General features: G+C 39.2%; 3 protein-coding genes and 1 pseudogene across 6 annotated transcripts in view; 3 read left to right on the forward strand and 1 right to left on the reverse strand.

Moving 5' to 3' along the window:
• The first annotated feature begins 4,528 nt into the window (after positions 1–4,528).
• Positions 4,529–86,461, forward strand: Simc1 (SUMO interacting motifs containing 1). Of its 2 annotated transcripts, XM_076856569.2 has the most exons (10): positions 4,529–4,763; positions 53,715–55,106; positions 59,078–59,310; positions 60,245–60,314; positions 66,010–66,164; positions 70,093–70,224; positions 72,226–72,354; positions 78,155–78,311; positions 78,504–78,588; positions 85,108–86,461. In XM_076856569.2, the coding sequence occupies exons 1-10, from the start codon at positions 4,635–4,637 to the stop codon at positions 85,356–85,358; spliced, it is 2,733 nt and encodes a 910-aa protein (XP_076712684.2). In that variant the 5' UTR covers positions 4,529–4,634; the 3' UTR covers positions 85,359–86,461. The 2 variants fall into 2 exon arrangements, with proteins under 2 accessions (XP_076712684.2, XP_076712685.1); XM_076856570.1 differs by lacking the exon at positions 53,715–55,106.
• On the reverse strand, positions 86,003–101,427 carry Kiaa1191 (KIAA1191 ortholog). 3 transcript variants are annotated; one of them, XM_076856571.2, is made up of 9 exons: positions 101,234–101,427; positions 100,186–100,293; positions 99,861–99,947; positions 96,632–96,810; positions 93,097–93,223; positions 90,831–90,955; positions 87,943–88,049; positions 87,605–87,747; positions 86,003–87,494 (listed from the first exon to the last, which is right to left on the reverse strand). In XM_076856571.2, exons 3-9 carry the CDS (start codon positions 99,886–99,888, stop codon positions 87,286–87,288), a joined length of 918 nt encoding a protein of 305 aa, XP_076712686.1. In that variant the 5' UTR covers positions 99,889–99,947; positions 100,186–100,293; positions 101,234–101,427; the 3' UTR covers positions 86,003–87,285. The 3 variants fall into 3 exon arrangements, with proteins under 3 accessions (XP_076712686.1, XP_076712687.1, XP_076712688.1); XM_076856572.2 differs by lacking the exon at positions 100,186–100,293; XM_076856573.2 differs by lacking the exons at positions 99,861–99,947; positions 100,186–100,293.
• Positions 100,229–113,236, forward strand: LOC143399113 (dihydrolipoyl dehydrogenase, mitochondrial-like; annotated as a pseudogene).
• A 23,146-nt stretch (positions 113,237–136,382) lies between these two features.
• Arl10 (ARF like GTPase 10) overlaps positions 136,383–144,179 on the forward strand; it is a 15,506-nt gene continuing 7,709 nt past the window's right edge. The window contains exons 1-2 of the mRNA XM_076855829.2: positions 136,383–136,637; positions 137,291–137,498. Of these exons, the coding sequence (XP_076711944.1) occupies positions 136,455–136,637; positions 137,291–137,498 (391 nt within the window). The 5' untranslated portion in view covers positions 136,383–136,454. The remainder of the gene's footprint in view (positions 136,638–137,290; positions 137,499–144,179) is intronic.

Below are 144,179 nucleotides of genomic sequence, written 5' to 3' on the forward strand. Positions count from 1 at the left end.
CAAGTATCTAATAAATCCATGGATGACTACTATTGATCGTAGATCAAAACCATCCATTATCTCTCTCTAGCTGAAGATAGGACCCTTCAGCTTGTTCCTGACTCCTTTCCCACAATTTAAGGTGCAACAAATTATTCTTCACTCCTCTCCCCAACTTGAGAACCTGTCTGAATTCACCGAATCATTGTCCTGGCTGAGACTCTGATGTCCCTGGGGATGAAAGAAAAGAGGAGAGAGATGGTTGGTGCTAAAAGAGGAATATCAGGATGGGAGATATCTGCATACCTTTCTGCTTTAATTATAAGTGTTAAGCTCTACATGTGTGCTTCAATTGGCTGGCACACAAAATGGTTGAGGCCTAAAGTTCTTGCCGGCATTCCTCAAGAAGTTCTTCCAGATGAGGTTCCCTCAACAACAAAATGCTATATGTTAGATTGTAACTTATGATGCAGGTGTGCAGGAAAAAGAAGTTGAGCCTGAAACCTCCTAGTTTAGAGAGTGCTCAAGGGAAGCCCACAGAAAACAGCAATATGCACAATGTGTAAGAGAGCTGACACCTGGACACCTGACACAGTGGAAGAACTGTTACTGAAGTAGCAACAAATAGAAGAGAGAACAGCCAACTCTTAATGGACAGTCTTGCAGAGATCATTCCTTCCCTTTCTTCATCCTCAGTTGGAAAGAGAAAGAGTTCAGAGAAGAGTGACATCATCACCTTCTTCCCCAAAAGCTGTTGTTGCCACATGCTCATCTGCACCAGGAAAACAGGAAGAGCTATGAATTTACAGGAGGTTAAATATTTTAAATGGTCAGGCTCTAAATATTAATACTTGGAATGAGATTGTATTTATTAATTATCAAAAGTGACTGCAAAATGGGTCTGGAGTTTGGATGCTCATAAGGGAATGCACTATCCAGTGAGCAAGAGGATTTCTAGACAATGGTAATGGTTATTGGGAAAAAATAAAACTATTTCATATTTGCGATTCACAATTTGAGTCTTTTCACACTGGCTACATAATTTGAAATATAAAGATTTCTGGGGCTTGAGTGGTGGCTCAGTGGTAGAGCTCTTGTCTAGCATGTGTGAGGCACTGAGTTTGATCCTCAGCACCGCATATAAATAAAGAAGTAAATAAAATAAAGATCCATCAACAACTAATAAAAGTATTGAAAAAAGATTCCCTAGTTTATTGTTCATCTTCCCATTAAACAATAAGCACTGTGAGAACAAGGACCAAGTCTATCCTGTTCTCAATTATATTTCTTGACTGTAGTACAAATGCTCAGTAAGAATCTGGTGACTAAATATTTGATATTTATTCTACATATCATGTATTTACAATATATATTTATAAAACCAAGAAAAATGCATATAAAGTTATACTTGTTTGGAAACTTATGCAGTGTTATGGGATAGAATGTTTGTGTTCCCCAAAATTCATATTTTTAAGCCCTAACCCCCTATGAAATGGTCTTTGGAGATGTGGGTCTTTGAAAGATAATTAGGATTAAGTTAGATCATGAGGGCTTGCTCCTAAGGATGGAATTAGTGGCTTTTTACAAGAGGACAAAGGAGAGCTCTTCTTCTCCCTCTGCATAAAAAGGCCACTCGAGGACACAGTGATAGGTTGGCCATCTGCAACCCTCACCAGGAACAGAATTGATTGGCACCTTAATCTTGGACTTCTCAGCCTTCAGAACTGTGAGAAATAAATTTCTATTGTTTAAGCCACTCAGTCTAAGTATTTTGTTATGGCAGCTAGAACTGACGAAGACAGTATTACTAGGAAATCACTGAAGAGAACATAACTACATATTTTCTTCAAGATCGCTTTGGTTGAATATACAGAAAAGAATCAAAAAAATATAAGAGTAGATTCTGGAAGACTATCTAGTCTTCCTATCTAGAAAGCTACTACAATAGACTGGGCCAGAGGTGATCTTAGCTTGGCTAGTATCACTGTAGAAGCCAAAAGAAATGAATGGATGTAAGAGATATTTAAGAGGGGCTGAGCATGGTGGCATGCCTGCAATCCCAGCAACTCAGGAAGTTGAGTAACAGGATAGCAAGTTTGAGGTCAGCCTAGGTAACTTACTGAGACCATGTCTCAAAATAAAAAATAAAAAGGCCTGTGGATGTAGTTCAGTGGTAGGATACTTCTGGGTTCAATCACCATACTGTTGTAGGGGACAGAGGTAGAGCACCAAAAATAGCAGGAAACAGTTTTATTTGGCTGCATCAGGTTCAGAGGGTACAGTTTTCACTGTAATCAATTAATCCTCTGAACCCCAAGTTCAGGCTGTTTCAGAATTTTATACCCAGCATGTAAGGGGAGGGGCTCAGAAGTCCACAGTCTGCAGAAATTCACATAAAAGCAGCTTTTCCTTTTACTGTTCTGGGCAAGTTAACCCTTCAAGGACTACACCTGAGAAGGGGAGTGCTACTTCTCCCTTTTCTTCCCCTGCCAGCTGTTCTCATGGAGCCCAACTGGTAACTTCTCTTATCTTAGAAATGCAGACATCTCTGTGAGGCTCCAGCTCAAGGCCAGAAGCCTTGTTAAAGGATTTGTCTTTTACTATCACATTTTACATTTGTAAACACACTTCTACAAACTATTATACTGGATAAATATTTGTGAAAAACTAGTAAAGGGGTTTTCAGCACCTGGAATGCTGATTTCTTCCAGGCCGGTGGCCAAGTAAAATAGAGCAACAGGAAAATAGGAAATTTACCTAATTGAACTCTTTTGTAGAGACTCTTAATGCTGATAGTCCTAAAGTCAATTTTGGTGAAGATTTCTGGAGAAGCTTAGTTAAGATTTTCTGTGGAGGAGGGGGTGCCACTATAATAAAAAAAAGAAGAAGAAGAAAGAAAGAGAAAGAGAGAGAGCAATAGAGAGAGATTTAGGAGCTAAAACTGTTGATGAGGAAAGATAGAAAAGAAGCATAATACTTACTTGAGCAATTACTGGCTGGTGTTAGCACCACTTAGTGAGACAGGAAAGAGTGAAGGAGAGCAGTAAGGGGTGGTTAGAGGGTGGTTAGAGGCGAGTTCAGTTGCAGACATCTTCAACTTGAGATGCCTAGGAACATCAATAGTCATCTAGACATATACAACTATAGTTTAAGGATAGGTCTGTGCTGGAGATAAACATGGGGGGTTGTTGCCGTCAAAATGATCATTGAAGCCATGGGAATTTTTGAGATTATATAGGACGGTAGTGTCTGAAGGGAGCCCATGTCAGAACTCTGAGGAACACAAAGATTTAAGGGGTGATGAATAGAAGAATTGGAGTCAACTAAAAAGACTACAAAGCAGTGATAAGAGAAATGCAGAATCACAGTAATCTAGAGAAGACGGTGTTTCAGGCAGCAGGGAGTTGAGATTTGCAGTGTAGCTCAGTGGTAGAGAGTGAGTTTAGCACACATGAGACCTAGGTTCAATCCCCAGCATTCATACAAAAAGTAGAGTTCAATAATCTAAATGTTTAATGGCATTATTAGATGAAGTCAACTTAATGTATCCCTTCAGAACCCTTCATCTATTTGACCAAAATATCTATAATCTATTGATCCTAAAATCCTTATCCAACAGACCAGTGTTTCTCAAAGTGTGGTCACCAGATCACCTGGGAACTTGCTAGAAATGCACATTTTGGAGCCTCATCCCATAAATTCTTTTTTTGTGTGTACTTTTTAAAGCTATTCACCCAGCTACCAATTGAACAACTCTCTACATCTCATAAATTCCTGAGATACTTGTAATGTTGGTGAAACTGCAACAATTGGAACCATTTAGCAGGATAATTTGGCATCATTTACCAAAAACACAATAAAAACACTGTTTTTGACCCAATATTTCACTTTTAGGAATTTATCCTACAGGTATATTTGCACATGTACACAAATAAGTGGGGTTTGTCTCCACTACCTCAGTCAGTTGGTGGCCCCTGTAGCCATCAATCAGTAAGAGACTAGCTTACCCACTTCAGTCACTCAGGATCTGTCTACCTCATTAATCAGTAAGAGTCTGGGTCACCCACTGTCAGTTGGGGGCCCCTCTACCCCGTCAGTTGGAAGCCAGCCTCTCCTTCAGTTAGGGCACACTCTACCCCGTCAGTGAGTCTAGTAAGTCACAGATCAGGTCACCCACCTTCAAGGGACCCCTCTCCCTGTCAGTTAAGCCCTCTTCTCAGAAAGGGCAGTTCACACCTCCACCGGGCAGGGGCTGATCACACTTCTCTTCGCACTTTCAATGGGAAGCAGCTGGCTCAGCCCCGCAGCCTCAGCACCTCGCACATCCGCCCCCAACACCAGCCCAAGCCAGCTGCAACTCGTTTTCTTTTTTTTTTTTTTTTCTCCTCGAGAAGGGAGGAAGGGTGCTGCCGCCTAGCACAATGATCAAGGCCCTGACCCAGTCTCCCGCCGCCCGCCGATGGGCGGGGCTCCGAGAAGTGGGCGGGGCGTGTGTAGCGAGGGCGGGACTAGGGACGGAAAGGGGCGGGGCAGGCGGGGGATATCCCGGGTTGCCGCCGCCACGGTCGCTTCAGCAGCGGGAACCGAAGTCGCCGCTGCCCCCGCCGCCTGGGTCGCCGTCGGCTCGCGCTCTGGCTTGGCCGGGGCCCGTAGCAATGGAGGACTTTATCGTGATCTCGGACGACAGCGGCTCCGAGAGCTCCGGGGGAACCCGCTCGGGCCGGGCGCGGCGACTCCGCCGGGCCCTGTCCCGGACCTCTGGCGCGCTGCCCCGCCGGACAGTGGTGAGTGTGCGAACCGCTGTTCGTCGAGCCCCGTAGTGGCCCGAGCATCGCCGCAGCTCGGGCCTCGCATCGTCGGGACCCTCGGCCGGCCTGCTGCCCTCTGTGCCCCAGCCGCCCGCCGCTCGGCGCCTCACAGCTGCAGCCGCTTCCCGCCTTCCCCGCCTCGGGCCTCGAGGAGCGCGGCGGCGCCGGGCCGGGGTGGCCAGGCCTCCCGGCTCAGCGCTGAAAGCCGAGTGGGCTATGGCTAGAGAGCGGAGGCCGAGCACATGGACTGTGTCCTGGCGCTCCTGGTGCTGGAGTTGCCAGAGCCGGTGGCAGGCGGCGGTCTTAGGCCATCCTGGCCGCGGACGTCCACGGAAATTTGGCGGGGAGTAAATTTGGTGGAGGTCCTGGCCAGGCCCCGGCTGCGATCCAGACCTCGAGGCAGGGACGCGAGAGCGCGTAATTGTTTGGCTTGTGGTGGGCACAGATGTGTGCAGGGAGGTAACGGGAGCCCAGGCTGGGAGGGAGGGAAGTACGGGCCTGGGCCAGATGGTGGCCGCGCTCTAGGGCCTGGCCGCGGAGCAAGGGGCCCGATTTTGGAGTTGTGGAGGAGAGCGATCTATTTCGCTTAGCAACACGTACCAAGTCCTGGAGGAATGGGGGAGGGGTTACATCCTGTACTATCTCTTTTAACCTCAGGCCCTTCATCTTTGTTCTTGCTGCTGTGGTGAATAAAATATCTATGGCCCCTGCCTTTCCAGAATCCTCCACAGATATTTATTGAACCCTTACTATGGCCAGATGTTATAGGGCTGAGTACAATGGAGGATACAACATTCGTGGTCTCTGTCATAGAAGGTGATATATTCAACAAGTGGTTATTGAGTACTTAAGGGATAGAAAGTGGACAGTTTTGTTTTTTTAAATCAGAAAACAATCTTTCCGGCATTCCAAAACCATACCTCAGAGGAATAAAAGAATCAGGCTGATTTTATGTGTATAGGTTTTACAGCTTAAGGAAAACACAATACTTCATATTCTTGAAGACAAGTCTTATAGCTTTTGTTCCCTCATTTCCCTTCCCAGAAAGTCTACAGTCCCTGAAAGTGAAGCCCTTTCTTCTGTGTTCCAGGTATTGTGCTAAGTGCTAGGTGATCATTACAGAAAGAATGGCATGCCAACAGAGTGTTGAGGTTGCCATGGTTCAAGGAAGAGAGATTCTCAGTACCTCTTAATAAAGAATTCAGTTGAATTGGACAAACGGATGATTTTCAAGGGAGAAATGATCAAACTTCCATGAGTGAATGGATGTACCTAATGCTGTGACAGAGTGTGTGGGATAATAGAATTTTAATAATTAATTGTTGGATGAAAGAGTGGTTCAGATAGATGTTTGGGGTTTTTTTTTTTGTTGTTGTTGCTTTTTATTTAGGTATTGGAGATTAAACTCAGGGGCACCTAGACACTGAGCTACACTCCCAGCCCTTTATTTATTTGTCTGTTTTTAATTAGTTCTAATCAGTAGAAAACTCTTCAATTTATTGTACACAAATGGGGCAGAATTTTTCACTTCTCTGGTTGTACTTGAAGTAGATGCACACCATTCATGTAATCATACATGTACCTAGGGTAATGATGTCCATTTTATTCCACTATCTTTCTTACCCCCTTACCCATTCCCCACCTTTGACCCATCCAAATTTCCTCCACTCATCCCATACCCTCTCCCCTCTTATGGATTAGCATTCACTTAATAAAGAAAACATTAGGCCCCTGTTTTTTTTTTGGGGGGGGGGTGGCTTATTTCTCTTTGCATGATATTCTCCAACTCCATCCATTTACCTGCAAATGCCATAATTTTATTCTCTTTTAATGCTGAGAAATATTCCTTTGTGTATATGTACCACAGTTTCTTTATCCATTCATCTATTGAAGGGCATCTAAGTTGTTTCCACAGTTTAGCAATTGTGAATTGTGCTGCTGTAAACATGGAAGTGGCTTTGTTAATGTAGTATGCTGTTTTTCAGTCTTTGGGGTATAGACCAAGGAGTGGGATAGCTGGGTCAAATGGTGGTTCCATTCCAAGTTTTCTAAGGAATTTCCATACTGCTTTCCAGAGTGGTTGCACCAATTTGCAGTCCCATCAGCAATGTATGAATGTGCCTTTTCCCCTAAATCCTCACCAACACTTACTGTTGCTTATATTTTTGTTAACTTCCATTCTGACTGGGGTGAGATGAAATCTTAGGAGAGTTTTGATTTGCATTTCTCTAATGACTAGAGATGTTGAACATTTTTTCATATATTTGTTGATCTATTGTATATCTTCTTCCGAGAAGTGTCTGTTCAGCTCCTTAGCACATTTATTGATTGGGGTTTTTTTGATTGTTTTTTTGATAAGTTTTTTGAGTTCTTTATATATCCTGGAGATTAGTGCTCTATGTGACCTGTGTGGGGCAAAAATTTGCTCCCAAATTGTAGGCTTTCTGTTCATCTCATTGATTGTTGCTTTTGCTGAGAAGAAGCTTTTTTGTTTGAATCCATCCCACTTATTGACTATTGATTTTATTTCTTGTGCTTTAGGAGTCTTGTTATGGAAGTTGTGGCCTAATCCAAAATGATAAAGATTTTTCTTCTGTTAGGTGTAGGGTCTCTGATCTAATTCCTGTGTCCTTGATTCACTTTGAGTTTTGTGCATGGTAAGAGATGGGGGTTTAGTTTCAGTTTGCTGCATATAGATTTCCAGTTTTCCAAGCACCATTTGTTGAGGCTGTCTTTTGTCCCAATGTATGTTTTTGGTGCCTTTGTCTAGTATGAGATTACTATATTTATGTGGGTTTGTCTCTGTGTCTTCCATTCTGTACCATCAGTCTACATGTATGTTTTGGTGCCAATACCATGCCATTTTTATTACTGTTGCTTTGTAGTATAGTTTAAGGTCTGGTATTGTGATGCCTCCTGTTTCACTCTTCTTGCTAAGGATTGCTTTGACTATTTTGGGTTTTCTTATTTTTCCAAATAAATTTCATGATTGCTTTTCTGTAAGGAATGACATTGGGATTTTAATTGTAAACACATTGAATATGTATAGCACTTTGGGTAGTATGGCTACTCCAACAATATTGATTCTGCCTATCCAGGAGCATGGGCAATCTTTCTATCTTCTAAGGTCATGTCATCTTCAGTTTCTTTCTTTAGTGTTATGTAGTTGTCATTACAGAGGTCTTTCACCTCTTTTGTTAAATTGATTCCCAAGTATTGTATTTTTTTATATTTATTTTTTAGTTTTAGGTGGACACAATATATTTTATTTTTATGTGGTGCTGAGAATCAAACCCAGTGCCTCACGCATTCTAGGCAAGCGCGCTACCACTTGAGCCACATCCCCAGCCCCCCAAGTATTGTATTTTTTTTTATGAGGCTATTGTAAATAGCAGCCACTTTTTATTTTTTATTTTGAGTCAGGGTCTCACTAAGTTGCTGAGGCTGGTTTTAGAACTGTTTCAGCCTGCCAAGTCGCAGGATTACAGGCTTGTGCCACTGTGCCTGACCACATAGGTGTTTGATGAGCAGGCTCAGGGAAGAGGATCCACTGGATTTAAAATGCTGATAGAAGGCTGGCCTGGTAGTGCATGCCTGTAATACCAGTGACTCAGAAGACAGGCAGGACAATTGCAAGTTCCAAGTCTGCCTAGCAATTTAGCTAGACCCTTTCTCAAAATAAGAGAATTATTTAAAAATAGGACTGGGGATGTAGCTCAGTAGTAGAGCACCTACCTAGCACATGTGAAGCCATTGGTTTGAGCCCCAGCACCTCAAAAATAAATAAATAAAGTGCTTATTGGAAGTGTACATGGATATGGCCAGTTCTCAGGAATTAACTCTAGAGAATTGGCATTTTCTGAATAGAAGGGAGTATTGAAGTCCTTATAATGACTGAGCTCATTGAGGAAAAGAGTAGATAGAGGTAAAAGGTGGAAGGAAAAAATACTGCAGAGTAACTCACAACTGCCTTTACTCCAAGTACCTCCCTTTTCTCAGTTCTCCTTTAAATTTGTCCTCTTTATCAGCTTCCTTTCCACTCAGGTTTTGTCCATTTTCATTCATCCTGGTTCAGCTTCCTTCAATGAAAATGTATTCTTATCCTGGTCTGTGGTGACTTCTCAAACCCATATTTCTGGTAGACTGTTTTCCCCCACTGTGACCACCTAGCCAAGCATATTGATCTTGAGCCTTTTGAGTTGAATAGAAGTAGACAAGTTCCAAAAAGCAATACCTAATTAAAATCTTGGTTCTGCAGCTGTTTATTCCAGCTTTCTAAAAGCTCTAGGCTTCGTCTGCTTTTATCTTTCTTGAAAATTAGGTAAGAGTGGTAGGATAACAATGTAAAGAATCAGAGGCTTTGAGACTCTTTTCAAAGTTATAAAGCCTAAAGCAAATTTTCCTGAAGGCTCCAAGGTTAAGAGACCTGTGTTGAAATCAAGATGCCCCACCAAGCACCTACTTTGGCAAGTTCCATCATCTCTTAGCATTTCAAGCCTGAAAAAATTAATACCTACCTAGTGAGATTATTATGGGTTTTTAAAAACTATTAGTTGTTTTTTATTAGTGCATTATAATTATACAACATAGTGGGATTTGTTGTTTGTTATAGGTTTTTAATGAAGGAATGCCAGTAAAGTGTTCAGCAAAATGGTAGTTCTTGCTGTTCTTTGTGTTATTTCTAAGCCAAGTCTTTCTCAAGTGTTTCAGACAATGAAATAAAAGAAGCAAATTTTATATAATTTTCTTTTTGACTAAGGGGAAATAACTTGAATTCAGCAAATCAAAAAGCCATCAATTGTAATTAACATTCTGAGCTGGGGTAGGGTGGTGCACAGCTGTAACCCCAGCTGTTTATGAGATTAAGGCAGGAGGATTGCAAGTTCAAGGCTAGCCTGGACAATTTAGGAAGACCCTATCTCAAAACATAAAATAAGGACAACTGGGTCAGTGGTAGAGCACCCCTGAGTTTAACACACCACCCACCCAAATACCCCCCCAACACACACACACACACACACACACACACACAAAGCATTTTAAAATTCTTGATTCTTAACATAAGCTTTAGTCTTCTTTGAGTTGATGAAATGTGTCAGTGCAGTGTTTTTGATAGTTTTTTTTTCTGTTTTTTAACAAAACCAGAACATTTTCAGATAACCTTTTAATTTGGGTTGAGCTATGAAAAACATTAAAATTGTCCTTAATCTCACCATCCTGAGATAATCAGTGTGATTGATGTCTGTTTTACTGCCTGCAAATATATCCTCGCATCTATATATACCTATGTGCTCCCTCCACAATATGTTTTGATGATATTGCCAAAATGAAGTCTTGCTGTACATGTGGGGGTTTTTAGCCTGCCTTTTTCTCTCATTGTATCTTGAAATTTCTTTCCATTCTAACAAAATGCTTATCTTTATCAATATTTTAATGTATTTCTTTCTGCAGATTATAGTTACATTTATGATCTCCTTTTAATGAAAATCATACCTTCATTTCTAAATTTTCTGTTATAAACAAACCAGTGTGAAATTTCCTCATAATATTTGTTCATTTTTTTTTTAACTTAGGATGAGTTCCTTTTAGAGGTGAGATTGTTGAGTTAGAGTATACCCTGTTTTCTGAGCTTTTGATATATATTGACCAGTTTCATACAGAAATTGTGTACTGTTCTCACTAAGGATATGATCAAACATGCCCTTTTCCCCACTCCCTAGTCTTACCTCTGTATCATCAATTTATTCAATAACCATTTATTGAGCACTTACTGTATACCAGGCACTCTTTATAAATGTTGTTAATTCATTTGTGAGCAAACTCAGTCCCTGCCCTGATGGAGATTTTATTTTAGTTGGGGAAGATTGTAAAAGTAAATAAACACATAAATGTAATGGCAGATAATTTACAGAGTACAGAGTCTTAGGAAGAAAAAGTAGGTATTTTTGTTTTTTCTAATCTTTATTGACTGGATAACCAGATTCTGTGAATTCTCATGGCTTTGGTTAATTTTTTTTTTTTTTTTTTTTTTTTTTTTTTTTAGTGCCAGGAATTGAACCCAGAAGCACTTTACCACTAAGGTACATCCCTTTAGTTTTTATTTTGAGACAGGGTCTCACTAACTTATTTGGGGCCTTGCTAAATTGCAGAGGCTGGCTTTGAAGTTGCAATCCTTGTGCTTCAGCCTCATGAGTCTACAGGCCTACACCACTGCGCCTGGCTTAATTTTTTAATAGTCATTCATTCATTCAATAAATACTTACTAAGCACATGCAATGACCTTGGGAACCAGATATGAACAAGGTGGCATGGGGGCTAGGTGTGTAGCTCAGTGATGGAGTACTTGTCTCCCAGTGTGAGGCACTGGGTTCAATCCTCAGCACCACATAAAAATAAATAAATAAAATAAAGGTATTGTGTCATCTACAACTGAAGAAAAAAAAAAAAAGATGGCATGGAACTACATTCTATTGGGGAGGAATAGGCAGAAAACTAACAAATGAACAAAATAATAGAAAATAGGTGCAATAGGGAAAATAGATTGTGTTTTTAGGAGAGGTGTGATATTATGACACATTTTTTTTGGGTTTTTATCCTTGTTTTCTGACTCACAGTGCCCTTAGCTCTTGTAATTTCCTAAGAAATATTGCTATTGAGTCAAACAGTATACCTTAAGAAAATTGACTAGAGCAATATGGGTATCTTTCTTTCATGAAATTTTTGCCTTTTGTACTTAGGTTTGTTTCAGGGCCATACCAGCTCGTCCTCTGTTATTTCTAACAATCCCTTTCAAATACAACTTCACCCCTTAAATTAATGAAGTGATTTTTCCCCCCAACTTTTGATTATTTTTTTTTCAAAAGAAGTTTTAATTTTTTAAAAATACACAACGTCTGTCTCTGTCTGTCTGTCTCTCTCTCTTTCTCTCAGTGGTGAGGATTGAACCCAGTGCCTCACGCATGCTAGGCAAGTGCTCTACCACAGAGCTACAATCTGAGCCCTAAAGAAGTTTTAAATTTTTATGTATTTCATTACATCCTTCTTTTCCTTTGTGATTTTTTTTTGTCATACTTATTGCTTTCATCACTCCTAAGATTATAAAAATATTTTTGAGCTGGGCTCGGTGGTAAATGCCTGTAATCCTAGCAGCTTGGGAGGCTGAGGCAGGAGGATCACAAGTTCAAAGCTAGCCTCAGCAATGGCAAGGCACTAAGTAACTGAGTGTCTCTAAATAAAATACAAAATAGGGCTAGGGTTGTGATGCAGTGGTCAGGTGCCCCTGAGTTTAATCCCCATCCCCAGTACAAAAAAAAAAAAATTAAAAAAGATTAAAAAATTTTTACATTTATTAAAGTTTAACATTTTTATATGTATGTGTGTATTTTTGTTTTGTGTTTAGATATTTAGATAGATTTGTCTTTGAGATATTTTAGCATCTCATTCTGTTTTTAATTTTTTTTTTTTAAAGAGTGAGGGAGAGGGAAAGAATTTTAATATTTATTTTTTAGTTTTTGGCAGACACAACATTGTAGAGAATCAGATGTGACTGTGTTACTATTACTGTCCTTGATGGAGTCTGCCTGCAAACGGGATATTCTGTCAAGGTATAGATAGGTAAGAGTGGACATGCTTGAAAACGAGGTGTCTGCTGTCTTTGGGAGGGCCTGCTTGCAAACGAGAGGCTCCTTCAAGGTTTAGATAAGGTAACAGCGGACATGCTTGAAAACGAGGTGTCTGCTGTCCTTGGGAGGACTTGCCTGCAAACAGGATGTTCTGCCAAGTGGGCTAGGAGGGCGCTGAGAAAAATTTTATTATCTGTTCTTAACAAAGAGCAGAGCTCAACATACTCCAGGCCAAAAGTAGATTAACCATGAGAAGCGGGTCACTTCTGATTAGAAAGTAAAACTTCTGTATGCTATGTTTAATTAGCTGAAAGACCTGATTTATTGATGTTGGAAGGCTGCCTTCTTTGTTCACAATACTATAAAAAGATTGCTTATACACAATAAAGGACTTTTTTTCTGCTGCTGCTTCGCTTGCCCTGCTTCTTCTTCTTTCTTTTCCCATGCTGACCTACAAATGAATTACTACAACACAACATCTTTGTTTTTTGTATGTGGTGCTGAGGATCGAACCCGGGCCGAACGCATGCCAGGCAAGCGCACCACTGCTTGAGCCACATCCCCAGCCCCTAATTTTTTTTTTCATATATCTAATTGCTGCTTGGGATTACAGGTTGGTGCCATTGCCCCCAGCTCCATCTCATTCTTCTTCTTCCTATTTATTTATTCATTATTTGTCCTAATTAAGTATAAGTGAGACCCAGGATTGTACCTAGAGCTGGTATATGCTAGGCATATGCTCTGCCTCTGAGCTACATCCCTAGACCTCTTCCATCTCATTCTTACCATGTGGTTTTTTATTCATCTGAAATGATTTATATGGCATGAAGTGTGCTTACCATTTTCAATAAACTATACTGTCTTATTTCTAAGACAACATTTAATCTAAGGCTTGTTTCCAGTATAATAACAGCTTTCCTGGAAAAAAGAAACACTACCACATGAAATACACACATTAATTATAAGATGCATCCTGATGCACATGGATGGAAGAAACATTCTGGATATTGGATTTTACAAAATATGGTATTATCAATTGTTTTGATAATTTCTTAAGTAATCATCTTTTCACTTATTTTATAACACATTTTTATACCAAATTATTTTATATGCTTATATGTCTGGTTTTTCTATTAATTTTTATTGATTTCTGTATTCTCAATGCCTTAACTTTACTGTTTTATTTTTATGGTTTGATGAAACCTTTTGGTATTGAATAAAACAACTTCTTACTCCCTACCCCCAACCCCAAATTTCTTGGCTATTTGTGACCATTTATTTCTCTAAATTATTGTTGTTTTGTTTTGTATTGCTGGGTCTCAAACCCAGAGCCTTACACATGCTAGGCAAGGATTGAGCTATATCCCCTGCCCTTCCAAATTAATTTTAGAATCACTTTGTCAAAGATTACCTTAAGTCAGGTGTCCTTAGGCCAAATAATTCTTTGTTTCATGAGGTTGTCTTGTGCACTATATGATATTTAACAAGATCACTAGCCTCTACACAGTGTACATACTTGACATTCTATATGCCTACCAAATTGTGACAATCAAAAATGTTTCCACATACTTCCAAATATCTCTCTGGATTGTGGGGAGTATCCATTTTAGAACCACTTCATTAGTTTTATAAGGTAATAAGAGGAGAATTAATATCTTTATAATACTGTCTTCCTAATCAGAAGCATTGTATAGCTTTCATTCTATGAGGCTTCTTTCTTGGAAGTTAGTAAAACCATAAGGTTTTCCTTATTTGGGTCCTATGCCTTTCTTATCAAGGAGTAGTGTTTTAATTAGTGTTTAATTAATTGGTATTTTAGTTCGAATGACTATTTGCCATGTAGCATTGAGCATGTTAATTGGGGTGAGCATTATGTAATAAGAACAGCTGGCATTTATGCTAGGCACTGTTAAGTTCTTTACTTGAATTAACTCATGCTAATCTTGACTGTAACTCCATGAGGTAGATATTATTGTTATCACTGATAGATGAGGAAACTGAGAAAGGTTCAACCAGGTGCTTACCAGTAAAGCAGGTTTACCACCATTAGTAAGAATGAAAATCCTGGGGGCAAACTTGCAATCTTATACCAGATTTCCAAGAAAACATTGTGTGGGGACACTAGAAATATATGAAATGGAGGTGGGGGAAGCAAGTTGTATAATCATTATTTTTTTATTTTTTTATTTTTTATTTATTTTTTTATTCAAAACATTACAAAGATTTCAGAATCACATCGGTTACACATCCACATTTTTACATAATACCATAATAGTAACTGTTGTATTCTGCTACCTTTCCTATCCTCTACTATCCCCCCTCCCCTCCCCTCCCATCTTCTCTCTCTACCCCATCTACTGTAATTCATTTCTCTTCTTATTTTTTTCCCATTCCCCTCACAAACTCTTATATGTAATTTTGTATAACAATGAGGGTCTCCTTCCATTTCCAAGCAATTTCCCTTTTCTCTCCCTTTCCCTCCCACTTCATGACTCTGCTTAATGTTAATCTTTTCCTCCTGCTCTTCCTCCCTGCTCTGTTCTTGGTTGCTCTCATTATATCAAAGAAGACATTTGGCATTTGTTTTTTAGGGATTGGCTAGCTTCACTTAGCATAATCTGCTCTAGTGCCATCCATTTCCCTGCAAATTCCATGATTTTGTCATTTCTTAGTGCTGCGTAGTACTCCATTGTGTATAAATGCCACATTTTTTTATCCATTCATCTATTGAGGGGCATCGGGGTTGGTTCCACAGTCTAGCTATTGTGAATTGTGCTGCTATGAACATCGATGTGGCAGTATCCCTGTAGTACGCTCTTTTGAGGTCTTCAGGGAATAGTCTGAGAAGGGCAATAGCTGGGTCAAATGGTCATTATTTTTTTAAAATGTATCATTTTTGTAAGAATATGTTCCTCAGGGTTTCTTAATCCCAAAATTATTTTTAGACCTCTTATCAGGTACTTTGAAAAAATACCTTTTTAAAAAAAAAAATCACTTTCTTGGGGAATGGGTCTGTAGCTCAGTGGTAGAGCACTTGCCTAGCACGTGTGAGGCACTGGGTTCGAGCCTCAGCCCCACAGAGAAATAAATAAATAAAGGCTTAAAAAAAACAACAACACTTTATTTTGACCTTTCCTCTGAATATTGTAAGATCACTGTTGTACACAGTTCTATTCCCAAGAGGTAACTTAGTGCCTTGAACATAGTAGGTGCTCAATAACTATTGAGAGAGAAACATTTCTTATTGTTGATTTTTATGGAATCCTTTCCTTATGATAAATAAGTTATATTACAGTTTTGTCAGAGTACCTTGTATGGGAGAGCCAAGGGATAAATATGACATCTGTCCCAGGCTGACTTTTTATAGAGATTTTTATAACTAAAAAAAGGACTGTGTCATAGAAAACAAAATTTATCTGATGTTTTGAATTTAAAACATCAGATGAAATTCATTTGGATCTTAAATCAAGGTCAGCTCCCTTGTATGCCTGCAAATCAAGTCACCCATCCCCTTATTCATCCTGAGTTGTCTTTGGGAAGTTGGTCTGGCTACCCACTTAAGAAGGTAGTTACCCTCCCTCTTTGGAGAGGAATTTAGTTTTATATTTTTGTATTAACAATATGTAAAGTATCTTTCTTCTGGTGGGCCTTTTAATATAAGGTATAATTCCATACTGCACCATAAAAATTACCCATAAAATTCCCTAAGTTGTGTATCACCATTATTTATTGTACACTCCAAAAGGACACCCTGTGCCCTCCAATGGATTCTCTGTTGTTGTTTAAGGTAGTCATCATATCATTTGGGAAAATCAATTTCCCCATTTTGAATTATAGACATCCTTTCAAAATCACAATAGAGGTAAGAAATTCAGGATGTAAATATCTGCCCTTGTCTAGAAAACTATAGTTTTATCACTGTCAAGATGACTACAGTTTTTGTGTATTGGTTCAGAAATTTTCTTTGTGTGCACAGACATACATAAATGCTATTCTTTCCCAATGAGATCTAATTTTTTTTCAAAATCATTTAATATATTTTAGATATTTAAATAAATATTGCTACCTCATTCAGGCCCCTAGTCCATTTTGCTCACATCATTATTCTCAGTATATATACCATTTGGCTTCTGGCACATTTTAAGTATTCATTCAACAAATATTTTTTCAGTTGCATTTTATTGTAACATGAAAATAATTTAATCAGTCCCTTTAATTTTTTAAATTTCAGACTATAATATCAAACTCTCTTGCATGGTCATAAGAAATTGCTTGTAGGACAAGTTTTCTTACAGTAGACTATGTGTTTATGATTTTAGTATACATCACTGTCTGGATATTGTCATTCTTTGTGGGATCCTAGTATCCAAACCTTGAAACTATATTTACAATACTTCAGAGAGATAATCTACATCCACATAAAAAGTGCACATGGCAGATGCCCATATTCCCGGGTTCTTTTGCATCTATTGCTTAGATATGGGACCTAGGTTATATCAGTCATAGGCTTTGAATTGGAAACTGTTGACAGAAAGAAACAGGGCCCAAGTAAGCTACATTTTAGTGAGGATGGCAATAATAATGGCAACTATTAGCACCAGTAGTAAATGTGCTGGAAATATAGGGTATGACATTGGTGCCACTGGCCATGGAAACTGGGATATTTGTGCTCAATGGCAGTAACAGTGGAGTCTTTGATAATACAACATAATTTTGGGCTCCAGTGTTAGTCAACTTCATAGATTCCAAACAAGGTTCTCAGGTGGTCCTCTAGACTCTAGGAGCTACCAGTAGAGGAGGAGGAGGAGGAGCAGCAGCAGCAGCAGCAGCAGCACCAGGGATTGAATCCAGGCACTTAACCACTGGGTCACATTCCCCGTCCTTTTTTTTATTTTGAGACAGGGTCTAGTAAGTTGCTCAGAACCTTGCAAAGTTGCTGAGGCTGCCTTCAAACCTGCAATCCTCCTGACTCAGCCTCCTGAGCCATTGGGATTACAGGCATGCACCACCAAGCTTGGCCCTATTATCCTTTAATGAGTTTCTTCTGGGCTTCGTTAAAGTTTGGTCATCTTTTGGTTTCCGCTTCCTGATTGATACATAATCACCAAGTTATACTTTAAAAAAGTATTAACATAATTTCTTAACTGATAGTATACTTATTTTCGTATACTTTGGACAATCTGGATATTATCACATTCTTAAATTTGTTCCATTCTGATAGACAATATTTTTCAATGTCTGGAATTTTGCTGAAAGGAAAAACTCTTTTCAAATGACTAGGTCATCTGTGTTACATTTCTGTTGTTATAACAAATATGTGAGATAAATCAACTTAAAAAAAGGAAAGGTTTAATTTGACTCAGTGTTTCAGAGGTTTTAACAGTCAGTCCATGGTCACTTGGCTCAGTTGCCTTTGGTCCTGTGGACAGGGAGTAAGTACATCATGGTGGGAGCTTGTGGTAGAGAAAAGATGGAAAAGTAGGTAGGAGCCAGGGATCCCAGTATCCTTATTCAAGGGCACACCCAGTAACCTAACTTCCTCCTATAAGGCTCCATCTCTTAAAGATTCCATCATCTTCCAGTAGTGCCAACAGCTGGGGACCAACCCATTAACACATGGGCCTTAAGATTTCAGACCAGGGCTGGAGATGTGGCTCAAGTGGTAGCGCGATCACCTGGCATGCGTGCGGCCCAGGTTTGATCCTCAGCACCACATACAAACAAAGATGTTGTGTCCGCCGAATACTAAAAAATAAATATTAAAATTCTCTCTCTCTCCCTCTCTCTCTTTAAAAAAAAAAAAAAAATTTCAGACCAAAATTATAGCATCATCTGACACTACTCCTTTGTGAGAAACTAAGTTTCCAGATAATTTGGGGCCTATTTCTAGATTTTATTTTCTACTGAATTAATACATTAATATTTTAAAAATCTTTTATAATACATTAATATTTTAAAAATCATTTTTTTTAGAAGTAGTTGGACACAAAACCTTTATTTTATTTATTTATTTTTATGTGGTGCTGAAGATTGAACCCAGGGCCTTGCTCATGCTAGATGAAGTGCTCTACTGCTAAGCCACAATCCCAGCACCCTCCCCCCCCCCCTTTTTTTGGTCCTGTATGTTTACTTTAAAATTCTTTTTAAAAATTATTTATTTTTTAAGTTGTAGTTGGACAGAATACCTTTATTTTACTTATTTATTTTTATGTGGTGCTGAGGCTCAAACCCAGGGCCTCCCCCGTGCTAAGCGCCTGCTGAGCCACACCCCCAGCCCCAGTATTTTAAAATTCTTTCTGTGCATTTTAATTGCAACAATGTTGCACTTTAGCTAATAATTGTGATACCACCGGTTATCAATGATAAGTTCTGCTTCCTCACATGTTGAAGTTTGAACATAAGAGAAACACGCCAAGGCAAGCATATAAAGCAGGGTTTATTTAAAAAGGAGCAACATAGACTTCTGGGAGGGAGAAGGGGGCCCTAGCTGGTATCCTGGTATCTCAAGAAACCAGGTTTTCTGCCCTTTAGCTTCTTTTGTTCTCTTGCCCTCTTCCCCTTTTCTCTCTCCTTCCCGCCTAAGGGCGGGATGGCCAAAAGGTGGGAAACTGGTGGGCTGAAGGGGGAAGGGCAGAATGGTGCAGTCGAGGACACATTAATTAACAACCTTATATTGGGGTAAAAATGGGAGTTCATAATCCACTTGAATCTATTATATGTAATATGAGATGTCAAGAGCTTTGTAATATTTTGAACAACCAATAAAAAAAAAAAAAAAAAAAAAAAAAAAAAACCAACCTTATAGCTCCCTGTAGGGAGGGGCAATTCCTGGGACCAAATTTCTTAGCAACCTGTTGGAGCTGGGGCAAGTTCTTGGTAAGGGTGGCCAGAAGGACTCTGAAGGAATTAACATTTCAGTCCCTTAGTGGAGAGTCTCCAACTTCATACTCACTCAAAATTGGCTTCCTTGATCCAACCTGACTTGATTTACCTATCTGTACTGACTGCCTGAGTTCAATCCCTGGTAATAACCCCCAACCCACCCCTGTCACCCCCACCCCCCCACCAAAAAAAAAAACACCTTAGAGCGATGAGGGCAACATTCAGAAGGTGAAGAGACCACTGTTAAGTTTCCCCACTATGAATTTCTACCTTCAATTTCTATGAAGTAGGCAATAGTTGGGGGCAAGTGACCCAAAGTCCTTGTTTTCTATCAGATGGGGCATGGACAGTTAAGGGTATTCAGCATCACAGCAGTCCGAAGGTACATGGTGGCAGTTGGCAGGTGACTGGCAAGTATACATAGGGAAGGGTTTATGCTAGGACAACAATAAACAAGACAGAAACGCATTACTTTTTTGGTAAACAATTAATATGAGAACAATTAGGGGCTGGAGATGTGGCTCAAGTGGTAGCGCGTTCTTCTGGCATGCGCGGGGCCCTGGGTTTGATCCTCAACACCACATAAAAATAAAGATGTTGTGTCTACCAAAAACTAAAAAATAAATATTAAAAAAAAGAGAGAGAGAACAATTAGTATTTCAGCCAGCCTCTGGAATGCAGGAGAACCTTATGTCTCTTAGAGTCCTTTGTGATAGTTAAATATTAGGCACTCTCAGAAGTACCTTCCTTTATAGCCTCCAAGTTTACTTATTTTTGTTAGGGCTGACACAATTGTACATCTTAAGTTACATTTAAAAAAAAAAATTGTTTTTCCTTTTAAATGTCCATGTAGTACTGTGCTCAGGCTATATTCTCCTGCCAGGTGTTTAAGACCAAGTTGGTCGAAACTGACCTTGTTCCTGTCTATTCTTAAGAGTCAGCTGAGGTTCCTCACTTTTAGGGACATGTGTGAAGCCTCCTGTCTCCTTTAGTTTTCCTCTATCAGTTGTGCCATGTGCCAGAATGGGTCAGGTCAGGTTCTTGATAAACACACACCTAGCTTCTGTTGGAAGTTTCAGGCATTTCATTCTCCAGTGACCCTCCTCTTTGCAGAATACGCACCACCAGTTAGTTTTCTGTACTCTAGGGTCCTCTTGATCTCCCTGACTGGCAGATCAGGTGACTCACTGGAGTTTCAGAGCCCTTAATGGGGTCCCATCATTCTCTGGGTGCTGGTGGCTGAACTTAGAACCAAAGGGTCAAATATTGTCTGCTTTTTCCTTGGCCCTTTTTCTTCCTTTACTTTGGTCTCCAAGTTTTTGGTTTTTAACACCCAGCAAGCCAGTTTCGCCAGTCTTAAAGAGGGAATAACAGATTATTACTTTAATATGTAAATTTTACAGTGATCCCTTTCATTTAACTGGGTTAGTATTTGTACTGGAAGTCATCATTATATACTATTTGTCTTGTAGGTAATGGCTTATTCTCTCAAATTAATCTGAGGGTTTTTTTTTTTGTTTTGTTTTCTTTTAGAGGCAGTACCTCTGCAAAACACTAATGGGCAACAGTTACAAAGTTTACAAGGAAAATACAAAATGAAATAACAGAGCAAAAACATATTCAGTTTGTATAATAGCTATGAACCAAGAATGACTTTTATAATCTTTAGTTACACATTATATCTCCTGTTTTAAGATCACAGTAATCTTTACAACAAAAGTCTTTTGAACACAACTTTAAGTAAGCTGAAGTCAAGCCTGTTTTGGAGCCATTTTAACATGGAGTAAGGTAGGAGGCAAAGCCTAATCTCTGGTAAGGTGGGGCTCTTCACAAATAACATAATACATCATTACGTCTGAATTATGAATCAAAGAAAAGCTTAGAAAGCCTTTAACCCTTTTTTTGTGGAAAATGTTTTCATGTTTTACAATATCAACCTTTATATAGATCAGGTTCTCATTATCTGTAAAAAATACATTTAAATTTCTATCCCAGTATAAAAAGTAACATAAAATTTTACATACATCTTGATAACAGATCCTGTTACAGATCATTAAATGACATAAGTAATTCTCCATTTAAATTTGTTATTTCTTCAAGTTTAAAATCACCATTTCAGACAACTTTAGTTTGGAGAACATTAGCTTGGTAAAGTGCTTTTTCAAGCTTTAGGTTTTAAAACTTGTATACTAGAGACATGAATATATTTAATATACAAAGAACCTAGCATCACCATTACACAGATGTCCTTATATTAACTAGGTTTAATTTTTCACAGTAAAATTCAGAATTTATAGATAATTAAAGGTTTGTAGAGTTTAGCAGTACTAGCAAAAATCAAAGGACAGCCTTAAATCTCTTCTACATCTAGGGAACAGTATTAATGATCAGAACTAGACTTAGTTAAAGCAGACAGATATAAGCCAGTTTCTTAAATGGCAGTGTGGCCCTTTTATGCCAGATGCACTTATTATATAAAAGATAGCACTTATTGGTTAAACCTATATGAACTTTCATTTTACAAATGTTTATAGAACGTTTAGATAAGGCTCAAACATATTTAGTTTCGTGTGTGTGTGTGTGTGTGTGTACATTTTTTTTTTCCCACATATTCAGGTTATTCATGAAAAATCAAGCCTGGTCAAAAGTGTAAGTTATCTGTTTCTAACAAAGAAAAATCCTAAAAGTATTGGACATCACAGTTTAATATTTTATAGCTCTCAAGCCTTACACAAATTGTTACTCATCAGTATGAGGTGTTTTGAGTTTTTTTTTGTTTGTTTATTTGTTTGTTTTTAAAAGGATAGGAAGAGTAGGATATCTGGAAAAGCTGACTGAATTCACATATTAAAATAACTGACAGAAGAGAGTGACTCCCCAGAGGAGCCCCCCCTCCCTGCCATTAATGTCTCTCTCTTAAGGGGTTATTCCTTCCCCTCTGGGGGCAAGTTATTTCCTCCTAAAATAAAATCTTGGTTAGGATAACATTGATCACTTTTCTCAGGGTCCCTTTGGCCTAAAAGGTCTATCTATATGATTCTTGAGCTTTTTCTTTTTCAGATGAACTTTGGAATCATCAATTACTTTCAAAAACGTCACTGGAATTTTGTTTGGAATATATTAAATTTATAAATTTCAGGAAAACTGATGTTATTTAAACTTTAAATGTTTTGTTATTTAAACTTTAAATGTTTTGTTATAAAGTGTATGAGTAAAAAATGTGAATAGACCAATAACTATTAAAGAAATTGAATCAATAACTTTCCAAAACAGAAAGCACCAGGCCTAGATGAGTCAACTTATAAATCATACCAAACATTTAATAGAGAAATTATATTCTCTATAATCTTTTTTAAAAAAATAGAAGCTAGGAATTATTTCCTAACAAATTCTAAAAGACTAGCATTACACTAATATTAGAACCAAACAGAGAAATTAGCAATCTACAAACCAATATCTCTCATCTACATATAGATGGAAAAGTCTTCAACAAAATATTAGCAAATTAAACCCAATAGTGTTTAAAAATAATTATATACCATAACCAATTACACATGAGCAAACCGATACGTAGAGAGGCAGAGGACTCGGAATAGGTAACTCAATATTGAATGAGAAGTATAAAGTCAGAGGACTAACTTTACCCAACTCAATACTTTCTGTAAAGCTAAGGTAATCAAGACATTGTAGTTTTAGCAAAATAATAAGCAAATAGATCAATGGAACAGGGTAGAGACCAGAGATAAATTACATAAATGCAGTCATGTATCAGTTAACAATGGAGATATGTTCTGAGAAATGTGTCATTAGGCGATTTTTGTCATTGTTTGAAAAACATAGACTAACACAAACCTATATGATACTTGACATGGCCTCTTGTTGCAACTGAGACGCAGTATAGTTGAGGCTGCAGCTGACAAAAAACAGCATGTTGTCTTAGTTAACTGCTTTATATATCAATAGGAAGAAATACAGGCACACTTTTTTGTTATTGTTGTACTTTGCTTATAGATATTTCATTTTTCACAAGATGAAGATTTATGGCAACCCTGCATCAAGCAAGTCTTTTGGTACAGTTTTTTCCAACATCATGTGCTCGCTTTGTGTCTCTCACATTTTGATAATTCTCATAATATTTCAGACTTTTAAAATAATTTTGTCTGTTCAGGTGATCTGTAATTAGTCATCTTTGATGTTACTGTTGTATTTGTTTGGGGGCACCATGAACCATGCCCATAAGATAGTGAACTTAATAAATGTGTATGATGTGACTGCTACAGTGTATTACTGATGTAATAGAAATACCAAGGGAACTAAAAGTAGAACCTGAAGTTGTGGTTAAATTACTATAATCTCACGATAAAACTTTGACGAATGATAATTTGCTTTTTTTGGTTGAGGAAAGGAAGTGGTTTTTTGAGATAGAATCTACTCCTGGTAGAGATCCTGTGAACATTGTTGAAATACCAACAAAGGATTTAGAAAATCACATATTCTTAGTTGATGACCAGTGACAGGGTTTTAAGAAAACTGACTCCAATTTTGGAATAGTTCTGTGGGTAAAATGTTATCAAACAGCATCATATGCTGGAGAACCCTTTCATGAAAGGAAGAATCAATGTGGCAAACTTCATTTTTGTCTTAAGAAATTACCACAGTCATCCAGGCCTGGTGGAGCATGCCTGTAATCCCAGTGGCTCCAGGCAAGAGGATCACAAGTTCAAGGGCAGCCTCAGTATCTTAATAAGACCCTATGTTGAAATTTAAAAAATAAAAAGGACCATGGATCTGGCTCAGTGGTTAAGGGCCCTGGATTCAATCACTGGTATCCAAAAAAAAAAAAATCACCATAGTCACCTTAACCTTTGGTAACTACTCCCCTGATCAGTCAATAGCTCTCAACATCAACTAAGTGAAAAAGGTTCAATTGATCATTAATATTTTCTGACATTAAAGTAGTTTTAAGGTATTAAGGTATTGTTTTGGATTGTTTTAGACTATGCTATTACCAGTTTAATAAAGTACAGTATAGTATAAACATAACATTTATTTGTACTGAGAAACCACAAATTTGCATTGCAATATTCACTTTATTGTGGGAATCCGAAACAACTTGCATTATCTCTGAGGCATACCTGCAACAATAAGAAGTATTATATAATAATAAACAACTATATTGCTAGCTTGTGTATTTATCAACTCTTATGTATTATACAAGTACTGTGCAAAACTATGTGCAGTGCAGTGGCTTTGTTACACCAAAATCACCACAAACACAAATATTATGTTGTGTTAAAATGTTCGGATAACCATGATGTCACTAGGTGATAGAAATTTTAATTTCATTTTAATTGTGGACCTGGGACTCCCATCATATATGCAGTACATTGTTAACCAGAACATCATGCAGCCCTTGACTACTCTTTTGTGTGTGTGTGTGTGTGTGTGTGTGTGTGTGGTGTGTGGTGTGTGGATAGAACCCAGGATTTTGTGCATGCAAGGCAAGCACTCTACCAACTGAGCTATATTCCCAGCCCTATATGTATTCTTATGCATCATATCTCAGATTTCACTGGGGTGGATACCAAAATACCTACATACTTAAGTTTCTTATATAAAATGGTATTTACATATAACTTGGGCACACCCTCCCATGTATTTTAAATCATCCCTAGATTGCTTAAAATATCTAGTACATTGTAAATGCTATGTAAATAGTTGTTATCCTGTATTGATTAGGGAATAATGACAAAAAAGTATACATGTTCATTACATAGTTTTAGGTTTTCCCCCCAATATTTTCAGTTTGCAAGGATGTAGAACTCATGGATGCAGAGAGGAAAGAGAATTTATATATGACTATTTTTGTTGTTGTCTATAAAATTTTTTTCTTATGGGGTATGATTCATACAGAAGACCACAGGAGGGGCTGGGGTTGTGGCTCAGCGGTAGAGCGCTCGCCTAGCACGTGTGAAGTCCTGGGTTCGATCCTCAGCACCACATAAAAATAAATAAACAAAATAAAAGTATTGTTTCCAGCTACTTCTAAAAAATAATTCATGTGGTCTTTTCAATTTTTTTAAATATTTATTTCTCTTAGGTTTGTACAATGTGAATATTATTCAACATGGTGGTGTTGTTGGAACATTAAAAAGTAACTGATTTTACATCTAGCAATCTTCCTGAATACTCTTATTCTATTTTTTTATAAAATAGATTTTTTTTTTAGTTTTTCCTATACATAATTACTTACAAGGGACAGTTTTATTTGTTCTGATCTTTATACTATGAATATCTTATTTTCCTACCCTGAATGACAATGCTGGACAGAATTAATGATAACGAGCATCTTTATTGTGTTCCTCATTTTAAAGGGGATGTTTTCAGGGTCATCATAAAGTATAATATTTGCTATATATAATTTGTAGATAACTTGTGTAGATTAAAGAAGTTATCTTCTATTTCTGCTTGGAAGTTTTCTTTTTAAGAATGGCTTTTGAATCCATCTAAAGATTTAGAATATCATATAACCTTAGTTGATAACAGTGGCAGGGTTATCTTATCAAGCCAACTATCTTTGGCTTCTTTTTTTTTTTATATTTGTTTTTTAGTTTTAGGAGGACACAATATGTTTATTTATTTTTATGTGGTATTGAGGATGGAACCCAGCACTCCGTGCGTGCCAGGCTAGCGCGCTACCGCTTGAGCCACATCCCCAGCCCCATCTTGGCTTCTTTAGATAAACATATGTTTTTTTTTAATGTGGTAAATAACATTAAATGATTTTTTTAATGAGCAAAATTCCTAGGATATACTCACTTTGATTATTCTGGATTTAGTTTAGTAGTATTTTGTTTAGATACATCTGTGTTCATGAGTGATATTTCAGTTTTTTTCTTTTTTGTGCTTTTAGTTTGGGATCAAGTCAATGCTAATTCTTTAATTGGAGGTACTCTATTTTTTTTAATACTTTTCAATAATTTGTATAAAATTAGAATCACCTTTTCCTCAAAGTTCTACAAACTGTTCTTTTAAAGTCACCTGAGTTTGGCATTTCCTATAGGAAGAAATTTTAACTACTGGTATTTCTTTATTCATTAAATGACAGTTTTGAACCCACCTGCACTCTGGTACTAGGGATTGAACTCAGGGGCTCTGTACTACTGAACTACATCCTTAGCCCTTTTTGTTTTTATAATTTGAGACAAGAAAGCCCTTTTTGTTTTCATAATTTGAGACAAGATCTCACTCAGTTGCCCAGGCTGACCTGAAACTTGTGATCCTCATACCTCAGCCTCCTTGGAATTACAGGCCATGGTACCCAGCAACAATTCTGACTTTCTGTTTCTTCTTGAGTAAAATTTAAAATATCTTTTCGTTGTGGAAAAATTTCAAATATAAGAAAAAGCAGAGAGAATATTAAAATGACCTCCCTCTACCAATCACCCAGTTTCTTGAGTCAGTTTTGCTAAATTTTATTTTTCTAGGAGTTTAACCATTTCATCTAAGTTTTCTAACAGTTTTGGTATAAAATTATTCATAATATTTTATTATCATTTGTATATTAAACACATTTGTAGTTTTCTCTTTTTCATCCTAATATTGGTTGTTTGTGCCTTTTGTTTTTGTTTCCTTAATTTTCTTATATTTGTCAATTTTAATAATCTTTTAGAAGATATTGGCATTGTTGCTTCTCCTGTACACTGTGTGATTATTTCCTCCCTTCTGTTTTTTTTGGGCATATTCTGTTCTTTTTCTGTTGTCTAAAGGTTGGTGCTTAGCACATTAATTTTCTTCCCTTCTTTTCTGTCTAAGGCTTTCTTATAGTGCTGCTTTTTTTTTTTTTTTTTTTTTTTTTTTTGCATCTCATATGTTTTGATACCTAGGATTTTGAACTTCTTGTTCATTTCTAAAATTTTTCTACTTTATATCATGACTTCTTTAGCCCTTTAATTTTTGGTAGCCTTTCTTAGTTTGTGCTATATTTTTGTATTGATTTAACATTGACTCGAGTATAGTACTTTTCACTTGTGGTACTTGGTTAATTTTTGTATATGTTTGCTGTAATTTTAACTAGTCTATAAGGGTTCTTTAAGTGAAGCTTGTTTAGTATGTTCAAATCTTCTGTATATTTCCTCTTTAATCTGCATAACCAGTCATCCAAGAAAGGCATGTAAAAATTTCTGACAATGACTGTAGGTATTCCCCTATCACCTTTTGTTTTGTGGAGGGTTACGTAACTATGCATGCCGTTTTTGAATTATTATATCTTGAGAAATTAACATTTATTATGCAATGGTCCCTTTATCTCTAGTAGTGCCATTTTTTGAGGTTTATTTTGTCTTATATTAATATAGCTACATTGATCTTCTTTTGGTTAATTTTTTTGTTATATCTTATCCCATGTTTTTATATTTGAAAATTGATTCTTAGTGGGGGAGGGAGAGGTGGGGAAAGGTTGATCGACGAGTACTACGCAGTTAGAAGAAAGAAGTTCCAGTGTGCTATTGCATGGTAGGATGACTATAGATAACAATTATATATATTTCAAAAAGTTATAGAAGAAAGAATTTTCAATATTTTCACCATAAAGAAATGATAAAAGAGATAAATATATTTATCTTGATTTAAATATTAGATGATATATACACATATGGAAACATCATGGTACTCCAATTATTATGTTTTATGTATCAGTTATTATTTTTTTAATTTAACACATTCTCTACATGTGTTAGCCAACTTTCTGTTATTAGGACAAAATACCTGGGATAAGCAACTTGAAAGGAAGAAAGATTTATTTTGGCTCACAGATGTAGAGCTTTTAGTCATGGTTTGCTTGGCACCATCACCTTGAACCTGTGGCACCACAATACATGGCAGTGGAGGCAGTTTGCTTCAATGCATCTGAGAAGCAAAGAGAGAGAGAGAAAGGAGGGGTTTGGTCCTCTACTCTCTCTGCGAGGGTCCTGGGGACCTAACTTCCTTACATTAGGCCCCACCTCCTTAAAGTTCCACCTCTGGCTGGAGCCAAGCCTACATTTAAGTTCCAAACTGTAAACACACGTGTGTGCACATGCGCACGCACACACACACACGCACAAACACACACACAATATTGACCCCTAGAAAAAAATCAACTCTAGCTTTTATTAGATTGGTCAATCTTTTATCAGATTAATCTTTTATTAGATTCTAATAAGCCCATCTGATCATAAATGGAATCAATTTTTAAGTGTTGAAGTTGATTTGCTAATATTTTATAAAGAAGTTTTGCATTTGTATTCAATAATAAGATTGCCCAGTAACTAAGATGACCTTATTAACATATCCCATATTGGGACAGTTTTGAAAATGAAAGGAACTGCTTTCGTTTTCACTAAGGTGATAAAACAAATTAGAATCACCCATGGCAAACAAGGATGGATACTCATCCAATTAATAATTTTCTTTGATCACATTTTATAAATTTATAGTAGCCTTGTGAAAAGACATAGGAAGCTTATGTGCATTTTTATATTCTTGAATAGGATAAATAACTTCATATTCTGTTTCTCTAAGATTTAATAAACTAGAAATAATTTATAGACTAGAAATCGAATTTAAAAAGCAACAGACAATAGCAGCATCCAGCAAGTGGTGGCTCAAAGAGAGGTAAGAACCTCTCACTGACAAGTTGAAAGATATTTTCCTACCAAGTTTATGAGAAAACCCCATTGTCCCAACAAATTTCATAAACTGAGCAGAAAATAAGCTCAGAAATGGTTTAGGAGAAAGCCTAAAACTCCCCACTTGACAATTAAAGGGGAAATAGAAACCCCCTTTTTTAAAAAATATTTTTAGTTGTTGATGGACCTTTAATCTAATTTATGTATATGCAGTCCTGAGAATCAAACCCAGTGCCTCACACATGCTAGGAAAGCACTCTACCATTGAGCCCCAGCCCCAGCAACAGCTTTAAAAGGCTCTTTGGACTTCCCAGTAGAGTAGGAATCCCCATAGTTAACTTGTTTTTCATATTTCTTCCTCCCTCCCTTCCAACCTCATTCATTCTTTTTTATTTGTTTTTGGTACACTTGATTTTTGAATAACCAAGAATAAGCAACCACTACTTCTTACTTGATTGGTGAGTACCCATGCTGTGAGTTCGTTTGGATGTAGAAGTGACACTGCAACACAGACTGGGGAGAAACTCAGGGTAGCCACAGCAACTGCTTGTTGTCAGTCTGCAGGTTATAGAAGAGCAAAAGTTGCTTTCATTAGAAATTGGTGATCTGATCTCTGGGATAAGGAGCATGACTCACAGTGAGTGGAACTGGGACTGATCTGGGTCAAATGAAAAATGATAACCCATGTATCACCTCCTCCAAGCCTAAAAGGCACTGGAGAATAGGACTGATGCATCCCATGCATCTCCCTCCGGCACATGGACGGAGACTCTTAAAGCAAGGGATGTGATGCATCCCAGATCAGTCCACAGGCAGAACAGGTGAGATGGCTAACCAGTACCCCTGCCAGACTTAACACTCCCACCTGCCAACACAATAACAAATCTGTTCTAAGGTGGACATCTGCTTTGAAGCAGACAGTCTCTCCAATGTGAGCCAGGCAAGGAGGGATAGAGCTCAACATATATAGGTTTTCTTATCAAGTTAGAGGGCAGAGCTAAGAATAAACAGCATGATATCTATATCTCATGAACTCTTCTTCATAGTTAGGGAAGATTCTCAAATTGAAATCCCAGAGAGTCTTCTATTGCAAAAACCTTGGCAAGAACAAACTAACTCTTTTGTAAGACAGATATTGTATTAACTGCTTGATATTAACTGATAGTGGCTCTCTACATTTTCTGTTTTGTCAGAGTTCTATCTAATTTTATATATTTCATCAATGAATCAGATCCTCTCTCAATACCTCTTTTGAATCCTCCTGCCTCAGCCTCCCAAATTGCTGAGATTTTAGACATATATCTCTGCACCCAGCTATTAATAACTTTTATAATGCTAATTTTATAACATGTCATTTTGCTCTTAAATTGACACTATTACTGGCAGAGTGACAGTGGTGCTCTTTGTTGAAATTAATATTGTTTAATATTCATTTTTTAGTTGTAGTTTTATATATTTTATGTCGAACCCAGGGCCTCACACGTGCTAGGTGAGTGCTCCACCTCGGAGCCACAACCCCAGTGCAAAATTAATACTTTGATTATGCTGATTAGATGTGTTGAAGTTAAGATGTATCCCCAGCCTTGGGCTCATTATAAAAGAGATTACTACTGAGTAAAGGACAGTAGTAATTTATAATGCAGCCAAGGATAATCTAACTTCAACACATATAATCAGCATAATCAAGTAATAATTTTGCCACTGGGGTTGTGGCTCAGTGGTAGTGTGTGCTCTCCTGGCAAGGGTGATGCACTGGGTTTGATCCTCAGCACCACATAAAAATAAAATAAATAAATAAAAATAAAGGCATTGTGTCCACCTACAACTAAAAAAAAATACTTAAAAATTTTTTATAACACCAATTGCTGAACCCACAGATTTTGATGTGGATGAAATACCAAAGAATTCAAAAAGTTGACGACTAAAATGATCATTGAAGCAAAACTCATTAAATCAAATCAAAACTCCAGTTAAAAATCTTACCAATAGATTAAATCTCATACAAGATAGAATTTAAGACTTTGAAGACAAAGAATATGATCTTCCACACTTATCAGCAATAAAATAAGAAAACATGATCAGAATATATAAGAGCCTGGTGTGGTTGCACACACTTATAATTCCAGTGGTTTGGCAGGCTGAGGCAGGAGGGTCATGAGTTCAAAGCCAGCTTTAGCAACTTAATGAGACTCTTTCAAAAAGGGCTCTGGGATGTGGCTTAGTGGTTAAGTGCCCCTGGGTTCACTTCCCAGTACCAATATATATATATAAAAATAAAGAATTCTGCAACAATATTAGGAGACCAAATTTAAGAGTCATTGGTATTGAAGAAGGATTTTTGATATATGCTGATTGCATGGGTAATCTTTTCAGAAAAGGAGTAAAAAGAATGAGATGGATATCTAAATATGGGAGGCATTCAGAATCCCAAATAGATAAAATCAAAAAAGAACCTCTGTGTCACACATTATAATTAAAATGCATAACATACAGAAAACAAATAGAATTTTAAAAACCTTAAGATTAAAATGTTTGGTCACATTTAGAGGTAAACCAATCAGAGTAACTTCTCATTTCTCAGATAAACTCTAGAATAACTACTAACTAACATTGCTATGTCCAGCAAAGCTATCCTTCAGAATCAAAGAAGAGGGTTGGGGATGTGGCTCAGGCGGTGGCGCGCTTGCCTGGCATGCGTGCGGCCCAGGTTCGATCCTCAACACCACATACAAACAAGGATGTTGTGTCCGCCGAGAACTGAAAAATAGATATTAAAACAGATTCTCTCTCTCTCTCTCTCTCTCTCCCCCTCTCCCTCTCCCTCTCTCACTCTTTTTTTTTTAAAGAGAATCAAAGAAATAAAAACCTTCCAAGATAAGCATAAACTAAAAGAATTCATAGCTTCTAAGTTAGCATTACAGACAATACTTAAGTACTACGCACAGAAAAACACAATCTCCAGAGCTTGCAGATTAATAGATCTCAGACAAGTACTTAAGCAAATAAGAATTAGATACTGAATTCAACATTTTAGAAATAAATAAAAATGGCAGGAAGTGATAACTCTACAATAACTGAATATAAACTCTCAATTCCCCAACTAAAAGACCAAACTGGCCAAATGGATTAAAAAACAAAGTCCAGGGCTGGGGATGTGGCTCAAGCGGTAGCTCGCTCGCCTGGCATGCGTGCGGCCCGGGTTCAATCCTCAGCACCACATACAAACAAATATGTTGTGTCCACCGAGAACTAAAAAAAATAAATAAATATTGAAAAATTCTCTCTAAAAAAAACAAAAACAAAAAAACAAAGCCCAACTATATGGTCTTTGTATAGGCAAAGACATCCAAAGGATGAAAGTGAAAGAATGGAAAATGATATCCCATGTCAATGGAGCCCTAAAGCAAGTAGGAATAACTACTCTCGGCTCTAACTAAGCAGATTTCAAGCCCAAATCAGTAGAGGCATAGACAACGCCACCTACTGGAAGCAAGGAAAACAGTGTTCTGAGAGACTTTTTTTTTCCTCTTCTCTCTTTCACAACCTCAGCATATGTGAAACCAAGAACTGTGCTTGAACAACCGAATCACCAAATAATATAATATAGAGGAATTGCATATACCCCACCTTCCCCCCATTTTTTTCTTAATTTTTATGTTACTTTCTTTTTCCTTCTCTTACTTCTCTTTTCTTCCTTGTTATTTTTTTTCTTTTCTTCATTCGTATTCCCTCTATCCCACTTTCAACCTCCTAACTTTTGCTATCTATACATAGGGTAATTATCTAAATAGAGATAGGAGGTTGAGTCTTTACATTCTTCCATAAATTACCAGTCTATTGGTTAGAGTTCTCCAAAGTTGCTAAGTTAGTTTAACCTCATACTCTCACTCCTTTCCCTCTAAGTATAACACCCTTCGTCTGAAATTGTTTTCTATATGCCACCAGATTTGGTATGCCTTTTATGAAACTAATGACTATATTCTTAAATAATAATTAAAACCAATATCTGTAGACTTAGAATCTAACTATAAATGTATTAATAATGAAAACTTGTGCTTAGATCATGTACTGTTGATATTGGGAACTGTTAACATTGTCTTTCTCCGCAAAAGAGGGATTTTGGAGCTATACAAGAACAATATAAATATATAAGGGGAAAACCATTAACACAACAGTTTCACAAAGCTAGAAAGAAACATGAGCAGTATGAAAAGACAAGGAAAGAAAGGACCACAAACAATACAGGTCAATTCAACATTAGATGAGGTAATATCTGCAGCTGATGGAATGTCAGATAAAAAGTTCAGGATATACATGCTTCAGATGATCTGGAGTCTCAAGGAAGACATTATACAGCAAATTCAGACAATGAAAGATCACTTTGACAATGAATTACATAAACAAATCCAAGAAGCAAAAGATCAACCCCATAGGGAGATAGAGGATATATATATATATAAAAAAAAAAAAAACAGAAATCCTGGAAATGCAGGAAATAATAAACCAAATTGAAAACTCAAATGAGAGTATTACCAGCAGAGTAGAACTCTTAGAAGATAGAACTTCAGACAACAAAGACAAAGTTTTTCAACTTGAAAAGAACATAGACAGCTCAGCGAGAATGTTAAGAAATCATGAGCAGAACATCCAAGAATTATGGTCTTTATGACCATTCACCTGTTGAAAGATATCTGGAATAATTCCAGTTTGGAGATATTATAAATAAAGCTACTATGAATGTTCATATACATGTCTTTGCATGAATGTAGTTTTCATTTTCCTAGGGTAAGTGCCCAGGAGTGTATTTATTAGGCCCAGTGATGGTTATGTGTCTAGTTTTTCAAGAAACCACAAAATTGTTTCCCTGAGTGACTAAACTGCTTTATATTCCCACTGGAAATATATGCGCGATCCAGTTTCTCTATATCCTATTCAATATTTGGTGTCATCATTTTTTTTAGCCATTCTGCTAGGTGAGTATGTGGTGATAATCTTATTGTGATTTTAATGTACATTTCTCTAATGCCATCTGTATGTCTTATCGAAATATCTGTTCCCATCAATATAGATATGTATGTATATAGGTATATATTTATAGCAATACCTAGGGATTGAATCCAGGAGTACCATACCAGTAAGGTACATCCCAGTCCTTTTTATTTTTTGAGACTGGGACTCAAAAAGTTTCTTACCATTGATGAGTTACTGTTTATTTCTATATACAAGGTTGACACAGTTTGGGACAATGGGAGTTTAAGTTGGTACCTGTGAAGGGTAATTTTTAAATGGACATTATTGTTCTATTACTAGTTTACTTGGGAACCTAATCCCCAAGTAAAATGTTCCAATACTGTATTTTTACATTATTTATTATCATTACTGTTATTAGAGACAGAGTCTTACTGTGTTGGCCAAGCTGTTCTCAAACTTCTGGGCTCAAGGAATTCTGCTTTAGCCTCCCAAGTAACCAGGACTATGGAGTATGCCACCACACCCAACTTGTCTTTACTATCTTTTTTAAATTTTAAATATTTTTAGTTATAGATGGACACAATACCTTTACTTTCTATATTTCTATGTGGTGCTGAGGATCAAACCCAGTTCCTCACACATGCAGGGCAAGTGTTCTGCCACTGAGCTACAGCCCCAGCCCATACTTACTATCTTAATATTTGGAATGGGCTGGAGCTGTGGCTCCATGGTAGAGAGCTTGTCTAGCACGTGTGAAGCACTGTGTTCGATCCTTAGCACCTAAATAAATAAATAAACACGCAAACAAATAAATGTTATTGTCCCCATTCACAACTAAAATATATATATTTGGAATGATTTAAGTTTCAGTCCTGTGAGATTTCTTTAACCATAGTGAGGCAGGGAAGGTTATCTTACTCTAGAATCTTTCAGTCTCTAATGGATTCATGGTCTAAAGCAACTTTTAAATTTCAAGAGTTCTAAAGATGATCCTATTTACTTAGAAACAAAGTGACTTTCTTAGTCTAGAAGAGGTTAGTCACTTTTCTCCTTGAGTAGGCCAAGAATTGGATTAAACTTTTAAGAGATTTGGACTTAACCCAATAATTATAGAATATATGTATGTTAAAACATAAACTTAAAAATTGATTAGTAGGGGCTGAGGTTGTAGCTCAGTGGTAGACCACATGCCTTGCATACATGAGGCACTGGGTTCGATCCTCAGCACCACATAAAAATAAAGATATTTTGTCCATCTACAACTAAAAAAGATTTTTAAAAAAATGATCAATAAAGCCAGGTGTGATGGCACATGTCTATAATCCCAACAGCTCAGGAGGCTGAGGCAAGAGGATCACGAATTCAAAGCCCACTTCAGCAACTTGGCAAGACCCTGAACAACTTAGTGGGACTCTGTCTCAAAATAAAATATTTAAAAAGGGCTGTGGTACTAAACCAAAGGCCAGATATCTTCTATGATATGTGGATGCTGATCCATGCTTGGGGAAGGGGCAAGGGAAGAATGGAAGACCTTTGGATTGGGCTGAAGAGAATGGGGGAGGGGAGGAAGTGTGGAGGGAGGAAGGATGGTGGAATTGTTGTAGGGACAAACAAGGCAAGGCACCAAAGATAGCAGGAAACAGTTTTATTTGGCTGCAGCCAGATTCAGAGGGTACAGCCTTTGCTGTAATCAATTAATCCCCTGAACCCCGAGTTCAGGGAGTTTCAGAATTTTATACCCAGCATGTAAGGGGAGGGGCTCAGAAGTTCACAGTCTGCAGAAGTTCACATAAAAGCAGCTTTTTCTTTCACTGTTCTGGGCAGGTTAACTCTTCAAGGACAACACCTGAGAAGGGGAGAGCTTCATCTCCCCTTTCTTTCCTCCCCCTGCCAGCTGTTACCATAGAGCCCAATTGTAACTTAAAAATGTAGACATCTCTGTGAAGCCCAGCTCAAGGCCAGAGGCCTTGTTTGCACATTTCTTCAAAGTACTATACTGTATACATTTGTGAAAAACTAGTAAGGGGGTGTCCAGCATCTGGAGTGCTGGTATCTTCTAGGCCAGTGGCCAAGTAAACAAGGTGACATGAAAATAGGAAGTTTATCTACAATGTACTCTTTTGCTGACAGTCCTAAAATCAGCCATGGTGAAGAGGGCTTTTCTGTGGAGAAAGGGGGTGCCACTTCAGAATGAGATGCACTTTATTACCCTATTTACATATTTGATTGCAGGAATGGTGTGACTCTGTATCATGTACAGCCAGAGAAATGAAAAGTTGTGCTCCATTTGTGTACAATGAGCTGAAATATATGCTGCTGTTATGTATAACTAATTAGAACAACAACAAAGACTGGGAAGAAAAAAGGTGCTGTGGGATGTGGCTCAGTGATTAAGCATCCTTGGGTTCGGTCCCTGGTTTAAAAAAAAAAGAAAAGAAAAAGAAATTAATCAATAATTCAGTTCTAGTAAGACTGAGAAAGAAAAAAATGAGAGAAAAAAAACAAATTACCAAATATAGGAATGAAAAAGAGACTGTTACTACAGATTTCATAGACAGTAAATTGATAATAAGGCTCTCCTGCAAACAACTCTGGTTCATTTTAACTAGACTCTGTATATGCCCAATCTCCTCCCAAACCACAAACTAACAAATCACACTACTGGGTTTTTGTTCGAGACTAAAAGGCTCAGGGGTCACTCCAGTTAAATTAGGCTAATTGGACTTCGAAAAATAACCACACAAGAGACACAAATACCTTTTTCTTTTTTGGTCGCTGTGACGGCTCCTCTGACCTTAAGGGTCAGCAGGAAGAGAGAGAGCGAGAGCATGCGCTGACCCCTTTTATTGAGGAGAAGCTATTCAAATGAGGCAAGGGGTCAAGTTTCAGGGGACTGAGTCTATCTTCATGATGTCCACTGTCACCAGGTTGACTGACATCTGGGTAGGCCACACACAAGGCACTTCCATGGAAGATTCTATGCTAAACAGGGTAAGGGGTTATATTACAAAGGAACAGGTGAGCACAGCTTCACCCATGGGGCTGTAGGAAGACACACCTGTGCATGAGAGACACCGACCCTTGAACCCAAGAAGGGTGGGGAAAGCTCTGCCACATTTCTGTGTCTGAGTGCCTCAGCACCCAGCCTTGGGATATGACTCAGTCACGTGCAAGGTTGGTCTCCCACATCACACCCAAGATTAAATAATTCTATAACCTTATAGGAATCACAACTAATGATTTAGAGCCTCCTAGAAAGAAGTCCCCTGGCCCAAATATTTCACAAGCAAAATACCAATTAAAGGGGACAAAATAAAAATTCTACATCTTCCAGAAAATTGAAGAAAAGCAGACATTTCCTGCTTCACTTTATGAGGCAAGAAATACACTGATACCAAAACCAGGCAAATTTTTAAAAAATCAACTATACAACGATACCCCTTATGACACTGATATAAAAATGCTCAGAAAAATACTAGTAAACTCACAATATCTTAAAAAAAATCCCACAATCAAGAGGAATTTATTCCAGGAATTTTAATCTGGTTCAATATTTGAAAATCAGTTAATGTAATCTGCATATTAACAATTCCAGGAAAAAAAGTCACATAATGTATGTAGTCAACTGATGTCAAAATTTGACAGAATTCACCCAACACACTAGGAGTAGAAAGGAATTTCCCCAACCTGATAAACACCCACCCACCCACACACACACAACAAAAAACGAGCTAATATTATACTTGCTGGTGAAGGAAGGAAAGAAAGCTTTCTTCTAAAACCTGAAGCAGGGCAATAATATCTGCTCTAACTATTCCTATTTAAAGGGTACTGAAAAAGAAATAAATAGTACTAGAAGTCTCAGCTGTTGCAATAAGAAAAAATAAAAAAGGAAATAAAAGGCATACACTTTGGAAAGGAAGAAATAAAACTGGTCCTATTTCTGGATGACATGATTGTCTACATGAAAAGTTTAAAAGGAGGCAGGGGCTGTCCTAGAACCAGGTTTCTAACGTCACTGGATAAAAGTCAACACAAATTCATCATTTCTATATGATAGCAATAAACATCTGGAAACTTAAATTTAAAACACGATACATTTATAATTACATGTCCCCAAATAAAACACTCCGATGTAATTCTAACAAAATATGTATAGGATCAGCAGGTGAAAACTACATAATGTTTCTGAAAGAAACATAACATCTATAATGGAGACATACTGTATTCGTGGATTGGGAGACAGCATGCCAATGTTGTCACCTTCTCCTCAAACATAAGATTTAATTTATTTTTTTATCAAAATCTCAAAGAATTATAATTAAGGTAATCTGAGCTAGAATTGTGGCTCAGTGGTAGAACATTTGCCTAGCATGTGTGAGGCACTGGGTTCAATCCTCAGCACCACATAAAAATAAATAAATTAAGAAAAATAAATAAGATAATTTGTTTCTAAAGGCAAAGGAACCAGATTAGCCAAAATGAAGAAAAAAATATAGTTAGAGGAGTCAAATAGTATTGATGTCAGTTGAGAGTGTGGTATTGATGGAGGAATTGATACATAAATCAGAGGAATAAAATACATCTTGAAATAGGCCTACCCAAGTAGATATGTGAACTGATTTTTTTTTTTTAAAGGCACAAAAGCACTTTGGTGGAGAAGAAAGTAATTTCAACAAATGAGGTTGGAATAATTGGACATTAAAAGGGGGGAAAAACCATCCTGACTAAATGCCACACCTTAGGTCAAAATTAATTCAAAATGGGTCACAGATCTAAATGTAAAATATAAAACTATAAAGCTTTTAGAAAACATAAGTGAAGGCTACCAAAATAGCTCAGTTGGGAGAGTGTTAGATTGAAGAAAGCATAAGTGAAAATCTTCATAACTGAGGTTAAGCAAAGAGGCCTTAGATTTAACACTAAAAACATGATAAATTTGGCTTCATCAATATAAAAGTTTTATTCTGCAGAAGACGGTTAAGAAAATGAAAAGACAGTCTACAAAGTGGGAGAAAAGGTTAGTAAATAAACATCTGTCATGACTTGTATCTAGAATGTATTCTTTTTTAAAAAAAAATCCTAACCTTAATAAGAAAATAACTAGTAGCAACACCAAATGCTGGCAAGGGAGCAGAAACACTGAATCATTCACTCATTGTCAGTTGGAATGTAAAACAGTATAGCCACTCAAAAAAACATTTGGCAGTTTCTTATGAAGTTAAACTTACCATATGACCCAGCAATTGCTTTCCTAGGCATATGCCCAAGAGAATTGAAAACATGTTCATACAAAAATGTGTACACAAGTGTTCATAGAATTATTCATAATAGTCAACAGTTGAAAATGTTTCCAACATATGTCTGTCAACTGATGAACGAATACAGAATAATGGTAGCTCCGTATAAAAAGGAATGATGAGCCAGGCGTGGTGGTGCACACCTGTAATCCCAGGGGCTTGGGAGGCTGACAGGAGTATGGCAAGTTCAAAGCCAGCCTCAGCAAAAGCATGGCACTAAGCAACTCAGTGAGACCCTATCGCTAAATAAAATACAAAATGGGGCTGGGGATGTGGCTCAGTAGTCCAGTAGCTCAGTGATCCAGTGCCCCTGAGTTCAATCCCTGGTACCAAAACAAAACAAACAAAGGAATGCTGCCAGGTACAGTGGAGCATGCCTATAATCCCAGTGACTCAGGAGACTGAGGAAGGAGGATTGCAAGTTCAAGGCCAGCAATTAAGCAAGGCCCTGTCCAAAAAAAAAGAACTGTAGCTGAGTGAAAAAGTGCCCCTTGGGTTTAATCCCCATTACCAAAAATAAATAAAAAATGAAAAGGAATGCAATACAGATACATATTGCAACATGCAGGAAGAACTCTTAAAACATGGTAAATTAAAGAAGTCAAATACAAGCAGGTTGCATTGGCACATGACTGTAATCCCAACTACTGGAGAGGTTGAGGGGGAAGGATCACAAATTCAAGGCTGACCTGGGTAAGACCTTGTCTTTAAAAGGACTGAGGATGTAGCTTAGTGGTATAGCACCCCTGGGTTCAATCTCCACCACCTCACCCCAAAAACAAACCAAGACACAAGGCCACATATTTGATTATTCCATTGATATAAATGTCCAGAATAGGTGAAACCATAATAACAGAAACAGGACATACAAATCAGGTAAGTGGAGATTGATATAATGTGACTGATAACAACTAGTTATAATCAGCTTCATGGCTCTCAAACCCCATCTGGGCTCCTTTAACCTACAGATGAAATTTAGCATTCCTTATCTCTCGCTCCTACCTAATTGTTCTAACAAACTACAGGGGCAGAGACTGCATGGTAATTTCATCCAGAGAAAAGGTATGTAATGTTATTTAGTTGTGGGGAGGGTCTTGGAACAGAGAAAGAGATCTGAGTCATTCCTGATTTAGTCCTTGATTCTAGTCCACCAAAACCCAAAGCCATTCCTTTTTCCTTACTGAAAACAGTAAGAGATAGGTATAAATAAGCCTGAAGTAGCTAATCTGTTAACCTCAGTTTTGTTGAATGGAAGACCCATGGTGAGGTGTACAAGATCATCTTTCTCCTCAAAATTATTTCATTCAACTCAGCTGATATTTCTTGAGCACCTTGCCCTGTGTCTGATCCTGGTACTATAGTAGGCCCTAGTGGGAAAAGTAAGCAACTAATATTGAGATATTGTAAAGATGCCTGGATCAGGAACTCCTGTTTTCAACAGAACATCCAACTTTGAAAGGGTCACCACTTAAAGAAACAATTTTTTTAAAAAAACTGGATCCTAGATGAAACTGATTTTTCCTACTTGCTAGACTGGCAAGAATTAACAGAAGTCTCCAAGGAGAAGAATTAACTAAAAAATATAGGCTGAAATTATAGGGATAAGCAGCAAATCCCCTTGTTTACACTGTAAACAGGAGATAAACTTTAGACCAGTAGTGTACTTACATAGCTGAATCTGAGACTTTAAACAAATCCATAACCCCAGAAGACCTTATGAGCTTTACTCTTTTTTTTTTAACTGTAAAATGTAAATATTTACCTTACATGGTTGTTATAAAGTATCCAGGTCTGAAAATAGGGTTGGGAGGACAAGGTATGATAGACTACCTGTTTCATTTCACTATGCAGATGACAAATTTTGAGGAAACTTTTGTCATCTTTATTTCTTCTCCATCTGGCAATCCAACTATTAAAATTTGAAAAATAATTTGTTATCTGTGAAAGCTTAGAGTAATGTGATGGAAATGCAAGTTGCTTAAGTAGACCTTGGGAGACAATAAGAGGATATTGAGATGAGAGAATCAATAGATACTACTAAATTTGTTCCATTGGGTATAAAATATAAACCCCAAAGGCATGCCCCCAGTGACCTACTTTGTCTAGCCACACCCTACCTACCTACCTACAGTTACTATCCAATTAATGCATATCAGTGGATTAATCCAATGTTTAGTGTACAACTCTCATAACCTAATTATTTTACATTACTACATTGTCTTGCACATGAGCTTTTTTTTTAAGAGAATTTTTTAATATTTATTTTTTAGTTTTCAGTGGACACATCTTTATTTTTATGTGGTGCTGAGGATCAAACCCAGCACCCCGCACACGCCAGGCAAGCATGTTACCGCTTGAGCCACATCCCCAGCCCCTTGCGCATGAGCTTTTGGGGGATACCACATATCTAAACCATAACAACCTATGACAGTTTTTAGAAGAAAACAATCAAACCCAATGTCTAGGCATGCAAAATGGAAATGAGAGCCATTCTCTGGGGGCTGTTGGGAAGTAGGAGGGAAGGCAGTCAGGCTCACTCAGAAATAGATTCTACTATCTATTGTATTCAAAAAAACTTCAAAGCAATTATTATAAATATGTTCAAGGAGTTAAAGAAAATACCAAATCTGTGAATGAATAGAAATCTCAATGAGAAATAGAAATTAAAAAATGGAAATTGAAGCTGGTCCTGGTGGCACACAGCTGTAATCTCTGCTTCTCCGGAGGCTGAGACAGAATCACAAGTTAGGGGCCAGTCTGGGCAAGTTAGCAAGACCCAGCCTCAAAATAAAAGCGGGGGGGGGGGGGGGGGGGGTATAGCTCAGCATGTAGCTTAGCATGCCTGAGGCCCTGGGTTTAGTCACAATACTGCCAAAAAAAAAAAAGGAAATTTAAGAGTTGAAAATCAGAGTAACTGAAATGTTTTTAAAAAACTAAATAGGCTCAACAATACATTGGAAAAGAAAGCAGATTGGCAAAAGAAACAGAAACCTCATCGTAGATCAATAGAAATCACTCAAGTTTAAGAAGAGGGAAGGAGGGAATCCAATTGAAAAGAACCTCAGAGACATGGGGAAATATGAAATAGCCCAAAATATGTGTTATCGGAGTCCTTGAGGGAGGGAGTGGGGTAGGTAGCAGAAAAGTTTATGAAGAAATAATGGCTGGAATTTTCTCAAATTCAGCGGGGGAAAAAAAATAACTTAACAATTAAGAAGTGCAATAGAGTCAAGATAAACACAAACAAAATGGCTCTATGACTGTCCAGAGAAAAATGATATTCAACATGTGTTAACACCTGATTTCTCATCAGAAACAGTAGAGATCAAAAGACTGACTTTTTTCAAATGATGGAAGAAAGAAACTTTCAGCTAAGAACTGTATGTATGCCAAAATTATCCTTCAAAAATAAGAGCAAAATAAGGACATTTTCAAATACATAGAGAACTTTTATAGTAGAACTACACCACAAGAAACTTAAGCTGAAGGGAAATTATATCAAGTGGAAATTGATATCTACACAAAGGAATGAGTAGCACCATAAATTATATATATTTATATATATATATATATGAAAATAACAATTTTTGTTATTTTTTAATTTCTTTTAAAAAACAAGTAGCTTGAAAACAAATGTACTATATATACATTTAAAAAATTTTTTTAGCCAGGCATGGTAGAGCACACCTGTAATCCCAACAGCTTGGGAGGCTGACAGGAGGAGTTCAAAGCCAACCTCAGCAAAAAGTGAGGCATTAAGCCAACTCAGTGAGACCCTGTCTCAAAATAAAATACAAAATAGGGCTGGGATGATGTGGCTCAGTGGCCAAATGCCCCTGAGTTGAATCCTCAGTACCTGCCCCAAAATTTATTCTTGGTACTTTGAGTATGAACCCAGGGACATTTTACAACTGAGCTACATTCCCGGCTCTATTTTATTTTTGAGGCAAGTTCTTACAAAGCTTCTGAGTGTCTCACTAAATTGTTGAGTACAGGCCTTGTATCCTCCTGCCTCAGCTTTCCAGGTCACTGGGATTACAGGCATACACCATCATGCTCAGCAGTAATACTTATTGAAGTTGACTATTTATATGGATGTAATACAGACATAAGAGTATATAAAGCATATACGACAAAAATATAGGATGAGGCATGGGTAAATGGAACATTTTGTAAGGTTCTTGTCTTTTTATCTTAAGTAATTCAGTATTTTTTCTAAACGTAAACTTTAATTCCAAGAACAATCACACTTATTTATTTATTCTAATTAGGTATATAGAACATCAGAATGCATTTTGATTCATTGTACACAAATGGAGTACAACTTTTTACTTCTCTAGTTGTACACAATGAAGCATCACCCCATGTGTGAAGTCATACATGTACCTAGGGTAATGACATGAAACAAAAACAAAAGGGGAAATAAAGCCACAATCATTGTTGGAAATAGCACAACTGGATCTCCCCAAAATTAAAGAAGCTGAAGATCTGAAAAACACTGTCAACTACCATGGTAGTTGACAGTGTTTTTCAGATTAATTGGTATTTGGAGAAGTAAAACCATCAAGGATAAAATACACTTTTTTCCCCAAGTACACAAAGAATATTGACCAAAGTGGGACCATGTGTTATGGAGAAGTCTCACTATGGTGGTGCACATTTATAATCCCAGCAGCCTGGGATTACAAAACAGGAAGACTGCAAGCTCAAAGCCCGCCTCAGTAATTTAGCAAGGCTCTAAGCAATTTGGTGAGGCCCTGTCTTAAAAAAATTAAAAAGGACTGGGGGTATGGCTCAGTGGTTAAGTATCCTTGGGTTCAGTCCCTGCTACCAAAACCAACAAACCAACCAACATTCAAATCATACAGAGTATGTTTTCTGACCACAATGAAAGTAACTTTGATAATAAAATGACTATACTTAAAATTATGTAATGAATAAACAGTATTTAAAGTGAAATTTTTAAATGCTAATGTTGGAAAAAGAAAATGGCTTAAAATCATGCTATAAGTGTCCACATAAGGAAGCTAGAAAAAAGAGCAAACTAAGTCCAAAGTAAATAGAAGGAGGGAAATAATAAAGAAATAAGAAACAAATGAAAAGTCTGGTTCTTTGAAGAGATCATTAAAACCGATAAACTCCTAGCTATGCTAATCAGGGACAAATAATATAGAAGATACAGGTTACCAATATTGGGAATAAAAAACAGGAATTGTTTTTTATTTTATACTTTATTTAGAATTTTAAAATGATAAGGGACAATTGTAGTTTTATTTCAATAAATTTGACAATTTAAATGAAATTAACAAATTCTTGGTAAAACACATGTCACAGATTTAAGGAGGAATAGAAAATTTTAATGAGCCCTATGACTACTAAAGAAATCTAAATTTATAACCTCCCTACAAAGCAAAATCCAGGTACTGATAGCTTCACTGGTGAATGTTATCAGACATTGAAGACAGATATGGTACCATTCTTAAACAGCCTTAAAAGAATGGTGGGAATTATTCTTAAGACATTTTATGAGGTCAGTTTTATTCCAATACCAAAACCAGAAAAAGAAATTATAAGGGGGCTGGGGTTGTGGCTCAGCAGTAGAGCGCTCGCCTCACACATGCGAGACCCTGGGTTCGATCCTCAGACCACATAAAAATAAATGAATAAAATAAGGGTATTGTGTCCAACTACAACTAAAAAATATTTTTTTAAAAAAGAAAAGAAATTTTAAGGATAGAAAACTACAAATATTGCCCATAAACATTCAAAACTTCTTACAGCATTGATACATTAAATCCCAATCATGGAAAAGGAATGATACATCATGACCATGGGAGTTTTCTCAGGATTCCAAGGTTAATTGAACATTAGAAAATTAATATAATTTTTGATACAGATCAATGTAATTTGGATAATAAAATGAAAAATCATGATGCAGAAAAAGCATTTGACAAAATATAATAGCCATCTCCAGTTAAAACTTGATAATTAGAAGTTTCTCAAACTGATGAAGAGCATCTGAAAACCCCACAGCTAACATTATACCTAATGATGAAAGTCTGAAATTCTTCTAAGTTCAAGAACAAGAGCCACCCCCCGCGCCTGCAAGGTAGGCGGACCTGTGACTCACCAGCAGGTCAGGCCCAGCAACCTGCGGAGGGGCACAGCTGCCCCACACGCCTGCAAGGTAGGCGGAACCGTGACCACCGACAGAACAGGCCCAGTGGCCCCCAGACACATCGCCCCGGTTGGGGGAGGGGCAGAGCCGCCACCAGCACCTGCTAGGTAGACAGACCTGCAACCGACAGACAGAACAGGCCCAGCGGCCTGCAGAGGGTCTGAGCTGCCGCCCGCACCTGCAAGGTAGGCAGACCTGCGACCACCGAAAGAACAGGCCCACCGAAAATACAGGCCTAGCGGCCTGCCGGGGTGGTAGGCACATTGCCCCAATTGGAGGAGGGGCAGAACCACTGCCAAAGCCTGCGAGGGAGACTTTGCAACTATACAAGAGCGATATAAATATATAGGGGGAAAAATCAATAACACAACAGTTTCACCAAGCAGAAAGAAACGCGATCAGTATGAAAAGACAAGGAAAGAAAGGACCACAAGTAATGCAGGTCAGCTCAACTTCAGAAGAGGTAATATCTGTAGCAGATGCAATGTCAGATAAAGAATTCAGGATATACATGCTTCAGATGATCTGGAGTCTCAAGGAAGACATTAGACAGCAAAATCAGACAATGAAAGACCACTTTGACCACGAATTACATAAACAAATCCAAGAAGCAAAAGATCAATTATATAGGGAGATAGAGGTTATAAAAAACAAACAGAAATCCTAGAAATGCAGGAAGCATTAAACCAACTTAAAAACTCAATTGAGAATACTACCAGCAGAGTAGAACACTTAGAAGATAGAACATCAGACAATGAAGACAAAGTATTTCAACTGGAGAAGAACATAGACAGCTCAGCAAAACTGTTAAGAAACCATGAGCAGAACATTCAAGAAATATGGGATAACATAAAGAGACCAAACTTAAGAGTCATTGGGATACAGGAAGGTATAGAGGTCCAAACCAAAGGAATGAGCAATCTATTCAATGAAATAATACGAGAAAACTTCCCAGACTTGAAGAATGAGACAGAATCCCAAATCCTAGAAGCCTACAGGACGCCAAATGTGCAAAATCATAAGAGATCCACACCTAGACACATTATAATGAAGATGCCCAACATACAGAATAAGGAGAGAATTTTAAAAGCTACAAGAGAAAGGAAGCAGATTACATTTAGGGGTAAACCAATCAGGATAACAGCTGATCTTTCAACACAGACTCTGAAAGCTAGAAGATCCTGGAATAACATATTTCAAACACTGAAAGAAAATGGGTTCCAACCAAGAATTGTGTATCCAGCGAAATTAAGCTTCAGGATGGAAGGTGAAATTAAAACCTTCCATGATAAACAAAAGTTAAAAGAATTTGCAGCTAGAAAACCATCTCTTCAAAACATCCTCGGCAAAATATTACAGGAAGAGGAAATGGAAAATATCAATGAAAACCAACAGCGGGAGGTAGTACAGTAAGGGGGGGGGTAATCAAAGAGGAAAACAAACCATGTTTAGTAACATAAATAAACAAATATGGCTGGAAGAACAACCCATATCTCAATAATAACCCTAAATGTTAATGGCTTAAACTCACCAATTAAGAGACACAGGCTAGTAGAATGGATCACAAAACAAGACCCAACAATATGCTGCCTTCAGGAGACGCATTTGATAGGAAAAGACATACATAGACTGAAGGTGAAAGGTTGGGAAAAATTATATCACTCATATGGACTTTGGAAACAAGCAGGAGTGTCCATACTCATATCAAATAAAATAGATTTCAAGCCAAAGTTAATCAAAAGGGATAAAGAGGGACACTATATACTGCTCAAGGGAACCATACACCAACAAGACATAACAATCATAAATATATATGCCCCAAACAATGGTGCAGCTATGTTCATCAAACAAACTCTTCTCAAATTCAAGAGTCTAATAGATCACCATACAATAATCATGGGAGACTTCAACACACCTCTCTCACCACTGGACAGATCTTCCAAACAAAAGTTGAATAAGGAAACTATAGAACTCAATAACATAATTAATAACCTAGACTTAATTGACATATATAGAATATACCATCCAACATCAAGCAGTTACACTTTTTTCTCAGCAGCACATGGATCCTTCTCAAAAATAGATCATATATTATGTCACAGGGCAACTCTTAGACAATATAAAGGAGTAGAGATAATACCATGCATCTTATCCGATCATAATGGAATGAAATTGAAAATCAACGATAAAAGAAGTAAGGAAAAATCATGCATCACTTGGAGAATGAACAATAGGTTACTGAATGATCAATGGGTTATAGAAGACATCAAGGAGGAAATTTAAAAATTCTTAGAGATAAATGAAAACACAGACACAACATATCGGAATCTATGGGACACATTGAAAGCAGTTCTAAGAGGAAAATTTATTGCTTGGAGTTCATTCCTTAAAAAAAGAAAAAACCAACAAATAAATGATCTCATACTTCATCTCAAAATCCTAGAAAAAGAAGAGCAAAACAACAGCAAAAGAAGTAGAAGGCAAGAAATAATTAAAATCAGAGCTGAAATTAATGAAATTGAAACAAAAGAAACAATTGAAAAAATTGACAAAACTAAAAGTTGGTTCTTTGAAAAAAATAAATAAAATCGACAGACCCTTAGCCACGCTAATGAAGAGAAGAAGAGAGAGAACTCAAATTACTAGCATACGGGATGAAAAAGGTAATATCACAACAGACACTTCAGAAATACAGAAGATTATCAGAAATTATTTTGAATCCTTATACTCCAATAAAATAGAATATAGTGAAGGCATCGATAAATTTCTTAAGTCATATGATCTGCCCAGATTAAGGCAGGAGGATATAGACAACCTAAACAGACCAATATCAATTGAGGAAATAGAAGAAACCATCAAAAGACTACCAACTAAGAAAAGCCTAGGACCGGATGGGTATACAGCAGAGTTTTACAAAACCTTTAAAGAGGAACTAATACCAATACTTTTCAAGCTATTTCAAGAAATAGAAAAAGAGGGAGAACTTCCAAATTCATTCTATGAGGCCAACATCACCCTGATTCCTAAACCAGATAAAGACACTTCAAAGAAAGAAAACTACAGACCAATATCTCTAATGAACCTAGATGCAAAAATCCTCAATAAACTTCTGGCGAACCGGATACAAAAACATATCAAAAGAATTGTGCACCATGATCAGGTAGGATTTATCCCTGGGATGCAAGGTTGGTTCAATATACGGAAATCAATAAATGTTATTCACCACATCAATAGGCTTAAAAATAAGAACCATATGATCATCTCGATAGATGCGGAAAAAGCATTCGACAAAGTACAGCATCCCTTTATGTTCAAAACTCTAGAAAAACTAGGGATAACAGGAACATACCTCAATATTGTAAAAGCAATCTATGCTAAGCCTCAGGCTAGCATCATTCTGAATGGAGAAAAACTGAAGGCATTCCCTCTAAAATCTGGAACAAGACAGGGATGCCCTCTCTCATCACTTCTGTTCAACATAGTTCTCGAATCACTGGCCAGAGCAATTAGACAGACGAAAGAAATTAAAGGCATAAAAATAGGAAAAGAAGAACTCAAATTCTCACTATTTGCAGATGACATGATTCTATACCTAGCAGACCCAAAAGGGTCTACAAAGAAACTATTAGAGCTAATAAATGAATTCAGCAAAGTGGCAGGATATAAAATCAACACGCATAAATCAAAGGCATTCCTGTATATCAGTGACAAATCCTCTGAAATGGAAATGAGGACAACCACCCCATTCACAATATCCTCAAAAAAAAAAATAAAATACTTGGGAATCAACCTAACAAAAGAAGTGAAAGACTTATACAATGAAAACTACAGAACCCTAAAGAGAGAAATAGAAGAAGATCTTAGAAGATGGAAAAATATACCCTGTTCATGGATAGGTAGAACTAACATCATCAAAATGGCAATATTACCAAAAGTTCTCCAAAGGTTTAATGCAATGCCAATCAAAATCCCAATGGCATTTCTTGTAGAAATAGAGAAAGCAATCATGAAATTCATATGGAAAAATAAAAGACCCAGAATAGCAAAAACAATGCTAAGCAGGAAGTGTGAATCAGGCGGTATAGCTATACCAGACTTCAAACTATACTACAGAGCAATAGTAACAAAAACAGCATGGTACTGGTACCAAAACAGGCGGGTGGACCAATGGTACAGAATAGAGGATACAGAAACCAATCCACAAAATTACAACTATCTTATATTTGATAAAGGGGCTAAAAGCATGCAATGGAGGAAGGATAGCATCCTCAACAAATGGTGCTGGGAAAACTGGAAATCCATATGCAACAAAATGAAATTGAATCCCTTTCTCTCACCATGCACGAAAGTTAACTCAAAGTGGATCAAGGAACTGGATATCAAATCAGAGACATGGCGTCTGATAGAAGAAAAAGTTGGCTATGATCTACATACTGTGGGGTCGGGCTCCAAATTCCTCAATAGGACACCCATAGCACAAGAGTTAATAACTAGAATCAACAAATGGGACTTACTCAAACTAAAAAGTTTCTTCTCAGCAAAAGAAACAATAAGAGAGGTAAATAGGGAGCCTACGTCCTGGGAACAAATCTTTACTCCTCACACTTCAGACAGAGCCCTGATATTCAGAATATACAAAGAACTAAAAAAATTAGACAATAAGATAACAAATAACCCAATCAACAAATGGGCCAAGGACCTGAACAGACATTTCTCAGAGGAGGACATACAATCAATCAACAAGTACATGAAAAAATGCTCACCATCTCTAGCAGTCAGAGAAATGCAAATCAAAACCACCCTAAGATACCATCTCACTCCAGTAAGATTGGCATCCATTAGGAAGTCAACAACAAGTGCTGGGGAAAAGGGTTCACTTGTACATTGCTGGTGGGTCTGCAAATTGGTGTGGCCAATTTGGAAAGCAGTATGGAGATTTCTTGGAAAGCTCGGAATGGAACCACCATTTGACCCAGCTATTCCCCTACTCGGTGTATTCCCTAAAGACCTAAAAAAAAAAAGCACACTATAGGGACACTGCTACATCCGTGTTCATAGCAGCACAATTCACAATAGCAAGACTGTGGAACCAACCTAGATGCCCTTCAATAGACGAATGGATAAAAAAAAAAAAATGTGGCATTTATACACAATGGAGTATTACTCTGCATTAAAAAATGACAAAATCATAGAATTTGCAGGGAAATGGATGGCATTAGAGCAGATTATGCTAAGTGAAGCTAGCCAATCCCTTAAAAACAAATGCCAAATGTCTTCTTTGATATAAGGAGAGTAATTAAGAACAGAGTAGGGACGAAGAGCATGAGAAGAAGATTAACATTAAACAGGGATGAGAGGTGGGAGGGAAAGGGGGAGAGAAGGGAAATTGCATGGAAATGGAAGGAGACCCTCAGGGGTATACAAAATTACATACAAGAGGAAGTGAGGGGAAAGGGGGAAAAATATAAGGGGGAGAAATGAATTACAGTAGAGGGGGTAGAGAGAGAAGAGGGGAGGGGAGGAGACGGGGGAGGGGGGAAAGTAGAGGATAGGAAAGGCAGCAGAATACAACAGACACTAGTATGGCAATATGTAAATCAATGGGTGTGCAACTGATGTGATTCTGCAATCTGTATACGGGGTAAAAATGGGAGTTCATATCCCACTTGAATCAAAGTGTGAAATATGATTTATCAAGAACTATGTAATGTTTTGAACAACCAACAATAAAAATTAATTTAAAAAAAAAGGAAGGGAAAAAAAAAAAGAACAAAGTAAAAGTGCCCTCTCTTAATACTTCTGTTTCAATGTAAACCAAATGCCTTAGCCATTGCAAGAAGGAAAGGGGGAGAGAGCACATACAGATAGGAAAGGAAGAAGTAACACTTATTTGCATATAATCTTATTGTTTATACAAAAAGCCCTATAGAATCCACCCAAAAAGTTTACTCAAACTTGTAGGTGAATTTAACAGGATCATAGGATACAGGGTTAATATGCATAAATCAATAGTATTTCCCTGTACTTTTAATAAACAGTGGAAAATGGAATAAAAAATGCATTACCATTTTCAATATCATTAAATTCTTGGTAATTAAGAGTTTTGTATAGATGCAGTGGGGACATGAAAGAGGAAGGCATTAATCTGGGTCCAGAAGTAATCTGGGGCTGGGGCTCAGTGGCAGAGCACTTGCCTGGCATATGTGAGGCACTGGGTTCAATTCTCAGCACCACACATAAATAAAGGGCCATCTACAACTAACATTATTTATCTATTAGATAGATATAGATATGTAAGTAATCTGGAAGGATTTCATACACAGATCTATGCTGAGTCTTGGAAAAAAAAAAAGAAACTTCCAAATGAAGGGATAATTATCATTTCAGGTAAAAGAAAGATATAAATAAACATTATAAAGATTAAGATACTTGAGAAAGCTTGCCCATTTGGAGATCTGTAATAGTTCTGTGTGATTTAATCCTATGATGAGAAAGAGTAGACAGGCTAGAGGTAAGTTTAGGTCTTATTTTGAAGGCCCTTATGAACCTCACAAGTCTTTGACCTTTTGTCCTGTAGGTCAAGTGGATCTGTCAATGGGCTTTAAAAGGGAGAGACACATGTGATGCTGCATTTTAGCATTTGCTATGGATAAGAGTTCAGACCTTCAGTGGCCTTTCAGCTATTTAATTTCAGTTCAGATAGCCAGTAAGAGTCTTCAAAGGCAGTGATGCAGGGTGGCTGCTGCCTAGGAATGAGGCACTGGATTTCACTAAGCAGTCCTACTCTAGGATGAGGTACAGGCCAACTTCTCACTTGACCCACCCAAAACCTGGGACCTGTTTTGTTGCTGTTGACAGTAGTTAGAAGTAGCATGTGTTTTAGTCAGTCTTTTCATTGCTTTGACCAAAATGTCTGGCAAGAAAAACTTAAAAGTTTATTTGGGGCTCATAGTTTCAAAGATCTCAGTCCATAAAGAGCCAACTCCATTGCTCTGGGCCCAAGGTGAGATAGAACCTCACCTTGGAAGGGTGTGACAGAGGGAAACACATACCCCAGGAACTCACCTTTTCTAGCCATGCCCCATCTGCCTACAATTACACTAAAGCAAGCCCATTCAAAGTAGATAGACTGATTTGGTTACAGCTTTCATAATCTGATAATTTTACTCTGAATATTGCTGCATTAACACAGGATCTTTTGGGGAACCTCTCCCATCTAAACCATAACAACATGATGCCAGCACCAGGACCCTAATGTATTAATGGCAGTGGTCCTCAGTCAGGTGAGAAGACATCTGGAAACTAGACCAATATCATTTCAGGCTTTTGGCACAGAGGTGAATTAAAGTATATCTGGCTGGCATCATCAAGCTTTGTGAACTGGCTGATCAATTTGCTAGGGAATAGGAGCAGAGATAGGTAATTATCCATTAATTAATCTAATTAAGGACCAGACTTAGGGCTGGGATTGTGGCTCAGGGATAGAGTGCTCACCTAGCATGCACGAGGGGCCCTGGGTTCGATCCTCAGAACACATAAAAATAAGTGAATGGAATAAAGGTATTGTGTCTTACTACAACTAAAAAAATAAATATTTTTTTTTAAAAAAGGACCAGACTTACATTATTGGTTTTACAACCCTTATTGTATTATTTTCTGAATCTCTTTTTAAGTCAATTATTGAATAAAGGTGTACATTTCTAGACTCTCTAATAGGGAAAAGAGATCAGGATTTGAATGTCTGTCCCTGCCACTTCACTGTATAATCCTTAGGTAAATAGCCTAGTTCTTCTAACCTCTACTTGTTACATCTGTATAATGGAGATGATATTGCCTACCTTATAGGGTCATAGTGAAAACTTAATATGTCTTGTGAAAGCACTTAATATATTCTCAACACATAGATCCTCTTAAAATAGCTTACTTTCTTGGTTGGCTTCTGTTGTAGGTTGTCCTAGGTATTTACTTTTCCAAACAATGGTTGCTTTCTATTTTGTGAAGGTTGGAATATCCCCTACTCCTCCCTGTCCTCCTTGGACCAGAAAATTTTCCTACAACACTCCCAGTTATATACATCTGGCATTTGAATAATTTAAGAAGGTATAGAAATTGACAACTTTGACACTGACACTGGCAAATGTTGAACAGCGGAAGTAAACTAATGCTTATATTATACAAGATGTGTGAATTATCAGTGAAGCAAGAAGGTAAAATAATATTCATCCTTAAGAGCTGAAACTTAAGTCTTCTGAGGTAAAGGTGAGAGTTCCTTCTTTAATGCTTCTTTTCTCACAATCCTTCAACAGGATTTCATTGACTTAACTAGAGAAACCAGACCAAGGACAAAGGATCGAAATGGACTCTATGTGATTGACCTGACAAGAAATGAGGAAGAAAATCGGCCTATTGCCACTCTTGATTTGACTTTAGAACCTGTCACTGCCTCCCAAAAGGAGCCAGCCAGTCTTCAGACAGGTGCCAGCCTCTCCAACAAAGAGGTGATAGAAAGCCGGGTGGACAGAAGCTCTCGGCCTACAGCACAGAGAATCATTAACAGTGTTCCTGTAGACTTGGACCTGTTGGAAGAAACCACATTTGAAGGTCCCCAACCCCCTGCATCCATCAGTCAGGACTCTGTTTATCCAGCAGAGCCAAATTGTAGCTCAACCACATTCAAAGGTGACCTCAGCTTCTTAGCAAGCCTACAGCTGTCCTCAGATGTTAGCTCTTTCTCCCCAACAAGCAATAATGGTAGCAGCAGCAATCATAGGCCACTCTTGCCATGCCTGCAGCAAGATGTACCTTGCCCACCTCGAGCCTTGCCATGCCTACTTCAAACTTCACCATGTCCACCACGAGCCTCCTCCTGCCCACCACGAGCCTTGTCATGCCCATCACAGACCACGCAGTGTCAACTACAAACTTTGCCTCACCCACCTCGAGAAGTGCCATGCCCTCCTGAAGATGTCCAATGCCCTCAGTGGAGTATGCCAAGCCCACCTCAAGAGCCATCATGGCATCCTCAACACCCACCAAGCCCACCTCAAGACTCTCTGAGCCTACTACAAGATGTACCAGGTCCACCTCAAAAGCTCTTCTATCCACAAGACATGACACACCTGCAAGGCATTCCAAAGTCACTGCAAGACATGCCACAGTCAATAGGAGATGTACCACAGTCAACAGGAAATGTGCCATTGTCACTAGGAAATGTACCACACTCTTCAGGCAAAATGTCACAGTCACCAGGAGGTGTGATTGGTGATATACCACCATTGGGAGATATACCACACTTACCAGATGTGCTGCGCTCACCTAGTGACATGCCATGCTCACCAGGAGACTTGCTTAATTTACCAGAAGACAGGCCTGACTCTCCTCAGAATGATGTACAGAATTGTGATGCTCCTATGGATATCTCAGCTCCATCCTCTCCAAGCTGCTCCCCCAGCCCACAGTCTCCACAGTCTGAAACTTCCTTAGAGAAAGTTCCTTGGCTTTCTGTCATGGAAACACCAGCCAGAAAAGAGATATCACTGTCAGAGCCTGCCATCTCGGGGTCTGCCCAGGTACAAGCACGAACACTGCAAGGTGGGCTATACAACAAACCCTGCCTGCACAGACTGAAGTACTTCTTACGACCTCCAGTACATCACCTCTTCTTCCAGACACTAATACCTGACAAAGACACACGAGAGGTGAGCTAACACATCTTCCCCGGGATTGAGTGTCCTTTCTATAGGCCTTGGATAAAATTTCTGTAACTGGAATTCATGCATGAGAGGACAGATGAAGTATAAATGAAATTTTTATCTTTCACATTCAGTATAGAGTCAGATCTGGGTTCAAATTTCAGCCCTACAGTTAAAAACCAGCACTGTACAAATTGTTTTACCTTTGTTGATCATAGCCTTCCTATCTGTAAAATGGAGGTAAAAACATACCTCAGAGGGTCACTGAATGAAAAGTGCTTCTTAGTGTCTGATTCATCATGGGCTTCATCAAATTCTTATTTTCAATTCCTATACCTCTGTCTTCCTGACACTCTCATTACAGCTTCTATATCACAGAGAATAATACTCTCTCATCACTTTAATGCCTACAAAATTATTACTCCAAATTTGAGAGTAGAAATTCTGTTTTAAGACTTTAGTGGGAATGCTACTTCTCTTTGGTCTTCATTAATATATGAGAAATAAGCTAGATATATAAGGGGGGAAAAATGAGATTAAGTCTCACATTATTAAGCCTTTAAAGCTTGGGGTTTTTTTTATTATTTTCCACAACTCCCATCCCCAACATTAAGAAGACTGGCTTGAAGTAGTTCAAAAAGTGAAAAGGCACACTCTCCTTCAGGGAGGAGTGATCAACTTACCAGGTGCCAGAAATTGACATTTATGTCTTCTCCTTCTGAATGACTATCTACTAGGTCATTCTCTTTTCTCCTGCAAGTTTGCTTCAGGTTGGTGAAACATCTGTCCATTATCAAGAGCATCCTTGAGCTGGGTACAGTGGCACGTCTGTAATCCCAGCTACTCAGGAGGATCATAAGTCTGAGGCCAGCCCCTCCAATTTAACAAGACCCTGTGTCTCAAAATAAAATGGAGCCAGGCATGGTGGCACTTACCTATAATCTCAGCAAAGCACTAAGCAACTTAGCAAGACTCCATCTCAAATTTTAAAAAAATAAAAAGGGCTGGGAATGTAGCCCCTGGGTTCAGTCCCCAGTGCCAGTAAACAAATAAATATGGCTGAGAATATAGCTCAGTGGTAGAGTTCTCCTGGGTTTAATCACCAGTATTGAAGAAGGAAAAAAATAAGAGCACCTTTGGGTGACTTGAGAGTTTGTAAGTTTCCATAGTCAAGGTTGTGGTACTCTGAGTTGCTGCACCGATATGGAAGCTATTCCTTTTTTGTGTTCACATAGTTCAGATTTCAGCCATCTGGAACCTATCTATAAATCTTTTCTCTCTTCTCCTTTAATTTCTTTGGTGCTTTCAATAAATATTTCTTCACTGGGGAGCTTTCCTCCCAGAACTTCTTTATTCCCTACCTCTGCAACCTGTTAGCCATTTCCCTTGATTCCTCCGAGTCTCTTTTTGTTTAACTCTAAAATAAGAATTGTATCATAAAGTCGTTTGACTTAAAAGTAAACACATAACAACACATAGCTACCTTTCAGAGCTTATGGTAGTACCCTACAAATACTTTTTTCAGAGCTAGGGATATAACTCAGTATAGAATATGGCCTAGTTAGTGTGCATGAGGCTCTGGGTTCAATTCCCAGCCATCACCACCCCAAAAACAAAAAATTATTTCCTTTAAGAAAAATTTGAGGGCTGGGTTGTGGCTCAGTGGTAGAGCTCTCACCTAAAATGTGTGAGGCACTGGGCTCAATCCTCAGCACCACATAAATAAATCAATAAAGGTATTGTGTTCATCTACAACTAAAAAAAAATACTTTAAAAAAAAGGAAAGAAAGAAATAATTTGTAGACATCAAAACAACATGTAAACATTTGTTTGTAGATGTCCCTAATTTTATCAAAAAACAAAAACCTGATACAAATTCAAGATTATAAAGTGTATCCCATGTAAAATCAGTCATCAAAATAAGATTTTTATTTTTCTTTTCTTTTTCTCCAATTTTTATTGCATGCCTTATACATTAATGGTCTCTCATCAGAGCTCAGAGGGAACCTGCAGGGTGATTTGAGACATCAGGAAAGTCAACTGGTCTTCTCTTGTCCTGATTTTCTGGAGAGGCAATTCCAGCCTTTACTGTTTTATTGTATTAGCCTATACTGTCAGATTTTTGTTGGTTAGCCGTTTTAAAATTAATTCTTATTTTCTGATTTTAAAAATAATGCTTGTTGTCAGGCACAGTGTCACATGCCTGTAATCCCAGCAACTCGGGAGGCTGAGGCAGGCAGGTTGCAAGTGCAAAGGCAACCTCAGCAATTTAGCAAAATTCTGCCTCAAAATAAAAAATAAAAATGGCTGGGGTTGTAGTTCAGTGGTAGAGCACTTGCCTAGGATGTGTGAGGCAAGGGGTTCAATTCTCAGGACCACATAAAAATGAAATAAAAGTCCATCGACAACTTAAAAAAAAAGTATTTAAAAAAAATGCTTGGGGGCTCTGGATGTGGCTCAAGTGGTAGCGCGCTTACCTGGCATTAGTGAGGCACTGGGTTTGATCCTCAGTATCACGTAAAAGAAAATAAAGATATTGTGTATCCACCTAAAACTAAAAAATAAATTTAAAGAAAAATAATTAGGTTTGTAGCTCAGTGGTTAAGCGCCCCTGGATTCAATCCCTGTTTTCAGAATAAATAAATAAATAAAATTTTTAAAATGCTTATAATAAAATATTTAAAAATTACTCAGGGCTGGGGTTGTGGCTCAGCAGTAAAGCATTTGCCTATCATGGGTGAGGCCCTGGGTTTGATCCTCAGCACCACATAAAAATAAATAAATAAAATAAAGGTATTGTGTCCAACTCAACTAAAAATTTAAAAATAATAATAATTACTCATGCTATCAGCAGTTATTATTTTGAATAATTTGGTATATTTCCTTCCCAGTTGTCTTTTCCTACATAACCATTTTTTATTTTTTTAATAATTGGGGGTTTAGCATATATTTATTTACTTTTATTGTTGTTGCTTATAGAATGCAAAGGTTAAGTCAGTGGCTTTGGGGTTATGCCACTATGTTTGAAACTAGCTTCTGCCATTTGTTGCATAATAAAATATTTGCCCTCTAACTATGTTTCTTTTCTTTGTTAGTTAAATAGGATCAATAATAGTACATAGTTCTTAGGGTTGTTGAAAGAACTAAGGATAATTTAGATGTTCAAAAAGTTTTATTAATGTTATTATTCTCATATTAAGTCAACTTTTAATTTTTTTCCTTCTAATTATAAAACTAATAAGTGCCTACTATGGAAAAATTGAAAAATACAGAATAGATTCTAGAGGAAAAAACCACCCTAACTCTATCACCCAGCTAATAAAACACACACACACACACACACACACACACACACACTTTTCACATATTCTCTCCTAATCTACGTACATGTTTTAGGGGGACAAAGCATCAATATTTACCATTGTCTCAAAAAATGAAATTTTTCTCCTAACAACAAAAAATATATTTAAATTTTCTTCCGTATCTATTTCACTATCTGATATAGCATTACAATTGCCCTAAATCTCTTGTCATCCTTAACCCAAAATTAACTCAGGCTAGTTCTTGACTCTTGTATTTTCTTTCTATGCTATATTTTAATATAAATTAAGTCATGCTCTATATAGCATTTATAATTCCTTTCTTTTATTTTTATATAAGCTTTTCCCCAAGGTCATTAAGAGTTTTTTTTTCAGCTATCTTTTTATTATTATTATTAGTTGTTGATGGACCTTTATTTTATTTGTTTATATGTGGTACTGAGAATTGAACCCAGTTCCTCATACATGCTAGGCAAGTACTCTACCACTGAGCCATAACCCCAGCCCAAGAGTTTTTTAAATAATGTCTTTTTTTTCTTTTGAAATTATGAAATATTTCAAATACATGGAAACTTTGTCTCTTCAACCAGTTCCAGAATCTCTTGTTTTTATGTACTGTAGAAATCTACCCTAATTTCTTTCTTTTTATCTCAACAGAGCAAGGGTCAAAAGTTAGAACCCATCCCTCCTCGAAGACTAAGAATGGTAACAAACACCATTGAAGAAAACTTCCCCCTGGGGACTGTGCAGTTTTTGATGGACTTCGTATCACCCCAGCATTACCCACCTGGAGATATTGTGGCTCATATTATCCAGAAAATCCTGCTCAGTGGCTCTGAGACTGTGGATGTCCTCAAGGAGGCCTATATGCTTCTCATGAAAATTCAACAGTATGAACCATAACAGTTGACTGTTTGGGGGAATTTGGACCCAGCACAGTTTTCTGTTGCCTTAACTTTATTCAGCTAACTATTAGGGAGGGTTTCAGTTTCTTTTGCTTTTTTGGGTGGTGGGAGGAGGAGGGGGACTGGAACCTAGGGGCACTCCACCACTGAGCTATATCCCCAGCCCTTTTTATTTTGTTTTGAGACAGTCTCACTAAGTTGCCAAAACTGTCCTCAAACTTGTGATTCTCCTACCTCAGCCTCCTTCATTACTGGGATTATAGGCATGTACCATCATATCCAGCTAGAAGGTTTCTTAATATATTAGTGTTATTTTAATTGCAAGTCACAGGAAAACCAATCAAAAGTGGCTTTAACAGCTGCTATAAGAGAATTTAATGATTTGTGTACTAGAAACGGAATAAGATGTGAGTTCATTCTGTGTTAAGAAATGGTTACCACAGTCTGTTTTTCAGTTCTGCTTTTATTTTCAGGCTCCACATGTTAGTCATCAACCTACTCACAGTAGGAGAGTCCACTTCCCTGATAGTCACATGAGAATTCTGAAATTGAGTTTTGTATGATTTAATTAGCCTAATATGAAACATGAACTCATCTTTAAACAAATCACTGTGAATTAAGGGGTAGAATATCATGATTCACTCAAAACTAACATGTTTTATCCTGGGGTCCTGGTAGGTAAAGCTAATTAGCTAAGAGTATAAAGAGCTGGTTTCCTTAAGATACAATTCCCAAAAGTGACGGATAATGGGTACCAAAAACCAATGAAGTTCTACTACATTCAGACTGACATAGTGATGTACCAGAGGGTAGAGCTGACCACTGAGGATGAGGAGGCTTTTTCTTCTGTCCTCTTCAGATCCTATTTCTTCTTCTTCTATATTCTCCATAATTCTAATTGATGTCATTTGACTTTCAGGCTGCATCCAGCCAATGCTAAGACAGTGGAGTGGGACTGGAAACTGCTCACGTACGTCATGGAAGAAGAGGTAACATAATAATTATGAAGGTGCATCTTTTCAGAGGAAGTTTTTACTACAAAGAAAGTTCTACCCCTGCCAAACAATTACACAACTAAAATGGGTGCTGTTTTCCAATTCAAGTACGAATAGATTCACTCTCTTTTTGAGTTCCCATTTAAAATATTATTAAGTATGCTGGCATGGAAGCACATGCCTGTAGTTCCAGCTACTTAAGAGCCTAAGGTGTGAGCATCACTCAAGCCCACAGGTTTTAGGGCAACATAGTAAGACACCATCTCAAAAACAAACAAACAAACTGTTAATAAATAGGTGTTGGGGCTGCAGCTCAGTGGTAGAGCCCTTGCCTCGCACATGTGAGGCACTGGGTTCAATCCTCCAACACCACATATAAATAAATAAATATTGTGTCCATGTACATTTAAAAAAAATTTTTTAATGCTAACAAATAAATGTAGAAAGTTATAAATCCATTGTTATACATGGGAGAACAACATATGTGAATAAAAATTTGGAAGATCTAAAGAAAATATAGGAGTGGTACCTAATGAAGCTGGACAAAGAAAGCCAGCTGGGTAGAAATACATGCAGGAGAGACAGTAGCCACATAGGGAAGAAATCTTCTCTTCTGAGCACCAGAGAAGTTTTATTAGATTCAGAAACACAATATATATAGCAAAAGATGTGAGTCAGATATGGGTTGTAAATGTGTATCTGTTGAAAATCTTTAGAGGGAGCAGTCAACTTCCCCATTGTTTAGCAGAGAAAGTTCAATAGCCAGGTTATCTATCTTTCAGGTAAAAAGTCAGGAAAATTCCTTATCTGAAAGTAATGAGCCATCTGCAATAAACAAAGACTTCTAATTGGTAAGCTGAAAAAAGGTGTTCCACGTTCTGACTTTTAGGTGGTCCCAAAATTAGCTGCCAGAGCTTTGTCTGCTTGCCCTAAAGCAATTAGATAAAACAAATGATTTTCAACTTTGAATTAAATAAAAACTCTATTTCTTAAGAGGCCACCTATGGTTGTGCATCCAAGAAATGAGGGAGTACCCAAAAAAGAGGGAGACATGGAGTCCAAAGAATAGTAGATTGAATCCAAAAGAGTATTGAAGAGAAGTCCCCAAATTAGCAGTGAATAGCAGACCAAGGCAGCAGTTACTCCAGGTTAGAGTGAAGTGACAGAGGGCTTTAAGAATTGTCTGAGAGACATCAGTAAAATGGCTTAAGTAAGAAGCTCCAGGTCCTTGTTCTTCAGTGGAGACACTGAGTTAACAATATATGGACCAGAAGACCTGTGTGAGAACTCTAGAGGCCAGAATACCTGCAGGGCCCAAACTAAAGTAAAACCAAGAAGATATTCCATCAAAAGAGGTAGGAAAGTCTGTGGTACTTTGCATGTCCATGCCCTGTCCCCTACCCAGCACAGCAAACCACAACCAGAAAGAAGTCTCCCATGGCCTCTCTCTTGGGACAGAAATGAAAGAGCATCCATTATGCTAGTTTGTTGGGGACTGCCAAGGGACTGATTTCCGTCTTGCCAGATTCAGCACTGATATAAACAGTAGCATAGCTTGTAAGCTGCTGAAAATAGAGGCAAGCACTGAAATATATTAGAACTGCAGAGTCTACAGTTTCACAGGCAGATTCCAAGGGATGCAGGAAATTACAAGCTCCTGAAAGAAACAAGGGGCAAGCCACTTGAGAAATTAAAAGATCAGTACATGCATAATCCCAAAGCAAAGACATCATAAAAAAAGATGTGAGATCCAGAACTTCGTCGAGCCAGGCTGATTGGTGAAAGTCTTCTACAGAAACCCAATCTAAACTAGACTGGAAAAGGTAGTTATTATTTCAGATGCCTAAATCTCAACAAAAGGTCACAGGAAGAGCTGGTTCTCCAAAAAAGATGAACAAAATAGATAAACCCTTAGGTAGACTAAGAAAAAGAGAGAAGACATAAAATCAGAGATGAAAAGGGACACATTACAGCTGACACCACAGAAACACAAAAGTTCATGAGAAATTACTACAAACCAACCACTATGTGCCAGCAAATTTGATAACTTAGAAGAAATGGATAAATTTTGATAATTTAGAACAAATGGACATAAACACATTAAGAAGACCACATCATGAAGAAATAGGAAAATACCACTTATTAGATTGGCTACTCTAAAATTTTTAAAGAGGAAAATAAGTGTTGTTAAGGATAATGGAGAAATTGGAATCTCTGTGCACTCTTGAAGGAATTGTGAAATGGTACAATTGCTATGGAAAAACCTCCTCAAAAAATTAATAGAATTACCATGTGATCCAGCAATCCCAATTTAAGTTATATATGAAAACAAATTGAAAGCAAGTTCTCAAAGAAATATGTATAACCCATGTGCAGAAGCAGCATAATTTACAATAACCAAGAAGAAACAACCCCAAGATCTATCAACAGGTGAGTCTATAAACAAAATGTGGTTTAATCATCCAATGGAATGTTAATTCTGTCTTAAAAAGGAAGGAAATCTTGTCACATTCTAAAGCAGGGATGAAACTTTAGGACACTATGCTAAGTAAAATATACCAGTCACTAAAGGACAAATACTCTGTGATTCCACTTAAATGGGGTATCAAAAATTCAATGAAACAGAAAATAGAATGATAGTTACCAGGGACTGTGGAGAGTAAGAAACAGGAAGTTATTGTTTAAGGAATATAGAATTTCAATGTTGCAAGATGAAAACTTCTAGAGATCTTTTGCACAACTTATGAATATACTTAATACTATGTGTATTTAAAATGGCTGATAGAAATTTAATATGTGTATTTACCACACTTTTAAAAATTATGAGAAAACAATAACAAACATTAGCAAAAATATGGAGAATAGTAAATCTCATCCATTGCTGGTGCAAAATGTAAATGGTACAACCACTTTGGAAAGCAGTTTGGCAGTTTCTTTAAAAAGTTAAACATAAATTTATCATGGAGTCTATATATTCAGCTTCTAGATACAGACCTAAAAAATTTGGAAATGTCAAGAGACGACTTACATGTGAATATTCATAGAAACATTACTTATAATAGCCAAAAAATGTCTACCTACTTGTGAATAGGTAAACAAAATGCACTGTATACATACAGTGAAATATTATTGGGCAATAAAAAGGAATTAATAGAGAGAGAAGAGGGGAGGGGAGGGGGGAGGGGGGATAGTAGAGGATAGGAAAGGCAGCAGAATACAACAGACACCAGAATGGCAATATGTAAATCAATGGTTCTGCAACTGATGTGATTCTGCAATCTGTATATGGGGTAAAAATGGGAGCTCATATCCCACTTGAATCAAAGTGTGAAATATGATATATCAAGAACTATGTAATGTTTTGAACAACCTACAATAAAAATTAATTTTAAAAAAAAAGGAATTAATATAGATAAATTATGGGTGAACCTCAGAAAACATTAAGCTAAATAAAAGAAACCACACCAAAAAAAGAAAAAAATTACATATTGTGTGATTCTGTATATATGAAATGTCTAGAAAAGGCAAATCTAGAGAGGAATGGGAATTAGCTGCATTAATTAATTCATTCATTCACAAGGGATCTTCTTGGAGTTGAAATGTTCTTTAAAAAACGTGATTTTTTTTTTTTAGTATAGTATATAGATTTCCAGTATAGTAATTAATTTTAACATAGTCCTGACACTTTTTTAAACTCTAATTATAACATTGAAAATCAATTTAGATACAAAGCATAGGAGAGATTTTTATTAGCCTTTATTATATAAAGTGAAAAGTGCAGAAGACAAAGATTGGGAGATGAAAGAGACATGATCTCTGCAGATTGTCCTTATCTTCCAAAGTGGAGAATCAGGAAATAATGCCTAGATATGATGAAGAATAGTTATTTCTGGAAGATAAGAGGTAGAAGTTTTACATGAGTGAGTCAGACTTTATGTAGCATAGTATAATTCAGTAGATCATGTTTAATGTTAAGAAATAGCAAAAGCCTATTTCTTCAGAGATATATAGGGTGACTTTCAGAGAGAACTGGTATGGTAGAGAGTATTATCAATACAAGACTTTCTTTTATTGCAGATTTAACACAAGTACTTGGTTTTTTGTGTGTGTTTGCTACTGGTAATGGAACCCAGGTGTGTTCTACCATGAAACTACATCAGTTTTGTTTTGTTTTTGTTTTTGAGATAGGGTCTCACTAAGTTAAACCTGGGCCAGCTTTGAACTTGCCCTCCCCCTTCCTCTTAGCCTCCAGAATAGCTGAGATTATAGGTATACATTGCACCCAATCTAAATACGTGGGTTTTTAAGACAATTTTTTTTGCATCAGTTATTAAGGATCAGAGAAAAATATACACATTTTGAAGGCAACGATATCATCACTTCCTCCTCAAAAGTAATATATACTTTTTTTTTTTTAAATATATACTGATATGTACTTAGTATTGTCATTCTGGTTTCTGATAACTGAACCATACTGTGGAAGGGAATACACCCTGAAATTTGAAAGTTCTCACATATCCCAGAAACATTTGGTGCCTTTTGAGCTCCTGAACTCCTAGCACTTGTCTCCCAGTAAATGGAAGCCAACAAATTGTACATGCCTGCTTGCTATGTGTCAGGTATCAACACTGTCTTTGGTAAATTAGAATTATACCCAACAAATCACAAAGACACTCAGACTCCAAACAGGTAAGTTAAATCAGGAATGAAGCTACCTTTAAAGCAAATAACAGCAACAAAACATAAGGTCTCTGTGCCACCAAAGCCCGTGTTCTTTGCCTGTGTCAGTTAGGATCATTTTACAGGATTCTCTGTGACAGTTGAGACTTGCTTAAACAATAAGAGTATGCATCAGCTCATGGTGCTGCAAGTTTAGTAGTAGGGTGGACATCATGGTTGTTTGATCTAGCAGCTCAGCAGTTATTAAAAAAACAGTTTCTCTCCTGTGATCTGCAAGCCAGTTTTTAATTTATCCTTGGGCTGATAAAGTCCAATGAGTAAGAGAGAGACTTGACTTCTCATGGCAGTCTTAAAAATAAAAACATCTACAATTCTGACAACTCTAGATCTCCAGTTGCAACTTAGACATTAGGAAATTATCCATAGGTGTCTAGATCCTTTGAACAGATAAATCATTTTTAATCCCTAAAACAAAATAAAATGGTTTCTAAGACCTTACAGAGTATGATTCTTTTAGCAGCTGTCCTATTTTTTTCCTTTTTTGCCATGATTACCTGTTCTCTCCCATATCCCTTTTTTTTTTTTTTTTTGGCACCAGGACTGAACCCAGGGGCACATAACCACTGAGCTGCCTTCCCAAACCATTTTAATTTTTTTTTAATTTAGAGACAGAGTCTTGCTAAGTTGCTGAGACTGGCTTTGAACTCTCTTTTCTTTTTTTTTCCTTTTTTTTTTTTTTTTTTTTTTTTTGGTGCTGGGAATTGAACCCAGGGCCTCATGCACACATGAGCTATATCCCCAGCCCCGGCTTTGAACTCTCAGTCCTCCTGCCTTAACCTCCTAAACTTCTGGGATTACAGGTGGGCACCACTGCACCTGGCCAAGAAACCTTTCTTTTAGGTACAAACTTGTTAACTCATGACCTTTTCTTAGGCTTAGTGGGTAAGACATCTTACTGCCATCCAAGAAACTGAAAAGAAAGACTGACTTCTCATTCCTTGTCCCACAGGGTCAAACTCTGCCTGGGCGAGTCCTTTTCCTGCGTTATGTAGTACAGACCCTAGAAGATGACTTTCAGCAGATCCTGAGGAGACAGCGGCAGCACCTGCAGCAATCTATTGCAAACACTGTGCTGTCCTGTGACAAGCAGCCCCACAATGTCAGGTAATCAGCCACCATAGCCATGGGAAGACAAGATGTAAGGGGCTATAGGTGGGTAGCACAGTATCTGTTGGGTGAGGTTTTATGGTCACTAGATACCCTAACAGGAATCATTATTATATAGATAAACCCTTCCTGCACCAATAATGTGGCAAGTACCATGACTCTTAAGACTATCTGACTTCTATTGGTCTAATTATTTTAGTATGGTTCAAACACCTTGTGAGTTCCGGGGGGAACCTTCATGTTTTTGATTTTTTATTTCCATCTTTCAGTGAATTCAGTATTAATCTCATTTGTCACTAACTAGTTTTAGAAAAGTAATATGACAGTAGGTCATTTGGCTGACAACAAGTTCAATAGGAAGCAAGTGTGTGTGTGTGTGTGTGTGTGTTTTCAGTTCAATAGGAAGCAAGTGTGTGTGTGTTTTCGGGATTGAACCCGAGGATGCTCTACTTTGGAACTACATTCCCAGCACGTTTTAATTTTTTATTTTGAAACAGGGTCTTACTGGGTTGTCCAGGCTGGCCTCAAACTTGCAATCCTCCTGCCTTAGCCTCCCAAGTCACTGGGATTACAGCATGTGGAGTCTTTTTTTTTTTTTTTTTTTTTCTTTGTAGAGCTTCTGAAAGCTGCAGAATATAAAACTACTGTATGTTAATATTAAAGAGAAAAAATTTATTTCTAGGTTGGGAATCTTAGGCTAGAACTTAATCTTTGTGCATATGAGAAGTCAACCTCAAATTCTTTGCCAACTAGGTCTCAGTCTCCCTTTAAGATTCATATTGGAAGTCTCCCATACTGGAGATTAAACCCAGAAGATCTTTACCACTGGGCTACATCCCTGGGTTTCTGGGGGTTGTTGTTGTTTTTGTTTTTTGGTTTGGTGTTTTGTTTTGTTTTGTTTTGTTTTTTAGACAAGGTCTCACTAAATTGTCCAGGTTGTCCTCAAACTTGGAGTCCTCCTGCCTCAGCCTCCTGAGATTACCAAGTAGGCACTATTATGCCGGGTCATCAGCTTCTTCTTTGTGAAGATCTGAGTTGAAACATTTTGACCTCTTCAATCTGTATTGGTTGTCCTCTTTGCCAGTATTGATCATAAAACTTGAGTATTCCTTTTACTCTTTTCAATCTTGGATCTTTGTTTGCCCTGTGTCTTTTTCTTTCTTGGTTTACTCCCTTGTTAGATTTGCTTGTTTATTTGTATGTTTGTTTAGGATAGGTTCTCACTGTCACCCAGGCTGGCCTCAAACTTCTGGGCTCAAATAGTCCTCCTGCCTCAACCTCCAAAGTCGATGCAATTACAGGCATCTGTCAACACCTCCAGCTAACTCCCTTCATTTGATGAATCAGTCTAGAGCTTCCAAATAAAATTATATGGGAAGTAAAGTTTTTGAGATCTTGTATATCTAAAACATTTTTTCACACATATTGATTGATAACTAGGCTGAATTTAAATATCTAGTTAGAAATAACTATGTCCTCTTGCTTCCAAAATTGCTATTAAGAAGTCATGAGCTATTTTGATTAGTGATTCTTCATGTGTGTCATTGTTTTTTCCTCTGGAAGTTGTAGAGCACTCTTGGATATCTATATTCATCCATTGTATTTGATATTCAGTGGGCCATTTCAGTCTGGAAATGTAATTTTTCGTTTCTAGAAAATGGATTTCTCATTTTTATTATCACGTTTCTAATTTTCTTTCTTTTTTTTTTTTTTTTTTTTTTTTGTGCTGCTGGGTATTGAACTAAGGGCCACTTTACCATGGAACCATATTCCCACCCTTTTTTATTTTTCATTTTGAGACAGAGTCTTGCTAAGTTTTCAGGCCAGCCTCAAACTTGTGATCCTCCTACCTCCGCCTCCTTAATTGCTGGGATTATAGGCATACACCACCACACATAGCTATTTACAATTTTCAAGAACTCTTTTATTTTTTCTTAACATGTTTCTTATTAAAATCAACAAATAGTATTCTATTCTTGTTCTTTCCTGGACCCATACCATTTCATATCTTCAGTACTTGTCATAGATTTTTGGTTTAGTTTATTCTCTGAATATCACTTTCTACCAAGTCACTTTTTTTTTAATAGCTAATTAGTAAATGTCTCTTATGTTAGAAGTTTTCTAGACATCTGATAAGCCTTAGTAATTTATCCCTGTTGAAAGGTGAGAGATTGAAAAAATGATGGAAATTCTGAGGACACAGAGTACTTGCCATCTCTGCACTTCCCTGTAGGTGGAACTGGATTCCCATTTTTTAAGACAGTCTCCCATATCAACACATCAGCGTTTTCAGGTCTTTCCACCTGAGCTAGTCGAGTTTTCCAGAGATTTCCAGTTCCTTCAAGTCAAAGAACAAGATTCCAGGGTTTTGAAGATAGGTGTAAGATGATGACATGGGTCTCTGCATTCAATGTTCCTGTGTTCATTTTAGTGCTCCTGTTTGTTTTGATACCTTTGTGTCCACACTGCCTCTGGTATCCCCTATCAGAGATTCTGTTTGACCTCTCCACAAAGGGAACCCGTAGTCTACAGGGTTGGTGAAGATGATATAGGAGTATAAAAATTTCTTAAGCAAATTTAAGCCCTTCTACTTATTTTAATATACTTCCTTTCACCTTTCTCTTTCAGAGAAACCCACTACTGTCATTTGCAAAGCTTATTGGAATGTTTTTTCTTTGTTTTTCTTTCTTTCTTTTTTTTTTTTTTTTTGGCAGGGGGGCAGCATATATAGAATTGCTCTTTTCTACTGCTAGCTTAGGATTCAGCTTTCTGTTCTAAGTCAATTTAAAAAAAGTAAAATTTATTCCTTTGCCAAATTCACATATTTGGATTAATCATTATCCTTAAAACATGACACACTTGCCTTATTTGTTTTTAGTTATCTAGTTACCTTTAATTTTATAGTCAGCATGTCTTAACCTATCCCCCCCCCCAATCAAAGATGAGGATCTTGACAATTCCCTACATATACACACATACAATCCCCATCTTTACATCTCCCTGCACCTGAGTGATCATCCTGCATGTCCACTATGAATGTTCTCATTTTTTTCCTACTGTGTAACTTTATAGCATATACATGTGTTCTTCAAAGTATATATTTTTATTTAGGCTTCCTTTAGCTTTATATTAAAAGGTTTCATGCTAGTGTGATGGCATGTACCTGTAATCCCAGCAACTTGGGAGGCTGAGGCAGACAGAGGATCTCAAGTTTGAGGCCAGCATGGTCAATTTAGTGAGGCTCTAAACAACTTAGTGAGACCCTATCCCAAAAAATAAAAAGGGTTGGGGTTGCAGTTCAGTAGTAGAGCACCCCTGGGTTCAATCCCCAGTACCAAAAAATAAATAAAATAAATAACAATAAAGGGTAGCATGCTATATTTAAACTATTTGGACTCTTATTTTTCACTTAATATTTTATAATACTAAGATTTGTCCATATTACTTTGTCAATGTAGCTTATTCACTTTGACAACTTTATAATATTACGTAGTAGTGAATATCCTTCCACCTTCCAAAATTTTACTGTTTTTGTGTCCTTTCCTCTTCCTTGTGAATTCTTTTTTTCTTTTAAAGATGGAGGGGGTTTTTTGTTTTGTTTTGTTTTTAGTTGTAGATGATCACGATACCTTTATTCTGTTTATTTAGTTTTATGTGGTGCTTGGGATCGAACCTAGGGCCTCTAGCATGCTAGGCAATTGCTCTACCACTGAGCTACAACCCCAGCCCCTCCTTGTGAATTCTTTATATAATTATTTGCTGTAATGTTAGTGAGGTTTTAGGAATAAACAAATTAGGTGCATTCAGCCTACCATTTTTATCTTGGTTACCTAAGTGATCATCAAAAGTTATTTTGACTTTGAGATATTTTTACTTATTTGTATCACCTAAGCTCTATATGATGTGACTCTTCTTTCTATTGCAGAGATGTTATTAAGTGGCTGGTCAAAGCAGTAACTGAAGATGGGAATCAAACTTCTTCAGAAACAGGAATCTTAAAGGCCAGCGGTGGACACCCTTCTCCCCAGTCTAACCTGACCAAGAATACCAATCAGTTGTAAGGGGCAGGCAAAGTTGTCTTTCCCTGAGCTATTGGGTTTTAAAAAATAGCACCTGTTCTGAAGAACAGTTTACTCAAAGTTAACAACTCTTACAACATAGACTGTTTCTTACTAAAGACTTATTTTAACTAAAGGCTAATTTGACAGTAAAACAGAAGCAAATTCACCCCTAGGTAAATAAGACTTCACCAAGCGAGTACAGTTGGACAAAGCAGAAGTGAAACAAAAGTTAGAGTATCCTGCCCTCCCATTCCTGGGTTTCAAGAGCCAATAAAGGGTCATACCTACTCATCGTTTCCCCAACATGGGAGTGGTGGGTAGTAACATTCCAACCATTAGTCCTCAGAAACCTGTGTTTGGTCCCTTAGTAGAGAAAAAAATAACAGTTCAACCTGCAAGTTCCGACAGGTATAATGGCAATGACTCAGACCAGGACAGGTCTCATAACTTCAGACTGTGAAAGAGATTCACAGTGTTTCATTTTTCTTCTTTTCCCTCATTTCTAGGGATTGAATCCAAGGCCTTGCTGCACATGTTAAGCAAGTGCTCTACCAATGAGCTACATCCCCAGCCCTTTTTATTTTATTTTGAGACAAGATCTTGCTAAGTTGCTGAGACTGGCCTAGATCTTTCAGTCCTCCTGCCTCAGCCTTCTGAGTAGCTGGGATTATAAGCATGTGCTGTAACACCCAACTCACAGGATTTCTTTTATGGAATTGAGTGTGGCCTTCACATTTCTTGAGAGGTGACCAGGATTTTAGAGACTATGGCTGCCCTTATATTGGTAACGTAGAATTCCATATCAGTCATCTTGATCACACTTGACATTCCAAATTATTGCATTTGCACCTAAGTTCACATATTATAACATAGTTGCAGCAAACTAACTTTTATATTAACCCTATGAGCTTCAGCTAACTTAGGAGACAATCTTGTCCCAAAAAGAATACCGTTTTAGAGCAGTAAAGCATTTATTTTGGCATATTGTGGAAGGTCCCTAAAGTGGGGTTATTCCAGAGAAATCATATACAAACCCAAGAGGAAGGTAGACAAGCCTCCTTCAGTGGAAGCAAATTTCATATAATAATCCTCATATTTTATATTTAAATACTAGTAGAAATAATAATAGGGCTCCCTATTATATCATGATCTTATCAATAATAATTAAAGGTACTACTATTTACCATCAGTGAGTCTCTTTTTGTCAGATATTTTACATATCACTCTCACTTTGTGAAATACATGGTATTATTTCCCCTTTTATGAGTGAGACTTGGACTCAGCAGTTTAGTAATTTGTTGAAGGGCAAACAGTTTATATAGCCAGAATTCCTTGTCTATCTGTTGTGTCAATGGATGGAGATTTTCTGAAAACAAAGCCATTTCTTTTATTGTAAATAATACATTTTAGAAAAGGCTGGTGTCAGGTCAGGCTCACCTTTCTGAGGCATTGCCTGGATACCTGGATTCCTAATGCCACATCAGGTCAGCTTTCTGCCACAGTTAAGTCTGATGAAAAAGAAGGTCAGGTTCCACCAGTGGAAGTTCTGAGACTGAATTTAGTATGAAACCAGTAACAGGATAAAATTATGACATACATATTTTCTCCTATATCAAAAACTTCAAATAATTTTTCAGTCACTGAGCCTATTTATATCATATACAAAATAGGGAAGTTATAGATTAGCTAGTTCTTAAAATTCTCTCCACCCTTAAAATTGTGCAGTTCTATTTTTGAATTGCAAAGCAGCTTGCTTTTGCAGCTCAACCCAGGTTCTGAGAGGTTCAGATAGTATGAACTGGCAAAAGAGACTCCAGCAGGTGAAATTGCTAGATAAAAGCATGCGGATAGTTGCAGTAGTTTTCCCTGACCCAGTATATGGTTTACAAGATCCCTTAATAGTGTGTTCTCATTATACCACTGGTAGGGGACGTTCTAGCCACATGATGGCCTCTTTTTGCCCTCCCACTCACTCGTGTCCTATGTTCTGGACTCAGGATTGTGTGCCAGCTTCAGAGGATGCTGTCCATAGCTGTAGAGGTGGATAGGACTCCTACCTGCAGCTCCAATAAAATTGCTGAGATGATGTTTGGGTTTGTGCTGGACATCCCTGAAAGGAGTCAAAGGTGAGTTTAGTTGTGTTTTTTCATTAGGAAAGAAAAATACTTCTAGGAAGTCATCTTGCATAAATTAACTTTTCTGTCTATCCTGCCTGCTGGAAACAATTTCGAGAGAAAACTCCAAATGTAGATTAAAAAAGAAGGAAGGAGAAGGAAAATTCATTATATCTCTTTAACCATTTGAAAGGAGGTTCCCCATTTATTATTATTTGCAATTAAGGCCTAATTTCTTGGGAAGAGGCACGAGACCCAGAATTCTCACTTCTAGAATTCACCCTGAAGACACATTTCTAATAATACGAAGTATTGGTAAAAGGGTATTTACTACAATATTATTAATGATTACAAATTATTAGAAACAAGCCAGACATGTTAATACAGGTCTATAATCTCAGCAACTTGAGGGGTTGTGGTATGAGGATTCCTGTCTCAAAATAAAAAATTAGAAAGGCTGGGGTGTGGTTCAGTGTTAGTAACCCTGGGTTTTATGCACACATGCAAAATATATTGTTAGATGTTTTTTTAAAAAGCAAAATTCAGAAGAATATCAACAATAATATATCTTACGGAAAAAACCCAAAAATATGCATGATTATGATATTTATGGAAAAAAGTTAAGATGAACCACAGAGTAATAAAATGTCTTACAGAGGATGGATGAGATTAGGGTAGAAAGAAGAAAAGGTATTTGACTGGGATGGTAATGGCGACAGTGGTGGTGGTAAATACCTTCCTGATCATGCCTTTTTTTGTGTAGTTACAACTTTTAAACTTTTGGGAGCCATGATGTTTTACATTCTAAAAAATCAAGTGAACTACAAACATTAATTGTATTTAAAATTAATAAAATAATGGAGGAGAAAAGAGTGATAAGCCTAAGTAACTTTTGTTTTAGGATATTTTCTTTGGAATGGGGCAGTGCTGGGGACCAAACCAAGGGTCTCATTCATGCTAGGCACTGAGCTATATATCCCAAATCCATCAACTAACTTTTTGGAAAAAATTTATTGATTTATTAATATTTTTAACTGTAAATGGACACAGTTTCTTTATTTTTATTTATTTATTTTTGTGTGGTGTTGAAGATCAAACCTAGTGCCTCATACATGCAAGGCAAGTGCTCTACCACTGGGCTACATCCCTAACCCTTATTTATTTGTTTATTTATTTATACCAGGGATTGAGCCTAGGGGTACTTAACACTGAGCTACATCCCTAACCCTTTTGCATTTTTTATTTTGAGACAGGGTCTCACTAAGTTGCTTAGGGCTTCACTAATTTGCTGAGGCTGGCTTTGAATTTGTGGTCCTTCTGCCCCCACCTCCTGAGTCACTGGGATTATGGTCATGCGCCACTACACCCAGCCATGTAACTTTTTAAGAAAAACTTTTATTTTAAAATAATTATAGATGTACAGGAATTACTATTAGAAAGAGGTATCCTTCACCCTGTTTTTCCCCAGTGTTTGTGTCTTGCATAACTATAGTACAATATCTCAAACAGGAAATTAACGTTGATAAAATTCAATGTTAGTTTTCAAATTCTACCCATCTTACATGCACTCATTTTGTATGTAGGTCTGTATAGATGTATGTCAACATATAAAACTTTACCATCACCATGAGGATCCCTTATGCTAACTTTCTGTAGCCATAAACATCCATCCTTCCCAGCTCCTGGCAACCACTAATTGGTTCTTCATTTCTGTCCAAATAACTTAAAACAATGTTTGGACTAAACATCCTCATGCTAAAGACAGAGTGGACTGTAAATAAATATTGAACTCTATTTACTAGGTTTCTTTTTCACAGAGGCATGGATTAACAAATCAAAAACTATCTTATGTGTATTCTAGGATTAAACAAATAAATTTATTATGGATAATGAGAGCCAAGTTTCTCACTGTCAGAGAAGAGAGTTACTCATATGAAAGGGAAAAGATAGAAGGAATCCTGTGGTGCTGGATTGGAATTGGAGGTATCAATATGAACTTGTGGTTTCTAACAATTATAGATAGATGTAGGAGTAGATGTAGATGTATGAGGGTATATTTATATATATACTTTACATAAACATGTTTGTGTATGTATGTGTGTGTATTCATACATCTGTTTCCTACTTCTGCACACTGAGAAAGCATAGAGCATATTCACCTTAGTTTTAGTGGGCACACCTTATACCCAAATCTTTGATTCTAAATACCAGTAGACTCTGAAAGGAGTCTGCAATCCTTGAAGAAATGGCTGATTCCAGCACAAGATAAGACTGACACACTTGTATCAGAAAGTAAGAAAATGTCCAAAAAGTGTTCAGAATATGTCAAGACATGAGTCAGCTTAAGGGGCTTCTGTCAGTGGAATTGGGATAATTTGAGCTCTAAAATGATAGAGTGAAGATTATATCTATTTAGTAAAATAGGAATTCATGACTCCAATACTGACAGGAAGGAACCTTTCTCTTTACCATAGAAAAGTAAACCAGGCTGGATGAGGTAGCACATATCCGTAATTCCTGCATCTCGGGGGATTAAGGCAGAAGGACTGTAAATTCAAAGCCAGACAGCAATTTAGCAAAGCCCTCAGCAAGTTAGCGAGAACTTAGTCTCAAAATAAAAAATAAAAAGGCCTGGGGAAGTAGCTTAGTTCAATCCTGGGTTCAATCCCTGATACCAAGAAGATTAAAAAATCAAAATGGAAGAAGAAATGATGATTTAAGGGGAAAAAATGAAGTTTTGACCATAATAATGATTAATTCAGAATTGAATGGATACTAAAATGGTGAAAGTTTATGAAGGAACAAGATATTTTAATGCCTCCAAGTATATCACCACAATATACTCATTTATTGCAAAGAAAAAATAAAGTACAATGGAGGCACCACCGTGATCAAGTGATCAAAGTTAATACCAATAGCAGGACAAGTTGGCATTATGTGCTTCTTATTATGAGTCAAAGAGATTAACAACATTGTTTTTGGAGTTCTCCTGCCAAAAATGTATAATCTTAATCTATTCATAGGAAAATATTAGACAACTCTCAAATGAGAGACGGACTATAAAAAATTAACCTGTACTTTTCAAAAATGTCATGAAAGACAAAGATTGAGGAATAATTTCAAATTAAAAAGACATTAAAAAAAAAAAAAAACAGAGCCAAGTGCAGTGGTACATATCTGTGATCACAGTGACTCAGGAGGCTGAAGCAGGGGGATTGCATGTTTGCAACCTGGGTAACTTAAAAAGACCCTCTTTCAAAAAACAAAGAAGCTCAGTGGTAGAGTGCCCCTGGGTTCAATCCCCATTCCCTGTAGTGGGGGCGGGAGGGAGCAGACTGGTAAATGCAGTGTGTGATCAGAAATAACAATATTGGGGAGATAATAAAAAACTGATTGTTTTAATATACTAGTATATGTATGTTATTTTCCTAGATTTGTTTTGTGCTTGTTTTGTTTTATTCATTTGTTTTTTGATATTGGAAATTGAACCCAGAGGTGCTTGACCATTGAGCCATATCCCCAGCCCTTTTTTGAAATTTTTTATTTTGAGACAAGGTCTAAGTTGCTTAGGGCCTTACCAAGTTGCTAAGGCCCCTCTCAAACTTGCAGTCCACCTTCTCAGCCTTGCTGGGATTATAGGCATGCATCACAGCAACCGTGACTTTCTGGTTTTTTGTTTGTTTGGGGTTTTTGTTTGTTTTTTTTTTTTTAATACATGACAGTAGGATGTATTTTTACATACATACATGGAGTATAACATCCCATTTTTGTGGTTGTACATGATGTGGAGTTAACACTGATCATGTATTCATATATGAAGATAGTAGAATAAATCAGACATAACTTTCCTATCTTTCCTATTCCCATCTCCCTTCCCCTCCCTTCATTCCTCTTTGTCTAATCTAGTGAACTTCTGTTCTTCCCCCCCATCCCCTTATTCTGTGTTAGCATCCGAGTATCGGAACATTCAGCCTTGGTTTTTTTTTGAAGGATTGGCTTATTTCACTTAGCATGATAGCCTCCAGTTTCATCCATTCTTTATGGCAGAGTAATATTCCATTGTGTATATATACCACATTTTCTTTATCCATTTTTCTGTTGAAGGGCACCTATGTTGGTTCTATAGCTTAGCTATTGTGAATTGAGCTGCTATAAATGCTTTTGATGTGGCTGCCATCACTATAGTATGCTGATTTTAATTAAGTCCATGGGGCATATGCTGAGGAGTGGTATAACTGGGCCAAATGGTGGTAAGCCAGGACAAAATTTACGCAGGCTGTGGCATAAAAATTGGATAAGAAAATGCACTTCAAAATAAAAGGTTATTAGGGGCTGGGATTATGGCTCAGCGGTAGAGTGCTTGCCTAGCACATGTGATGCCCTGGGTTCAATCCTAGCACCACATAAAAATAAAGATATTTAAAAATATTAAAAAAATAAAAGGTTATTAAATAGGAAAGTTGTCTTGTGAGCAAAGTAATATATACCTTAAAAGAATTGGAGGAGTAGCTTGCAAATATACAAATACAATAATATGGGCTTCTGTGTATGAAAGAAGATGTAGAAAATTATAGGAAACCGTTAAAGAGATGAGATGGGTTTTCAAAAATATTCTGGAGTCTTCGAAAGTTTTGAAGTAAGAAGCAAGGGTTGAAAGTATTCATTCTTCTTTTTAAACTCTGTTTTGCACAAATACGTGTTGTGTGGTGGAAGACAAAGGTAAGGGAAAATTTAAAATGCAGAATTGAATTTGTTTTCTTTTTTGAGACAAGGTTTCACTCTGTTGCCCAGGCCGACTCTGAACTTCTGTTCAAAGTGTTCCTCCCACTTGGGCCTCCCAAGTAGCTGGGATTGCAGTCACAATCACACACCACTTATCATGCATGGCACCACTTCTTGCTGCCATCTTCTCTTCTGTTCTCAAGCTGTCTGCCTTCCAGAAACTGGCAAGGACTACCAAACAAACCAGAAAGCTTCAGTCAGCCCAGAAATGCATCTGTGTACCTGGGATCCAGAGCCCTTTTGGGAAGCTGACTACTTTAAAAACAATAAGTGTGATTGACTTTCCTGAAACAGCTTGTTTTGTCACTCCCTTGCTCAAAAGTTTCTAAAGGTGTCCAGTCCACCTTTGCTGTGAAACTGCAGTGAACCTTGCCAAGGGCAAGAGTCCCTCTGGGACTCTCCAAGTCCTACTGAAATTTATGAAGCCATAGTGCCACAGCTCTATGCTTTTTTCTCATTGCGTGTGGTTTTTTTTTTTTCTTTCCTCCTTTGATGCCTCCTGCCTTGAATCTGTTCCTCCTAGACCACTCCTTCAGTATATCCTCCTCCAGACTTCCGGTCCCCTAACCAAATGTGTTCTCTCTTCTCTGTGTCCCTATTCACAGCTCACATACATGTGTACGTGGCCCATGCTGAGTTCCTGTCGCACACCTCTTGCTCTGTTCAACTATCAACTTTTTTAGAATAATTATCTGCCTTTATCTTAGAATTTTTTCTTGTGGCAAACACTATCTGGTACATTACAGGCATTCAGAAATATTTATTCTCATACAGTGTAATGTAATTCTTTTTAATGTGTCCTAAACTTGTCTTTTTTAAATGTCAGACTTTCCCTCCTACTGGCACTCATTAATTCATAAACAAATCCATGTCTGTCCTGTCCATAGGCGTTGTGATTATGTAGGTCTCCATTGTATTCCCTCAGCTGTCTTTTTTTAGGGCAGTGTTAAAACATTCAGGGTGAATTGTGGTATATGTTCTTTGAAGTATAATTGTGATGGTTAACTCCCTCTTCCACTTCTCCACACAGAGAGATGTTCTTTACTACCATGGAAAGCCACCTTCTGCGCTGCAAAGTGTTAGAAATCATATTCCTGCACAGCTGCGAGACACCCACCCGCTTGCCCTTGTCTCTGGCCCAGGCCCTCTATTTTCTGAACAATTCCACATCACTACTCAAGTGTCAGGTATGTTTCGTTTCGTTGTTTTTTTTTTTTTTTTTTTCCTTCAATTCCAGGCCTAGTACACCATTTCCCTAATCCCACCCTTGGGATTTTAGTTTGTGGCATTGTTTAACATTGTGTAAAAGTGACTTGAAAACTGTACAAAAACATTAATGGGGGAAGCATTTATTACCAATTGTTTTATTATCTCTGCAGTCAGATAAAACCCAGTGGCAGACTTGGGATGAGCTGGTCGAGCATCTGCAGTTTCTGTTGTCCAGTTATCAACATGTTTTAAGAGGTAAGGAGCACTTGTTCACAAAAAGGTATTGTGGGAGGGCTCACAATCAACATGATTATGAATGATAGTTACTCAGAGAATTCTGATTTTTTCACTTAAATAAATATTGTTTTGGGTTGTAGCCATAAGGGACATTGAATCACATATCTGGAATCACTACAGTGAAATAGGAAAATTGTATGTTTTTGTTGTGGCTGATAGTCCAGTGGGCTTTCTAGTCATATGGCTGTATAAAGACAGACGTCATCATATCCTGAAAAGTTGATTAGCCTTAACATCTGACTCTGCTGTCTTGTTGCAAGGTCTTTGTTGGGTTGATTGTTCACTGATTGTCAATACAAGGCAAATACAGAGCAAACCAGTGGCAAGGTGGACCTGTGCATCTTGAAAAAGATGCAACATATCCCAGTGTTATCCTATAAAACTTGCTCTTCATAGAAACTCAAGTCACAGATGAGCCAGTGCTTGGCGAGGATCTTGGGAAAGTTAGACCACGTGACACTCAGGAGGTGAATGTTGACAAGGATAATGATGGAATAGCTATTTCAAATGAGAAATATTTTGTTATCCCAAAGATTATAGAGGACCTTGGGAAAATGAAAGAACTGCTGAATTTTATTTTTTTGTATAAAAGAGAAAACTGGAAAGGGGAGAAACCTGACATTTTTCCTGGATGTGTTGGGCTGAAAGGACATATTATCACATATGCAGTGGTCTTACCAAAAATCCATGACCTGGATCTAATCATAAGGAAACATCAAACGAAACCAGATGGAGGAACCTTTTACAGAATAACAATCTGTACTTTTCAAATGTACCAAAGTCTTAAAAACTAAAGAATATGAATAAGAAACTAAATCATATGAATATTACATGCAATACATGATTCTAGACTGGATCAAGTGCTGGGAATCTAGCTCAGTGGTAGAGCGCTTGCCTAGCATACGCCAAAACTTGGGTTTAATCCCTAGCCCCCCCCAAAAAAAAAACATTATTTGGACAATTGTAGAAATTTGAAGAGATTAAATAATAGTATTGTATTAAGTTTCTTGTCTCTGAAAATTGTACCAGATTTTGATAGTAAATGTCATTGGCTTTAGGGAATCCATACTGAATCACTGTACACAGTATCTACTAATTATTCTCCAATAGTAAGGGAAAGACGCATACATATAAAATTTGCTTAGTTATGATCATGTTAATGTTGACTTTAACTCAGTAATGGGCACATGAAAGTAATGAGAACCTTAGACCTTCTCAGGCCCAGAACTGGAAATATAGAAATTGGTTTTTTCCCCAAAAATAGCACTAGATTAAAAACTTCTGGGGACTGGAATTGTAGCTCAGTGGTAGAGCGCTTGCCTAGCACATGTGAGGTACTGGATTTGATCCTCAGCACCAAATAAATAAATAAAAGTATTTTTTAGATCTTAAAAAAAACAACAACAACAACAGTCTGGGTTTAGATCCCAACTCTAGAATATACCTTAGTGGTAAAGCACCAATACCAAAAGAAAAAGATTCTGTCTTTAGCCCTTACTGTGTGTTGGGCAGCTAACTTTATGTCTTGAGGCTTTGGTTTCTTTTTCTGTAGAATGGGGATGATACTATGTAACTTGCATTCAAGAGTGTGAGAAAAAAATGGTAATTGTTCAGTCATTATAAGTTGAATCTCAGTATGCCTATTTGCCTGGCCAGGATTAAACTACAAGGATCTTCTCTTGTTTCAGATTCTTAGGACTAAAATTTCAAAGGGTATCTTATGAAGGCTGAAATATGTAGTTGTATACTTTGTGTGATTTTAGCAGTATTGTAGGTGCATATCTTTCTTCGAAGAAAGTCCCAAAGGCAAATTCCCTGAATACTTAGCCTCATTGAGGATTATGTAATTATTTCTTTTGTAACGTATTTTGTATGGACCTGGAGAGCAGTATGCTCCAAAATGCTATTTTGCAAATGTTTGAGCAGAGCAGCCTTATTGTGATATAGTTACTGAGCTGTCGGTTGGGCTTGCATTCTCTGGCTAAGGAAATCCATCCCCCACACCCCAGTTTCATTGCCATGTCACTCATTTGAGACTCAGCAAAATTATAAATTGCTATCTGTCATGGAGTTTTCCTAATGCTTATGACTACTCAAAACCTCATATTTTGAAAGTATGAGTCCTAGAAAATTAAATAATATCTTTAATACCACTCAGCTGGACAGCTTAGGCAGAGCATCCCACAAAACTCAGTCACCAGTCATCCTGAAGAGAGTCACATACAGGCCTGCAGAGATTCCTGTCCACAGAGGGGAGAAAAGCTGAAGCTGGCCAGATCATTTCAAATTCATACGTTCATCCAAGCAACAGATATGAAAGCATTCTCTGTACCTGGCTTACTGGGAAAACCTCAGTGAAAAAGACGACTAACATAGCTCCTGCCCTCACAGAGCTTACTGTCTAGTGGGAAGATTGAAGCTAAATAAATAATCACACAAGTAACATTTAAGTACAATTAAGATAAATTCTGTGAAGGAAAGTGCAACTGCACAGAACAGGAAGACCGTATCTATTTTTCGTGGAACCTAAGAAGCCTTCCTAGAGAAGTGATAGCTGTAATGAGAAGTACAGTCATCCCTCAGCATCCTTAAGGGGTTGGTTCCAGGAAACCACAAGGATACCAAAATCTATGGATGCTCAAGTCCCTTATATAAGTGGTGTAGTATTTACATATATCCTACATGCATCCTCCTATAATTTTTAGGGAATAAGGACAAGAAAGAAAAGTCTACATGTTCAATACAAGCACACCTTTTTCTGAATATTTTCAGTCCACTAATGGTTAAATCATCAGGTAAGGAAGCTGCAGATATGGAGAGCTGCCTGTACTGGTATTGGCCAAATGGGAATGATACAGTTTTCCAGAAAGAAGGAAGAGCATGTTTAAGGACTCCAAGGCAAAAAGTTACTTAGCGATTGTAGGGCTGGGCTTCAGTGAGTAAGGGCAGAACAATCCTTGATGAAACTAAAAGGGACAGCATATGAAGGGCCTTCTGAGTCGTGCTGAGGAAATTCCACTTAATTTCAAGAGTCGGGAAATGTCAAGGTGGTTTCAGGTAAGGGAATATCATATCTGTAAATTTCAGTGTTCACTCTACCTGGTATGTGGCAAATTCTGCCAAAGTGACCCTGGTGTGGGTAGTGCAGTGAGTAAGGCAATAGGTGCAACCGAAATTCTTTGAAGATTGGCTTGATGGCTTGAATATGATTTCCTTTTCAGACTATAATTAGATTTACTGGTATAAATCTAGACTTTTAAGTGCTTTCATCTAAAAGTTGATGAGAAACATATTGAGCATATTAATCGAAAATGTAACAAAATATACTACTTAAAATGAATTTATTCTGCTCTGTGTGGTGGCTCACACCTGTAATCCCAGAACCTCCGGAGGCTGAGGCAGGAGAATCACAAGGTCAAGGCCAGCCTCAGCAACTTAGGCAGGCCCTAAGCAATTTAGCAAGACCCTGTATCAAAACAAAAAGGGTTAGGGATGTAGCTCTGTGATAAAGCACATCTGGATTTAATTCCTAGTACTAAAAAACAGTAATAGTAAGTTTATTCTCTTTTCTCAATTTCCAAACACTATTCAGTCCTTTTGGGATTATGCTTATTTATAAAATAAATGAGACTGAGAAAATGATGCTGGAGTTACTTTGGTGCATCTGGGAGTCATGATAAAGTCCTCAGAATTCTTCAGTGCATTTGCTTTATATGTGACCCTGAACTCCTTTGTCTCAATTCCACATACCTCCAGAACTATTAGAGCTGGCCAGTGGATGTGGAATGAGATACCTTTATAACTTCTTATTTTCCTTAGTATTTTCATTTTCAGGCCTATAGAAAATTTAAAATAATAGTATAATGAACACCCCCTACACCCTTTTTCTTGATTCACCAGCTGTTAACATGTGGCCACACGTGGCTTAATGATTGCTTAATGATTACACTTTGGCTAGAGAGAACTGAGACAGTTGAAAATAAGTTGTACTATCATATTCCTGCTTAAATCCTTCAGCTTGAATCTCCAATTCTTCTACACAACACTCACAATTATCACAAGAAACTGATTCTTGATAGAATATTTTTTTTTTAAAGAGAGAGTGAGAGAGAGGGGGGAAGAGAGAGAGAGAGAATATTTTTAATATTTATTTTTCAGTTTTCGGCAGACACAACATCTTTGTTTGTATGTGGTGCTGAGGATCGAACCCGGGCCACACGCATGCCAGGCGAGCGCGCTACCGCTTGAGCCACATCCCCAGCCCTCTTGATAGAATATTATCTAATGTCCCATAATATCATATGTAGATGATTACTTTTGTTTTGAGTCAGAACCCAGTCAAGTATCAAGCACTGTACTTGGTAGTCATACTCTTGATCTCCTTCAATCTCTCAATCACAGAGTTCCCAGCCTTTAGTAGTCCTTCATAACAGCCTTTTTTTTGGGGGGGGGGAGCGGGGGGAGTAGTGGGGGTTGAACCACTGCACGACATTCCCAGCCTTATTTTTTTGTTTTTTGTTTTGTTTTGTTTTGTTTTGTTTGAGACAGGGCCTCACTGTGTTGCTAAGGCTGTCCTTGAACTTATGATCCTCCTGCCTCAGCTTCCTGCGTAGCTGTGATTTCAGGCATGCATCACCATGCCCAGCTCAACATTTTTAAAGAGTTGAGGCCAGTTATTTTGTAGAATGTTCAGTAATTGGGATTGTCTTAATATCTTCTCACAATAAGATTCATGTTAAAAATCTATTAGCAAGCCAAGCATGGTGGTGCACACCTGTAATCCTAGCTGCTCAGAAAGCTGGCCCACAAGTTCGAGTCCAGCCTGGGCAATTCAGCAAGACCCTGTCTCAAAAAAAAAAAAAAAAAAAAATTAATAAAAATAGTAAAATCTAAGAAATCTAGCACATGACATCAAAAGGCAACGTCATGCAGGGCAGTCACATACACACCTATAATCTCAACAGCTCCCAACAGGCAGGATGATCACAAATTCAAGACTAGCCTGGGCAACTTAGTGAGACCTTGTCTCAAAATAGAAAGGGCGAGCTGGGCACAGTAGTACACACTTGTAGTCCCAGCAGCTCAGGAGGCCGAGACAGGATTTCGGGTTCAAAACCAACCTCAGCAATTTAGCAAGGACCTAAACAACTCAGCAAGACCCTCTCTCTAAATAAAATATTTTAAAAAGGGCTGGGATGTGGCTCAGTAGTTAAGCACCCCTGCTTTAATTGCTGGTACCAAAGATAAAAAGTAATAAATAAAAAGGGCTGGGGACACAGTTCAGTGGTAGACTGCTTACCTAGCATGTGCAAGACTCAGTTCAATCTTTAGTACCATTTAAAAAAAAAAAAAAAAAAGGCAATCTCATTTTGGTCCCAATAGTTGGTTAAGGTAGTATCTATGTCACTTCTCCAATTTTCACTTTGTTATTAGTAGAGGGTGAAACTTTTGAGACTATGAATATCCTGTCAGCCTTTCACTTGGTTTTAGCATCCATTTGTGGTTCTTACTTGACTCATATTAGTATTTTGAAAAGTGGCAAACTTTCCTAGTTCTAATTTCTTCTACATTTCTTAACCTTCTTCTGGAAAAAGGGCTCCCTTTAAAAACTTCTGTGCACTCATGACTTTTTTAAACATTCAGTGTGTTGAAATAATTCATTTTTTGGCATCCTTTTTTCTGATCACATTGTCCAAAATTTGGCCAATAAGAACCTCCTTTAGGTTGCTTTTGACAGGTCTCCATCATCTTTTTATTTTTGTTTTATTTATATTATGTAGTGCTGAGGATCAAACCCAGTGCCTCACACATGCAAGGCAAGCTCTTAACCACTATGCCACAACCCCAGCCCCTCCCCATTAATTTTAAACATTCCCTTTCTCACAAAAGGTGTTCCAGGTTACCTTGCCTTGGTCTCAGAATCTCTCTCTCAAAAAAAAAAAAAAAAAAAAAAAAAAAAATTGCTTTTAGTGGAGAATGTGTATGGAAGCTAGGATTTAAATTATGATTGCTACTAGAATGTCTCTGCTTTTAGACCCTGTCAGTAAATTACATAATTTTATAAATTTATTATACATGTTCATACTGACACCTCAATTTCCACTTTAGTATCCCCTCACCACCCAGAGGAGAGGGGTCTCCCCACTGTAGGAGAGATCCTGTCTCAAAAATGTCTTGTGTATTAATTTGAAATATCTAAAATATAATTTCATGTAGGCTTATGGTTTAAATCAAAAGGAAAAAAATAAAAAGAATGCAATTTTTTTTAATACGTTAAAAAAAAAAAAACTTCTTGATGATCAGAGTAAACCAATACAGGACCTTTTGGAAATCGGGTTGCCGTAGTAATCTACATAGCCTTTTGACTTGTCTTCCAGTAACTAGGCAACAGGAATTTACCTAATATTGGACTTCGTTTTTTTAATCAGAGAGAGATAAAAAAGCAGTATAGTTTCACTGATTTCTTCCCTCTTGCAGAGCACCTACGGAGTTCAGTGATCGATCGAAAAGACTTAATAATCAAAAGGATTAAGCCCAAGCCCCAACAAGGAGATGACATCACAGTGGTGGATGTGGAGAAGCAGATTGAGGCCTTCCGCAGTCGCTTAATCCAGATGCTGGGGGAGCCTCTGGTCCCTCAACTGCAAGACAAAGTGCACTTGTTGAAGCTTCTGCTCTTCTATGCTGCGGACTTAAACCCTGACACAGAGCCCACTCCGAAGCACTAGAGCAGCCCTAAGGGCCTTCTAAGCACTGAGCACCAAGAATACCTCTTGAACTTGTCTTCAACTACTTAGAAGCTCCGAAAGTATGAACAGTAGTAAAAATATCGCAGGACCAAACCTATCTTATTTATCTGTAGGCTGTAGTCACTTTCTGACTCTTTAGCATCTCTCTTTTTTTGATAATCCTATCCTGGCCTATTCTCAAATATGGCTTAAATATACAAGGTGTATATATTTTTTAATAAATTATTTATCTATACTTTTTTTGAAACAGGTAACACTATATGCACTCTGTTTAACATTTCCATTCAAGATGTGAGAGAAGAATCCCTCTGATGAACAAACTGTATGTCAGTGTTATTCAAGTAACCGAGAGCCTGTTTCTGGAAAAACATTTGTTTTTCCTAACATTCTCTATTAGACCTTTTATATTGCCTATGAATTTGACTTTGTGGCCAGTCTATTAAGATCTAATGTAACAAAAGGGGACAAAGAAACAAAAGGATAGAGTGTGTTATAAAACATTTGATGTTAAAAGGATACAATAAAAAGGCAATGGTTTTTCAAAATACCAAGTTTACCATGCTTAGGTTCCATGACTGGGTAGGCAGAATGGCTATTGTTAACAGGACAGAAAGATATCCACATTTGAGAAAGCAGTAAGGATCTTTATTGTCCAAACAAAAGATCATAACAGAGAAGACACAAATAAATTAGTTGTTCTGACAATTTTAGACTTAGAGGCTTCTCTATAAGAAGGTCAGCTTCTTATGTAAACAAAAATCCTAACCAAAACAAAAACGGCAAGTATCTGAGACAGTGTTCAAGACAAATGTACAAAGTGAGGAGAAATAAAAATGCAGTTTCTAAGATGTGTTGCATAAAGATATGAGGCTCATTTTGGTGAAAAATGCTTTTCTTCTTATTTTGAATATATCCATGTCCCCTCCAAAAAGTTAAGCCCTGACCTATACAAAGGAAACAAATAATTGACACTAATTTCAAATGAATTTCATTTACTCTAAAAGTTTACCATCCTAGGGCAGGGGTTGGGTATAGCTCAATAATGGTAGAGCACTTGCCTTGAATGTACAAGGCCCTGGATTCAATCCCCAGCATCACAAAATATCTCTCAAATCAATAGACTTAATTTTCTTATTTTAGGAAGTTTAAACCAAATTGGAGTTAAACTAATTTTACTTTAATCTTTAAAGTGCAAGAAAGGATATGCAAGACTAGTGTTTATTCTGTGACATGTAAATGAGAAGCATCCCTCCAACAGCAGCAGCTCAAGAGGTACCAAGAAGCATGAAGAACTGATTACAGGATAAAGCAATCCATTAGACTGACCAAAAAGCAAGGAGACCAGTTTTAGCCTAGAAAATAGGGGTCCCTGCGAAGTGTGGGTGTTAACCGTACCCAGACCTTAAACAGGTCTTAGGTCCCCCTACCTGACATCAGCAGAGTCAAAAAGGCCAAACTTGTCAGTGGACACCTCTACACCATGGTGTGTTTATGCTGATGGTGGTAAAAAGAAGCCTAGATTTTGGAACAGCATAAACATTTACCTAGTAAGCAATGATCAAAGTTCTGGTCTGGGGTAAATGATAAGGGTAATGAAGTCCTCCCCCCAAAATCACTGCTGAGATTTTTTTTAGACACTATAAAACAGTTTCTTCCACACAAGGACAAGCTTTTGCACTGATGTTCCTCCCCCCAAAATCACTGCTGAGATTTTTTTTAGACACTACAAAACAGTTTCTTCCACACAAGGACAAGCTTTTGCACTGATGTTTCTCAGAATTAATATGTCTCCACCTCTAGCCTCAGTTTTGTTTGTTTTAATATACCATTCCTATGTCAGAGCTAAGGTAAAAGGGGAATAAAGGACAAGAAACCCTCTAGCCCAAGTCCCTGGAATAGACAAACTCTAGAAGCCAGTGGGTGTGAGCACATTCAAGTCACGCGGTTTGAGATTATGGGTCCGCGGCAGTGGTTTCTTCCCTTCTATCACTGGGACATCCATCTTGGGTGGCTTGAAGGTTGCTGGATCTTCAGCCATTCGGGTGGCCTGGGCACGGATCAGCTCCATGGGAGAGGGCTTCTGGGCGCCTTTGTAGGCCTGGATGGTAAAACCTCCTACAAAAGTAAACCAGAGAATAAATGACTGCAGAACCATAGTCCATGCCCAGAATATAGTACAGCAATATGCCTGCCGGGTTTCTTTCTTTTTTGACAGAGCTGCCTACCAGAATCAGACTTCTGAAGGGGTCTTGGACCAAAAAGACTCCATTTATCTGATGAGTTTCTATCCTTATCTCCACTTCCAGGATCCATGGTGCTAGGACTTGGACCAGGTAAGGCTACAGAGGAACCAGAAGAAAACCAGCCTCTGGAAGAGCAAAAACAAAGCATCCTAATACATCCTTTTCCTGCACCTTCAGAAGTCATCTCCCACCAAAAGACCAGGGAACTGTGAGCGAGCACTTCTCACTGTGAAACCACAGACTTAAATCCAGCTTTGAGCACCAGCTTTCCCCAAGTGGGAAGCCTGCTGAGGCCTAGAAGGGTCCCAGGAAGGGCTTACCTGGGCCTCTGCTTGGGGGAAGAGTGAGGGCTGCTGCTTGGGGTAGACTGGGCTGACGCAGGCTGCTTCTCTTCCTTTGTTATCTCTCCACTCTGCAGCTTTAGTTTCTGTCCAGATGGGTAAGAACAGAGGTTTTGTCAAAATTGAGTACAAACCAAAATAGCCATAAAATAGTTGTCTGAGCATAAACCATTTGTTTTATGTTAACTTAAGGCACAAGAAAAACACTTATGGCATAGGCAGAATGATTTTGTTTTTGCCATACTGAATGAAATTCCATCTTTCCATGCACTCATTCTATAACAGATCTCAAACATCCCTGAACTGAAAGCTTTTACTTTCAGGAAAGTAATTTTCCCACATGCACCCAACCAGTAAGTGGGAGTGCCAACATCCAGCTGTATTCTTGGCCTTATAAACAGCACCTTGAGCTCCTCTCTCTCTACATCTCCTACCACATACAGGCCCTAAGCATTCTGACTCTCAAAAACAAGCATCAGGTTTGCTATTCTTTAACTAAATGCTTCCTCTGAGGATCCTACCCCATTCTCCTTCCTCTCCCATCAACAGCTACTTTAGGTTCCCTCAGCACTGTAAATGTATCTCCATCTGACTAGCAGTCTAGTGGATAGTAGTGGGTGGGGATAAATCTACTTCACACTTCTAGAATTCTAAGTCAAGGCTCCCATAGTGCCTGTCCTCCATGCACAGTATGCCACTGCTCCATCCAAGGTACATTCTAAACAAATGATCACTCTTCAGTTTTCTCAACAAATCAATTTGTTTAAATCAACAAATAATTATAAGATGATGCTAGTTAAATCTAACATTTCAGCCATCCTCATTTTCTATTCCTACAGCCAGGATGCAGAAAATGGGCCAAACAAAGCCAATTCTACGATCACATGAGTGAATTGCTCAGATGAAGGTACTCAAGTATTAAAAACTGACAGTGTACCTCTCTGAAAGTATCTTTCTTACCTAAAAGCTTAAACTGGCCACCAGCCCAACACTGATCTCCCCATATCACTGCTTTTTAAACAGGCTACAAAAGAATCATCTGTAATACTCATACAATGCAACCAGTCTACAGAGTCTCATATCCCTACCCACAGGCCATCAGATGCACATTATTCCCCCTTCCATATACTGTACATCATGATCCTTCCCTCCTTTTGTTCTCTCCTATGCCCAAAAGCCATGTTTTAGTCAGCTTTTTTGCTGCTGTGACCAAAAGACCTGACAAGAACAATTAGAGGATGAAAAGTCTATTTGGGGGACTTATGAGTTCAGAGGTTTTAGTCCAGATAGCCAGCTCCATTCCTCAGGGCTTGATAAGGGAGAACATCATGGAAGAATGTGGCAGATGGAAGTGGCTCACAAGATGATCAGAAAGCAGAGGCTCCACTTGCCAGATACAAAATATACCCCAAAGGCACACCCCCCAGTGCCAACCTCCAGCCACACCCTACCCAACTTTAGCTACCACCCAGTTAATCCCCACCACAGGATTAATTCACTGATTAGGTTAAAGAGCTTATAGCCCAATCATTTCACCTCTGAATGTTCTTCCATTGTCTCACACGTGAGCTTCTGGGGAATACTTATTATCTAATCCTTATCACTTCCTACTCAGAACCTTTTTTTTTTTGGTACCGGGGATTGTAAACCCAGGGGCGCTTAAAACACTGAGCCACATCCCCAACCTACCCATCCCATTTTTTATTTTTATTTGTTTATTTTTGGACTAGGAATTGAGCTCAGGGGTGCTTTACCTCTGAACTACATCCTCAGCCCTTTTTAATTTTTCACTTCCAGTCCTGCTAGGTTGCTAATGGCTTAAGTTGCTAAGGCTGGCCTCGAACCTGCAATCCATCAGCCTCAGCCTCCTGCCCTCCTTTATTTGATATAGGGCCTAAATCACAAAGCACCATTCATATAAAGTGGTATTCAAAGTCAGTTGAAACATTTTTATTCTTTAAAATGTTTAAACTGGGCATGGTGACACACTCCTGTAATCCTATCAATTTGGAGGCTGAGGCAAAAGGATTGCCAAGTTTGAGGCCAACCTCAGCAACTTAGCCAGACCCCATCCCAAAATTTTAAAAAGAGGACTGGGAATGTGGCTCAGCGGCTAAATACTCCTGGGTTCAAACCCTAGTACCAATAATATAAATATATTCATGAGGCTGGGGTGGTGGCTTAGCAGTAGAACGCTTGACTAGCAAATGTGAAGGACTAGGTTCCATCCTCAGCACTACATAAAAATAAATAAAATTGTGTCCAACTACAACTAAAAAAATTTTATATATATATATTCAAAACCAGCCTCAGCAATTAGGCAAGGCACTCAGCAACTTAGCAAGACCCTGTCTCTAAATAAAATTTTAAAAGGGCTGGGGATATGGCTAAGTGGTTAAATGCCCCTGGGTTCAATACCTGGTACCAAAATAAATAAATAAATAAATACAGAGCATGATGCTGTTTTCCAGCTAAACTTAAATCTATTGAGACTGCCCAATTCCCCCTCCCTCAGTCAATCCCTGGCAGAAAAATAATCCATATTTGCTTTTCAGTTCAGAGTACCCACGTATCAAGTATGCAAGATGACACTCATTTGATCCTTCTAGCCAGAAATAAACAAAACAGAGAACCCTCAATTTATAGATGAGTAAACAGAAGCCACAAGGCCAACCACTCCAGAGCCTTCATCCAGGAGTGCTACCATAAATGGGACTTACCAACTCTAAATTCCTTTACCCAGTTCTCTTTCCACCACTTTCCACAGCCACCAGCTAGCTGAGCTAGTAACTTCTAAACACAGTCATATGTCAAGCCATGAAAGATAAAGGCTTTGTTTTTTGAAAGTTCCAAAGAAACAAGCTTACATGGAGTGCTTCTGCTACTCGGAGGTACTTGGTTTCCTCGGTGGTAAGGCCCTTGTGGGGTGTGTAGCCAGCATCTCTCAGTCCTGCCTGTTGTTCAAAACGCTGAATGCTCTCCTGTGTCTGTTCTGAGAAAAGAGAAGCAGACCATCAAGCCCATTACACACCAACAAGAGACAACACTGACCACCCAAGGAGGAGGATTCCCCAGGTAGGCATTGCAAGTGGGAATTCTGAACCTCCCACAAAAGTTCCCTTCCCTCACACCAAGCTAAAGAAGAGATTATTCCTAAAAGGACAGCTAAAGAACTTACCTTGCTCTTACTTGTATACATAACAACCTCTTTGTGTTTAGAAATGCTGCTTGGAGATGGCAGCTGACATCCAGACACAGTAAAAAAATTCTCCAAACACAAAGTTTTCTAAGAGAAAATCACCCCCCCTTCAACCATACAAAGACCTTTTGCCAAAAGAAAAAGGTCATATTCAAGCTCACTGGCATCAAGGACCAGCCTGATTCAAACCACAGACAACCTGCCTTGAACTAGCAGATCTACCGAAACACAAGTTTCTTCTGTGTAAGATGGCCTGTTTACCATGCCTTGTGCAGGGAGCCCTCAACATTCTTTCAGTCTGACCCATGATTTCACAAGTCAGTCATGGGTTGGGGTTGTGGCTCAGTGGTAAAGCGCTTGCCTAGCATGTGTGAGCACTGGGTTCGATTCTCAGCACCATATATAGATAAATAAAATAAAGGTCCAATGACAACTAAAAAAATATTTAAAAAAAAAAAAGTCTATTCCACTTTGGAATGAAAGATGGCTGAAATTTTTGCTTAATCCGTACACAAGTTACCTAATAAACTCCTACATATAAGAATTTGGCAACTGTGAATCAAAGAGTCTAGATGCACTTTCTGACTTAGTCATTCCTCTCCTAAAGAAGTACTTCCATCACAAATAGAAGAAAAAAAAAATTAAAGTCTATGGCAACATCAAAAGTACCTGGCAGTATTATTTGGGGGGGGGGGGGAATGGTATGTCTACTATATCTGCACTTACATAAAATATCCATTTTTTGGTAAATATGCCAAATAAATACAAGTGACATTAGTATACTAAAGTGTCAATAGTCTGCATGTGTTGGTAAACTGCATTTTTTTAATAAAGTGGCTCTATACTAAAAAAAAAATAGCTAAGCTTTCTAGCACCACTATAATATATATAGCCTGAAGCTTGCAAATTGCAAGCAGCAGTTGCTGATTCAAGTGATACATTTATGAGTGAAGAGAAGAAAACCAAAGTGAGAGTTTGAACTTTGGGTTTGTGGGTAAACTCTCCGGGAAATGATCAAGACAAACTCCTGGAGAAACAAGGACTTCAAAAATGAGCCACCCAAGCAAGAACCTCTACGTACCTTACCACTGATAGAGGCATTACTGTTGACAAGCAGAGCTGTGTATCTAATAATTAACTTTCCAGAGCAACTAGAACAGCCCTCCCAAACAAACTTTAGTTAACTTGTAAGATATTTTTTAAAATGCAAGTTTCCTACGGCAGGTCTCACTAGGACCACCAATCACACATTCTTTTTTTTTTTTAAAAGGAGAGAGAGAGAATTTTAATATTTATTTATTTTTTTTTAGTTATCGGCGGATACAACATCTTTGTTTGTATGTGGTGCTGAGAATCGAACCCGGGCCGCACGCATGCCAGGCAAGCGCGCTACCGCTTGAGCCACATCCCCAGCCCACACATTCTTAAAGACTAAATATCCTTGAGGCACCACACCTGGTCCTTCTCTTCCTGGGAAATCAACTTTGAGCTGTTCAATTAAAAAGAAAAAATAAAAATGCAAGAAAATAGAAAAATGCTTCCTTATACTGCTTCTCCAGCAGAGCTTAGGACAGTAACATCAGCGGCCCCAAAGCACTGAACCATTTAATCCTCACTTCAACCTGCCAGCTAGATTCACCATTTTACAAAACAGTCTATAGTTAAGTAACTTGCCCAAGATCACACTGACCAACATGAGAAATGAGAATATATCAACAAAACAACAGAAATGCACCTAAATCAACTGAGATGTTTAATGTTTGTCAAATCTTCCAACAAAATGAAGCTTCAACACTGTGGGATTCAGCAGCCAAAATATATTTGGACATGCTAAGACAGGCCTGTCTGCAGAATCATCTGCAGCTGCTTTGTAAGAGGCTGACACTCTTCCCCACCCTTGCTTCACTCTACTCTTGAGAATGAAAGGTGCTTACTTGTGATCAGAGAATTCATGATGACATGGGTAGCTTTGGCCTTCACCACCGGGACCTTGTCCGTACTGTCAGTGACCGTTGACAGGGTCATGGCAGGGGGGGATACACTGGCCACTCCTTCCTCCTCCTGTTCAAGAGAGGTAAGGACGCACTTAAGCAGGGCAGGGGAGTCACACACCTAAACTTACTCCTTTAGGAAGAAGTTACTTAAGTATCTTAAATCTGATAAGTGAAGAAATTCCTAAAAGGAAAACCAGAATTTGAAGTTCTGAGGTCTACTACCTTTCCTGCTCCAATATACTTTAGTACTATGCCAATAAGAAAGCAGAAGAAAAAGGGTCTGGGGATATAGCTCGGGGGTAGCATGCTTGCCTAGCATGTACATCATGTGCAAGGACTGGGTTTGATCCCCCAGTACAAAAAAGAAAAAAGAAAAAGAAAATCTGTACTGTTACAAGTACTGAACAAGTACCAAATACCAAGCACTAGGCTAGATTAATCAGAGCATTTGCTAAGTAGCTCATAAGCTTTGTGGAACATCAGAACCACCTGCAGAGATTTTTTAAACACACTGCTGAACCCACCCAAGGGTTTCTGATTCAATAAGTCTAGGGCAGGACTCCAGAACTTAAGTGTAGGGTTCAGGGTGTAGCTCGATGGTAAAGCTCTTGCCTAGCATGTGTGAGGCCCTGGGTTCAATCTCTAGCATCACCAAAATAAACAAATAAATAACTTATATTTCTAACAAATTTCCATGTGATGCCAAGATTTGTTTGAGGACCAGTGTTCTAAAGGTTCAAACAATGGTCTTTAAAAACTAATAAAAATCAGGCCAGACACAGAGATGCCACCTGTAATCCCAGCAACTAGGGAGACAGAAAGATTACAAGTTCAAGACCAGCCTCAGCAACTTAGTGAGGCTCTAAGCAACTTATTAAGACTTTGTCTCAAAATAAAAAATAAAGGGGCAGGGGATGTAGCTCAGTGGTAAAGCACCGCCCAGTATCAAAGAACAAAACTTGGGGCTGGGTTGTGGCTCAGTGGTAGAGCACTTACCTAGTACATGTAAGGCACTGGGTTTAATCCTCAGCAACACATAAAAAATAAATTAAAAAGGTATTGTGTCCATCTACAACTAAAAAATATTTGGGAAAAAAAAAACTAACAAGGGCTGGGGTTGTGGCTCAGTGGTAGAGCGCTTGCCTTGAATGTGTGAGGCACTGGGTTCAATTCTCAGCACCACATAGAAATAAACAAAATAAAGTCCATTGACAACTAAAAAAATTTAAAAAAAATAAAAACCCTATGTAGCTCCTACTCTAATGTGTAAGAGCATCCACCTTTTATAATCTAAACATGTGACACCATGCCGAGTCCTAGAAAGGAGAAGAGAACCAGGTTTATTCTTTGTTCTCTGCTTCTCCAAAGGAACTGAAAAAAAGAGATGGCTCAACAGGAGGGCTGCAGAAGAGAGTACTCAAATATTGTATCACTACTACAAAACAGGATTTATCTTATTAGCTATGATCTTATTAGAGTAAAACTTGAACCTGTTTTCTTATTTGGAAGATGGATGACTCCTAATATGTAGATAATTGGGCAGATAAAGAATGCGTGTAATGAGCAGTTGTTCCAAATCGCCAGCTGTCCCAGCTGTGGCACAACTGAACACTAGAAGCCCATTCTGTGTCTTATGAAGTAATCGGCAGCCTTTACTAATGAAAATGGTGTGCTGCTCTCAAAGGCACTCCCAATCCTGCTTATCTTCTACCCTAGTCCCTGGAGTCTACTATTTCGGCATCATCCACAGGCTGCCAGGGTCCCCTTCTCCTAGTACCTCCACTACTTTTTACATAGAACATTCCCTCCTAAACAACCAATTCAGTCAAATTCCACTAGATAACTGATACAAGTAGTTTTCCCCTGAGGTATAGAGAGGTTTTCTTAGAAAGGAGCTCCCCATTATGAAATGGAAGAAGAAAAACAAACCAGCTTATTAGAAAGAAAGCATCAAATATGGCTGAACCAAGTGAAAGGCTGGAAGCCAGTAGTCATATAGCTACCATGTGCCAAGCCTCTAAAAAAGCCTCTCCTTTTTTATTTAATCCCCATATTTCCTCTATGACAAAGTATTTCCATCTCTTAGATGGAAAACTGTGGTTTGGGGTAAAGTTGTGTGCACAGGTCTGTTTAAGCTGTATATTTCCTATCAGGCCTAGGCAATCAGATGGCTCACAATTTGATGAAACTAGCTGTAGCTATATGACCTTATCTGAAAATCTGGCAGGCCTAGTTTTTTCAAGAAACAGTATAACCTTTCCTATATTCTTGGTGTTGGCAAATCAGAGGTGAGAAGCCAGGAAGCATAAGCTTCAGAAGCACAATTGCAACAAGCACACAAAAACCTATGAGACCCAACTGCACAGAAGGGCTGTGACAGCAGAACAAGCTGCCTTAGGAAGAAGGCAGCTCTACAGCAATAGAAAAGGCACCTGAGGCAGGAGGAAGAGCACAAAGAAAAATACAGCGTATGTTCAAGAAAGCCAATTTTCCTCCAATTACATTATGCATAATTTGGGGGAATGCCTGCTGCTAAACACTGAAGATGGAATAAAAGTTGTATCTCCTTAATACAAAAATATGAATTCCCAAATGCTCCAAAATCTGAAATTTTTAGAGCACTGACATGATGCTGCAACTGGAAAGTTCCACACCATGAAACTTTGTTTCTATTATAATATATATATATTTATATAATTATCTTCAGCCTATATGGACAGTATATATGAAACATAAATTGTGTGTTTAGATTTGGGTCCCATCTCCAAAGTATTTCATTGCATGTACGCAAATATTCCAAAATTCAAAAAATGTGAAATCTGAAACACTTCTGTTCCCAAGCATTTGGAATAAGATGCACTCAACCCATACAAACTCAGATATGGACCCTGGCCTCAAAAAGCTAATGGAGGGTGACAAAACAATACAGATATTATGATAGGGATCATGGTACACTGAAGAGTTCAAAGGGAAAGGTAACAGTCTTATCAGGAGGAAGGAGGTATCAGAAAAATATTATAAGAGAGATATTTATGCAAAGACCTAAAGGATACTATTTGTTAGGCAAATGGAGTGTGGGGGATATGAGAACAGGATGGAGATGCTAAACATCTAAGCTATAGGAACATGTGAAGCAAAGACTCAGAAGCATAAAATACCCAATTAAGTGCAAGAAATCTCAGATAACATGCATGATTGGGTCACTGGGTAGGGAAGTTGGGAAGAGGCATTTGTGAGTCTGGATTTTTAATGGGGGAAGGGGGTTACAGAAGAGTCTCAGGTAGATGACACAACATTCTACTTTTAAGTTAAAAAAATAAAAAGATACATCAACTCCAGCTAAGGCATAGAAAACACACAAGGAATAATGGCTGCCCAATTCTATGGGTACAAGAAGTCACTGGAAGGCTTCTGGAATAGAGGGAGAAAAACAAAGAGTTTAGGTTTGCCAGAAGCAGTCAGCAGGGTCAGGTACCTTGGCAAGATGCTGATACTTGCGCTCTGGAATCACTGGCTTCCAGGGGATGCTGCCCATGTCCGATGGAGGAGGAGTCATGGGTGCAGGATCCTCAAGGGCATCATCATAGCTGAATGCCCTACGGCACATCCCGATGGGCAGGGACATCTTGCCTAGGGGCCCACTAGGCCCAAGAGCTAAGAACAGAGATACCAGTCAAGATGGGTTTAACAACTGAGCATACCAGCAGCTTTAAATTAACCTATAGGAAGGAAAGCTCTGAAACTTTTCGTTTTTCTCTTTTTTATGGGGGTATGGGGGATATACTGGGTGTTAAGCACAGAGCCTTACCTATGGTAGGCAAACACTCTACCACTAAGTACATTCCAGGCGTTGTTTTTTTTATTGCAAGAGTCTCAGTAAGTTGCCCAGGCTGGCCTCAAATCTCTGATCCTCCTGCCTTAATCTCCCAAATAGCATGTGTCACCACACCCAGCTTCTGAAACTCTTATTTTGGGACAGAACAAGAATACCTTGTTCTGAAATAATAATACATTTAAGGAAAGGTAACAGAACTAATTTCTTCCTTCATTCCTGACACTTTGGATTCTCCACTTAATGCACTCTGTAACCCTAATCCATTTTTATATCATAAGGAACTTGAAAATCAATTTAAATTTACTGTGGCAATGTCACAGCTTCAAAACACAGTTTAGAATTAAAACTGAATTAAACTATCTGACTTCAAAGTTTGCTTTCTTTATGCACAGAGGCCACCCTCACTGCAATGCTAAAGGCTCTCAACTCACGCAAGACTGAGGACACAAAAGACCTAGGATATGAAGTTCTTGTTCTTATTTTATAGATGAGGAAACTATGCCCTAGAGATGAAGTTATTCATCCAAGTTCATACAGGAAATGGCTAGCTGGGCCTGACCAAGGTCTGACTGTAAACTCTGTCTTCCCTATCTTACCAAAAAAAAAAAAAAAAAATAGCATTGCAAGAAATACTCAAACAGTATGTTGTTTGGCATCATCTCTAGTTTCAAATGTTCTGTATGATTTAAACAGCAGCATCACAGAAACTGCTGACAATCACTCTTCCAAAACACTGCCAGCTGATCCTGCCATTCCTGTTCCCTGGAACTGACTGCTGAATGTACTATGACACAGGTGACCCACTCCAAAGGCACTCTCAGCTGTGCCAGACCAGGGAGCAAGGTTCATTTCATTTGGTTAGATAATCCTTTCATATGGGAACTAATGTCCAGAACCTGCCTTCAAGGTGACATTTTCCTGTGGCTAAAATTACATAACCACACACTCTAAGACATCAACCTGCCTGGGTATAAGTTCTAAACCACCAAAAGTGGCTTAACTTAAACAACAAAGAGATCAAGCAGCTTCCATTTTATTACTAACAATAATAATTACTAAAGCCAGGCATTGTGGGAAATGCCTATAACCCCAGCAACTTGGGAAACTAAGGCAACAGAATCTCAAACTCAAGAACAGCCACAGCAACTCGGTGAGACCCTATCTCAAAATAAAAAATAAAAAGGGGTGGGAATATAGTTCAGTGGTACAGCAACCCCACATTCAATCCCCAGTACTGAAATAATAATTCCACAGGATTTAATAAATCCAAGAAGATTATTAATTGCCAGGGGCTGGGGAGAACAGGCAATGAGGCATGACACTAATGGATATAAGGTTTCTTTTTGGGGTAATGAAAACGTTCTACATTAGAATAATGCTGATCATCATACAATCTTGTGAGTATACTAAAAACCATTAAACTGATCATTTTAAGTGGGTGAATTTTATGGCATTTACATTGTCTCAAACACACAAGCAAATAATTATTAGGCATTCACATCCCTCATCTTATCTAACCCTCATTCTTCCCATTTTCCAGCTCAGGAAACTGAGGCACAGAGCTTAGGCTTGCCCAACATCACCCAGCTATAAGTGTGAAAGAGATCTAAACCAGGGCTCACACTCCAGACCCAACATGCCACGCTCCCCACACTAAAAAACATTAGCCTAATTATTGCAACAGTATAGCTCGGGATGCTGACAGGAGTTGATGATAATTGCAGCAACAATGAAAGACTAACATACAAGCAGATGATGCTAAGAGACTAAAGACAGATCTAGATTAGGGGACATATGGGAAACTTTTATTAATTCAACTGATTTGGGAGCAATTTCAAAAAATCTAAGACTACCCAGTAGCCTTTATAAAAATAATGATGAAGTCAGATAAAACTTCTAGGAAATATATTCCCCTAAAAAGAGACAAGAAATTTTTCTGGACAGTAAATGTATATTTAGCACCAACTTTTCTTTCCTTTTAACAGGCAAAGTACAGATTTACTGAAGGTAAATGTGGAAGGAGCACCCCGCAAGATAGAGCAGAGTGGGCTGAGCAAGAGCAGGAGGCTCAAGGACAGCACCAACTTTTAATTCATATTTTCAAAAATGATATTTAGTCTTCTTAACAATCCTGAAAGATAGACATCACCATTTATATACTTTACTGAGAATGAGAAATTGAGTAATTCAGATTTAATTAAAAATCACCTTCTCTTCTAATACAGCAGTCAAGAAGGAATTAATCACTTCAATAACCCAGAAATCACTACCCTACTCTGATGCAGAACACATTAAAAGGTGCTGCAAACTGGGAATGGTGGTGCATATCTGTAATCCCAGTGACTAGGAAGGCTAAGGCAGGAGGATCGAAAGTTCAAGCCAGCCTCAGCAACTTAATGAGACCCTGTCTCAAAATTTTAAAAAGAGCTGGGGATGTGGCTCAGTGGTTAAATATTCCTGGGTTCAACCCCTAGAACAAAAAAAAAAAAAAAAAAAAAAAGTGCTCTGCAAGCATTTTCACAAATGAGCTCAAATCACCATTAAACCAGGCTAGTAGTGCCTTTTTGTTCAGTTCTCCATTCTGTCCCCAACCCTCATCCCCAAAAAGAGGATGAGTTTAATCACTCTGGTACATTCTATAATACAAAAACTACACAACTGTATTTCATACAAAGTAACATATCTGACATACCTTAAGTTTGGATTGGGGAGCATACCATGGTCAATAAGGTGATATCTAAATTACATCAATCTATTAAGTCTAAATGATTGACTGAAGGCAGAAAGTAACCATTAATACATGGTTCAGATTAAACTGTCTAGCTGAAAACATTAAAGGCAAAACATAACCAAAAAGAATTATGTTTACCAGGTACTTCTGGTTGTCTTGAAGCCATTGACAGACTGGGATCCAGGTGTTTTTTCAATTTATAATTCGGAGCTGAGTCCCTGCCACCTAATAAAAATAACAAAGGGCATTTTCTCATATTGAACACCAAAGAACCCTTCCTTCCAAATGCTGTTCTTCTGATAGGTACACAGAGACTTACTGCTGCTAACAAGGTTGAAACACACATACAAAAGTCAATAGGTGACAAACATGCCAATGGGAAGAGAAAAAGAATAATATCAAAGGGTGATCTTATCATCTGTGAGATGATAAAACTAAGACAATAGGTGAAAAAGACACCTACCACAGTGAAATGATGTCACCACTACGCTGACAGACAGGTATTAATGAGGAACATTGTCCAGGTGCTGCAAATTAGCAAAGCTTCCCAGGAAGAGTCCATCCAGAGATTCTAATAACAACAAACAGCCAGCATTGATACTTTTCCATACATTCACTTATTCCTCATTAGGGCCTTGCAAGAGTAATTCTATTCATTTTCATTCTTACTCACAGTAAGGGGCTAGGGACCATAGTAGGTAAATTCACTCTTTATTACTAACACCAACTAATACTTATAGCGTTTTATACAAATTTGTGCTTTTAAACCTTGCAGCCACCATGCAAAGCAGTTATTACTTATCAAATTTTTGTCCAAGGCGACAGACAAGTGACCCCTCTGCAAGGCAGCCAGTTTCAACCCCATTTTACAGGGGAATTAAGACAAGGGCCTGAAAAAGTCAAGTTATACGCTTTTCCACTTGCTACTGTGTCCCTGAAACCGGATAGAGTTGAGAGAGCAAACCAGTTAGTTCTTCACTAAAGAGCACCACAAAACCCAAAGTTCAACCATCTTCCCGGTCGACAGAGCATTCCCGACCCAGAAACACTCCCTTCCCCTTTCTCCGCTCCCCTGTCCCACTGCTATCGCCCTTCACGCCTCTCCTTGACGAGATACAAGACAAAGCCACCAGGATTTGAAAGGCCTAGTCTGACCAACCGCCTTTCCCACCAAAGGAGGTTAAGATTAAAGAGATTAGGGCAGAACCTGACGCTGAGGGTAGGGCAAGGCAGGGGACTGGGAGATGTTGGCGAGCGGTCGGGCGAAGCGAGGCGGGAGGGGATCCGGGACTGGGTGGGTCGGCCAGGAGAGCAGCTCAGTGTCGGGGCTCCACAGGCTCTGCCAGAGAAGCCCCATTAGAGAGGCCGTGGACGACTAGAAGGCAGAAACAGGGGCGGTCCCGCAGAGTCCAGAGCCGGGTAAGCTGGGAAGCACGGTGAGGCCGGAAGCGCGCCCCTCCCGAGGGCTAGGAGACACCTCCAAGGAGCCCCGAGGCCCGCTATTTGGTCACCTGTTATCCCACTGTGTCCAGGCTGCCTGCGTCCCCAACTCCGGCACTAAAGAGGATCCGAAGACCCACTTCTCTCAAGAGATTGTGGCGCAGTCCAGACCCAAGCCATCGTGGGAGCGGCGGCAAATTCGACTGCTCGCACCACCGACTAGAGAGCACAAGCAGCAGTGCGAACCGGCAGCCTTGATGTTGAAGCCGTCTGAACCCGCGGCAGTTCACGCGAGATTTGACCCTGGGCGCTCAAGGTATACTGGGAGTTGTAGTCCAGGATGCGGAGGCCCCAAGTCCTTAGAAGCCCTGCAGGATAGGAGCCACAAGTCCTAAGGTGAAATCCGCCCACTTCCAGGGAGAAGTCATGCTTACCCACCACTTCTCAGCGCCTGATCAGTGCCTGGGTCCAAGAAAGGCTAAAGGAGAATGGAGACAGTATAGTAAAAACACTCTCAAATCCAAGCCCACAAGACTCAGAAAGGGCTGCCAAGTACCAGCTCTTTTCATCCTCTTTTGTTTTTTTGGTTTTTTGTTTTGTTTGTTTTGTTTTGTTTTCCATACAGAGGTGAAGCTGAGGTTGGAAGAGATGAGAAGTCACCTCAATTATTAAGTGAGCATATGCTTTTCCAAAAACAGTTATGTTCCCCACCGGATTTCCAGATATGGGGGTCCTTTCTATTCAGAGAAGTCTGTGTATCTCTCTCACCTTTGCAATAAACCTACTTCTTGCTTGCTTTAAAAAGCAAAACAGTTATGTTAGAATTATAAAGGAAGGTCAGGTGGTTCTAATAGTGTTTGTCTTTTACCCTAACGAAACTTAGAGGTATTTGCTTAGATGTAGCTTCCTGGGAGGACATCTCTTTCCCTGAAGGTTACAGATAGGACAAAGAAACAAAGTAAAGGAAGTGAAATAAATTGAAAAAATCTTCCCAAACCTGTATCTGAGGTCCAAAGCTCGCCATCAAAGTTCATGTGTTAGCTGGGTGTGGTGGTGCTCACCTGTAATCACTGCAACTGGAGAGGCTGAGATAGGAAGATTGAAAGTTTGAAGTCAGCCTCAGCAGCTTAGCGAGGCCTTAAGCAACTCAGCTAGACCCTATCTCAAAAAATAAAAAGGGTCGATGGTATAGTTGAGTGTAAAGCACCACTGGGTTCAATCTCCAGTACCGAAAAAGAAAAAAAGTCATCTCATAAAGGCAATGGGGGATGGGAGGGAGCAACTCTTACATTTAAGATTTCAGCATTTGACCTTTGCCAGGTATCTGACAGGACCAACAAGCTTTATTCACTCTCCCAACACACACACACACACACACACACACACACACAATCAGGGATTGAATCCAAAGGCACTTAACCACTGAGCCACATCCCCAGCCCTTTTTATTTTTCATTTTGAGACAGGGAGGGTCTGCTAGTTGGCTTATAGCCACACTCAGTTGCTGAGGCTGGCTTTGAACTTGTGATCCTACTGTACTGCTGGGATTATGGCCTGAGCCACCTAACTAAATTTGATTACCAGACTAGAGCACTTATGTGCACCAGAAATTAAGGTCTTCTATAACTGTGTAATTTAGCTTGTGAATATCACAATTACACTGCATTCTGGTTTTGGGGGGTGTGCTAAAAGTGTTAATATGGAACTTTTAAAATACACTATAAATTTTTAACCTCTCTGATAGCAAAGTTGACACCTTACCATTCTCCACCACACATCACATCTCATAGTCAGAAGGGAAAACACAGCTTCGCCGACAGCTCGCCCAGATCTCCCAGTCCCCTGCCTTGCCCTACCCTCAGCGACAGGTTCTGCCCTAATCTCTTTAATCTTAACCTCCTTTGGTGGGAAAGGCATTTGGTCAGACTAGGCCTTTCAAATCCTGGTGGCTTTGTCTTGTATCTCGTCAAGGAGAGGCGTGAAGGGCAATAGCAGTGGGACAAATCATGTCAGAGTCTCCTCAATTCTTATCCACAAATACATGAAAACTTAAGCCTTTCTGGGAAGTTACTGACTGATTAAAACAACTTTATTCCAGATTTTTATTGTACCAGTGCCTAAAGCTATTTAGGCATTAACATTAGCTGATACTAATGTTAAGTAAAAATTACAGAAGACTATTGTTTTAGTCTAAACTCCTCTGGTAGGACACAACATACCAGGTTAAAATTGAAAATGAAATTACTCTCATGCTAAAGCTCAATTCAAACGAAATTAAACTTTTTTTTTTTTTTTTTTTTTGTAGTGGGGATTGAACCCAATTTACCATTGAGCAACCTCCTTCAGTCCTTTTGATTTTTGATTTTGAGACAGAGTCTCACTAAATTGCTGAAGCTTGGCCCTCCAATTCGCTGAGATTACAGGTGTGCACCACCGTGCCTGGCTGACTTTATGAGAGGTTAGGATTATCGAGATAACCACCAGAGTTCCCAAACAAGCCAATGTCAACTGGCGTGATAACAAAGCTCCCTGGCTTAGTCTTTACACACACACAAAAAGGTCACCTAAAGTAACTTATGTTAGCCCATCGGTTACTTTTCTATTTTCTATCTCCTTGTCCCCACCTTATAAGAAAATTAATTTTGAAAAGACCAATCTGCTTTTTTGTTTCTGGTTTCTTTTTCCCTTTTTTATTTACAAAACCAAACTCTTTTGTTCTATTCATTGCAGCACTTATTCTATTCTGTGGAATGAAGTGTTGCCCAATTCTGGAATCCAAAATAAAGCCTAGCATATGTGAGGTGCTGGGTTCAAGAAAGCAGGCCAGTTGAAGTCTTTAAAATTAATTGTACCTCTTTCTCTCTTCCTTTTTCTTTTACTTTCTTCCTCTTCCTCCCTCCCTCCCTCCTTCTACCCCTCCCTCCCTTCCTTCACTTTTGCTTTGCTGGTTTTTTTTTTAGGGGGGTACTCCCCCCCATTCTTCTTCCTGTTGCCAAAACTCAGTCCTTATCCCCAATGTCAATCCAGTAATGAGGACACAGTTTTGAGAAGAAGGAAAAAGAAGGTTTATTGTTTCCTGACAAAGGAGAAACACAGGGGACTCCTGTCCCAAAGGCTGTGATTCTGCCCATCAGCAGGAAGAGGGGCCTTTTATAGAGGGTGTACCTCAGTTGTTGATGCTGGCATCGAATTTGTGATCCTCTTGCCTCAGCCTGGAACTACAGGACATTCAGCTCTCTTTCCTTCTTCAAACAATGGTGGCATGACATGATATGTGAACAGGTTAGAGAATTGGAATGGTTTTCTCCTGGTCGGCTGTCAGACCTGCAGTAGGACACATCCATCTGTCCCACAGTTGAGGATCTCTAAAGGATCTTCAAGGAAAAGACAGAATAAAAGGAGTGAGTCCCAGAGCCTCCTCCCATCACATCAAACCTCTCTTTCTTCCACTCTTCAAGGAAATGAAAACCCAAAGTTTAAATAAGTAATAACAAACAATAAAAACATAAATTTGAAAAGAAAATAAGGTTAATTGTAATTTTGTCCTTTCTCATAGTAGTCATGTGAGAAAAATTGAAAATTGTTATTTTCTACACACACACACACACACACAAACACACACACAAAAAAAAAAAACAGACTAGCTGCAAACTTTTTTTTTTTTAACTCTACTGCTGAGCTACATTCCTAAGCCCTTTTTTCATTATTTTGAGATAGGTTCTCACTAAGTTGCCCAGACTGGCCACTAACTTGTTATCTTCCTGCCTCAGCCTCCACAGTAGACTACACACAGTGTAATCCTCCTGGGATTACAGGTGTGCGCCATCACACCCAGCTAACTGCAAACTTTTAATCTTAACAATCTTGTGGAGGTTTCCCCTTTAAATGGGTATTGTATATTTTTTATTTGGAGCATACACTCCCTTGTAAGCATTTTTGCAACTAAACTACTTTGCTATGTGGTTTGGTTGGGCAGCCTCCCTGCCCTAGCTAGGGAACATTCAGTCATACCTGAATCACAAAGCCTAAGAAGTACACTTCTGAGCTGTTTGAGGTCAGGTCATCTTCCTTGGCTCCTGGGGCAGATCTCCCAAGGCAACAGACCCCCCACACACACACCTCCTTTTCTACGCTATTCTCTGACTCTGGCTTTGGTTCTCAGCCAAGCCTGGTGCTAACTGTGTGTGCACCTGTGTTCTTTCTCAAAGAGTGCCAGCATCATGGGCAAGGTGGTCTTTGAGATCTGACTGTATGGTTGCCCTCTGGTGGCAGACAACAGTCTGACCAGGGAACCTGGTTGTCTTCTATAATATATACTTACCAAGAAACTAATTTTCTAAGTGTTTTTGTCTCTAAATCATCTTTTCCCATCTTCTTAGGTATTTCATACTTTGATAAACTTGGACTCTGAAAACTTGGAATTGCCCAAGATCTCTCTTACATACTCAGCTTTGAGTCCTCCATTCTACATTCCCCCAAATCCTGCTTCATGGTTTAGAAGGCAGGGAATGGAACAGAATATTGCCCACCTGTTTTCCTCCAGACATCTGCCCCTCTGGCCAGTCCAAACCCTTGGAAAGGTCCGCTCCCTAGACAGACACTCATCATGACTTCTCAACAGATAGGAACTTGGTCACTAGGATGGTTGTGTGGCATTTGCTACTCTGGGGTCTCCACCCTGGAAGTTCTATCTGGAAGTCTCTCCTCACCCCCATACCATTATAAATGAAGCACTCCACTAAGCAATGCCCAGGAATTGTCCATGTCCATTATTTATAACGAAGAGGAAATTAACACTCTGCAGGGGATCTTGGCAAAGGTATGCCAGCCAGGAAGTGGCAGAGTTGAAATTTAAACCCAGGGCTGAATGCCCAGCTGACAGTTTGGCTGCCAAATGACCAACAAAGAGCTGACTCTAGGCTGTCCTTGGCCTCAACTTCTCCACTTTAAACACCCCAAGGTTAAGTGACACTTTCCCAAAGAAGAAACAACTGGAAGCAACATCTCCCTCTAGTGGTGAGGGGGAAAGATTTTAATGAAGAAATTAACTCCAGGATGCTGGGCTAGAGGGTCAACAGTCAGACAAGGCTCAGCACTCTCCAACTCGTTTTTATTACAAATAGTACAACCAAAGTGCAAAGTACGTGAGGATCCAGGCCAATACCTAGTCAGGAATAGTTGGGTTAGAAAATAAGTCATGTGTTTTAATTTGGGTCAAGCACTGTGCTTGGTGTTTGTGATACACTGAGAAGATAGACACAGTCCCTGACTATTATGGGTTGAATTCTATCCTCCTCAAAATTCTTATGTTGAAGTTTTAACCCACAGTAACTCAGAATGTAATGATATTTGGATAAAAGTTTTTTAAAGAGGTGGTTAAATGTAAATGAAGTATGAAAATTGGTTTTAGTCCAATATGACTGTTGTCCTTATAAGAAAAAGATGAACAGGGCTGCAGATGAATAGGTGGAACAACTTCTAATATTCTGTGACACAGTTGAGTAACTATGGTTGTCAATAATTAATTATATATTTCAAAGTAGCTAGGAGAGAAGATTTTCAATACTCCCAATACAAAAACTGATAAACATTTGAGATAATATACCAGTTATCTTGCTCTAACATTGTACATATATATGCCACACTGTAACCTGTAAATATTTACAATTATTACGTGCCAATTAAATTTTTTGATTTTTTTTTTTAAAGAAGAAGAGATGCCAGGAATGCACACACCCATAGGAAATGTCAGAGCAAGAAGATAGCCATCTGCAAGTCAAAGAGAGAAACCTCAGAAGAAAGAAGAAACACTTTGATCTTGGACTTGCAGCCTGAAGAACTGTGAGAAATTAATTTTCTGTTGTTGAAGGCAGCCCTAACACTCTAATATACTGCGAGTTCCTACGGTATCCTCTCCAAAGAAGAAAAGAAAAAAAAAATCAGGCATTGAATGAATGATTAGATTAGAGAGAATCAAGTGCCATGAAGTGATGGTACCTGGTGATATGGCATGGGGAGCCTGACTCAATTTGGAACCTCAGAGGAGACTGCCAGGAGATATGAGTGATAGAGGCAAAGAAGTGGGTGGGGGAGGGTGTTCCAAGTGGAGCACAAGGCAAGGGCAAAATCCCAAGGAGTGGGAGAAAGCTGTGTCCAGGGAACTGAGAGACAGTGGGGCTAGAGCGTGAGGAGCAGTTAGTAGGTTGAGTTTGGCAGAGCCTACACTGGGTAAGGCTTTCTATGCTAAGCTTGTTGGTAAGCTTTTCATCACTGTGACCAAAATACCCGACAAGAACAATTTAGAGCTGAGCATGATGGCTCACGTCTGTGATCCCAGTGGCTCGAGAGGCTGAGGCAGGAGGATCACAAGTTCAAACCTAGCTTCAGCAACAGCAAGGCGCTAAGCAACTCAGTGAGATCCTGTCTCTAAATAAAATACAAAAGAGGGCTGGGGATGTGGCTCAGGGGTTGAGTGCTCCAGAGTTCAATACCTGGTCCCCATCCCACCCACCCCCCGCAAAAAAAAAAAGCCAACTTAGAGGAGAAGAAGTTTATTTGGCTCACAGTTTCAGAGGTTCAGTCCATAGTCAGCAGATTCCATTGCTCTAGGCCTCAGATGAGGCAGAACACCCTGGTGGAAGGGTGTGGCAGAGACAAACTGCTCGTCTCATGACAACCAGGAAGCAAAGAGAAAGAGAGAGGGAAATCGAGGTACCAGGGACAACATATGAACCTGAAAGTCTCATTCTCAATGACCTACTTCCACACTGCATGCCTACAGTGACTACTGTAATTCATTCATATTATTAATCCATCAAATGAATTAATCCACTGATTAGGTTACAGTCATCATAATCTAATCATTTCACCTCTGAACATTTCTGTGTTGTCTGAGCTTTTTGGGAGGACACTGCATATCAAAACCATAACAACAAGATAAGGAGTTTGGTCTGTACCCTGAAAGTCATGGGGTGGGGAGGCTATCTGAAAGTGGACACTGCGTAGACAACTTTGCAGTTGATCTTTGGTGGGATGGGAGAAGAGAAAGGTAGTTAGATGAGCCCTGGAGTAGAATAGGGATTTTATTAGGGTAGCCTGGGGTTCATCTGGACAACAGAAAAAAGAATAGTTAAATGCAGTTGGAAAGAAGTAAGTAGAGAGAGGTGTAGAACATACAGATGAGCAAGGAGTTAGGTGACCTGAGAAGCAGGAAGGGACACCAGGTATTGTGCCAATTACCTAAAGCCTAAGGGCTTTTCAGGGACCCACAAACATAGTTGATTGCTAAAAATAAAATTATTGACTCCAATTATTTTTTAAAAAGTGCAAAAATAAAAACAATGTTTCACTAAATATCTGCACCACATACTAAAATGTCAACTTCAATTATGACCACATTTAATTTTTATAAAAATAGCCTTGCATTTGAAAACAGCTTGGGAGTTAGAATTTTTCTCACTTTGAAATAAATCCCAAGCAAGCACCTTGGAGCTCCTAAAAAAACATAGTTAATCACTAATTAGACAAGCTTGTCTAATTAGTGATTAACTATTAACTATTATTAACTTATAATCAAATAATTTTAAAAGCAAAACTTCAAAAAATTCACTTAAATTTTTCACAGCAAAAATACATATTTAACATGGAAAGTAAGTATGTTTAAATATTTGGGGGATGGTATGTGATTATGTTAGCCAGCTTTCCATTGTCGTGACAAAATATCTGAGAAAATCAACTTATAAGGAGAAAACATTTATCTTGGTTCATGGTTTCAGAGGTTTCAGTCCATGATTGCTTGGCTCTGTTGCTTTGGGGACTTTGGTGAAACAAAACATCATTAGAGGGAGCACATGTAAAACAAAACTGCTCACCTCCTGTTGTCCAGGAAGCAGAAAAATAGACAGGAAGGGTCACAGTCTCAATGTTTCCTTCAAGGGCACACTCCTATTGACCTATCTTCCTTGGCTAGGCCCCACCTGCTAAAGATTCCACTCTCTCCCAAAAGTATCACAGGCTGGCACCAAGCCTTTAATACATGGGATTTGGGGGCACACTCCTGATCCAAAGGATAACAACCCAAGGTGTGTCCATAGCATGTGAGGGGATGATCTTGGAGAGGAAGAAGGTTTCAGGGAATTTGGTTGGCAAGAGCTTCTCTGATGTTCTTTTGTTTGTTTTCTTTTGGTTTGATTTGGTTTTATCTGTGAAGTAGGAGATGATGTTGTCTCTTCTGTTAACAGAAAGAGGGAGATGGGGCTGGGCAAAGAGGGAGGAACATGAAGATGATTTGAAATTGCCATTTCAGAGACAGAAAAGTGACTGGGAGGGCCGGGGCTGGGGCTGGGTGGCAAAGCATACGTGAGGCACTGGGTTCGATCCCCGGAACCACATAGAAATAACAAATAAAATAAAGGTATTGTGTCCATCTACAACTAAAAAAATATTTTAAAAAAAATCTAAAGAAAGCCGGGCACGGTGGCACACACCTGTAACCCCAGTGACTGGGAAAGCTAAGGCAGGAGGATTGTGAGTTTGAAGCCAGCCTCAGAAAAGTGAGGAGCTAATCAACTTCGTGAAACCCTGTCTCTAAATAAAATACAAAATAATGCTAGGGATGTGGCTCAGTGGCCAAGTGCCCCTGAGTTCAATCCCCAGTACTTACCCCCTAAAAAAATCTAAAAGAAGCCAGGTGCAGTGGTGCATACTTGTAATCCCAGTAGTATGTCTCACCATCCCCCAAAAAATCATATCAGATGTTGCATCAAGATGAAGTATTTACAAATATTCTTTTCTATCTTTTTTTTTAATACCAGGTATTGAACCCAGATGTGCTTAACCACTGAACCACATCCTTAACCCTTTGTATTTTGAGACAGGGTCTCACTAAGTGGCTTAAGGCCTCACTAAATTACTGAGGCTGGCTTTGAACTTGTGATCTTCCTGTCTCAGCCTCCCAAGCTTCTGGGGATTACAAATGAGCATCACCCGGCATCTTTTTTCTTTTTCATGATGGTGCTGGGAATTAGACTCAGGACTCACACATGCTAGGCAAGTGCCTTACCACTAAGCTACATCCCCAGCCTTCATTAAGCTATTTGTAGGTATGTGTGTGTGGTGATGGGGATTGAACCCACAGCCTGTGCATGCTAAGACAAGCTCCACAATTGAGCTACACCCCCAGCCCCATTAAGCTATTCTTAAATTTATTCTGTGAGTTTGAAATTTTTTTAAAGAAAACAACTGGGTAAAATCCAATTATAAAGTGACTTAGTTGGAACTCATTTACTTGAAAGGAAACCCAACTCCACCAGCTTTACTGATGGAATCCCTTCTGAAAACCTGAAACCAGAGGCTCAAATTTTCTCTTTCTCATCTTTTCATATTATCTTCACTCTCTCAGTGTCTGTAGGCAGCACAACTACTGATAGCTCTCAAGCTTGACTTGCATCTATAGCACATTGCCTCTGCTTTTCAATATTGGTTTGAAAGACCCTAAAGAAGGCTTGGTCTGGCCTAGTCTCCTCACACTCAATCAGCTATGGCCAGGTGGACATGATAATGTTGGGAATCAGACAAATCAAGAAGTGCAAAGGCCACTCAGAGACTTGGAGAGCTCAATTTTTACTTTACACCATCAGGCCCAGATTCTGAGCCCCCCTCTCCAGTTTCTCACAACATTTATAGGCTGTCTGGTGCTGTGAATTCTCTAGCCTACACGATGGAAGGCCATGCACAGGGTGTCTACTGGGAAGCATGTTTACAGAAGTGAGTGGAAGGGGAAGAACTGGCTTTCTCAACCAGACCTGCCATAAGTTTCAAGCATTGGGCCCAAAGCCTCAATAGGGGCATTTACACTTCAAAGAGGAGTAGTTAGATTCCTGAGGTAGTTAATTAGGTTCACTGAAGCAGGGCTGACTAAAAGGGGAGGAAAACTCTCTGTTTCCCAGGCACTAGTTTTCTGAGACAGTGTTTTTATAGTTTATTTTACATCCAGGCCTAGTTTTGTCATCCATCACAATAACATTAGAAAATGTCAACTTTCTAGGCAAGTGCCTTACCACTAAGCTACATCCCCAGCCTTCATTAAGCTATTTGTAGGTATGTGTGTGTGGTGATGGGGATTGAACCCACAGCCTGTGCATGCTAAGACAAGCTCCACAATTGAGCTTGTCTTGTGGGTTGGTACTCAGTTATAGTTATGGGGTGAGAAATTATGGTGTGCTATTGCACAGTAGGATGATGATAGGTAACAATAATGGAATATACATTTCAAAATGTCAGAAAAAAGGAGTTTGAGTATTTTCATCATAAAGAAATGATACAATGGCCGGGTGCATGCCTGTAATACCAGAAGCTCTGGAGGCTAACAGGAAAATCACAAGTTTAAAGCCATCCTCAGCAATGCTGAGGCGCTAAGCAACTCAGTAAGACCCTGTCTCTAAATAAAATACAAAATAGGGCTGGGGATGTGGCTCAGTGGTCGAATGCCCCTGAGTTCAATCCCCAGTACCCCCCAAAAAAGAAAGAAATCATAAATGCTTGAGGAGACAGACATGTTTAGGCTGATTTAAACATTACACAGTATATCCCTAGTACCTCATAAATACATACCATTTGTTAGAGTCTGTAAACAAGTCAAGATGGCGCCTGGCATTTTGCCAGAGAAATGTTAGCATCTGTAAACAAGTCTGTTTGGCGCCTGGCAAAATGCCAGAGGGAGTGGTTTGTGAAGTAAGGCCAGTGAGCCATTAAGTGTGGAGATTCCTTATTGGTTGACTGCTGTATCTAGTTTATGCTAATTAAGATAAGCTGTGTGGAATGTATAAATACCACTCCTGTCCTACAATAAACGGCTCCTACTCCTGCTGTATCAATCTACACAAGTTGCTCGTCACACACACACACACATACACACACACAGACACACGTTATTTTGCTGCAGCCGACTGCAGCAACCATTTTTACATTTTTATGTATCAATTAAAAATAAATTTAGGTGGGTATGGAGGCACACGCCTATAATCCCAGCGGTTTGGGAGGCTGAGACAGGAGAATTGCAAGTTCAAAGTCAGGCTCAGCAATGGTGAGGCACTAAGCAACTCAGTACAAATAGGTTGGGATGTGGCTCAGTGGCCAAGTGCCCCTGAGTTCAGTCCCCAATACTACCACCCCCCCCAAAAAAAATCACAGAAATGATGGTTGTTATCGGTGCAGGGATAATTGGTTTAGAATTGGATTCCATTTGGCAAGGACTAGCGCAGATGTGACAGCAGTTGAATTTTTGGGTCATGTTGGTAGAAAGTCAGAATTGATATGAAGGTATCTAAAAACATTCAAAGAATCCTTCAAAACCAAGGGTTTAAGTTTAAGTTGAATATAAAGGTTACTTGTGTTACCAAAAAAGTCATATGGAAAAATTATGTTTCTATTGAAGCTGCTTCTGGTGGTAAAGCTGAAGTTATCACTTTTGTGTACTCTTGGTTTGCATTGGTCGACAACTCTTTACTCTGAATTTGGGACTAGAAGAGATTGGGTTGAAACAGACCCAGAGGAAAAATTCCAGTCCATAACAGATTCCAAACAAAAATTCCAAATGTCTATGCTATTGGTGATATGGTTGCTGGTCCCATGCTGGCTCACAAAGCAGAGGATGAAGGTATTATGAGTGTTAAAGGAATGGCTGGGGTACTGTGTACACTGACTACAATTGTGTGCCATTGCTGATTTACAGACACCCCAAAGTTGCATGGGGCAAATCAGAAGAGCAGTTGGAGAAAGAGGGTATCGAGTACAAAGTCGGAAAATTTCCCTTTGCTGCTAACAGCAGAGCTAAGACAAATGTTGACACGGATGGCATGATGAAGATTCTTAAGCAGAAATCAATGAACCAAATACTGGGAGCACACATTCTAGGACCAGGTGCTGGAGAAATGGTAAATGAAGCTGTTTTGGCTTTGGAATATGAAACCTCCTGTGAAGATACAGCTAGAGTCTGCCATGTGCATCCAACCTTATTAGAAGCTCTTAGAGAAGCAAATATGGCTGCATCATTTGGCAAATCAATCAACTTTTAAATTAGAAGATATATTTTCTGAAATCTCCAGGAAGTTTGTATGTTTGTTTGTTTGGTTGGTACTGGGGATTGAACTCAGGGCCACTTGACCACTGAGCCACATCACCAGCCCTATTTTCTATTTTATTTAGAGATAGGGTCTCATTGAGTTTCTCAGTGCCTCAGGGTTGCTGAGGCTGGCTTTGAACTCGAAATCCTCCTGCCTCAGCCTCCTGAACCACTGGGATTACAGGTGTGTGCCACCATGCCCAGCATTCCTGGAAGCTTTTATAGAGGTCACAGGATATGCTCACAGTTTCATCAATTTCTATAACTGAATTATGAAACTTTTGGAAGGTATTTAATAGACTTGGACAGAATGGAATAATCTATATTTTCAAATATCTTGTTTCAGTGCATTAACGTGCAGGACAAAAAGCTACTAATAGTAGCATCCTGCAAAGTTTTCATCAACCCATATTTTAATGCTACTTATAAAAAAAAAGTCTCAACCTCGTTGAATTAATGTTAGGTGACTTTTATCTGATTCAGTAAAGTTGAATTTACTGGAGCTGGAGTATGATATATCAACAGTTGTATATGGGGAGGCAGCCAGCGCCTTGTTAGGGGGTTTCTTCTTCCTGCCAAGGAGGTGTAAGCCACCTGAGAAATTAAAGTCTAGAATAATGAGTGAAGAACAAAAGACAAAGTCAAAATTAGGTTTAAAAAATTGGAGCACCTGATAGATACAGTCCATGCAGGAGCTGAAACTAGACAATTAGAAAATGGCTCCCGTGGTTTATTTAAGGGGATACATCAAAGGCAGGGGTAAGGTTTTGGGGGTGGAGTCTTGCTGCTACATGTCTTGCAGTCAGTAGGTTGATGGCAAATTGGCAGGTCACACCCATGTCTGAGAGGCTGTGCAACTATAGCAGGTCACCCCATCTCCAGTGCTGTGTGGGACATGGCAGAGAAGAATAGAAATTCATAATGCTAGTGTGGTCCACATACAGCCCAAGGATGGCTCTTGACAGCTGCATTTGTTTTAAAGAAAGTGATCAAGTTACTCTAAATTTGGTTTTCATATTGGAAACAAATCAGTTATTAGAACAAGATTCAAATATGTATGAACTGACTTATATGAATAAAGTGACCATTTCTTTAATTTAAAACTCCTAAATTCTTGCAATTTAGAGATAGAATTTATGTATTTAAGAAGTTTTTTATCTTTTATTGATTTTATTTTTTTAAATACACGACAGCAGTTGAATGCATTACAATTCTTATTACACATATAGAGCACAATTTTTCATATCTCTATATATAAAGTATGTTCATGCCAATTTATGCCTTTATACATGTACTTTGTTTTTTTGCATTACAATTCTTAATACACACATATATATATACCACAATTTTTCATATCTCTGTATATAAAGTATGTTGACACCCAATTCGAGTTTTCATACATATACTTTGTATAATGATGTCCATCACATTCCACCATTCTTGCTAATCCCATGCCCCCTCCCTTTTCCTCCCACCCCTCTTCCCTATCTAGAATTCATCTAATCCTCCCATGCTCCCCCTCCCTACCCCATCATGAGTCAGCCCCCTTATATCACAGAAAACATTTGGCATTTGTGTTTTTGGGATTGGCTAACTTCACTTAGCATTATCTTCTCCAATGCCATCCATATGCCTGAATATGCCAGGATTTTATTTAAGAAGTTTTTAAAGGTTCCATTGAGGTCTACAAATAGTTACACAGCTACTTACCAGTTTCATCTACTTGAAACTTAAATATTAAATGGAGACTCAAATGTATTATAGCAAGAAATGAAGATATGAAAATAAATATCTTAATATTAAAAATAAATGTTTTAATAAATAACAAATGGAGAATGGAAAATTGTAATTAATAAATACAGAAGCATTGTGAGAAGCCAGGTATGGTGGTGCACACATATAATCCCCACTACTTGTGAGGCTGAGGCAAGTGGATCACAAGTTTGAGGCCAGCCTCTGAAAATTACTAAGAATAAAAACTAAAACAAAAAAGCTAAGGATACAACTCAGTCGCAAAACATCCCTGGGTTCAATCCCAGTGCAAAATAATAATAATAATAATTTGAAAAATAGAATATTTAAGTAAACACCACAGTAATAATTGCTCCAAGCAAGATCCAGCAATGTATGCTAAAATAGTGGGTGAATGTTTAATAAAAAGCAAGATATTTGCATTGCCTCAAGGTATCTTCACCAAAATAACTACTAAGTGTTAGGTTCAGGGTAGGCTGAGCGAATGTTAACTGCAGGACACTGGACACTCAACCCCCCCATCTATCTGGTTCTTTATCACCTGCTTGCCTCATGTCTGAAGGCTCAAACAGCGCCCCTGAAAGACTGAATGCTTCACCTCCATGCTCAAGGCTAAACACTCAACCCTCCTTATGCCAACAAGGCAGCTTGCAAACCCAGAGACCCTTTTAGATTTAGGCAGCACAGCAGAAGGGCTATAAAATCCTTCTCCTGCTTGGCTCTATCTCTCTCTTTTCTCCTCTTTCTCACTGCTGCAATAAAGATCTCTTGGTCATTCTTGAGTGTTATGGTCACTTTCTTTTTATCTGGTGCCGAAACCCGGGAAAAGGGTTAAAATCCACTTTTGGGTCCCTCTTCCTTCAGAAGTGCCACTTACTGGATGGACCTGAACCCATTTTCTTGACTGCCTGAACTACATCCACCACCAGCCTTCGATTGGTGAGTTCCCCCTTCCTGGAGTCCTAAACCCAATGGTGGTGTCGGGAGGACTTGACCGTTGATCATCCAGCAAACCACTTTGCCCACCTGTGGGGAGGAAAACCCCACCACAGCCTTCAAGACCATGGTGGTCCTCAGGGACTCCCTCCGCGGGCAGATTAAACTCTTGGGTCCAAAATTATTTCCCTTCCCCTTCCCTGGCATAGAATTTATAGGTCACCCTCAAAGGACTGTGTAACCTCAGGGAACACATAACAGAGAACTGAAGATCACACCCCACCCAGACCTTCACGGTCATGGTGGCCCTCATAAAGTCCTTTCACCTTTAAGACTCGGCCTCTAGAAATAGGCTTACCCTCCCCTCCCCCTCTCCTCTCTCAGGCCCTGGGAGTCTCTGTCCCCTCTAGAAGGGGTCCCGAAAAGCCTTGGCCAAGGTCTCCCATAGCTCCGGCCCAGTCCAGGACGAGAGCCTCAACTGTCAGGGTATGGTGACAACCAATCTCTGCAGCTAGAACCTGCCACTAGGCACTGACTGATTTGGAGTTCTAGCGGGGATGCCCCTTTCGCCAATAAATCAGTTACTTCCCCCTCCCTTATACTATGTTTGCGTCTCCTTTCCACCCCCATCTCATACTACGTTTGCAACATGGGTAATGCATACTCTCTGCTGGTCAACTCTCCCTTACAATGCCTTTTAGACAACCTCAAAACCCTCTCCTCGACACCAGTTATTAAACCCCCAAAAATTGATCAAATATATCACCCAGGCTTGGCCCACTTATCCCATAGACAACTAAAATAAATGGCCCCTCTCTGGGTCTTTAGATCTCTCTATTCTAAGGGATCTTTACAATTACTGTGAGCATTCAAAAATGGGTAGAGATCCCTTATGTCCAAGCTTTCTTCTTACTCTAATCCAATCCTGATCTCTGCACCTCTTAGAAACCTCTACAAATTCTTTTAGCTTGCAAACCAACGCCCCCAACCACCAATCCCCAACCTTCTCCTCCTCTGGACTCATCCACTGCTTTTGACCCTGCTGATGAACCTCTACCCTATTGGCCGGCTCCAATAGGTCCTCATCCTCAGCCTTCTGCCCCAGCCCCCCCACCATCACTCCCACCTCAACAACCTGCTTTCTCCTCTTCAATTACTAGATCAAAAGCCCAAAACACCTCCCTTCCTCAGACGTTGCCCCCTTGCGTGAGGTAGCAGGTACTGAAGGTAATGTCCAAGTGCATGTTCCCTTCTCTATAGCTGACCTTTCCCAAATTGAAAAACAACTAGGCTCATATACTACCAACCCAGACCTATATACTAAAAAATTCCAACATTTAACACAGTCCTACAGCCTCACCTTCCATGATGTCTATATGATCCTCTCCAATACTTTACTTCCTGAGGAGAGGAGATGGGTTTGGGAACAGGCTCACATTCATGCAGATGGGAATCCATCAGACCAATCCAGCACATCCCATTGGGCCCCAAGCAGTCCCAGACCAAGATCCCCTCTGGGATTACAACACCAACAATGGCATTACAGACATCATTTCACCACTTGTATTCTAGCAGGCCTAAAAAGGGCAGCCCAGAAATCAGTCAATTTTGAGAAACTTCAGGAAATTATCAAAGATAAACATGAAAACCCATCAGCCTTTCTGGACCGCCTAACTAAGGCTCTCCTGCAATACACTAATTTGGACCCAGATCTCTGATGGCCAACAGTTATTGATGGTTTATTTCTTTGCCCAAAGTTTTCCTGATATTTGGATCAAACTTAAAAAATTAAAACGGTGTCCCCTCACTCCCCAGACCCAGATTCTTGCTACTCTTTTAAGGTCTATCATAACCGAGATGAAAAGGCTAAACACGTAAAGTGCCAAATGCTGACTCAGGCCTTCCGTGGGCCTCCCCAAAACTCATCTCCTACGCTGACAGACTATCCCCCAGGTCAGAACCCCCTGGAGCCTGCTTTAAGTGTGGACAAGAAGGACATTGGAGCACAGAACCTGCCCCAAAGGCCACCTACCAGACCATGCCCAAAATGTTCCACGATGGGCCACTGGGTTTCGGACTGTCCCACTACCCGAAAGGGTGCCCAGACAGGCCCTAGACCCCATGATCTCATAGGACTGGCCATTGACAATTGATGGGGCCTCAAGACTCCTGTCCCAACAAGTCCAATCGCCATGCTAGAACCCAGGGTCCAAATGACAGTTGATGGTCACAAAATCCTTTTTTTAATAGATACTGGAGCAACATTCTCGGTCCTACAGGAGTTTTGGGGACCCTTACTTCCCTCTCAGTTCCCTATTGTTGGGGTAGGTGAACAAACAATATATTCCAGAACCACCCAACCCCTACCCTGCTTACTTTCAGGCCACCCATTCTCACACTCCTTCCTGGTGATGCCCCAGTGCCCTGTTCCCCTTTTGGGCAGAGATATTCTATCCAAGTTTAAGGCCATGATTTCCTTTTCACTGTTTTCACCTTTTTCCCTCCCTTCAATTATAGCTATGGCTGCCCTACAGGCTATGCCAAATCATTTCCTTCCACTTCCACAGATCAAGTTAACCCATTAGTCTGGGACATCCTTGGCTCAATGCCCCCCAGCTGAGATCCACTTAAAAAACATCCATCACATTCCAAACAAGCTTCAATATCCCCTCCTGATGTCCAGTCAAAAGGGCCTACAACTCATCATTTCCAGCCTTCTCAAAAAGGGTTTTCTTAGGCCTGCCCACACATTCACCATATAATACTCCCATTCTTGCAGTCAAGAAACCCAATGGGACTTACTGCTTGGTCCAGGATCTTCGTCTCGTGAATGAGGCAGTCAAACCTATCCACCCACTAGTCCCAAACCCATATATTCTCCTATCCCTTATTCCAGCCTCAACTTCCTATTTTTCTGTTATAGACTTAAAGGATTCCTTTTTCACCATTCCTTTAGCCCCACTTTCCCAAGACCTCTTTGCCTTTACCTGAACAGATCCAGATACTCAACAATCCCAACAATTAATATGAACTGTCCTCCCGAAAGGCTTTAGAGACAGGCCACATATTTTTGGTCAGACATTGTCTGCCTATCTAAAGGGCCTCAACCTCCCTCTTTCAACTCTCCTCCAATATGTAGAAGACTTACTCCTCTGCAGTCCTCCCTCAATATTTCAAAGACTGATACTAACACATTTCTTAACTTTCTGGAAAACAAGTGTCTCCCCAAAAAGCACAATTATCACAACCCCAGGTCACCTACCTTGGAGTCCAACTCTTCCAAGATTCCAAGGCAATCATTCTAGATGGAAAGGCTCTAATTCGTGACTACCCCATCCCAAAAACTAAGGAGGAAATCTTATCCTTTCTGGGTCTAGTAGGATATTTTAGGACTTGGATTCCCAACTTCTCACTCCTGGCCAAACCACTATACGAAATGGCCAAGGCAGATAAACAGGAGCTCCTCCCCTTGTCACCTAAATCTCATTTTCTCTCCATGATCCCTCCATTTCCACCAGCCCTACATCTCCCAGATATCCAACAAATCTTTATTCTTTATGTTCATGAAAAAAACAGGCTTAGCCCTTGGAGTGTTGGGTCAGAATAAAGGGCCCACCTTCGCTACTGTTGCTTACCTTTCCAGACAACTGGATCCGACTGTTAGCGGGTGGGCTCCATGCCTGCGTGTTCTAGCTGCAGCACACATTTTACTACAGGAGACAAAAAACTGACTTTTGGAGCATGAACTATTATTATTTCCCCTCGCACTCTAGAGCATCTTCATACTTACAAAAACTTACATACCCTTCCCCACTTCCTGCATCCTTTCCCTTCTGGTCTCATTCCTCCATGATCCCTCCATTTCCTTTAAGGCCTGCCCACCCTTAAAACCAGCCACTCTTCTTCCCAAGACTGAAACACCTCCCTCACACCACTGCCTCAAAATACTCAAAAACCTTATGCCCTGCCCCACTCATATCCATGAAGGGCCTTTGCCCGACCTAATGCCACTTACACTTGGTTTACTGTCGACAGCATCTTCACACTAGATGGTCATCACTATGCAGGATAGGCTATTATCTCCCTGACTGACCCAAAATTTTCGGCACAAAATTTTCTACAATGGAGGCAATCCTTGCCTCCGCACACCACCAACCAGCAAGCTGAATTAACAGCCAGCCGTCACTAGGGCATTCCATCTGGCAGCTGACCATTCCCTATATTTATACACAGACTCTAAATATGTTTATCACATAATCCTCTCCCACTCTGCCATATGGAAAGAGAGAGGACTCCTTACAACTAGGGGCTCCTAGTCACCGATGCTAAGCTCATCACTGATCTCCTTAGAGCCTCACTCCTTCCCACTAAAATCAGAATCACACACTAACTCCCAAAGTCTCAAAGCTTTTACAAGCTCATTTCTCACACTCAGCCCCGATGATGTCCACTTTCTGCAACAGCTAACTTCTAACTGCTCCTCCATCTGTAAAAGAACAAATCCTCAAACCCTTTTGAAACCTGGAAACTTCCCCACACATCAAGCTCGGGGCCACATTCCAGCAGCTGATTGGCAGCTAGATTTCACCAACATGCTACCAGTCCGCAAACTCAAGTATCTACTAGTTCTAGTAGATACTTTCTCAGGATGGATTGAAGCCTTTGCTACTTATGATATGCCCCTCAACTCAACTGCCCCCATTACCATTTCTCTTAAAATTCTCATTTCTACAAAACAGCCTCAGTAGGACCCTATCTCTGCTTTCTATCTGATCAGACCCGAGATTACTGCAAATGGTGGCCAGACACTTATGAAGGCTGTCCTTACTGGTCATGTAAAATCCATCATTATGACAGGAGACTGGAAACCAGTATGTTCCATATGGTACCTGAGGAGACTTGGCAAGAGGCCAGAGCACAGGGCAGATGGCAAAAATACTATTTGGCACTAAAAACCTATGATCCAGCTCACCCACGATGGGCCTCAGGAGTTACGGGTGCTGCTTTTTGGGCGAACTACCAGGCCAAACCCTTTGGATATTTATGAATAGGGAGAAGCATAGTAGCACAGGCCCCATCCAGGTCAACAATCTTAACCTCAGACATATGGCACTCTGAAAAGGTCCTAACTAGGCAGATAGAAGAACTCCAAGGTCCCTCCTCCTCAGACCCCTCCAAACCCCTTTCTCAGATCCATACTTGGATCAAAATCATCCAAGACACACTGACATTTCTAAACACAACAGTCCCCACCCTAAATCCCCAAAATTGTTTTCTTTGTGCCTCCCTGGAAAGGTCCCTCCTGGCTGCATTCCCCCTTAACTTCTCATATGATCTTTCCTCCACCGGCATTAAAATGCAACCTGCCTCAAATATCCCTTTGTAGGAATCCACACCCAGTAACATCAATTTCTCTTCCTTGCCCAATGGCTCTGCATTAGCACTTCATCACACACCCAACTCAACAGACAGGTGCTCACATTACACGATTGTTTCCATAAATAAATACACAAACCCTGGAGACTCTTTGACTTAATGACTCACATCTCTGACAATATAACCACTCCCTGTTTCATTGTCCAAGTACTTTATATAGCACCACAGAGTTTGAACTCTTACTCCCTCACCCTAATTCCCCATGCAGCAAGCCAATTTTGATAGGAATCTCCCTAGCCTCAACCGTATCAGTGGCTGGAATATCAGGAGGAGCTATAGGGCACTCTACCTGGACTAAAGATGACCTTCACAAAAAGCTTCAAGCAGCTCTCAATGCTATGGCAGAGTCACTCTCCTCCCTCCAGAGACAGGTCACCTCACTGGCTCAGGTGGTTCTCCAAAACCCACAACCTCTAGACTTATTGACAGCTGGAAAGGGAGGTACTTGCCTTTTTATAAGGGAGGAATGCTGCTATTATGTGAATGAATCAGGCCTAGTAGAACAGAATGTTAACAAACTCACTGACCTTGTAATCCAAATGACTAAAACTATTTCCCAAACTACTTTTCTGGGAATTTTTCAAAATCCCTTTTTCACCTGGCTCCTGCCCCTCCTAGGCCCACTTAGAGGCATATTGCTCTTCTGCACCTTTCTCTCATGCATAATAAGTTCCTCCAGGGGCTGGGGATGTGGCTCAAGCGGTAGCGCGCTCGCCTGGCATACGTGAGGCCCGGGTTCGATCCTCAGCACCATATACAAACAAAGATGTTGTGTCCGCCAATAACTAAAATAAAATAAGTATGAAAAAATTCTTTCTCTCTCTCTCTCTCACTCTCTCTTTAAAAAAATAAAATAAAAAATAAGTTCCTCCAAAACCAGATGAACACAATTTCTAACCGAACCTTTAACCAGCTTATTCTCAAGGAATACCAACTGCTTCACAACCTAGATGACTCCAAATCCTCTCCGAAGTCCTCACCCAGTGTTGACAATGAAAAAACGGCCAGTGGACAACGAGAGACAATATACCCAGAGAACCTCTTAGCCTGTCATCCCGGATTTTTGAGCCTTTATGCCCTTTTGTGCCTCCTCATGGCCCTTGGCCTCTTCTCTGTTAGTCCCCCATCATGGAACTCCTGCCCAAAACTGACCTTTGCTTTAATCCTCATTCTGGTTTTGCTCACTCTGACCCTCTTCAGTTGCTGGTGACGCCAAGTGGAGACAATGCTTTTAATACTTCCCTAGAGTCCCTATGACAGAACCAGTGGCTGATACCAAGGATCTCCTTCACTCCGGAATAGTTTGATGCCATTGACAACTTATGGCTTCAAGGAACCCTGCCGAGATAACTGTCTATAGCCACTGGGTGCTATCTCTAGCTGCATTCCCAGGTGCCGTATTCTGACTGGGTTAAATAATCGAGAGGTGACAAACAACTTGAAGGTTGAATCGGGAACTACTTTATTGTGAGTGAACTCAGCAGGAACTGAGTGAGAACTCAAAGTAGCAGGCACCCAAGATAGCAGGAGCTGCTTCTCTGCCGGACAGCAGAAGTATATATACTTAACTAATTACACACAGCTTAACTCAATTATCATAAACTGGATACATTAGTCAACCAATAAGGAATCCTCGTCATCTTAATGGCTCGCTGGCGTTGCTTCACAGACCACTCCTCCTGGCAAAGTGCCAGGTGCCATCTTGACTTGAATACAGCCTTCAACATCTCCTCCCTTTTGTTTAATTAAACAACAAGTATGTGGCTTAGGGACCGTGCCTGTCTTAGGTTATCTAATACTACATATGGTTCTTACCCATCATTGGATGAGCTGACCTCAAGGCTTCAGCCTCCTGTCTTAGGTTGGTACCATTGCAATTGGATCTTACCCGTCGTTGACTACCAGCCCAGCATTATTTAGCCATAGTTGTGGATAATAACCATAGTGGTTTTTACACAAACACCATAAACAACCTGCCACAAGCAGAAGGGAGGAGGATACAAAATGCCACGATATCAAGCCATTGACTGCTCCAAGTGAGAAACCCCTGGAAAAACTGTACCACAGAAGACACCGTCAGCAAAGATACCCTGGTAATGTTACAATTATCAATAGATTAGTTCATAATGCATATAAGTGATACACAGTAAGTTCTGTAAGCAGCTCAAAGCAGAGTAATCCATTAATATGACTTATTGATGCAGCAGTTTGTACAATTTGTTGTGATAGCTATCGCAGAAGCTGTAGTAGCAGTAGCAGAAACAGCAACAGCTGTGATGATAGTAGCTATAATTCCTTAGTCTCACTTGGTTTTTCAGTAATACTGGAAATTCTTCTATTTTTGTCTTAAGGTAGGAATTCTGGCAATAATGGGTAAAGAAAATTGAAGGCAGGCACTAAGAAAACAATCTTCTGAACAATTTAGTACAATATTCTGAACAGAATTATTAGATATAATGAAAAGGAAAGGTGAAAGTAAACAAACAGATCTGTTAACCTCCTTTTTTGTTCACAATTAAAACAATACCCAATTTAAATTAAACTATTTAAATCACGTGAATAAAAGATATTTGGATCCAATTTTTTCATAAGAGCTCCTGATATATGGACATATGCACATACAGACATACAACACATAACACAAGTGTGCACACATAACACAATAGTAGTAAAGGCCTTGTAGCTTTTCACAGGTGAAATGTCTATTGCAATGTTTAAAAACTCCACAGTTGATTAAAAAATAAAACTGATCAGAAAAACATTAACCTAGGTCCATATGAGCTCAAAAAATAAAATAGAAAAATTCTTTTTGTAACTTGCATATGGGTTTGAAGGTATTCCCACAAGTAAGCCTCAAGGTTTTTTCATTAGCCTCCAGGTGTGGGAACCATTGTCGCAGATGTAAGAATAGCTAAATTGGAGTTCTGGATATCAGCTGTTATGTATTTTGAGTCAAATCATCTTCTTTTTGGTCTTAGAAATTGCTTTAGTTAGTCTCTCCGGAATACAAATCAGCTGCTGTTCTCCCTGTGGAAACATACAAACAGACCCCCGACTCCAGACAATCACTGGGTCAGAACCTTTCCATTGTCCAGTTAGAATATCCTTACAAAGTACCTTTGGCTTATGTACATTTTTTGGACACATGTGCCTTTCCACAGCACTAAGTCCTGATGAACCCAAATTTTAAAAGTTTAACGTAAAAGGGTTATATTAAGTTTATCTTTGGGGGATTTATATCCCTTCCCAATTCTCTCTTTTTGTTTTAGTAAGTACATTTTAATAGTTTGATGGGCTCTTTCAACTATGCCTTGTCCCTGTGGATTATACGGTATACCTGTTATATGAGTAATGCCAAATGATGAACAAAATTGTTTAAAAGAAGTAGAAGTATAGCCAGGGCCATTATCTGTTTTTAACTGTTTTGGAATGCCCACAGTGGCAAAATTTTCTAAGCATTGAGATATTATACCTTTAGTTTTTTTCTCCGGCATGAAGGGAGCCCATCAAATATCCGGAAGAAGTATCAACTGTTACATGTAGATCTTTTAATTTTCCAAATTCTGGCAAATGTGTGATGTCCATTTGCCAGATATGATTAAGTATCAGTCCTCTAGGATTGATTCCAAGATTAAGTTGTGGTATATAAGTCACACAATTTTGACAGTGTTTTATCATGTCTAGCTTGTTCCTGTGTTATTTTAAAACGCTTTCGTAAAGTATTAGCATCAACATGGAAGGATTTGTGAAAATTTGTAGCTTCTTCTAGTACAGAAAAAATGTGTATGTTATGTGTTGTTTTATCTGCTAAATCATTTCCCAAACTAAGGGCTCCAGGCAATCCTGTATGTGCTCTGATATATGTCCTATAAAGAAAGGATTTTTCCTGTCCCAGATTAAACTTTGTATAGCAGAAAACAAAGAGAAAACAGTAGAGGAAAGGGAAACCCTACCAGCATCTTCAAGGGAATTTATAGCATTAACTATATATAAACTATCAGAAAATAAATTAAATTCAGAATCTTTAAACATCAGAAAAACTTGTAATACTGCATTAAGCTCTACATTTTGAGCTGATTGTTCGGGTACTAAAAATGTAAAAGCTTGATCAGGGGTAATTACTGCTACTGTACCATTATTTGACCCATCAGTGAATATATTTGGAGCATTCATGATAGGTGTTTTTCTTGTTATTTTTGGAAAAACTACAAGATGCGAGGACCAAAAAGACAACAAAGGATTGGATGGTAAGTGGTTATCAAATGAACAAATAGATTTGCACATAATTATTGCCCAAGTATTTAACTCATTAGCTAACTTGTTAATTTGATCCATAGTATATGGAGTGATAATTTTGTTAGGAGAAATTCCAAACACTCCCTTTGCTGCTTTTATTCCTTTGAGTATTAATTGGCCTACAGCCTCAGGATACCTAGTAAGAATAATGTTAGGAGAATAAGATAAATGTATCCATAATAATGGACCTTCTTGCCAAAATACTCCTGTAGGAATATTTTTGTTGGTAGTACAATAAAAAATAAAGGCAAACTTTTATCAATTCTATCCAAATGCATATTTTCCATATATGTTTCAATGAGTTTTAATGTCTTTCTTGCTTCAGGCATTAACATTCAGGTGAATTTGGATCTGATGGACCTTTTAAGCTATAAAATAAAGATCCCAACTCTCCTGTTGGTATGCCTAGATAAGGACTTATCCAATTTATATCTCCTAACAACTTTTGAAAGTCATTAAGTGATTTGAGTTGATCTACTCGTATTTGAATTTTTGGTGGACAGACCATGGCCGAGGATAATAGAACTCCTAAATAATTAATCGGAAAATTTAATTGTACTTTATCTATTGGTATCTCTAGATTATAATTTTTTAATAAGTTTGTAAGTGTGGCATAACATTCTAGCAATGTGTTTTTATCTTTGTGTGCTAATAATATATCGTCCATATAGTGAAATATTTGTAGTTCAGGATTTTGATTTCTAAGTGGCTGGATTGCTTTGTTAACATAAATTTGACACATAGTTGGGCTGTTAGCCATCCCTTGAGGGAGTACTTTCCATTCATATCTCTGATCAGGACCTTCATGATTCAGCGCAGGATAGTAAATGCAAAACGTGGACTATCCTCAGGATGAATTGGGATGGGAAAAAAACAACCTTTAATGTCTATAACTAAAACATACCAGGTTTTTGGCAAAGCAGACAATTGAGGAATCCCCGGTTGAGCAGGTCCCATGATAACCATCTCATTATTAATAGCTCTTAAATCTTGCAATAATCTCCATTTACCAGATTTCTTTTTGATGACAAAAATAGGAATATTATGGGGAGATACAGAAGGTTGTATATGTCCCTCCACTAATTGTTGTTTGACCAGGTCATGGGCTGCTTGTATCTTTTCTTTAGTCAGGGGCCACTGAGGAACCCATACTGGCCTTTCTAATTTCCAAGTAATTTTTATTGTCTCAGTGATCCCTCCTGAAAACCCAATCCATGTCTGTTTTTTGATCTATTTATATTGGTGCCACTATTCTTTGCCCTTGTTCTCCTAATCCTTTTTCTTTCCTATAACCTTGTCTAGCCATAATAGTGAGTGCATTTGAATTGATGTTATTTGTTAATGTTAGACCTAATTGATCTAGAACATCTCGTTTCCATAAATTTATAGGAAGATGATCCAATACATATGGCTGTATAGTTCCTTCACATCCTTCAGGATCCTTCCAATCTAATACCATTGCACTTCTATGGGGATTAGTCGCCACTCCTAGTCCTCAAAGTGTTTGAGTGGCTTGCTGCAAAGGCCAATGTTTTGGCCATTCTTGATGAGAGATGATGCTAAGGTCTGCACCTGTATCCAGTAGCCCATTAAATTCATGCCCTTGAATATTTAATTTTAGCATGGGCCAAGAATCTAAATTTAAAGAAAGCGTAGCCCAATCTATGCCTGTGGAGCCTAATCCCCTGGAACCTCTTTCTATAGTACCACTGGAAAATTTATCATGTAGGCTGGGTATTATTAATAACTGTGTGATTCTGTCTCCTGGTGAAATTACTGATATACCCCTTGGAGAACTGGCTATGATTTTTATTTCCCCTTCAAAATCGGGATCAATTACCCCAGGACTTATCATAAGTCCTTTTAGAGTAGAAGAACTGCATCCTAATAATAAGCCTACTGTTCCTTGGGGAAGAGGTCCTTTTACCCCTGTGGGAATGATCTGAACTCCCATCTCTGGAGTTAGTACTGCTCTGGCAGAGGTGCAGATGTCCAACCCTGCACTCCCTCTGGTTTGTCTAATGAGGGATATAATGGATAATGTGTCCTGGGCACTACACTGATGGTATTGCTGGGTTCCTCCAATGCCCTGTATATTTGTGGTCATGGGCCCCGGAGCATTGGGCCCCCGTCTGTTTTTTGGCAATGGAGTCCAATGTTTTCCTCCACAATATCGTGGGTAAACACTGGTCCTAGTCCGATTCTTGACAACGGAGTACCCTCTACAGTAGTCTGAGAATGGCATTCATTAGCCCAATGTCTCCCTCTGTGGCATTGTGGGCAAATACCCAGTATTCTACCCCTTTGATACCCAGTTCTGTTAAACCCTCCTCCTATGGGGCAACTCCTTTTAAAATGTCCTGTTTGTCCACAAATGTAGCATGTTTTTGGCCTGGCACTTAAAGCCTGTTGTACTGCAGCTGCCATGACTTGTCCCTGATAATTAATGTCTCTGCATAATTTAATATATGTGCTTAAATCTCCATATTTCCATGGTCTAATGGCCTCCCTACACCATTTATTGGCTTGTTCATAGGCCAACTGTTTCACTAATGGCATCGCTTGTTCTGCATCCCCAAAGACTCTGGTAGCTGTTTGTATAAGCCTATCTACAAATTCAGCATAAGGTTCATTGGTTCCTTGTATTACCTTAAATAATTGACCTTGTAAATCTCCATGTCCTTGTAAAGTTTTCCATGCCCTAACCACAGCTGAAGCAATTTGTGAATATATGGCAGGATCATATCCAATTTGTTGCTGCTGGCCCTCATAAGGTCCCTCTCCCAGCAACATATCCAGATCTCTTTGAGGATAACCGGCTGCTGCATTTCGCTTAGCCATCTCCTTACAAAATTCTTGGTTGGCAACCTTCCACAGCAAAAATTGTCCTCCATTTAGCACAGCTCTGCACAAACTAGCCCAATCTGCTGGTGTCATGTTCAAGTTGGTAATGGATTCGACCATACTTATAATGAAAGGAGCTTGAGGACCATAGGTTGTTACAGCCTCTTTCAGCTGCTTCACTGTTTTGAAATCTAAAACATGGTGAATTTGCTGCCCTCCTGCCTCCTCAAATACAGGGCATGCTAATCTTTGAGGTCCCATCTCAGGATCCCATCTATCAACTATGTTGGGGGCCACCCAGCATATGTTGTCTCCATAGGTGGGGTTGTTGGTTGAATACTTACACCCTCTGGTGATAGAAAGGGGTTAGTAGCAACCTCCTGTTGTAACTTCTCCTCTAATAGCCCTTTCTCCTCTAAACTTTTTTCCCTTGTCTGACTAAGATGTCTTCTACGAGACTAAGCAAACAAGATTGTACCAACGTCCATGATGGTAATGTGCCAACTGGCAGAGTTCCTGGGATTTCCTTTTCGATCCTTTTTAAATCTTCACCATGATGGTTCCATTGTGATATATTTAACAACCCCTCTTTAATGAACCAGGGGCTACACCTTTGTATAGTCTTAATATATGCCCTAACTGTTCGTGATTTTACTGAGATGCCTCCTTCCTATAGCAATTTACTTAATGCCCTTTCAGTTTGGTTCTTAATAATTTTTAATTCCATTTTTTCATGACAAAGATACCCCTCACTAAGATAATGTAAAATAAAACTGAGACAAAATGAAGCAAAAATGGAACAAAAATCCACTATATCAACCTTTCTATCCTCCTGAAATGTCCATCCGTCCTCTCTCCCTATCTGTTCCTTAGACACGAATAGTTTTTCCTCAGATGTGACCGGCTTTTCTTCCGACCCACCCATCTCCAGGGTCAGGCAGCTTGAAACAAAAACAAAACAAATCGAAAGAAGAATACACAGTCTCTTAAAATGGTCACCCATCCTCTTGCCCTGTCCTCAGGGGCAAGCAGTTTACCTTATCACTTACCCTCAGGCATTCACTGTACAGGCCACCATATGCCATAGTCGGCTGTGTTAAATAACCAAGAGGTGACAAGCAACTTGAAGGTTGAATCTTGCGAGTGAACTCAGCAGGAACTGAGCGAGAACTCATAGTGGGCACCCGAGATAGCAGAAGCCACTTCTCTGCCGGACAGCAGAGGTACATATACTTAACTAATTACACACTGCTTAACTCAATTATCATAAACTAGATACAGCAGTCAACCAATAAGGAATCCTCATCATCTTAATAGCTCGCTGGCGTTGCTTCACAGACCACTCCTCCTGGCAAAGTGCCAGGTGCCATCTTGACTTGAATACAGCCCTCAACATCCAGGCCTGCCCCAGAACATTCCTCCACTCTCCCAGGCAGGTCCCACACCACCCCCTCTCTCAGAAGGAAGTAACCATACAAAATTGCTCCACCCCCACATCACTTAGAAAAACAAAAAGGAAGGAATGTTAGGTGCAGGGCAGACTGAACAAATGTTAGCTGCAGGATAACCTGAGCACCCAAACCCCTGTCTGTCTGGTTCTTTATCGCCTGTTTGCCTCAAATCCAAAGGCTCATCCCCCCCACAAAGGCTAAATGCTACACCCCCCTGCTCAAGGCTGAACACTCAACCCCCATTATGCCAACAAGACAGCTTGCAAATCCAGAGACACTATTAGATTTAGGCAGCACAGCAGGACTATAAAAACCTTCTCCTGCAGGGTTCTCTCTCTCTCTTTTTCTCCTCTTTCTCACTGCTGCAATAAAGATCTCTTGGTTGCTCTGAGTGTTGTGGTCACTTTCTTTTCACTAAATACTATGTTTTTGGCACCTTTGTCAAGGGTTAGATGACTATAGATGTGTGGGTTTGTCTCTGTGCCTTCTATTCTGTACCATTGTCTATATTATATATATGATCTTTATTTCATTTTTTATGTGGTGCTGAGCATCAAACCCAGTGCCTCACACATGACAGAACCACAACCCCAGCCCCATGTCTGTTTTATGCCACTACCATGCAGGCATTTTACGACAGCTTTGTAGCATATTTTGAAGTCAGGTATTGTGATACCTCCAGCATTGAATTTTTGGCTTAAAATTGTTTTGACTAGTCTGGGTTTTTCTATTTTTCCAAATCAATTTTCTAGTTCTGCAAAGAATTTCATTGGTATTTTGATGGGGATTGTATTGAATCTTTACATTGCTTTTGGTAGAATGGCATTTTAACAATATTATAACTGCCTTTCCATAAACAGGAGGTCTTTCCATCTTCTGAGGTCTTCTTCAATTTCTTTGTTCAGCATTCAATAGTTTTTATTGTAGAGGTCTTTTACCACTATGGTTAGATTTATTCCTAGGTTTTGTTTTGCTTTTGAGGCTATTGTGACTGGAATTGTTTTCCTAATTTCTTTCTCAGCAGATTCACTGTTGGTATATAAGAAAGCTATTGATTTTTGTATGTTGATTTTGTAACCTGCTACTTTGCCAAATTTGTTAACTCATGATCCACTTTGAGTGAACAGAATATGAAAAGGAAAAATTATAACATGATTGTAAAGAACCTGGCAGACACCAAGTGCTCAAAGTTAAATCACCAATAATATGGACATATTGAAGTAATGTACCTCCTGATATGATCCCAATAAAGGTGTATCAACTCTTTTTCCTCCAAATTTGTTTTTCTCAAAATTCCATAACTTCGGGGCTGGGGATGTGGCTCAAGCGGTAGCGCGCTCGCCTGGCATGCGTGTGGCCTGGGTTCGATCCTCAGCACCACATACAAACAAAGATGTTGTGTCCGCCAAAAACTAAAAAATAAATATTAAAATTTAAAAAAAAATTCCATAACTTCACTCTAGTTATGAGAAATAAACAAATTCAAATTCAGGGACATTGTATAAAATGTACTCTTTGAAACTGCCAAATTCATGAAAGACAAAGAAAAACTAAGAACTGACAGAGGTTTGAGGAAACTGAGAACTAAATGCCACATGTAGCATTCTGGATTGGGCCCTACAGAAAAAAAAGCCACTGGGAAAATAGGATGAATCTGAATATAGCCTATCATTTAGTTAATAGCATCATTCCAATGTTAATTTCTTAGTTTTTATTTTGTTTTTGTGGTAAGGGGAATTGAACCCAAGGGCACATTACCACTGAGCTACATCCCCAGCCCTTTTTATTTTTTATTTTGAGACAAGAGTTTCACTAAGTTGCTCAGGCTGGCCTCAAACTTGCAATCCTCCTTTCTCAGCCTCTCAAGTTTCTTGGATTTCAAACCTACTTGTACCATGGTTATGTAAGATGCTAATTTTATGGGAAACAAAATGAGGTGTATGCAGGAACTTTCTGTACTACTGCTATAGTTTGAATCTTAAATGCTGTGCAAAGGCTGTGTTAAAGACTTGGTCCTCAGGGTGGTGCTATTGGAAGGTGGAAGAAGCTTTAAGAGGTGGAGCAGTCAGGTTCAATTCTTGGTGCCAAAAAATAAAAAATAAAAATAAAAGGAAGTGGGGTCTAATTGGAGGTCTTTAGGTCACTGAGGGTGTACTATCAGAGGGTACAATGGGGTCCAGCCTCTTCTCTCTTACTCCCTAACCATGAGGGGAACAGATTTGCCCCAGATACACTCCCCCCGATTATGGGCGGCCTCTCCCAACGCAACAGGGCTGACTGATCATGGACTGAAATCTCTAAAAATTTGAGTCAAAATAATCTTTTCTCTGTATAAGTCAAATATCTCAGGTATTTGACATCATAACAGAAAGCTGACTAGTACAATTACCTTTGAAGCTTTTCTCTAAATCTAAAACTTCAAAATAAAATGTTAAAAAGAAGTTTGTTGTGTGGTACCATGTTAAAGCCCCTTGTTTGGTTGCAAGAAAGAGAAAACCAACTTAGGACAAGAACAAGCAAGATCTAGGCATGGTGGTACAGGCCTGTAGTCCCAGCTACTCAGGAGTCTGAGGTAAGAAGATCACTTTGAAGACAGGAATTCAAAAGTAGCCATGGCAACATAATGATACCCATTGAAAAAACAAACAGAAGGAGAAAATTAGAGAAATTATAGAAGGAAGGAAGTTATAGAAGAGTTGAACAAAAACAAACTCTGGATCTTAAAAACAACTGTATCTAGGGATGCAAATGGCATTGGGGTTCCAGGTTTACCTTCTACATCTTTGATATTTCCTATTTGTGTTTCTTTGATCTCAAAATATCTTCTTCGTAAGTGTGAAAAACAGCTTCCAATGGCTAGTGGATTTTACACCTTATACCATCAGAGAGAGCTTGGTTCAAGGCCCTGGGATTGAAATTTTAAAATCCTAGCAAAAGAAATTGGTCCAGTCTGACTCAAGGCACTACCTCTGCACTCATTATTTGTGCAAAATGCCTTGTAAAAACATGGTAGATTCACTGGAACACTTATTCTATTGTGTAGAATGAAGTGTTGCCTGATTCTAGAATCAGAAGAATGAAGGTTAATAAGCAAACAACATGGCAGATCTTGGGTTAATTAAACTGTTGGAGGAACAGTCTTCAGGAGAATGCAATGATTAGTCCAGACCTGAAACACAGTAGGTGATCACTGATTGTTGGTCCCTTCTATCTTCTTGCTTATCATCAGAGACATGTAGTATATGTCCTAGTAGAGGTGTGAAGCCACCAAGGAATTTTAAGTGGAAAATGACATATCAGTTTCTTTCAGACAGATGGCTCTGTAGCAATACAGAAATTAGACTATATAAGGAAGGTTGGCATTGCTTATCTTTGTAATTTAACCTTTAGTTACAGAATATCCTGGTGGGGTCATGACTAAAGGGCAATTTATAGTACCCAAGGATACTACATATATTGACTGAAAGCACTTTGTCTTCCCTTTTATTTTTTCAGATGGTTAATAGTGGCTCTGTTTTTACAATGGATATTGCAACATGTTATATCAAAGCCAAAGCCGAAAATGGATCTAAGAGCATAAATGGCTGGATGAAGTGCTGCAGGCCTATAATCCCAGTAACTTGGGAAGGTGAGGCAGGAGGATCACAAGTTTGAGGACAGCCTTGGCAACTTCAAGAGAACCTGACTCAAAATAAAAATTCAAAAGTATCTGCCCAGGAGCAGACACTTGTAATCCCCGCAACTTGGGAGGTTGAGGCAGGAAGATGGCAATTTTGAGACCAGGCTAGGCAACTTAAGTGAGGTCCTAAGCAACTAAGCAAGACCCTGTCTCAAAATTTTAAAAATGTAAAAGGAGTGGAGACATAGCTGAGTAGTAAAGTGCCTCTGGGTTCAATCCCCAGTACCACATATAAATAAATAATAAATAAAATTTAAAAGGACTAGGTGACAGCTCAGTGGTAGAGTGCCCCTGGGTTCAACCTCTGGTACTGCAAATAAAATAATAAAAGTTAAAAATTATCCTTGTTACCCACTAAATTGATGTCACAACTCACTGTCTTAATCACAGTATGAAATAGCACTGGAGTCATGTTCTCTCCTAGAGTCATACTTTCTCTAAACCCTCACTCACTCCTCCCCAAAGGAGTTATTTATTTGAACAAGGAGTTGAGGAGGAGGCTGTTGACAAGCTCCACCCAGCAGCTTCTGAGTTCCCTTTTGGCTCTGCTCATCTGCCCAAACTGGGCATTGGGTTGCTCCCTACTTCTGGGGGAGGGGAATGGTGACACTTTTCTCTCCATTTGACTATCTTCTGCATCTTCTCAATTAGTTCTAAACTTGGGGAGAGGAGATGTTATTTAAGAGCCCTTATTGTATTCTCCCTATTCCTGCCTTCAGACATTACCTCTCAAATAAGCTCTACAGACTGCTCCCCACAAGTGTTAACATAAAAATTAAATCTTAAAAATCTGAAAATAATAAATAAAAAATTAAGATGGCAGGAGAACAGCATAAATATGTAGCCAAAGGTAAAGGGAAGTCAAATAAGAAGGAAAAGAGGGTAGGGCTAAGAGCCAGGGTACAGAGGAACTGGCAATTATAAGGAAGTGAAAAGTTGTGACTATACTGGGGAAAAGGCAAGCCCTGATGGGCACTGAGAGCCTTTGGCTCCCTCTTCACCCATTACTTCACAGCCCCCGCCCCCCATGAAGTGCCAAAGGATGCTAACGTTGCCCCCACCAAAATGCCAAGGGAGCTGGGTGCAGTGGTGCAAGACTGTAATCCCAGTGGCTCAAGAGGCTGAGGCAGGAGGACCAGGAGTTCAAAGCCAGCCTCAGCAAAAGCTAGGTGCTAAGCAACTCAATGAGACTCTGTCTCTAAATAAAATACAAAATATGGTTGGGGATGTGGCTCAGTGGTCAAATGCCCCCGAGTTCAATTCTTGCCTCTTCCCCGCCCCCACACCCCCAAAAAAATAAAAAATGCCAAGGGATGGTTGTTGGTATAACTTTCAGTTTACAGCTAGCAGCTAACAGATATGAGCAGCTCAGAGTGCTTGAAGAATCTACACTCTGTTCAAGCCTGATAGGAACGCCTGCAGGATAGGATGCTCTGTTCTAACGAGCTGTTAGTGAAACCACATCCTTAGCATTGTGGTTAGCATTTGCTAAGCTGCCAGGCCAGTAAATCAATAGCCAGGAGCTTCAGGCATGGAACTCCTAACTTAGGAAACACCCTCCCCTAGGGACAAAGACCCTTCCTGATGATAGCAATATTTACAGCATCCTCACAGTGCGGTTACATTAGGCATAAGATGATTGGCTTATGGGCATGCCCCACTGGAACCCTATAACAATTACATGCATTCCAAAAATAAACTGAGCTACTGAACAAGACTTGAGGTTTGTCTTCTGCCAGTTCTCTCACCAGCCCCCGGATTCTGCGTCTCTCCCCCCAACCACTGAGATAACTGAGCACATCAGTGACTAGGAACGTCAGCAATTGGTTATATCTCAGACATTTCTCATTCCTTCTAGCGCTCTATCTGGAAGCTTTGGCAGTCACTGGGACTAACTGAAGATAAAAATAGTGGATTTAAACATTCTGACTGCTGGCCCTGTCCATTTTAAAGTGCCCAGGACTCCAACACCGCAGAGCCTTTGAGCTCCAGGAGGTAGTCAAAGGAGGGTGGAAGTTACTGGAGTCAGGGACTGTGGTTCTGCTCCCATCTCTGCCACCTCATAGCTAAGCCTCTTGGATGCTCAGCATCTTGTTTCAATTTCTTTCCTTAAGTCTTTTAAGCATGCCCTGAAGGTAGATCGCTTGGGTTTAAATTCAGGCTACACGAATGTACTACAGTGCAAATTAGGGAAGGTTACTTAATTCCTGGGTCTCAGTTACTTTTGTTAAGTAGTAACAGCCAGGCTCGGGAGGCAGAGACAGCAGGAACACGAGTTCAAAGCCAGCTTCACCAAGGCGAGGCGCTAAGCAACTCAGTGAGACCCTGTCTCTAATAGAACACAAAACAGGACTAGGAATGTGGCTCAGTGGTTGCACCCCTGAGTTCAATCCCCCGTACCCGCACGCCCACGCGCCCCCCTCCCCACCAAAAAGAAAATAACAGAGAAAATCCGTGAGCCAAGAAAGTACCCGGTAATTGCTAGGGAAATACTTCCGAGTCCCACCCTCCCCTGGCGCTCCGCACAACACCTGGCAGAGAGAGCCTTAAGTCTCCGTTCGCCGGCCCGCGCCCCCAACCCGGGCCGCCAGGTCGCGGGCAGCCTGTCGCGACAGCGGCGGTGCATTGTGGGGTTTGTAGTGCGGGGCTGAGGTTGGGTGGGTGGGCGCGGCCGGCAGTCGCAGCGGGGCCATTTTCGGCAGGCAGGCAGGCAGGCGAGCTGGCTGGCGGGCTGGCTCCGCCTTTGCAGCCCGCACCTGCTCCCCTCGCCTGGCCTGATGGCGCCGCGCCCGCTGGGCCCCTTGGTGCTGGCCTTGGGCGGTGCCGCGGCGGTGCTCGGCTCCGTGCTCTTCATCCTCTGGAAAACCTACTTCGGCAATGGACGGGAGAGGCGTTGGGACCGGGGCGAGGCCTGGTGGGGCGCGGAGCCCGCCCGCCTACCGCAGTGGGACGAGTGGGACGTGAGTGCTGGGCCGGGTTCTGCTGAGGGGCAGGGCGGGCCGGGGTCTGCACCTCTGCACGTGTGGCCGAGGGGTGTGTCTGCGGCCCAGCCGTAAGAGCGCCAGAAGGCTCTCTGGGGCTTGGCCGCAGCAGCGCGGATGGACACGAGGCGGGCAGTCATGGGGTCCTGGAGCCCAGGTACGAGCGAGCAAGTTTGGGTGTGTGTGGCGCCGTTGTGCGAGGCTGTGGGACTCGACATCCGGTCGTCAGGGTGCGGCCCCGGAGAGTAGGTGCGGCCCAACCGAGTCCGGCCGGCGCCTGCGCAGTGCGCGCGGCACGCAGCCAAGGGGGATGCTGGGAGAATTCTCAGCCCCTCCGGAGGCAGGCAGCTGGTCCATCCGGCGACTCTGCAGACCTTAAGGAGCTGAGGCTGGGGCTGGGACTGGGGCTGGGGCCTGTAGTCTGCGGAAATTGAGGCTCCGCGAGGGAAAGGAATGTGCCCGAGATCGTTCAGAGTATCGGGGGAATTGAGGACTCCAAAAGCAGCTCTAGCGCCACTCCTTCAGATCACACCTGCCTGTCCCTGGACGGGAGGAGGGCGGGGATGGTGCCTTTGGTCTAACCTAGGGTGAGGCAGGAGGTTGTCAGCCGCAGCCCGACCTCTGTCCCGCAGCCCGAGGACGAGGAGGAGGAGGAGGAGGAGCCGGCGCTGGAAGAGTTAGAGCAGCGCGAGGTGCTGGTGCTGGGACTGGATGGCTCTGGGAAGAGCACATTCCTACGTGTGCTGTCAGGGAAGCCACCGCTGGAAGGCCACATCCCTACCTGGGGCTTCAACTCCGTGAGGCTACCTACCAAGGACTTCGAAGTGGACCTGCTAGAGAGTGAGCAGAGACAACACCCCCCCCCTCCGCCGCCGCATTCCATCTCCTCATCATCACTGGTGCTGGACCTAAGCCTGAATTCTTTAGAGGGACCAGGAGCCAAGAATGCATGTATAAGCAGGACACTACCCTGTATGAAATTCTTCCCACCCCGCTCCCAGAGGCACAAGATACAGTTCAAACTCCATATACTGGCATTTCAGATACTTCATGATGGGTCATCTCTAATATTGTCACCTGCCCCTCACTACTAGTGAAGTTCACATATCTTAACACTGAGAAACTAACAGCTAAGGGTTCATATGCCAAGTATTTCATAAGAATTACTTAATAAAATCCTCCCAACAGTTCCCTAAATTATAATCAGTTACTACCTGCATCAAACAAGTTCAGTCATTTAGCCAAGGTCATCCTGCTTTTCAGTGTTCTAATGCACTGTCTGGCTCTGGCTATTAAACACTGTGCTACATTGTTTGTTTCTGAAGGGCACTTGGTGGTCTCTTTCTTATCTTGTCTTTTGCATGCACTGTTCCCTCAGTCTGAAAAGCCCTTCTTCTCTTGATAAACTGCTATTTGACATCAGACTTTAAACATGATATGAGTTTGAAGCCTTCCCTGATTCTCAGATTAAGAACTCCTTTGCCCTCCCTTTCTGCTGTAGCCTATGCTCCTGACTAAGCCTATGCACTTTGTACACATATTGGTCTGTTTCATCTTTATCCACAAGGGCTCATCCCCAAGTTGGTAGCTAGCAGAGCATATAAAGTGAGTGATCAGAGAGGTTCTTGAGGAACCCCTGTCTTAATTCCTAGGCTTCTTGAGATTTTAGGAGAGAATGGCAGAGAGGATTGAGACGGTAGCAATATTTAATCACTTATATCCAGCCTTAGTCTCACTGGGTAGGACTAGGGACTTCCTGATAGCCACAGGACTCAGGTCATAAAGACTGGGTACATTTAAGTACTAGGACTTAGAATCAGACTTTGAATGAGGCCTGAGTGGGCCTCGTTCCTTTGGGTTCAGATACTTGCCTATTGGATTGCTTAACCGTGTCTCTTCTTCCTGCTTGTAGCAAACATTTACCCAGGATTCTGGTCCTTACACCAAACCTTCTCAGACTCCTTCTCATGTGCCAGGGACACAGCTTAAGTGGGGGCTATGCACTTGAGGCTTATTTGTCAGCAGTGACAATATCACTTTTCCCCCAGCTCTGCCAGAAGGAAAGGGTTTTTCATGCTTTCTGAGGTTCTGATATATAACAGTCCAAGCTCACTGGAGACCTTCAGCCTGGATTCAAATTTAGATCTCCCAATTCTGAAAGGCCTGGGACTTTTCTCTCTCAGTCCCTTCATTGAGACCCCTTATAATGCCTATTCTGAAGCCCAAGAGAGAATGGGCCCTTTGGGCATAATTGGTGACTAAATGAATGAATTCAACACTTTGATGACTATTCTCTTCCCCACCTCCAGCGCCCAATTTATTAGACAGTTCTGTCAGCTGTATCCTCTGATATATTCTGTATTGTCCACCTCCCATCTCCTCTGTTGCTTCCTGCTCCAAGCCACTATCCTCTCTCTTGTCAGTACTACAGTAGCCTCCTTGTTATCATTCATTCATTCATTGCTCTGCTTAAAACTTGGGAGGCATTCTGGTAAGGAAATGGGCTTATTCAAAGCCAGTTTTGAGGAAGGTAGAGAAGAACTTCCTGTCCCAAATCTCCATCTTGGTGGTTGGGGGCTGGTAGGGGAGGTAGCTCAGCGTCTTTTCCAAGAAGAGAGAAGGCAGAGTGGGGCAAAAGGTAGGAAGTGAACATATGTAGATTGAACTACACTAATTAGGTTTAGCTAGGTTAATCAGAAACATGTCAGTCCTGGGTTCCCTGACACCTGTCAGGCTACAGAGAGGCAGCCTGCACCCTTGACTCAGTATAAGGAAATATGGGATACAGAAAAAGTTGCCAGAATGTTGCCCTTAATTTTCTTTTTTTTTTTAAGAGAGAGAGAGAGAGAGAAAGAGAATTTTATTATTTATTTTTTAGTTTTCGGCAGACACAACATCTTTGTTTGTATGTGGTGCTGAGGCTCGAACCCGGGCCGCACACATGCCAGGCGAGCACGCTACCGCTTGAGCCACATCCCCAGCCCAATTTTCTTTTTTTTTATTTGTTCCTTTTTATGGTGCTGGGGATCAAACCCAGGGCATTGTACATACTAGGCAAGCACTTGACAAGTGACTACATGTGGTTATAGTGTCCAGTCCGTCCTCCCCATGAAGATATTACAGATTATTTTCCAAGCAAAGATTAGCTCTTAGAGCAGAAAAAACAAAATATCAATAAGAACAAAGCAATCCAGTCTGTACTATGAATTTGAACTAATAGTTTTTTTGTTTGTTTGTTTTTGGTTTTTGGTACTAGAAGTTGAACCTAAGGGTGCCTTACTGTTGAGCTACATTTTATTATTTTGAGACAGGGTCTCACTAAATTTTTGAGGATGGCCCTGAACTTGTGGTTCCCTGCCTCAGCAGGATTTGTAGTCCCAAGTTGCTGGGACTACGGGTATGTGCATACTGTGTCCAGCATAGTTGTTTCAATTTTATCTAATCAAAGAAAACCAACATGGTTGTAAAAATAGCCCCGTCAGATGTGCACTAAAGTATGCCTGATATCTGGAGTCCTTCTTAAGTAAATCTGGATTGATTACCATCTGGATAGAAAGGTTAACATTTCCATAACATCTTCAGAATTTAGGTATATTCCATAGGACCATAAAACCTTGAGCACAGTCTATGAGAATTAATATCATTCCATCAATTAAGAACATACAGCCAGGGCTGGGGATGTGGCTCAAGTGGTAGCGTGCTCGCCTAGCATGCATGAGGCACTGGGTTCGATTCTCAGCACCACATAAAAATAAAATAAAGATATTGTGTCCACCTAAAACTAAAAAATATAATATTTGGGAAAAAAAGAACATACAGCCAGGCACAGTGGCACACACCTGTAATCCCAGCAGTTTGGGAGGCTGAGACAAAGCCAGCCTCAACAAAAGCAAGATGCTAAGCAACTCAGTGAAACCCTGTGTCTAAATAAAATATAAAATAGGGCTGGGCATGTGGCTCAGTGGCCGAGTGCCCTTGAGTTCAATACCCAGTATCAAAAAAAAAAAAAAAAAGAAAAAGAATATATATAACTGGGTGTGGTGGCACATGCCTGTAATCCCTGCAATTTGGGAGGCTGAGGAAGGAGGATTGTGGGTTCAAAGCCAGATTCAACACCTTAATGAAAACCTGTTTCAAAATAAAAAGGACTAGGGGTATAGCTCAGTGGTACCCCTGGTTCAGTCCCCAGTGCCAAAAATAAATAAATAAATAAATAAACTACCAACAACAAAACATTTAGGGCTGGGGATATAGCTCAGTGATAGAGTGTCTGCCTTTTCGTGTATGATGCCCTAAGTTTGATCCCCAGCATCACACACAAAAATGCAACCTACCTAAATACACTTACATGTATTTTGTAAACTAAGTTATAATGCAAACAATACACTTGAGAAAACTCTTAAAACAGCCAGTCTTATCCTGTATCAAAATCTTCAACCTTAAATTTGTCTCAAGATAAAGGATGAATAAAGCAGGATTGCCCCTTATCAACTATAGAACTACAGTTCATGTTATTTAAAATGACTGCAAGGGCTGGGGATGTGGCTCAAGCAGTAGCACGCTCGCCTCACATGCGTGCGGCCCGGGTTCGATCCTCAGCACCACATACAAAACAAAGATGTTGTGTCCACCGATAACTAAAAATAAACATTAAAATTCTCTCTCTCTCTTTCTCTTAAAAAAAATAAAGTAAAATGACTGCAAGCAGTACATAAGGTATTATTACTTAGCGGGCTTAAGTTAACTTCACAAAACAATTTAGTTACCCCTATAGTATGTTAAGACAACAATCGTGATTTATAGCATAATATCCAGATGCAGATTAGAGAGAGTATCAATAAATCACATCATCATAAAAATAATATTCATTTAACCAGTTATAAACTAAAAAGAGACTTTAGAACAAATGAAAATTTGAATAAATCCTGATTCTTATAGGACTTAATCTTATTTTAAGCAATCGAAACCTAACAAAGGGGGCTTGGGATATAGCTCACTTGATAGAGTGCTTGCCTCACATGCACAAGGGCCTGAATTCAATCCTCAATACCACACAAAAAAAAAAAAAAAAAAAAAAAAAATCAAAGGGCTGCGGATATTGCACAGTTGTAGTCTGCTTTCCTACCATACACAAGGCCCAGGTTTGATCACAAAATAAATAATAACAAAAGTAGAAAACAGGTAATTGTCTTGATAAAACAAAATCTTTAAGTCAGTTTTTTTCTAAACTTTGTTAAGAGCAGATCAATATAAGAAATCCTAAGTTCCTCTAGAATTTAAACATTAATCAAGCAAACCAGAATGGTGAAAAATATTTTCTGTATTTCTTTTTCAGAATTTCTATATCACATATGCTGATTTGTTACAAAATAGGTTTGCTCTGACCTCTGATGGCCTACAAGCCCTCATCAGCTTCACACTGCTTTGGAGAAATATGTCATTTAAATCTAACCATTATTTAGAAAGTTATTGATAAAAGAGACATACATCAAACCTGAAAAAAAATATTCCGAGGTAAAATTCTGACTCAAAAGAACAAAATTCACTCTTATGTCCTTAGATACTTGAAAATGGAGAAAATAAAACATATTTAAAATAGCTGGGCACAGTGGTGCATATCTGTAATCCTAGCAACTTGGAAGGCTGAAGCAAGAGAAATACAAGTTATGGTCCTTAACAACTTAGCAAGACCCTGTCTTAAAATAAAAAGGACTAGGGATGTAGCTCAGTGGAAAAGCACCCCTGGGTTTATTCCCTAGTACCATAAATAAAAAAATAAAATACTAGTAGAGCATGCCTGTAATCCCAGAAACCCAGGAGACTGAGGCAGGAAGCCAGCCTTGGCAATATATTGAGACCCTGTCTCAAAATAAAAAAGGTTTAGGGATATAGCTCAGTGGTAGAATGCCCCTGGATCCAATTCCCAGTACCACTAAAAAGAAAGAAAGAAAACACAAGATATTTGAGTGGTGAAAAGCCTAAGATTTCTAGCTCTGAATTAAGGTTTTCTTATAAAAATAAAACCATTTTAAAAACTACATCTTTAAATGGTGTGCAGTGGTGCATGCCTGTATTCCCAGTTTTCTCTGGAGGCTGAGGCAGGAGAGTTACAAGTTTGAGGACAGCCTTAGTAACTTAGTGAGACTGTCTCAAAATAAAAAAGGTTAGGAATGTAGCTCATTTGGAGAGCTCCCCTTGGTTCAATCCTAGTACCACAACTACCTTTTAAATCTAAGCAAAGAATAGTTTGGAAAATAGTAGTAGCTCATCTATTACAAAGAAGCAGGTAAGCCTTTTCAGTTTTTATCATAGAGTGTTGGCATTAGGTCACATAAATAATCATATCTGGTGACCATCAATTCTATGTGGAAAAGCCTTTGTTTATGGGTTTTTATACAAAACAAAGAATGTTTTTATAAAGCACTGAACATTTACAAATGTCTGTCCTATATATTTATCTAATTTACTCATTTTAACAGCTATTTTGAGATTACCCATGGACATAGGAAGCATTGAACGTTATATCTTTAATAGCTTCTTAATATCCAAGTCAGTTTAGTAGGCCAGAAAAAAATGTGCCACCAAATTGTAAAAATATCCTTATTATCAACATTCAAATTAACCTTTTTGTCATAGATTTACTAAAGTCATGTGAATCAAAAGGCATTTGGATGACAGATTTCAAATTATGTGCTGGGGCTGGGGATGTGGCTCAAGCGGTAGCACGCTCACCTGGCATGCATGCGGCCCCGGGTTCGAGCCTCAGCACCACATACAAACAAAGATGTTGTGTCCGCCGAAAAACTAAAAAATAAATATTAAAATTCTCTCTCTCTCTCTCTCTCTTTAAAAAAAAAAAAAAAAAGTGCTGTGGTTGTGGTAGAGTGCTTGCCTCACATGTGTGTGGCACTGAGTTCAATTCTCAGCATTCTCAGCACTGCATATAAATAAATGAATAAAATAAAGGTCCATCAACAACTAAAAAAAAATAATCAAATTATATGCTTACTTATCTATAAATCAACTTGTTGCCAGGCAAACAAACAATAGATAAGCATATAAACATAGGTACACACAAAATTTCAAAGCTTAGATTTATTTGCTAGATATATCAGACTATTAAGGCTATGATATAACCTTAAGCAGTCTATAAATCTTAAATTTGCATTGTCAGTTGAGGTCAGGTAGAAATTTTACATCTCAGAGTTTCAGACCAACAAACCTTGAATAATCAGTTTCTTATTAGAGAAAATCAAATTTTTTTACAATGTTTATTTTTTAGTTGTAGTTGGGCACAATACCTTAATTAATTAATTAATTAATTTTTATGTGGTGCTGAGGATTGAACCCAGGGCCTCACACGACTAGGCAAGCACTTTACCCCTGAGCCATAGACACAGCCCCAAAAAGACATAATTTAAATACACAAAATAAAAAATTTAAAAAAAAAATTACCAGAGGGGAAAAACATGAGTTCAAAATAAAGTCCATTGTGGATAAGTTTTATCCACCTTGTTGATA

Source organism: Callospermophilus lateralis, chromosome 5 (genome assembly GCF_048772815.1).
Source record: "Callospermophilus lateralis isolate mCalLat2 chromosome 5, mCalLat2.hap1, whole genome shotgun sequence".
NCBI lineage: Eukaryota > Metazoa > Chordata > Mammalia > Rodentia > Sciuridae > Callospermophilus > Callospermophilus lateralis.

Coding starts and splice junctions, on each gene's coding strand:
- Kiaa1191 (XM_076856572.2), bottom strand. CDS start 99,888: ATGGCTTCAAGACAACCAGAAGTACCTG. Junction 90,956..93,096: donor CATGAATTCTCTGATCACAA/GTAAGCACCTTT, acceptor CTCTTTTCTCAG/AACAGACACAGGAGAGCATT. Junction 87,495..87,604: donor CCTTCAGAAGTCTGATTCTG/GTAGGCAGCTCT, acceptor TTACTTTTGTAG/GAGGTTTTACCATCCAGGCC.
- Simc1 (XM_076856569.2), top strand. CDS start 4,635: ATGGAGGACTTTATCGTGATCTCGGACGACAGCGGCTCCGAGAGCTCC. Junction 72,355..78,154: donor ATCCCTGAAAGGAGTCAAAG/GTGAGTTTAGTT, acceptor TTCTCCACACAG/AGAGATGTTCTTTACTACCA. Junction 78,312..78,503: donor CATCACTACTCAAGTGTCAG/GTATGTTTCGTT, acceptor TTATCTCTGCAG/TCAGATAAAACCCAGTGGCA.